This window comes from Trachypithecus francoisi, unplaced genomic scaffold (assembly GCF_009764315.1).
Source record: "Trachypithecus francoisi isolate TF-2019V2 unplaced genomic scaffold, Tfra_2.0 Lachesis_group0, whole genome shotgun sequence".
Lineage (NCBI taxonomy): Eukaryota > Metazoa > Chordata > Mammalia > Primates > Cercopithecidae > Trachypithecus > Trachypithecus francoisi.
In genome coordinates, this window is record NW_022681453.1 from 40,394,062 (window position 1) to 40,516,671 (window position 122,610).

General features: G+C 44.9%; 2 long non-coding RNA genes across 6 annotated transcripts; one reads left to right on the forward strand and one right to left on the reverse strand.

Annotated features, from left to right (window-relative positions):
* Nucleotides 1-11,580: 11,580 nt before the first annotated feature.
* On the reverse strand, nt 11,581-95,567 carry LOC117083135. 5 transcript variants are annotated; one of them, XR_004436959.1, is made up of 6 exons: nt 95,374-95,567; nt 86,114-86,227; nt 46,201-47,581; nt 41,885-42,054; nt 35,421-35,669; nt 11,581-14,574 (listed from the first exon to the last, which is right to left on the reverse strand). It is a non-coding gene; the product is annotated as an uncharacterized LOC117083135 (long non-coding RNA). The 5 variants fall into 5 exon arrangements; XR_004436960.1 differs by lacking the exon at nt 35,421-35,669; XR_004436961.1 differs by lacking the exon at nt 11,581-14,574 and having other exon boundaries at nt 34,895-35,669; nt 46,201-46,327.
* Nucleotides 62,224-71,107, forward strand: LOC117083136. The gene is made up of 3 exons (XR_004436963.1): nt 62,224-62,317; nt 69,782-69,950; nt 71,023-71,107. It is a non-coding gene; the product is annotated as an uncharacterized LOC117083136 (long non-coding RNA).
* Nucleotides 95,568-122,610: the final 27,043 nt, after the last annotated feature.

The following is a 122,610-nucleotide window of genomic DNA, read 5'->3' on the forward strand; positions in this document are numbered from 1 at the left end:
TGCCGTGTAAAGACAAAGGCAGAGATTGGAGTGATGCATCTGGAATCAAGGCATAGCAAGGACTGCTGGTTCCTACCAGAAACTAGGGAAATGCACAGAGCACATTCTCCCCCACAGGGAACCAACCTGCTAACGCCTTAATTTTGGACTTGTAGCTATTCGTGTGAGAGAACAAATTTCTACTGTTTTAAGCCACCCAATGTGTGGTACTGTGTTATGGCTGCCCGAGTAAATGAATGTACCCTATAAGGCTAAAAACTACAGGGATGGAGATGAGGCTGCTCTTGTCATGGGAAGCCGTGTATCCATCTGCTCTGAATTCTAAGCATCCAATCTTGGCCATGATTAGCAGCATCACTGATGGTTTTGCCTGGGTACCATGTAGGCCCTTGACCTATTATTGCCATCTCTAGGGTGACCTCATGAGAGACACTTTTCCCCTGGGGCCCCTGTGTGTCTTTGTCCTCCCAGCTGTTCCTCCCACCCTCTCTAGGACAAGACCTAAGCCTCTGACTGCATCTCCCCACTCCTCTCAGTAAGATCCATACTGTCAGAACAGTGACTGCTACACCACCAGGACAATTCCTTTTTCTTCTAGAATCATCCTTCAGTCTTCCAAAAACCTAAACATTGGCTGACTGTTCCTGCCAAAGCCCCATAAAACCATCAGCATGTGCTCCTGGCACCTGTATGGAGCCTTCTCAAGAGTGTACAGTATTGTGGTTTGAATTGTGTCCCCCAAAAAGCTATGTTCAAGTCCCAACCCTAGTACCTGTGAACATGATCTTATTTGGAATTAGGGTCTTTGCAGATGCAATCAACTTATGATGAATTCATAATGAATTAGGGTGAGTCCTTCATCCAATATAATTGGAGTCTTCATGAGAGGAGCAGAGGAACCAAAACAGACACACAGAGGAGGAGGTGGCCATGTGAAAACATAGATGCCCAGGAAGAAAAACACGTGACCACAGAGGCAGCTATGGGAGTCATGCAGCTACAAACCAAGAAACACCACCAACTATAGCAACTAGAAGCTAGGAAGAGAGGATGTGGCCCTGCTGACCCCTTGATTTTAGACTCCTAGCCTCCAGTCCTGAGAGAGAATACATTTCTGTTCCTTTAGGCCAATCTGTGAGGCTTTGTTATAGCAGCCCTACAGAGAGACTGAATATACAAATAGACCATGGCCAGACAATATGTAAAGCAGACCTCTGATCCACAACCTGAAGCAACCAGCCCAGGAAGCCAACCTACTGCCTACAGCAACTAGTCCAGAAAGTTAGACTCCTGTCTGTAGTACCAGCCCAGGATGCCACACAACAACATCTGTAGCGATCAGCCCCAAGTGGCCAGGATATCATAACTGACAGTTCCCCAACTTGTGTTCCCACGTTCAACTTAGGCCCAATCAGGGGAAGCCAAAGACGCACTCTAGCCCATCACATAGGATTAGCCCACTTCTCGTTAGCCCGCCTCCCATCCTAACAACCTGAATCAGGGCTAAAATCTTCCCCTTCTTCCCTTTACAAAGCTTTCTGGCTCCCTGCCTGCTTTTGTGTCTCTGTCAAATACACATGATGGTGGCTGACTCCCTTCCTGTAGCAAGCTCAGGTTGGTCTCATTCGGGTGGAGGGTAACTAATGAGGACTGGGAAATGAATACACCCGCATTTTTAAAATGAAGTCTTAGGCTAACAGTGTCCAGGTTCCTTCTAGTACACATCTTTCTCTGACATCATTTTAGGCAGTTTTAGAGAGGTGAGCTTATTTTGAACGTATTTTCTGACTCATTAAAATATCTCATTCACCGTAATCTCCCCAGCCCCCAGCTGAATGCCAAGCAGATAGTAAGTGCTCAATTAATAACTTGTTTAATGGAATTGATGGTTCTCTTTTACCTGCCTGGGTAGAGATCACCTGGCCAGAGCATTATACTTCACAGGAGAAAGATGTTGTACAGAACAGGCACGGCCTCATGCTTATTTAATACCCTAATAAAGGAGTTTTCCCACTAGATAATGTGATCCGGAGTGGACGGTTAATCACAGCTGGTCAATATTTATGAGGCCAGAAACCCAGCTGTGCCGTATGAGTTATTTACAAGCCAATTCTGGAGCCCATAAGCTTGCCTGTGAGGCCCACCTGTTCCTAGGAACTGGCGCTAGTGAGTCCGCCAAGGCGCGAAGTAGAGACAGCGTCCTCATCCCAGCAATTCAAATGACAACTCAGACACCCCCCTGCTGTCTTCCTGGAGCAGTAGGCATTTCTTTTGAATAAAAAGGTAAACTTGGCTTTTCTTCACTGCAAGCTTCAACACTCCCTTCACCTAACCCCCTCCAGGTAATCACAGCAAAAACAGAAAAATCAGACAGGCACCAGGTACCCTAAGGCACTAGTTTTTCAACCTGGCTGTGTGTTAGAAGCACCTGAGGGTGCTTGTTGAAACTGCAAGTACTAGAGTCTCACCTAGCCATGCAAGTGGGGCTGGGTACTGGGGCTTTTAAACATGCTCCCTGGGTGCCTGAGATTTGGGGTACCTGAAACCAATTTACAGATTCACTCTGATGAGAACCACTGCGTCTAAGGCCCTTGGATTTAAAAGCAAAATGCCATACATGTGGGCATTCAGACTAATTGTGGAGATTCTTCAGATCTTGAAATGAGACATATCTGGTCTACATGAGCAGCAGCATGGAATCATAAAAAAGCTCAGGCTTTGATTTGCATTTTTTCGTGTTAGAATGGCAATCATTAAAAAAAAATCAGGAAACAACAGGTGCTGGAGAGGATGTGGAGAAATAGGAACACTATTACACTGTTGGTGGGACTGTAAACTAGTTCAACCTTTGTGAAAAACAGTGTGGCGATTCCTCAAGGATCTAGAACTAGAAATACCATTTGACCCAGCCATCCCACTACTGGGGATATACCCAAAGGATTATAAGTCATGCTGTTATAAAGACACATGCACACGTATGTTTATTGCAGCACTATTCACAATAGCAAAGACTTGGAATCAACCCAAATGTCCATCAGTGACAGACTGGATTAAGAAAATGTGGCACATATACACCATGGAATACTATGCAGCCATAAAAAAGGATGAGTTCGTGTCCTTTGTAGGGACATGGATGCAGCTGGAAACCATCATTCTCAGCAAATTATTGCAAGAACAGAGAACCAAATACCGCATGTTCTCACTTATAGGTGGGAATTGAACAATGAGATCACTTGGACACAGGAAGGGGATCATCACACACCGAGTCCTATTGTGGGGTGGGGGGAGGGACAGCATTAGGAGATATACCTAATGTAAACGACGAGTTAATGGGTGCAGCACACCGACATGGCACAAGTATACATATGTAACAAACCTGCACGTTGTGCACATGTACCCTAGAACTTAAAGTATAATTAAAAAAAAAAAAAAAAATCAGGCTTTGGGGTCTGAGAGCCGCCCCACCTGGCTCTGCATCTTCCCAGCTGTGTGGCTTTAGTTGTGCCGAATCCCTGTTAACCTCAGTGGATTCAAGAGGCTGAAGACAGAGCCAGCAAAAGAGACATGAAATTTTATTTGGGGTTTCCATACAGGGAGAGTCCAGCAGCAGCAGGGTGGGCAGGATAACCGCAACCCCCTGAACACAGCATGTAATTTATGCAGTATTTTCACTTAACACCCTTCCCCTAACAACCTCCACCTGGCAACCTTCATTTGACTCCCCCCAAACTCAGGGCCTCGATCCCCTGTGCCACAGGACAGGCCAGGGGCTCAGATGTTTGTAGATCAGGAATGATCTCTGGGTTGGTCACCCCCAGATTCCCCAGCTCGGAACATACATTCAGGTGCATCTGCCATACAGGGTCATTTTCAGGGTGTGCTCAAGTTATTGCTATTAGGTGTGTTTACCCCACAGCACATCGCTTGCACTCTCTGAACCTGTGTCGTTGTCATAAAAGTGGATAATAAAGGTTATTTTGAGGATTCATGCGTTTAGCACAATGATGACAGAAAATATAGCAAGCACCTACCTGTTCCCAGCAATATGCCAGACAATGGAGATAAAGTGGTAAATAAGAAACAGCGCTTGCCCTCTTAGAGCTTGTAGCCTAGTCTAAGGGACAGACATGAAATAATTACACAAACAAACAGGTCATTGCATGTGTGATAAACTCAGAGAAAGAAAAGCATAGAATATTACCGGAGTGTGAAACTGATGACCGTGAGCTCCTCCAAGAGTCGGTGATAGGACATCCAATTAGAGAGCTGATGATGAGGGGGAGTACCCGGCCATGGAAGGGGTCGGAGGCTCGAAGGGGCTTTCCAGGCAGAGTTTTCAAAAGTCTTGTGGCAGGATTGAACAGTCAGGAATCTAAAAGATATTCTAGAAAAACCTTTGCAAATAAAGTTTAAAGCTTCCCCAATTTAAACAGAAATGAGCCCTGCCTAAATGAAAAAGGCTACTAAGTAGAACTTGCTTATTGTGGTAGACAAGCCTTGGGGTTCTGGCCAGTTGTCTGCATTCATCTCTGAGAATTCTCTTCCTTCAGCCATGGGGGAAGGAAGGCCCCTCAGCCTAATGGGACCTGTGTCAGTCCGGCCCTCTGCTGCAGCTGTTCATCCAGGAGTGAGCATTGGCTGGCTTCTTGCCACTTAAATACTTCTCTCTCTCTCTCTCTGAATCAAGAAACAGAGATGGCCATTTAGTTACTTTAATGGCACAACTTTAGAATGTCCAGACTTCTGCTTCAGAGAGATGCCTGGCTCCCACCTTCTGATAAGGCTGGTGGTTTAGCATTTCCTTAAATTCCACCCAAGTAGCCAGTGTGAGTAGGTTATCATTCTTTATAAATAAACAATTTCTAGATCTTTCCACCTCCACCTCCACCTGGGGTTCTACAAGGCCTGGCATTCATCAGGTTAAATCCCCTCCCTTTCGTATCTCTTCTGGTCCTGGTCATTTCCGTTGCTGACTCCCTCGAAGACTGAGTTCCTGTGAATGGCTTCACGGTCACGGGTCTCAGGTAATTCCCATTAGATGGTGGCTGGCAGGTGCAACAAGGCACTGTGGGGTCGCACACTGGGATTACTGAAGCTCTGCTCAGTGTTCTGACCTAGCAGAACATTCCCTAGCAAAGAACAGGGCCTGACATAACTCCCTTCCACACCTCAGCTGACATTCCTCTAACAAGGCAAGCAAGGTTGTACATCCACAGGTCCCTGCCATCCACGAACCCCCTACCCAAGACAGTGAGACTCTTCTGAGGCCTGGGAAGTTGTTGGGAACCCCTGGAGGTGGGTAGGATGGGATTTAATATTTAGTGAACAGTTACTCTACAACAGGCATAGTACTGGGTATTTTTTTCAGTTGACTGTCACTGTCACCTGTGAAGTAAATATCTTTTCCCATTTTAGTGAGAAAACTGAAGCTCTGAAGGTTTAAAAACATGTTCATTTGCAATGATGTAGCTCAAATTACAATCCACCTATGTTCTGTGCCTTTCAATAGCCAGGTGACTCACCCTTTTAATCAAAGCTTCAGAGAGGTAAGGTAAAGGCCCTGGAACTGTTGCAAAGATGGACAAAGGGGTTGCATGATAACAGACTTCCAGAGCCATGATGACAACGAGAAGGGGGACGTTTCCACCCTACATCCCTAGAGGAACTTAAGGGCAGGCTTCGTGTGTGTGTGTGTGTGTGTGTGTGTGTGTATAGAGGATAATTTTAAAAATCAATCTGTTCTCTTGCTGCTATGGAGACACACCACAGACTGCGTAATTTATTTTTTTAAAAAAGGTTTAATTGACTCACAGTTCCACATGGCTGGGGAGACCTCAGGAAACTTACAATCATGGTGGAAGGCACCTCTTGACAGGGCAACAGGAGAGAGAATGAGTGCCTAGCAAAGGGAGAAGCCCCTTACAAAACCATGAGATCTCATGAGTGCTAACTCACTATCATGAGAACAGAGGAAACTGTCCCCAGGATTCAATTATCTCCACCTGATCCCTCCTGTGACGTGGGGATTACAGAAACTACAATTCAAGATGAGATTTGGGTGGGGACACAGTCAAACCATATAATATATATAGCTGCATATCTATCAATCACCTATAATCTATCTGGCCTCAGAAATCTCAATTCCTGACTGTTCAGGAGAAGGCGGAGAAGATTCACGTAATGTGGGCCTTTGAGTGATTCTGAATGGGCAGTATGCCTTTTACAGTGGTTGAGGGTGCACTGGTTTCTTTTTATTAATCCGGAAAGGTAGTAGGCTGCGGTGCCATATCAAGAGCCCCAGACTCAGTCAGAAACCCTCAGTTCCATTTCTGATCTTGCTCTTTCCTAGCTGTGTGACCTTGAGCAAGTCCTTATCTTCTCTGATCTTCAATTTCTACCTTTGTAAAATTATGGTAATAATGACACCTAACTTAGAAGCTTTTTAGGAGGATTATTCCCCTCACTTTTGCAAGTGAGGAAACTGAGGCTCAAACATTCATTCATTCTTCCCACAGACATTTTTTATTCTTGAGATGGCATATTGCTCTGTTGCCCACGATAGAGTACAGTGGTACAATCAACAGCTCACTGCAGCCTCAAACTCTAGAGCTCAAGCAATCCTCCCACCTCAACCTCCTGAGTAGCTGGGACCACAGACACATGCTGCTACACCTGGCTAATTATTATTTTTAATTTTTTTTGTAGAGCTGGGGTCTTGTCATATTCCCCAGGTTGGTCTTGAACTCCTGGACTCAAGCAATTCTCCCACCTCGGTCTCCCAAAGTGCTGGGATTCCAGGCGTGAGCCACCGCACCTGGCCACAGACATTTACTGAAGAATGATGTAGTAGGAGGGACACAGAGAAGAGCCAGAAAAAGCAGGTCTTTGAGTGATTGTGAATGGGCAGTGTGCCTTTTAAAATGGTTGAGAAACACTGTTCTAAAGATCAAAGAGAAAACAGAGAGAAAACAAAGTCTGGAATGCTGAGCTTCAGGGACCTCAGTGTAGACCTCCAAAGACAAAGACATACAGATTCTCTCTGGTTCCTGGCCTTTCAGGAATCTTGGGAGACCCTGGGTGAAGCTATTTCATTTCTGAACAAAAGGATGGGGTTGTGTGTGAGTGAGGGTCCCGGCAGAAAAAGCACAAAGGGGTGATTAAGGAGATGTTCATAAAGATTCATCTTACAAATGGAGGTATAAGAGAAACTGAGGAGGAACAAGGAAGCACAGCCCAGCTAATATAGAGAAGAGCTGCTTCCCTTTCCACAGACGCAATCCTGAAGGGCTAAAAGGAACAGTTTCTGGAACTAACAAGAGCCATGGCTCCAACAGTGGAGCTGAGAGGAATTGGGGCCTTGGATAAAGAGCATGGCCTCTGCCCTTGGCTAGGGACCGAGAGAGTCAGGAGGAAGAAACACCCCAATCTCTTTCTGTTCCCCACAACATTCTCCTACTGGTGCCGCCAATTGGCTGAACCTGAATAGAAGCTGGAAAGTAAGGGAGCTCACTGATGCGGCCATGGAGATCAGCCCCACCTGAGGCACAGAACGGGGTGGAAAAAGTGGGAGAATGCCCAGCACAACTCCCTACGAAGAAGAATGGGACAGAAGTCCATTTTAGAAGGCAAGATCTATGTATGTTGGGGAAGAAAACTACTGAGAGGCCCTTTAGGTAATTGAGAGGAGAAAATGACTCCATTGGCAGGGACAATCTGGCATTCTGTCATGGCCACACATCAAAGGAAGGCTTGATTTGGCATCTTGGCACATGTGCCTGTTTGGTATTGAAAGGTCAGCTCCAGAAAGCAAGACAAGAATCAACTCCCCAAATAAAGAGTTAGATTGGATTGCCACCTGACATTCTAAAAGAGGTGAAGAAATGGAATGTTTATATTTATCTCCTTGAAACTTATGGAATGTTATTTTGTGCACACTGTGGTGCATCACCTAGTACCCCTTCAGGAATAAGGGACTTACTTCCTGACTGCTGGTAGCCCGATGCAGGGATTGGCTCTGATGAGTCCAGTAGGTGGGTGTCTATCCAATGACTGATCAAGGTGCAGAGGTAAAGGCTCATTCCCTTCACCCCAACTAGGGATGACATTGAATGGCCAGTCCAGCTCCAGAGTGCCTCTTGGGGGCACTTAACCATCAACGGGGTGCATTGCAACCCAGCTTCTCCCTCCGCCCAGTCCAGCTTCCTTCTCCTCCTTTCCTTGGGTATAAACCTCAAGAGCACATTGGGCATACCCTGTATCCCAGAGTCTACTTCCTGACACTCCCACAACCACAGTTATTAGAAGCTCCCTTATTAGCAATACTTAGAAACAAAACCACAGTTGAGAATTGGCAAGCAGTAACAATAACAGACATATGTGATGCTTCATACTTCACTCAGCACTCATTACTCACTTAGTCTTCCTAGCAATCTGGAAAGGTTGGCAGGCACTTGGAGGACTGTGGCCTTGCCTATTTTATGGTCTCACAAACGATGGCCAGCATGGATGGGTATCAGCAAAATCCTGTTGTAGGCAATAATTAGAAAATTTAGGATGATGGTTGCCAAGCTGTTTCATGAAACGTGAGTAGGCTACCAGATGTTAACAGGTGTTCTGTTTAAAAAGTGGGAGTGATGTGTAGTCATATATTTTTGGAAAAGACTAAAATCGGTTTCTTGGTTGGGTGTGATGGCTCATGCCTGTAATCCCAGCACTTTGGGAGGTCAAGGTAGGAGTATCGCTTGAGCCCTGGAGTTTGAGACTAGACTGGGCAAGTTTCTCGCTGTCTCTATTTCTACACTCAAAAAATATGAAACAATTAGCTGGTTATGGTGGTGTACACCTGTAGTTCCAGTTACTTAGGAGGCTGAGGCAGGAGAATTGCTTAAGCTTGGGAGGTCAAGGCTACAGTGAGCTATGATCGTGCCACTGCACTCCAGCCTGGGGAACAGAGTGAGACCCTGTCCCAAAAAACAACAAAAATGGGCTCTGGGGAGATGGGGATGAAAAACTTGGGGCTTCTCCAGAGCCAGCTGGATTTTCCCAGAGCTTCTGGTTTCCTAGTCAACTCCGCTGAGGCTGTTGAAGGCATTGATGCTTTCAAGAGAGCAAATGAGAAGGAGAAAAATGAGCCTGGGTAGTCGTGTTCCAGCTGACTGATGTGGTAACGGCTACTGCTGCTCTCCAGGGCTTTGTTCTGCTCCTGCTCACGACCCTCCATGACAGGAGTCCCTGACTGAAGCCCAGAGGAGCCAACTCTTTTCTCAAAGCTAGTTCTATCTCTTTGGTCCAGAAAATATCAAGCCAGAGTATCAAGCCTGGCTATGCAATACCAGGGAGGAACATGCAAATCAACATTGAATAATATTCCCCTGCCTCATATTTACTTAGTGAATTCTCAATGATTTCCATGAATAGAGAGATCAGAAATGTGGCCAATCCTAAACAGAAGATCTTTCGTAAGTCTGATTAGTGTGTGGTATATTTACATTTGAAAGTGAGAATCATGGATGCTCAGGGGCTTGACTTGTGTGAGACTCAGTGGCATCACTTGGCTTGGCAGTCAGTGCCTGTTTCAAATCCCAGCTCTGTTCTTTCCTTTTCCTTCCTTTTCTTTCCATTTCCTTACTTTTCCTTCCCTTTCCTTTTCCTTACTTTTCCTTCCTTCCTTCCTTCCTTCCTTCCTTCCTTCCTTCCTTCCTTCCTTCCTTCCTCCTTCCTTCCTTCCTTCCTTCCTTCCTTCTTCCTTCCTTCCCCATCCCTCCCTCCCTCCCTCCCTCTCTCTCCTTTCTTTCCCAGGATGGAGTGTAGTGGTGCAATCTCAGCTCACCACAACCTCTGCCTCTTGCCTTCAAGTGATTCTCCCACCTCAGCCTCCCGAGTAGCTGGGATTAGAGGCGTGTGCTACCATACCCAGCTAAGTTTTGTATTTTTAGTAGAGATGGCATTTCACCATGTCGGCCAGGCTGATCTCAAACTCCTAACCTCAAGTGATCCACCCACCTCAGCCTCCCAAATTCCCAAAGTGCTGGGATTACAAGCATGGGCCACTGTGCCTGGCCTCCAGTTTTGTCATTTCTTACATGTCTCAGGTCAGGTGCCTCTGGAAGCTGGCCCTGAGACAAGGATTTGAATATAAGTAGTTCACTGGGAGGTGATCCCAAGAGTCATTGTTTGGGCATAGAGAGTCTAACAGTGAGGGAAGGCAGCCGAAAAACGGTGTTTTTATTGATCAGCTTCCCACTATGGACAATTGAGGCTGCGTCCTACTGGACAGAACTTAAGAGACCGTGTAAAGCAGGACTCGGAGGGATCCCACCCAAAAGGCAAGGAAGCGTGTCCTTCAGTAGCTGAGGATTGTTCCTGGAAGCATTCACTCCCCAGTAGCTCTGGCCTGCCCCATGTGGGCATAGAGAGAAAACTCTCAGATGGAGAATTGCAGGTACCTGCAGCAGGACGGTAGGATGTGGCAAGGACTGGGAGGGTGAAGACTGAGGGGATATGGATGAACCACCAATGGATCTGGTATTTAGCTATGTAGTGTAGGCAAGCAAGAACATTTTCTGTGCCTCTGTTTTCTCACATGTGAATTGTGGATGGCTAATAGCATCTATTTTGTAGGCTGTTGTGAGGATTACAGGAAATAATGCTGTAAAACAAGTGTCTCCAACCCCAACCGCCCTGTCCCCCGCCCCTCCACTGCCCTGGTAGCAGTCTGTGGCCTTTTAGGAACCAGGTCACACAGCAGGAAGTGAGGAATGGAAGAGCCAGTCAAGCTTCATCTGTATTTACGGCTGCTCCCAATTGCTCACATTACTGCCTGAGCTCCGCCTCCTGTCAGATCAACTGCGGCATTAGATTCTCATAGGAGCACAAACCCTATTGTGAACTGCACATGCAAGGGATCTAGGTTGTTCACTCCTTATGAGAATCTAATGCCTGATGATCTGTCACTTTCTCCCATAACCCCAAGATGGAACCATCTGGTTGCAAGGAAAACAAGCTCAGAGATCTCACTGATTCTACATTATGGTGAGTTGTATAATTATTTCATTATATATTACAAAGTAACAATAATAGAAATAAAGTATGCAATAAATGTAATGTGCTTGAATCATCCCCAAACCATCCCCACACCCCCACTGGTGGAAAAATTTTCTTCCATGAAACAGTCCCTGGTGCCAAAGAGGTTGGGGACCGCTCCTGTGAAGCACACATAGAGCGTGTTGGTGATCTATTACAGCTGACCCTCGAACAACATGGAGGCTCGGGGTACACAGTTGAAAATTTGTGCATAACTTTTGATTCCCCAAAATCTTAACTGCTAATAACCTACTGTTGACCAAAAGCCTTACTGATAACATAAACAGTCAATTAAGACGTATTTTGTATGCTCATATATCAGAGTATATAGGTGGCTCTATTCTTACAATAGAGTCAGCTGGAGAAAAGAAAATGTTATTAAAATCTTAAAGAAGAGAGAATATATTTACTATTCATTGATCATAAAGGTCTTCATCCTCATTGTTTTCAAGTTGAGTAGGTTGAGGAGGAGGGGGAAGAGGAGGAGTTGGTCTTGCTGTATCCGGGTGGCAGAGGCAGAAGACGTGGAGGAGCTGGAAGGGGAGGCAGGAGAGGCAGGCATGCTCAATGTAACTGTTATTGAAAAAAACCTGCATGTAAGTAAACCTGCACAGTTTAAACCCATGTCGTACAAAGATCAACTGTACTGTGTAACAAACCACCCCAAAACTTAATGACTTGAAACCAGAGCAATCATTTATTGTACCTCACAGTTTGCATGGATAATTCAGATGGAGTACAGTTGGGGCGGCTTAGCTCTGCTCCACTATCTGGGGCTGCAGCCGAAAGACTTGGAAGCTAGGGGCTGGGATCATTTGAAGGCCTAATGAGGACTTGAGCATCCATTTCCAAGGTGACTCACACACATGGCTGGCAAGTTGGTGCTGGATGTTGGCCAAAGGCATCAGTTTCTTCCCACACAGGCCTTTCCTGAAGACTGCTTGAGTGCCCTCACAACATGGCGGCTGCCTTCCCCCAGAGCAAGCTATCCAAGAGGCTAATGCAGGTGCCTCAATGTCTTTTGTGGCATAGCCTCAGAAGTCACATACCATTCCTTCTGTAGTGTTCTTCTGGTCACACAGGTCAGCTCCTGTTCATTGTGGGAAGGGACTACCCAAAGGCATGAGTAGTAGAAGGTAAGGACGACAGAGGGCCATCTTGGAGGCTGGCCACCAAGTAGAGCGATAGATGCATAATAAGAACTTGATAATATGAGCTATTATTTTCATTCTAAGAACAAAAGAGGGCCCCTTGGTAAAGACTTCACTCTGGAGAGGCAAGAAACTGAGAGCCAAGTTTCCCACCTGGTGCTCACCCAGCTCCTCCCAGTCACTGCTCCCTGGGGGTAAACAGCTTATTCTCTGCTTGATGAAAGGTCTGTCTCTCTAACCTTCCCTGGAGCCAGGCAGGTGGTGCTTGGCTTTCAGCATGCATCTCAGCAGGCAAAGTAAACAGAGGGTGCAGAGATATCCATAATGCTGTAATTAAGCAGAGAAAGGTGCTAACTGCAAATCCGGAGCTCCAAATGTCCTCCAAGGGGTAGTTAGGGCTGTGTAGAATCTGTTAACTGGCAATAACTTTGAAAGGAGGGTTTGCCAGAGAGAAGCCAACGTCGACATGGATCACCTGCAGACAACCGTAGGCCGACTGTACATCCAAGCTCATTTGTTTTAAACCGAAAGCTCTGAGCCAAAGAGTCCAGCCTGGGATTGAATTAATGATGAGCATGAATGAAGCTTGGCATTGCTTCCCTCACAGACAGACAGGCAATCAATGAATTTTTCATGTCTTGCTCACGGTGCCATTTTCTCTGCCAGGTTCTCAGACCACCCTTGGTATGTGGGCTGTGAGGGGCAGGGTTGGCTGGAGAGGGGAATGACTTTACTCTCTGCTTGCTCCAGAGTCACCTACAGCAGACACTTTGAGAGTGTCTGCCCTGTTCACAACAATCTCCTCTTAACAACAACACCCCCTTAGTTCAGCAGGCATTTGGTGACATGTGATAACTTGCGACCTCTCCTGTGGCTATAGGTGACTGCTTTGCCATGGGCTCTTGACTCACATTGGGCCAAGCAGAGTCCCTTCCCTGGGGATGTGGAAATGGAACCCAGTGAGAGAGTTGTTCCTGTGGCATGCCTGGATCTTCACCATGTGTTCCTGATAGCTATGAGGGGGAATATTTTTCACCAAGAAGCCGAAGAGAATATTCTAGAGGGAGAGGGAAAGAATGAAGCAGAAACATCAAAGCAGACATAAGTGATGGAAAGATAATCTGGACTTTCTAAGTGCCAGTTTTGGTCCCTTCCTGAGAACCATGTGTGTTTCCACCCCTGAGTTCTCAGAGACATCTCTATATCCTTATAAATTTCCATCTTCTACTTAAACTATTAGGTTGGTGCAAATATAATTGTGGTTTCAGGTCATGAATTTTAAATCATTATAACCAGGCTCAAACACATGTTTATTAATCAACATAGGAACCATTACAATCAGCACATTTTTGCCAAGGAGTAATAAATTTGTTTATTCCTGTAGCATAAAAATCTGTGTTTTGGGATTCAATGAACTCTTGGAAAGCATTTTCTGTTTCCTGCTGATTGTGGAAGCTGTTTCCCTGCAAAGAGTTGTCAAGATGCTTGAAGAAGTGGTAGTCAGTTGGCGAGAGGTCAGGTGAATATAACGGATGAGGCAAAACTTCATAACCCAATTAGTTCAACATTTTAAGGGTGGTTTGTGCAATGTCCGGTTGGGGATTGTCATGGAGAAGAATTGGGCCCTTTCTGTTGATCAATGCCAGCTGCAGGCACTGCAGTTTTCAGTGCATCCCATCAATTTGCAGAGCATACTTCTCAGATGTTATGGTCTCACGGGATTCAGAAAGCTGCAGTGGACCACACAGGCAGGAGACCACTAAACAGTGACCGTGACCTTATTTTGGTGCAGTTTGGCTTTGGGAAGTGCTTTGGAACTTCTTCTTGGTCTAACCATTGAGCTGGTCATCACCAGTTGTAGAAAATCCACTTTTCGTGGCACATCACAATCTGATCAAGAAATGATTCATTGTTGTTGCGTAGAATAAGAGATGACATTTCAAAATGACGATTTTTTAAATTTTCACTCAGCCCATGATGCACCCACTTATTAAGCTTTTTCAACTTTCCACTTTGCTTCAAATGCTGAACAACCATAGAATGGTTGATGTTGAGTTTTTCGGCAACTTTCCGGGTAGTTGTAAAAGGATCAGCTTTGATGATTGCTCTCAGTTGGCCATTGTCAAGATCCAATGGTTGGGCACTACACTCATCATCTTCAAGCTTCTTGTTTCCTTCACAAAACTTATTGAACTACCACTGTACTGCATGTTCACTAGCAGATCCTGGAGCAAAGGGATTGTTGATGTTGCAAGTTGTCTCTGCTTCTTTGTGACCCATTTTGAACTCGAATAAGAAAATCACTCAAATTCGCTTGTGGTCTAAACATCATTTCCACAGTCTAAAATAAACATAAAATAAATGGCAAGTGATAAGTCATTAGCAAAAAAACATAAAGCAAGAAATGCCCATTAAAATGATACATAACATAACCACATTTATTTAAGAATGTATTCCAATATCAAATGGCAAGTGCCAACAGTGCAAAAACTGCAATTACTTTTGTACTCATTTAATAGGACAGATGTGGTTTTCTGTTACTTGTATAATGGGCTCACAAGTTTGAGAAGTATTTTGTCCCATTCTCCCTCCTTCTGGGACCAGCTAGCTTTAGGGTATGAGAACACAGCACCGGAAAGGAATGGCACTGGCCTCTGTTCTCAAGGGCTGAACTGGGACTGACAAGCCTGGTGCCTGGGCAGGCAGGTCAGGCCTCATGAATGAACCAAGCCTGGAGAGAGTGTCCCTCCTGCAGAGACACTCACTGCTACTCAGCTCTGTCCCATTCTTGGCATCAGGATATGTGAGATCACTGTGGCTGGATTTTTCTGATATTTCAATAGTACAAGGAAGTTTGGACTACTGTGTAAAACTTACTGATTTTAGAATGTTGCATATAATTTTTTTGAATGTTAAATACACTCTGAGAGCCAAACTGAATATATCTGTGGGCACTGTCCAGCCTGCAGTCCTCCAGTGGAGGGCTCTGCCAGGCCCATGGGGAGATGGAGCCAGATGTGTGTCTGGTGGAGGGATTCCAATGGCTTAGCTTTGGGATATTGATGGAGTGAGGGGTGGTGGCTTCCACCACAGCTGTGGTGGCCCCATGCGGCACCTGAGAAGGAGCTATTCCTGTGAGGATATACTGGGAAGGCTGGACATTAAACACTGTGGTCTTGAGAGCATCAACAAGGGTCCCCTGTGGCCAAAGCTGGGATGGGAAGAGAAGACCACTGGGAAGGACATTTATGTGGCCCGCCCAGAAAAGAAGTCTCTGATAAGTGATGGAGAACCTGAAATTGATAGCACGGTAATGAAACAGAAGGAATGATGCTCCACAGGATTTCCTGTTGTTATTAAAGACCAGCTCCCTCCCTGCTCCCTAAAGACTGGATGTGCCTGAAATTCTTATACAGAGAACAAAGGATGAGTCCTGGTAATGCCTGACAACAGACATCCAGCCAGCCAGGCAGGTGCGGGCTGGAGCCGGTTTTAAGTTGATTAGAAGAAAATATAAAAATAGGACATTTCTTAGCCTGAGAATTGTGGAACAAATTCACATTGGTTATATTCGACACCAGCAAACCCTAAAGGAGAGATTGCACTAGAGCTTTCCCAGGAAGGCTGTAACAGTCAGGGTTCCACTAGGAAAACAAATCTCACTCTAGGTGTTTAAAACAGAGGGAATTTAATCAAGGTCTTGGTCCCCAGATAGAAGAGACCGAGAAGGCCATCAGGGCTAGTGGGCAAGTACAGGGAGCCTCCACCGTTCCTAGGATGGGAGCACAACACTGGCATCATCTAGCAGAAGCTGGAACCTTGGTGGGCCTGTTGGTGGGAGCTTGAGCCACGTGGGGAGGGAGGATGCAGCTGGCCTCAAAGATGTCCCCTGAGCTGAGAGAAGAGTGGAGTGCCCTGATTTATCCTTTCCACTCTCTAGTATCCCACCAGTGCCTCCAAATGACTGAGCTTCAGTGGAAACCAGCTAGATGGGAGCCTGGAAAATAGTCTCCAGGCGTTGGCCTCCCTGAGCTGCAGAGCAGAGCAGGGGAAGGATGAGGAGTGGACCTGAACACGGGAGGATGGGCAGACACACCATAAAACATAAAGAATGGAGAACATTCTGGAAGTAGGAGCTCATGATGCTGGACTCCTATTTCTAGAGGTCTCTCCTAACCCGTAGCTATTCCCCACTCCTAGCCGGCATCTACAGGTTCTTAGCCAGAGATGGCCAGATTACCACGCTAGTGAAGAGAAGGAGGGGAAAGAACAGCTACTTATGGCCACTCCAGAACTGTCACTTGTATGACAGGAACTATCTCAAGAGCTTTACACTGCTAATTTCATTTATTACTTTTTAAGTTTTTCAGAGACAGGGTCTCACTCTGTCACCCAGGCTGGAGTGCAGTGGTACAATTATGGCTTACTGCAGCCTCAACCTCCTGGGCTCAACTGATCATCTCGTCTCAGTCTCCCAAGTAGCTGGGATTACAGGTGTGTGCCACCATGCCCGGCTGATTCTTTTTTTTTTCTAGAGATAGGGTCTTGCTATGTTGCTCAGGCTGGTCTTGAACTCCTGGGCTCAAGCGATTCTCCTGCCATGGCCTCCCAAAATGCTGGGGTTACAGGTGTGAGCCACTGCACCCAGCCATGCTTATCTTATTTGGAGTAAGGGTTAGTTTCTCCTTACTTCACAAACAGGCTAACTGAGGACTAAAATGGACAAGATGTAGGCATATACTTTTGGGTATCAAACCACAGAAGTTACTTACCAGGACATTGGGTTCCTTGGTTTTATATACAATTTGCTTTCTTTAGGACTTAATCTGGTCCCCAAATGCTTTTTATTTTGGCAGTCAGGATCCTGACCAATTCATCTAATATTACCACTCATATTTGTGTCATGAAAACTTTGTATGACAGAGGACAAGCTTGTGAAGGTATCAGAGGTATACGTATGGCTAAAGGGCTGATTGGAGTTTGTAAAACATGCCATCCTCTGGCTTTCCCTTACCACCTCCTCCCCAGCCCCCATGCTCTCCCACAGAGCCTGAAATATTAGATGGATAGTGGTTGGCAGTTTTAATTACAGGATGTCTTTTATGGTTATCAGTCCTTCCAAGTTCTTACAGTTGAAGAACACTGATGGTTGTTCATGTCATCGGTTGTGGTTGGAGTCCCTGGGGAACTGTGATGGATTGGTTTTGTGGCCTTTGCTTCAAATTCATCTCTGTAAACAGAGGTCTGGGTTAATTGCATATGGTGGAGCTGGATGTGGGATTGGGATTAATTCCAGCCAATCTCATTTCCAACCACTCCCACGACACACATCCTCTCTCCTACTTGAGCCGACCTCCTGACTGTCGCTTCTAAACCCACCATGCCCATCCTTCTTTCCTGCATTTCTGTTGGCCATTTCTTCAGCTTAGGACACCCTTCCCATTTTTCTCTGGAAAGCTTTTCTCTGGATTCTTCAAGTCAGAATCCTTCATGGAGCTTTCTCAAAGGAACTCCATGACACAATAGCACAAATTCTGCCAGTACTTGTGGCATACAATCAGACTTATCCTTAAGAAGATATCTTTACTGATATATCAAATGCACAGCATTAGGCATTGAGGTGTCAAAGCGTTGGAAACCATGGTCACTAATTGTTATGTGTTCACAATCTATTCAAGGAAACAGCACATTCATTTATTCATTCTGTAAGCACTTACTAAGCAGCTACAAAGTGTAGGTGCAGCACCAGACATTAAGAAATAGCCATAAATATACATTAAGCAACAACATGAAAACATACAAATGCTAAGTAACAAATAAGTTAGAGTATTATCCAGCAGTACAGTACCATTGTTTGAAATGAGACAGAGAGAAAAAAGAACTAGGACTGGAGCCTACCTCTTCCATTTGGAGCTGTGTGAACCTGGGTGAGACATTTAACTAAGACTACCATGCAGGCACACGGCCAGTTGTGTCCTGTCCTTTGTGCTTGTACTAGAGGATGTGTGGGCTAGAAATCCATCTCCAGCTCTGCTCATCAAGCTGTGCTCTCTGGCTCTGGGGCCACATCAGCCCAGAGGAAGGGGTGCCTTTCGTAATTCTCCTGCTCATAGTGGGTGCCGATTTGAAATTCACTCTCCAGGAACAGATATTTTCTTCTTATTCACAGAAGATACCACAGAACTAGCAGAACCCTCCACTTCACCTCTCTGAGCCTCAGTTTTATTTACAAAATGGGGTTAATAATATCAACTCTAAAAGCTTGTTGGGAAGATTAAATGAGATAATACATGTGACTGACTATGAATCTTTAGTTGCAAAAGAATGAAGAAAGAAACCCAACTTAAACCAAAAAACAAAAAAAAAAGGTGTTTTGATGTACACTATTGGGAAGATCACAGAGGAAGACCCGAGATCTCAGGGACTAGAAGTAGGGCATGTGAGTCAGAATTTAGGAAACCAAAACCATTTCAGTCATTTCAAGTAGAAAATAATTGAAGAGAGGAATTGGGAGCTTCTACGATGAGTAGATGAACTAGAGGAGCAGAGGTCAGGGGCCACAGTTGGGCTATAGATTTCAAGGGCATTACCAAGGCCGCATCTGGTTCAGCAATCAGAGAGCCTCAGTAACTGCTGCCCTTGGTGCTACCAACAAGGGCCATGCATGCCTGTGAAACTGGGGACTAGGTTCAGAACATTGGATATATAATTAAATAATAGACACAAAAGTCCTTCTGGGAGGGCTCTAAAGACGGAAGAGCTTGTTATGGGCAGATCCACATGCGAGTTCTAGCCTCTGGGAGGCCATAGAAGTTCTCCAGCCTACACGTGTGGAATGTCAGAGATAGTCTTTCATGCGAATCTCAAGGGTAAGGCAGTGAAATGGAGATTGCACCTGCACTTTCCCTCACATCTTGGAAGTCACCCAAAGCTTTCAGGGGTGCTACAGGCAGAGCCAGTGAATGATGATGGGGATAGCAGGATAAAGTATCAGCGCTGGCTGGCAGAAGGGCAGGAATTAGCAGTACAGGGTGATGTTAAAAGCTGAGGCTGGACAGTCAGATGAATCTCGGTCAAGTTCCTGTTTCACTGTGTCCCAGCTCTTTAACCTTAAGGAGCTGTTTGAAGACCTCTCTGGGCCTTAGTGAACTCAGTGTAAAATGGCAGCTACTAGGCTGTTGTGGGGCCGAAATGAGATTGTGTCGGGGCAAATCTAGCAGGAAGTTTGTGTACCAGGGTGCCTGGCACACAATAAATACTCTCTGTATGTTAGTGATGATTATGAGGTTTCTTATAGAATGCATAGCCCTGCTTCAGGGTAATAGCAGTGGCAAAGTATTCACTAAGCCCTCACAGGAACCCCCAATAAGCGCAGCTCACCCACAGTGATGATATGGTCACAGCCTAGACTGGAGCATCTATTTGGGTGAACAGCAAAAGCTAATGGAGAGAGAGAGAGAGAAACCAACCAACTCAGGCCATCTCTTTCTGATAGGCCTTACAACCTAAACTCCTAGGAGCATCTCTCAGACGGTCTGGCTGCTAAATCACTACCACCGCAGTAATTGAAACAGAAAATCATGCTTGACAGAACAACCTAGCAACACCACCATTAGCAGCTGTGGTTTTTCATTGTGAACTGGGGAGCTAATATGCCTCTTTATGTGTGCGCTGGCACAGTCAGATATATATCTTTACCAATATTTCAGTAGGGATGGGGTCCTTTCTGCTCTTTCCTTCCACTCAGTGATATGTGGGGCTGTTCATTCAGGGAGCCCAAAAGGAATAGTAAACCTCTCTATGTTATCTGAGGCTGCTCAGCTCTGTGGCTAATGCAAGAGCTCATATCTTCCCTCCCTCCCTTCCTTCCTTCCTCCCTTCCTTCCTTCCTCCCTCTGCCATCACTGAGCTTATGTTTGTATGGGGAAACAGAGATTAAACAAATAATCACACAAGTCTGTAACTAAAAACTGCAATTTGTGCTCAAACTGGGAAAACTTTGCTTTCCAGGGGAATCTGGTAGCTTTGGAAAGAAGAAGGAAGATTTATCTGAAGAAATTCTGAGAGTGAAAAGGTGTAGGTATAAGAGAGAAAGAGGAGAATGTTCTAGAGTTCTACAGTAGGTGCAAAGGCCCTGAGCCACGAGGGAGTTTAGTACATACAAGGAGCCTAAAGGGCACTGGTGCCAGTGGAGACCGGGGAGATGGCAGAGCATGAGGCATGGATCTTAAAAGTAATTGGAAGATTTTCCCGAATGCTGCTGCTAGAGTAATCATAATGCCTGGGTCTGATTTTGTTGCTTTCTTGACCCAAATTCTTAGTTGTTCTTATGATACATTACAGTGGTTCTCAAGGAGAGAGAATTATGAAGGTGTAGGGGGTGTTTTTGGATTTCACAATGATAAAAGGGTGCTACTGGCATTTGGTGGAGTAGGGATGGGGTTACAGAGCATCAGACAGTCTGTGATACATGGGATTGTCCCATATTTGGATTTTTATCCTACATCCCATGTAATTTTTGTTTGTTTGTTTGTTTTGTTTTATTTCTTTGAGACAGAGTCTCGCTCTGTCACCCAGGCTGGAGGGCAGTGATGTGACCTCAACTCACTGCAACCTCTGCCTCCTGGGTTCAAGTGATTCTCATGCCTCAGCCTCCAGAGTAGCTAGGATTACGGGTGCACACCACTACGCCCGACTAATTTTGTATTTTCAGTAGAGACTGGGTTTTGCCATTTTGGCCAGGCTGGTCTCAAACTCCTGTCCTCAGGTGATCCGCCTGCCTCAGCCTCCCAAAGTGCTGGGATTACAGGTGTGAGCCACTGTGCTCGGCCCATCCCATGTAATTTTGAGTAGACTGAATGTAGTTGAAAACCCCATTGCAAGTTATCTGAGTTATGGTGGTGGTTTTAGTATATGTCTGCAAGTTTGTTGACACCTCTTCCTTCAAAGCATGGAGCCTAATTCCCCTCTCCTTCAATGCAGACCAGACTTAAGGACTCTCTTCTAAGGAAAAGAATGCGGTAGAAGGGATACTATGTGACTTTTGAGGCTAGATTGTAAAAGGAAGAGCTTCGGTTTGTCCCTCTCTCTGGGATTGCTCACTCTGGAGGAAACCAGTTGCCATGGTGTGAGGACACTCAAGCAGCCCTGTGGGGAAATTTCACAGGGAGCGAGGCATCCTACCAGTAGCCAGCACCAACTTGCCAGTTGTGTGGGTGAGCCACCTAGAAAGTAGGTCTTGCAGCCCCAGTGAAGCCATCAGATGATTCTAGACTTCAGCCTTCATGTATTCCAGCTATGGCCCTGGACATCACAGAGGCAAGCTCTGTGTCCTGTTCCCTGTCTGAATTCTCCAGCTATACACTAGCACAAAATTTTTTTTTCATGGGATCTGAATATGTATTATAGATTCTAGAAACACAGTTACTGTGTAAATCAATGGATAGTTGTACTTAGTTATGTTTGAACCTTTGCCAAAAGTTGTTTTCCGCTTCAAAAATAACATTGCCAATAGCAAATCTCCTTAAGGTATTAGAGTCACCCAAGCAATACACCTGTTAGTAGTCTACAATTGCAGCTCTCGCCACCACAGTGATTCCTTATGTGTGAATATTCAGGTGAATATTGCCTTGTATTTTTATATTCAAATTTTTCCATTATGACTTGCAAACATCTGACTACTCCATTATTTCTCCTAATCAATCCAGGTCTATACATTTGATATCGTAAATGACATTTCTTTCTTTTTTAGACTAGAGTTGGGCCATTATGCTTATTTTAAAAAATTATGTGAGTAGGTGGCTTATATTGAAAAGATGAATTTCACTTCAGGGTGGTAAAGGGGCGTTATAAGATATTCATCAAGAAAAAGAAGGTGAGACATGAACAACTGCTAGTGAATATTTTATCGACTTAGGAAATGAAGATCAGTTGTTCTCTTGCCCCTCAATACCCTCAGCAACCTTCCAGCATGATTTCTCACTGTTTCATTACATGAGCCATCTTCTCTAGTTCAAAATGGGCCTTCTCACTATTCCCCAAACAAACTCAGCACATTTCTGTCTTAGGGTATACCATTTCCTTACGTGAATTCCATCTCTTTTCTTTTTTGTCTTTCAAAATCCACTGATCTCTGACCTAAGTGTTCCTTCAACAAATAAAGACAGTGTGCCTCTGGAGGCCAGACTCTGTGCTGTGTTCTGCAGCTCCTACGATGAGACAGGGGCCTCGGTGTTTCCCCAGAGCCTCCGGTCTGTCCAGGAATCTGACCCTATGCAATTACAGTGAAGCGTGATAGTGGGAAATACTGAATGCCCACATAGAGTTAGCGCTCAGGGAGCTTCATGCAAGTGAAAAACCTGTTTTGAGTTATCTGTGCTGTAGTGGTTTTGAAATATGTTTGCAGAGAGCAGAGTGGTCCCCACCTAGTCCTGAAGAAGGTGAGTGTCAGGTGGGCTGGAAGACCACCCTGTGCCTAAAGCCTCTCCTCTTTCCAGCCTGAATAGCTCTTTAGCTTATAATGTTCATTTTGCATGCACTTTGCCTACTTCCTACAAATTAGGCACTTCCATCATCTCCCCATCCCTTGAAGTGTCCCTCCAGGAGAGGTACTCTCGGGAACTGAAGTAGGCCTGGAAAACTTGAGAATTAGACCTGGTTTCTCTCTGGTGGCTGCCACGTGCTAAAACTGGTGAATCAAGAGAGAGCACAGAGTCCTTCTGACCTGGTTGCAGGTAACTGAGGCCACTTGGATAAAGACTGCGGTCTCTTTCTCAGAGGTCTCCCTGCAGCCCACCTGGTTGTGACAGCTGACAGGGCCTGACTGCCCTGTGCCAGCACGCAAGGCTCATTAATGTGTGCCCAGCCCAGTGCTGTGGCCTGCAGCCCCTTTTCTCAGCACTGACTCCATTTGCCTTCCTCATTACTGATGAGACTTTGAAAACCACACACATTCATAAGACATGCACACACAGCCTGTAGGATCAGCCTCTCACGGATGTGCTCAAAAACATGCTCCAAGAAACAGCCTGAAGGAGACACTGCTGAATTTTTGTCACTTTGTGAGAAAACAGATTTTCTAGAAGCACCAAGCAAGAGGAAGGTCCCTGCCCCCCTCCACAGTTCTTTCCGGAGCGGCCTGGAATTTGGAGGGCAGCCAAAGAGGATGGCAGTTTCTGGCCACTTGAGGGCACTCTGGAATTCTGAGACCAGCAGGGAGCTGATATGTTGGGCTTTTTCTTTTTTTCTTTTTTTTCTTTTTTAACCAGAAATGCAATCCCAGTTAGCCATCAGCAGACAATCTGGAAATTAATCCTCAGAAAGGGAGCGGTGACAAATGGGTTTTATAATGAGGACTTGAAGCCAGGCAGGGCAGAGGGCAGGCGCGTCAGAGGTAAAGCAAAGGGCTGCAAGTTTTACTGCAGGTGGGAAATTCAGCCTGGGTTTTGTTTGCCGTCGTTCAGAAGAAAGAGTTCCGTTAACTCCGTGGTTCTCAACTGGGGGCGATTTGTGGCCCCCCAGGGGACATTAGGCAACGTCTGGAAACATATTTGGTTATCACAATGGTGTGTGTGTGTGTGTTAGTTGCAACTAGTGAGCAAAAGCCGGAGATGCTACTAAACATCCCACGGTGCACAGAGCGGCACCCCTAACCCTGGGAGCAAAGAATTATCTGGTCCCGATGCCCAGGTTGAGAAACCCTGAGTTAACACAACAGCAGTTTTAAGCCCTGCCTGCTCAGTGAGCAGGAGGTCCGCATTCCAGTTCTTTCCACAGTTTCTAGCCTGTACTGAGCTGAATGGTTCCCCAGGAAGTGGTCTAGTTTTGCAGATGCTGTCACGATTCACAGAGGAAGAAAAATTAAAAATCAACCAGGGATTTTCACTGTAACCCACCCCACCCCCACCCCAAATCCTAGGTGAGTGTTTCCCTTCTAGCAGACCCTGTGAGGATTGTAGTCCAAGTAGTTTATTTGGAAAGGAACCCCAGGAAATACTCATCAAGGATTGAGGCAAGTGAGGCAAGGAAGGGAAGGATGCCAACCTGAGATGTGCCCTCCAGTAAGAAACCACTGTGGGCACCAGGGGCATGATCCTGCCGAAGTGTCCTGGGAGCCAGTGTGCAACACGCACCTGTGCTGCAGCTGTCACCAGTCATTGGCTGAGGGCTGTGGGGTAGGATAGGAGGGGGAAAAGACCCTGGGGCACGCATTCTCTGGTATTGCAGCCCGCCTTGTTAGCAGAGGGAGGGGTTCTAGCTGCTCCAGAATGTCCTCAGCAGTGGATGAGTGCTGGCCAAGGAGAGAATACTAAGGCCTGAGGAACTATGAGGGGACAGATGGCCTCTACTCTATCCTCCGCCACCTCAAGGAGTGTCCCAAGGCCTATAAAGACCCACTAGTCCTCTGTTTCAGTACAACAGCTCCCTCTTTTGACTGTGCTAGGAGGCACCACAGTCACTTAATAAAGGACAAGTGGACAGTAGCAATGCCACAGTGAAGACTCTAGTGTCTTGGTACCTCAGGCAGACACCCTGTAGCATTAGCCAGCGGCAGACCTGACTATGGTGTGCACGGATCACAGGAGGAAGCATTAGCATTAGGGCTCCTGGCAGGAGCCAAGTGAGGCATTGGGAGTTGACAGGACTCTACAAAGTCTATGTCAACCCACCTTTAATATGTATAGGAATGAATCCCCCAGGGCCTTATGAAAAGGCAGACTTGCAGCCCAGCCAACATGGTGAGACTCTGTCTCTACTAAAAAATACAAAAATTAGCTGGGTGTTGTGGCATGGGCCTATAATCCCAGCCACTCAGGAGACTGAGACTGAGGCAGGAGAATCACTTGAACCTGGGAGGTGGAGGTTGCAGTGAGCCAAGATCATACTACTGCACTCCAGCCCGGGTGACAGAGCAAGACCCGGTCTCAAAAAAAAAAAAAAAAAAGGAAAAAAGAAAAGGCAGACGTGGATTCAGTGGGTCTAGGGTCGCTGTACTGGGTTGTTCTTGGATTGCTATAAGGAAATACCTGAGACTGGGTAATTTGTAAAGAAAAGAGATTTAATTGACTCGTGGCTCTGCAGGGTGTGTAGGAAGCATGATGCAGGCATCCACTTCTGGTGATGCCTCAGGGAGCTTTTACTCATGGTGGAAGGCAAAGCTGGAGCAGGCATGTCACATGGTGACAAAAGGAGCAAGAGAGTGAGGGCAGGGTGGTGCTACATGCTTTTAAACAAGCAGATCTGTGTGAACACAGAGCAAAAGTTCACTCATCGTCATCACCAAGGAGATGATGCTAATCCATATATGAGGGAACTGCCTCCATGTTCCAAACACCTTTGTTTTAGTCTATCCTCACACTGCTGATAAAGACATACCTGAGACTGGGTACTTCATAAAGAAAAAGAGGTTTAATGGACTCACAGTTCCACGTAGCTGGGGAGGCCTCACAATCATGGCAGAACGTGAAAGGTGCATCTTACATGGCGGCAGGCAAGAGAGAATGAACGCCAAGTGAAAGGGGTTTCCCCTTATAAAACCATCAGATCTGGTGAGCCTTATTCCCACTGCCACGAGAACAGTATAGGGGAAACTGCCCCCGTGGTTCAATTATCTCCCACCAGGTCCCTCCCACAACAGTGGGAATTATGGGAGCTACATTTCAAGGTGAGATATGGGTGGGGACACAGGCAAACCATATCAACCTCCTGCCAGGCCCCAACCTCCAACACTGGGGATTACATGTCAGCTTGAGATTTGGAGGGGACATAGGTCCAAACCATATCAGTAGGGCTTGAGATCCTGTATTTCTAACAGACTTCCAGGTGATGTCCTTGCTTCTGTCCGCTGAACCAGGAGAGAAGGCCACCGTGCAGTCAACAGCCCATCTCTCTAAGCATCCCTGAGAAACTGCCCAAGGAGATCTCAGAAGAAAGGGAGTGGCAACTCTAAGGCTCTAATAAGAGACATGATGTGATTTCTCTTCTCATTCTATGCCGGCTGTCATACCTAATTTCCTTTTGTTTTTCCTCAAAGGACCCTCCACTCCTCACCAATTTATAGGCTATGGGTCTCAAGAAACCTTGATCCTTACCTGTCTGAAAGCATTTGAGAGGGCTGGGATTTATCTCTGAGAGTCTGGGCCCCAAACATTTTGATTTGTGTATCAGGAATTCTGCAACTTTCAGCTTCCATTTCCTGCTCCCTGATTTCAGGCAGCTTTCACAGTTAGATGCTAAGTGAAACAGTAGAGGAAAGAAGAAAACTGAAGAAGGGCAGCTCGTAGGTTAGGTCACAGCCAGTGTGAAGCCTGGTGTGCAAGCCAGCGAGTCAAGCGTGGAAGGATGTCAGTGTCCAGACGATTTCCGTTAATTTGCTGAGCAAATCTTTATTGAACATTTATATGTCAGGCATTGTTCTAGGTGGTAGGGTTAAGATATTGAACAAAAAAAACAAAATCCCTGCCTTCAAAGAGTTGACATCTGAGAAATAAAACTAAATTCTAAGTCCCCTCAACTGACTGAATGGACCCCCCTCTTGGCCAAAGGGACCTCCGAGAAATCTTGAAAACTGAGTTCCTAGCATGACAGAAGGTTGAACATGCCTTATTTTACCCCCTCCCTTGCTAACCATCATTAGGCTTGCTTTCTTAAGAGTTAACCAGAGAAGGGTGGAGTGGAAGGGGAGGGAGAGCATTAGGACATATACCTAATAATGCATGTGGGGCTTAAAGCCTATATGATGGCACATGTATATCTACGTAACAAACCTGCACGTTCTGCAAACGTATCCCAGAACTTAAAGTAGAACAAAAAAGAGTGATTTATAGACTACCATGACAGTATTACAGTATTCTGAATTTGGCTATGTGTTTACTTTTACTAATAAGATTTATACTTTTATATGTTTTCATGTTGTTACTTCAGCATCCTTTTATTTCTACTCAAAAAAAACTCCTTTTAACATTTCTTATAAGGCAGGTTTAGTGCTGATAAGGTCCCTCAGCCATTTTTAAAATAAATTTTTTTTTAAATTTTTTTTTTTTTTTGAGACGGAGTCTCGGTCTGTCACCCAGGCTGGAGTGCAGTGGCCAGATCTCCGCTCACTGCAAGCTCCGCCTCCCGGGTTTACACCATTCTCCTGCCTCAGCCTCCCAAGTAGCTGGGACTACAGGCGCCCGCCATCTTGCCCGGCTAGTTTTTTGTATTTTTTAGTAGAGACGGGGTTTCACCGTGTTAGCCAGGATGGTCTCGATCTCCTGACCTCGTGATCCGCCCGTCTCAGCCTCCCAAAGTGCTGGGATTACAGGCTTGAGCCACCGCGCCCGGCCTTAAAATAAATTTTATCATTTATACTTGAGGTTTATAACATACGTGTAGATAGTAAAATAGTTACTATAGTGAAGCAAATTAACTTGTTTATCATTTCACATAGTTACACTTTTTGTGACAAGAACAGCTAAAATCTATTTAACAAAAATCACTAATTCAATACAATTTTATTAACTACAGTCCTCAAATTGTTCTTTAGACCTCTAGACTTGTTTATTCTGCATATCTGCTACTTTGTATTTTTGACTTACGTCTCCCTGTTTCCACTGTTTTATTCTCTATATCTGTATATTTGACCTTTTTTATTTTTAGATTCCACATTAAAGTGAGATGCAATTAAAAAAAGAGAGTTAACCAGAAACCAGTGCTTTCAAAAGACTTGCTCTACCTCCAATTTAAACCACGGACTAGCTTCTCTTCCTGGTAAGAGATCACCGACCTCGAACTGGTTCTGGCTGAGTTACAGGGACTGTATACAGGATGTCTCTGTGTCCTGTTTACACCTTTTGACATATAGAGCTGAATTTTCATGCATTTAAATGTCAAGTCTCTATCTCAAAGTGAACATGGGATGTGTACAACATGCATGTTTGCTTACTACACATGCTTGTGCCCCATCATGCGCATTCATGGCCTCTCCTACAGTCTGTTAAACATGTCTACTTAGCCAACCCGTTTGGCATACAGTCCAAATTCAGTACCCTGCTTTTGGTTTCTGTTCAAGGCTACACTTCCCAGCCTGCAGGCTGCAACCCTTTATAAGGAATAAAGCTGAGTAGGGGGTACAAGATGGGTGGGAGTGTGGAGTTGCAATTAAAATAAGATGGTTAGGGAAGACCTCATTAGGAGGGTGACATTTGAACCAAGCCTTGAATAGGGTGTTAATAAGGAATTTTAATTTATTTTGTTTAATTACATTTTAATTTAATACAGAAAAATAATTTTGTTGTTTTTCTGTTTTTTTTTTTTTTTCCTTTGTTGTGCTCTCCTGAAGGATGGAGGGCAAAGAATTTCTCTCTCCTCAGTTTGCTGATTTAAGCTCATGCTGCCCTGGAGGAAAGAGAAAGCAGTTTTTCAGTTGCTAATGAATTAGCCATCAAGGTTTACTGTCAAAAGATAAGAGAAGTATCTCAGAGGGAAAGAAAAATAGGGGGAGATTTTTTCTAGAAATAAAGGAGGTCTAAAATTAGGGGAGAAGGGAAGAGGAACAGGGAAAGTCTGGGGTGAGGTCTAAGGAACAGTGAAAATAGTTCCTGCTGCTGGCTTCTTCCTTCAACTGTCAGGCACTGTAAACTTGGACAACCACGTGGGTGACAACCATGTAAATTACAGCCTATAAACTTACGGACAATTGCAATCATGATTGTCAAGAATAACTGGAAAAGCCTTTGATAAAGGCACAAGAGATCATTGGATAGCCTTTCAGTGAAATACTAGGTGCACCCTCTGCGTGGGTTATCTGATTCTATCAGGGTCTGTCCTTTTCTTTTTCTTTAATGAGCTCTTTTAAAACTCTTTTGTAGGAAACTGATAATAATGCAAATAAGATTGGTCCAGTGGAGATGCCACTGAGTCTCCCTTGGAAGAAGACAATATTGCATCTGTAGGAAAGGAAAAAATAATTTTCTCCCTACCCTTTATAGTTCTTAGCAGGGACAAACTTCTATAACAAAAGACAGATTAACAACAGCAAAAGAAGTTTATTAACATGAATGCTTCATATGTACATGGGAGATACCCATAGAAATTAATACATCTCAGAGATTGCTCTGTCTGCACAGATTTATCAGTTCTGTTTCTATTGACATATCCCAGATCACAGCTTACTATGCCCAGCATTGCACAGCTAGGAAATGGTACAACAGGATGCCAAAGCCTGTGCCCTTGGCCCTGGGCTATTCTGCTGCTAGTACACAGAAAAGTGGGGATTCCTGGGCCTTGGGACTTAGTAAGGTCCCAGCACCCTTGGAAATCAAACACCAGTCAGTAACAGGAAGAGAAAATGGGAGAAGTCATCTCTCTCACAATTTTCAGGACTCCCAAAGGGAGAGATTGGTCAGTCAATGAAGGACTGGGATGAAGGGGTGAAGGTGCATGCAGGTGGACCATGGTAAAAGGAGAGATTTTCTAAAAGGTAAAGGCATGACTCACACATAACATGAACACAGGTCAAAGATTTCATTTAACTCCATTAATGAAAAAAAAATCAGTTAGTTTTAATCAACCAGTTCAAACAAGAATGAGGGGGAAAAAAGGCAGACACCTATATAGGTAGTCAGAAATGCCCAGATGGATTTGCTAATAGATGTGTAGGAGACTGGGATACGCCACCCCAAAAGATGCCATTTTGGCATAAGGATCATTTTGAGCTGAAGGTAATTGAGAAGAAGCAGGTACAAGAAATAAGAAACCTCTTCCTACTTGCCTAAAAGCAGGATATAAATTTACAAAGGTAACTTTTTCCTCTTCCCCTCTCTACCAGGAAGGACAAAAACAAGACACTGAAGACAACCTTAGACCCTTATCAGCCAGGAGAAGGCAGCAGAATCATCTACTTTACAAGTTGTATTATCTAGCCTTTGTCTGCTATTTGCCTTCCCACAATTTGCCATCCCTAGAGACTTAGAGTCCTTTTCCTTCATCTTATCACTCTCTAAAATTTTACTGGTTTTTTGTGTGTGTATGTGTGCGTGTGTATATATGTGTGAAAGATGCTACATAAGCCTAATTTCAAAGCTTCCTCTGAGATTTACTCATTCTGTGGGTATCTCCCATATATACATGAAACATACATGTTAATAAACTTTTTCTCTTGTTAGTCTGTCTTTTGTTATAGGAGTCTGTCCTAATTAAGAACTATGAAAGGTAGAGAGACTATTTTTTTATGCCCCTACAGATGCAATACTGTCCACTTCCAAAGGGGACTCAATGGCATCTCCACTGGACCAAACATATTGGCATTATTATCAGTTTCCTACAACAGAGTTTTGAAAGAGCCCATTAAAGACAATGAAAAGGACAGACCCCAGTTGTACCACTTCCTAGCTGTGCGGTGCTGGACAATTTAGTAAATTGTGATATGGGCAATATGAGTAGAAACTGTGCTGATAAATTTGCGATGATTCGATCAGTGAATGCCTGTAAAATGCTCAGCACCAGGTCTGGAATGTTGTAGCGAGTGCCTGGTTGGTAGTGATTGCTGATGTTCCACTTTACTGTCACTGTGCTGGGTATTTTCCATTGTCTCAATCTATTATCGGCCATTCTCCACCCTGCTCTGTGGTCCAGAAGGCACTTTTTCTGTGGCTTCTGGTTGGGTTCTACCAACTCATTCACCCCCTCTGGAATTGCCCTGGACTGGCAGCATCCCTCAAAGGTCACAGCTTCTCCTGGGAAGCCCATGCCACCTCCAGGTCCTCATAACTGTCGCTTGCTGTCCCTTCAAAGCATCAGGGTGATAATAGCTCTCTGTTACCAGCCCTGGGTTTTTGTAAGTCTGCTATGGTGTCCAATACTCTGCCCACCCCTTTGTAGATAGTGCCTTTACTAAACATGCCTCAAATTACTCACACTGAGAGCACCATCTGTGTCCTGGCAGGACCTCGACTGATGCAGTCAGCAACAATTTTTTTTTTTTTTTTTTTTTTTGGAGATGGAGTCTTGCTCTGTCACTCAGACTGGAGTGCAGTGGTGTGATCTTGGCTCACTGCAACCTTTGTCTCCTGGGTTCGAGTGATTCTCCTGCCTCAGCCTCCTGAGCAGCTAGTCACCAGCGTTTTTAATACCCCGCTGTGTCCATCTCCATTCCTTAAGTGAGTGATGCTGATGCTCCTATTGAGTCTCATGAAAACTGAAAGCTGGATCCTTTACTCCTGTTTTATCTTAGATGTAACTTCTCAGCAATGCTTGCAGCACAGGGAGGGAATGTCACCAAAGTCCCACACCAGAAGGCAGCCTTCGTTTTTGTGACTGATCCCAAACACATGTACAAGGAAGAGAAGAGTGAAGAGATGAAGGGTCCATACAAAGGGAGTGTTTTAGACCTTACTAAAAGAATCCTTATCTTCCATTAGTTCCCCCATATATGTCCTAGTTACTGCCCCACAATTTATGATCCCTGGAAACCAAATCCTCTTTTCTTTGTTAAAAGGGTATATAAGCTCTCAAGTCTAACTGCTTGAGTTTCACTTCTTTTCTGTGAACTCTCATGCACATAAATATGAATAAAAATTGTGTGATTTTTCTCCTGTCAGTTTTTTTGTGTGTTTAATTCACAGGCCCCCAGTTATCTCACCTAAGAGGGTAGAGGAAAAGTTTTTCCTCTCCAATACCAGTGTACCTGTTTCATCTCAGAGAAAAGATGATGGGTCCCTATGATGGATCATTTAGAACAGGTTTAAGCCCTGTACCTTTTTCAGGAAGGAGCATCTTCAAATCTTACAAACTTATTTCTTGCTAACTGCATAACACCCATGTGTTATTATGAAAATGGTACCAGGTTATTGAAAAATCTAAACTCAGTAAAGATACAAACAACTGTCTTATTTTCTCTAATCATTGACTTTAACTGTGCTATGTCTACTCTCCCTTAATCAGATTTCAGCACTAGTTTTCCAGTCATGTTTAGGTTTTAAAAGTCCAGTCCAGGCTAGTTTCAAGTTTGAAGATTCAATCTCATACCCCAATTTAACTTTTATCTCCCAACCCCCAGAGGATACCTGGTTTTGACCCAAGGCATCTTGAGGAGGAAGGGATGTGGTCTGCTTTTTAGCTTTTCCTCCTCTAGTGCTTCAGGGGTTGAGGAGCAGGCTGGGGGAAAAGGGACAAATGCCTCTTAAGAGGTGTTTCTTTTTGAGACTTTCCTGGCTTCTCTGGCAATGGCTTCTGCTGGGCTGGCAGCCAACACCTGCCTTCTCATGGGGCAGATAACTAAGTTATATAAAAGGCTCTGGTGGGGGACTTTCTCTGACCTGACACAAACATTCTGGCTAGACATATGCCAAATGCCTCCAGAATATATAGAGATAGCGGTGGAATCTTTGCTAGTCCTACCGTAGAGAGGAGGAGTCTCTTTCCCCTCCCATTGAAAGTAGGCTCACTTTAGTGACTTGCTTGGCTGACAGAATGCTTGACTGAAGGGACAGTCTCAAACTTCTGACGCTAGATCATAAGAAACCTTGCAGCTGCAATCAGGGCTTCTTGGACCTCTGAGGCACCACGTAAGAAGTCTGACTGTCACACTGGGAAGGCAATTGTAGGTGTGCCAATCAATAGTCCCAGTTGAACCCAGCCTTGCAGCCAAGGCACTAGACCAGCCCTTCCACCAGCTGCGCACCACCGGAGGCCCTCACCTGATTCCATGTGGAGCAGCAGAATTCTCAATAGAGCCCTGCCTGAATTCTTGACCCACAAAATTATGACATACAATAAAATGGCTGGTGTTTTAAGCTGCTAAGCTTTGGGGTGGCTTGTCACACAGCAATAAACTAGAACACCCCCTCAACTTATATCTTTAGTTCTGGAGCTCTCCCTTGAATGGGTCAGTGGCAAGATGGCCCTAATGGGGCCACGTTCTTGGTATCTATGTGACCTACTCTTGCACTTTGGTCTCCCCTCTCTCTTCCCATCTCTTTCCCATTCTTGTCCCCCTGCCCAACGCCATAGTGATCCTTTTGAAATTTCCTTTGCTTGGCTTCAGGAATAAAGCACCACCCCTTCCATCCTCCATGGGGAGGGAAGAGAGGTGCAACAACTCTATTCCCTAGGCACCCACCACTTAAGGGACAACTTCAAATACCTCCCATCTCCAGCCTTCTGCTTGTTTAGACCAGTGAGAGTGGGGAGGGGGCTGGAGGATGGGTGCTGCTGCACAGAGGCATGTCAGTTCATCTGCTTCTTCATACACCATAGGATGTGTCTGTTTGGGGCTTGACACAAACTTTGACACTCACAAAGTCCTCAACTTTCACTCTCAGTTGCCAATTTTGAAGTTAAAGTAACATAACTTTGGCCAGGCGTGGTGGCTTACACCTGTAGTCCCAGCACTTTGGGAGGTGGGCGAATCGCTTGAGGTCAGGAGTTCGAGACAAATCTGGCCAACAGGGTGAAACCCCATCTCTACTAAAAATACAAAACTTAGCTGGGCATGGCAGGACATTCCCGTAGTCCCAGCTACTCTGGAGGCTGAGGCATGCGAATCGCTTGAACCTGGGAGGTAGAGGCTGCAGTGAGCCGAGATTGTGCAACTGTACTCCAGCCTGGGCAACAGAGTGAGAGCCTGTCTCAAAAAAAAAAAAGGAAGAAAGAAAGAAAAGAAAAGAAATATAGCTTTTTCTTTCCCACTTTAGGTCAGGTACTGAGCAATGACCAATGAAAGGAGAAGCTGGCAGGGATCAGGAGACCAATTATTTCTGATAAAACTGGATGAAAAGATGTATTTAGATCTGGCCAAAGGATTTGTAAAGTGTCCTGCATTTGGGACATCCCAAAATGTGGTGTATTTACCTAGTCAGTCTCAAGCAATATTGGAAAGTCATGGGCCTTTCTTCTCAGGGGCAGGGGTTTCTTGCCATGATATCTGCAGTGCTGAGAGTGGACTGGAACACATACTTTAAGTAGTCAGGCTGCTCCCCAAGGGGGACAGATGGGAAGGGGCTGGGCTACCTTGTCTCCTCTGTCTCAAAGTCATCATTCAATTAATTTTTTCTCTTCAAGCAAATAAGTGGAGGGGGAGAAAGAAGCCAAGATTCTCCTGATCTAAAAACAAGTGAAGAACAAATAGGGGAATAAGTATTTTCCCCCCAACAGCCAAATCTCAGGAAACAAGCTTCTCCCATTCAATATTTGGTTGCACACGGCTCTAGGTCATCGTTCTGTTGTGCTGGATATTTTCTATTTCTCATTCTAGACTCAGCTTCTTCCTGGCCCACCTGTAGCATGCCTAGAAACACTGCAGCTGTGAATGCCACACCCAATTAATGTGGCTTCATTGCCCTTTGGATTTGGGTTGGTTGTAGCTGAAAGCGGGGACTGGCAGGAGAGAAGGCAAGAGGAGAATGAGGCTGGACCCCCTCTTTGCCAGTTCACTTGCTGTGTTCCTCTAGGGAAGCCACAGCCCCTGTCATGCAGCCATCCTCAAGCAGCTACCTTCTCTAGGTCCCTGAAATCACTGACTCCCCAACCCCCATTTCTCTTCATATCTTAGGACGTAGCAGCTCTGGCTTTTGCCTCACTTGGAATTTCTCCCCATCCCTCCCTGGGTTTCTTAAATCCTGCCCTCAGCTCTGTAGAGTACTTTTATTAAACAGTCCACAAGTGCCCTGATTGAGTGAGCCATCTGTTTCCTGTCAGAACCCTGACTCTCGTGTCCCTATTCCTAAGGGCAGGCGGTCCCTGATGGGAGAAAGCCCCGTTCTACACCAGCCTCATCTCAAAGCCCTCAGTCCAGCCCACATGCTTTGACTTGAGCATTATTTCATGCTCCTAAAATGGCACTGGGACAAACCCTTTGGTCAAAATGAGAATTGAGGATTCTTTCATAGGAAGATATACTTCTTTAACAGGTACAGAAATGGGTTGCCCCCAAATTTTGATAAGTGAATGAGAGAAGGAGAGCAATTTTGGTCAGGATTCTCCAGAGATATAGAACCAACAGGATAAACAGAGAAGGATGCATGCAAATGATTTATTAGGGGAACTGGCTCACTTGATTACGGAGCTGAGAGGCCCATGCTTGCAAGCTTGGAGACCCAGGGAAGCTGGTAACTTGGCTCAACCCAAGTCTGAAGACCTCAGAACCAGGGAGGCAATGGTGTTGCTCTCAGTCTGAGGCCATCGATGTGAGTCCCAAGGCCAGAGTACCTGGAATGCTGATGTTCAAGAGCAGGAGAAGGGCTTCCAGCCTTGGCAGAAAGAGGGTGACGATTCTCTTTTTCATCCTCCTTTTTGTTCCATCTGGATCCACAGCTGATTGGATGGTGTTCAGCCACTTTGAGGGTGGATATTCCCTACTGAGTCCACCAACTCACAAGCCAATCTCTGGAAACACCCCCACAGACACATCTCGGGCTGCCCAGTCATTCCAGTCAAAGGCAAAGCCACCCGGGTTTCCTTTTCAGCAGAAAAGAGACAGGCTTAGTAACTACTGAAGCATGGAGAATAAATAATGCCAGCTATCTGGGTATCCCTTAATCCAATCAAGTTGACATTCCAAATCAACCATCACAATAGGGTAGTGGTGAAAACCTTGAGCTCTGCAATCAGACAGCTTGAGCTTGAGCTCCATTTTCTGGGTGATCTTATACAAGCCACTTCCCTCTCTCAACCTCAGCTTCTTTATCTGTGCAATAACCATTTTAACAACAGTTGTGAGGTGGAGTGATTTAATGCTTGGGTGCATAATAAATGTGCATTAAACATTAGCAACAGGCCAGGCATGACAGCTCATGCCCATAATCCAAGGCATTAGGAAGACAAAAGCTGGCAGATCGCTTGAGCCCAGGGGTTCAAGACCAGCCTTGGCAACATGGTGAAACTCTGTCTCTAAAAAAAAAAAACAAAAAAAAAAATTAGCTGGACATTGTGGCATGCACCTGTAGTGCCAGCTACTCAGGAGGCTGAGGTGGGAGGATCCCTTGAGCCCAGGAGGTTGAGGCTGCAGTGAGTCAAAATTGCACCACTGCACTACAGCCTGGGCAATAGAGTGAGACCTTGTCTCAAAAAAAAAAAAAAAAAGAAGAAGAAAAAGAAACATTAGCAAAGACCAGCACATCTAATTGTGTGGACACCAGATGCCCAGCCAAAAGGGTGAAGGGAGGTTAAAGTACAGCCCCAGCCTTAATCACCAAGCCAAGGGTTACCATGCACCCTGTATTTGGCATCTGTAAACTATAAATAAATAGTGGATGCATTGGATCAAAATGACCTTCTGAAATCTGGCCTCTGTAAGTTGATACCAGAAGAGTCAGTTAAGGATTATTCATTCTATCACCCATGGTTCTCACAGTTCTTTCCTGAGCCCAGCCCTAGTGCAAGAGAAGACAGAAGAATGGCAGTGACAGACGGAGGTGCAACTGCTCTTCAGTGTCTTTTGCATGTGTGTGTTTGAATGGGAAAAGCCATTTGATCATTAGAGTTCCAATTTAGTGGTTTGCGAGAATTGGGTACCCCCAGAAGCCCTGCTGCAAGCATGGGATAGATTCTGAGACCAAGACTGATGGGTGAGCAACTTTAATTACCCAAGAACTGTGTTAATGGCCCTTGGGGTATCTTATTGCTATTCTGACACTTGGGAACACGGCATTTTCCCATTAAAATGCCAATTATCCTTGAGCACTTCTGCAAATCCATCAGCTGGAGGCTGCCGGATTGTCGAATGATGCAGTCTGATGATTTGAAGCAAACCATCAGATCAAGGGCATTTTATCTGGCAGTTCATGACTGCTCAGGGTGCTGCACCACCCCTGCCTGTTGCCTCCAGCCTCCAAGGCACACGCATGCACACACACACACACACACACACACACACACACTCCACTAAGCAGAAAGATCAGAATCTCTGGTCCTAGGTAGCTGCTAGGGAAGAGGATGTGTTAAGAGTTGGGAATAAGGAAGAAAATTGGGATTTGGAAAAGAGCCTCCGAAATGGAATTTTTCTTCATCTGGATAATTGAAAGCACAAGTCCAACAGAAAACATATCTCACTGGGGAAATTAGTTGATTTGCCTCATCTAACTACCAGGAGAGAGGGTCTGCTTGCAGAATTCACACTGCCCTGCAGAGCTTCTGTTGCAGATTAATTACACCTAAAGGGTTTGCTAATGCTGGAGTTTGGAGCCTCAATTTGATGTGCTCTTCCAGGACAATGCTACTTTGCCCAGGCAGCCTTCGGTTTGGCTTATCCCAGGCTCTTGCTTCTGGAAGAAGTGGTTATACCTCAGTGTAAGAGTTCTCTTGGGAAAGCGGTTGTAGACCTGTTGGTCCGTAATTTCTTGAGGCTATGTTTAAATTCAATTATAAATCTAAATTATTATATAATAGAAGAGTAAGTTTGGTTTGCTTTTTTCTTACTGGATTCTATTTCAGAATAGCAGTACAGTAGTGAGACTAAGAGCATAGATTTATGGATCCAGATGCTGAGTTTCAAACTTCAGCTCTGCCACTGAGCAGCCATCTGAACTTGGAGAAGTTACGTAACCCTCTCTGAGCCTCAGTCTTCTCATCTGTAAAATAAGGATGATAATGGACCCAACCTCCTACAATTGTCAGGATTAAATCTGTTAATAGTTGGAACAGTATTGACCCATTGTAAACATTCTCATTGGGCAAGTATTATTATTTAGCTGTCTAAACAGTATCAAAAAATGTGATTATTTAAAAAAAATTTTGTTTTTCTACTTAAGAGGTGGTGCCATTTTTATAATTGAAGAATAGTTGTCTGTAGCATGCCATGGAAGGGGATGAGCTGATCCACTGGTCTGCAAAAGATTGGTTGTCATGTTCCTATAGCAGGTGTCATTGGTGCTGCTCCCAAATGCCTGGTACCAAGCCAGTGTGCCCAGCTGCAGCAGTGCTGGTTTAACAGCTCACACCTGCACCGTCTCTGAAGGCTGGGCATGGCTGGTAGGAGACATGGCTCCTGAGATGCCTGGGAGGTTACACACTCCCTGCAAATTCTGACATTCTCATCAACAGGCAGAGTCCTTCTCCGTGAAGGTGGGTAGAATCCTTAAAGACTTCAGGATTCTAAGGAAGAGAATGAGGTGGAAGTGGCTGCATGCCTTCTGTTGTAGGCTGAATGTGTCTTCTAAAAAGATATGTTCAAGTCTCAACCCCTGACATCTATGAATGTGATCTTACTTGGAAACAATGTCTTTGCAGATGTAATCAAGTTTTAACGAGGTCATACTGGATTAAGGTGGTCTTTAATCCAGTGATTCACGTCTTTATACAGAGAAGGAGGGGGAAATTTGTCTTTATACGAAGAAAGACAGGGAGACAGGGTTTCACCACGTCGCCCAGGCTGGTCTTGAACTCCTGGGCTCCAGTGATCCACCTGCCTTTGTCTCCCAAAGTGACAGGTCTGAGCTGTCATGCCCGGCCTGTTGCTAATGTTTAATGGACATTTATTACACACTTAAGCATTAACTCACTCCATCTTCGCAACTATTGTTAAAACAGTTACTGTTTTACACATAGAGGCACACACACACATGGGAATGTCACGTAAAGGTGGAGGCAGAGACTGCAGGGAGGCTTCTACAACCAGAGTGCCAAGGATTGCTGGCAACACCAGAAGCTGGAAGAAGCAAGGAAGGATTCCCCGCTGGAGCTTTGAGAGGGAGTGCAGCTCTGCCAACACCTGGATTTCAGACTTCTGGCCTCCAGACCTGTGAGAGACCAAATTTCTGTTGTTTTAAACCACCCAGCTTGTGGTCCTTTGTTACAGCAGTCCTAGGAGACTAATGTACCTTCCAAACTAGATGGTAAGCAATGATACGACTTCGGCCTGCCTCTCTGTCTCTATCTGTCCCTCAGAACATGTGCCTTGGAGTCTGAGCCGTGATGTTAAGAAGCTCAGTGACCACACTGAGATAGAGACCCCCAAGGGGCCCCAGCTGTTTGAGTCTTCTCAGCCCAGCTACCAGACCAGACACATGTGTGAAGAAGCTTTCAAGACAGCCTAAGCCCTAACTGCCATCTGCCTGCACCCTCGTGAGAGACCCGGGCTGAGCCACTCCCGAATTTGTGACCCACAGAGACAGTGACAGATAATAAATGATTACTGTTGCTTTAATTTTTATTTTTTATTTTAACTGTGGTAAAATACACATAATAAGGCTGGGCACAGTGGGTCACATCTGTAATCCTAGCACTTTGGGAGGCCAAGGTAGGCAGATCTCTTGAGCCCAGGAGTTCAAGACCTGCCTGAGCAACATAGCGAGATCCCTGTCTCTACAAGAAAAAAAAAAAGAAAAGAAACATTAGCTAGGCTTGGTGGTGTGTGCCTATAGTCCCAGCTACTTGGGAGGGTGAGACAGGAGAATTGCTTGAGCTCAGGAGTTCAAGGCTATAGTGAGCCACGATCCTGCCACTATACTCCAGCCCAGGTGACAGAACACGACCGTGTCTCCAAAACAAAACCAAAACCAAAAATCCCACATGATGGGGAATTCATCATTGAAACCATTTTTAAGTGCACAGTTAAGTAGATAGGTAGTGTTAAGTATATTCACATTGTTGCATAACCAATAAACTTTTTCATCTTGTAAAACTGAGATTTCATAGCCATTAAACAACTCCCCATTCCCTCCTCCCCCCAGTCAACCATCATTCTACTTTTTATCTCCATGAATTTGACCACTCTATGCAGCTCATATAAGTAGACTCATACCATATTTGCCTTCTTGTGACTGGCTTACTTGACTTAGCATAATACCTTCCAAGTTCATCCATGTTGTAGCATGTCAAAATTTTCTTCCTTTTTAAGGCTAAATAATATTCCATAGTATGTATATACCACATTTTCATTATCCTTTCACCTGGCATTGGACACGTGCATTGCTTTCAGCTTCTGGCTACTGTGAATAATACTGCTATGAACATCTGTGTACAAGTAGATGACTGTTGTTTTAAGTCATTAGTTCTTGCAGTGACATGTTAAACTACAAGAGATCATTCCAGTCATGGGAAGAGGATGTTGTATACCAGCCAATCCTTCTTGCCTCTGGGCAGGATAACCTCTGCAATTCATACTTCACACTCCAGAGCTCCCCAGAGGATCATGCTCAGGCCAGTTCCCTCCTGAAACCACCATCTGCCTATTCACTCTCCTGCCTGATCCTGCTTCCCTCACTCTGCCGCAGGTTATCCTGAAGCGCTGCCTCCATAGACCACCTCCGCAAAAATCCCGATCTTAGGCTCTGCCTCCACGACACTAACTTAAGCCAGGCGACGCCACATGGCCAGGTGGTATGAGTTGTCATGAATGATTGCAGGGATGTTATAGTGATCTCACGGATCAGGGATGTTACAGTGGTCTCACAGCATTGCCCCCAGTGATGTGATGGTTCTTGGTCATTTAAATACTTAGGTGGATATCAACTCTGTTGAAGTGTTGAGTAGCAATTGTACCAATGGATATATTGAAGCTAAAATGGGCTTCTCCTGATGATTGTGCTCTTTTGGAGTTAAAATATCTAACTCTGGAAGTGGTATTAACTCAGAGCAATTCAGGCAAAAGTTATCTGGCTGCACTGCAGAACATTTTGCATTTTGTAGTGTGTCTCTACATACATTCTCTTTGTGAGTCTGCAGTGCTCCAGGGAGGCATGCAAGGAGTAGTCACCTCATTTTACAGTTGACAAAAGAGGTTCAGAAAGCTTACAAGAATTGATCAAATAAACAACAGAGCTTGAACAAGAACAGGCATGGTGTTTTGATGCCCCTCCTGGGCTCCCTGCATCTACTCTATCCTCCTCCAATCCACTCCCCAAAAAGCAGCCACAGCGATACCTCAAAAATGCAAACCAGACTGTGTCCCTCTTCTTGTGACCTCAGATAGTGTCTTGTTGCACTTGGATTAAAACACAAATTGCTCATCACAATTGAGGAGGCCCAGCCTCATGTTAGGCAGCTTTCCCCAGGGGCTGGCTCATGAGGCTGTAGCCACGCTGACCTTAAGAGGACAGCAAACAAACACACAGCAAAAAACACACAGCAAATCCTTCAGGGTCTCTTGCTGTCACCTCTGCCCCAAAACACTCTTCTCTGGCTCTTCAAATTGTTGCCTTCCCCCTAGCTTAAATACTGTACCCTGGTTTTAAAATATACCCATAAATCTTTCACCCTCCTCGCTTCAAAAGGTGGAGCCTAATTGTCCTCCCCTTGCATGTGTTCTGAACTCAATGACCCACTTGTAATGAATAGAATACTGGAGAAGTGACAAAAGGCGACTTCCAAGACTAGACTATCAAAGGCATTGCAGGCTTCTCTTCATTCTCTTTCTGGGCCATTCACTTTGGGGGCAGCTACCTGTCATGTCATGAGGACACTCAAGCAGCCCTAATGAGAGGCCAACGTGGTGAGGGACGGGGCCTCCTGCCAACAGCCAAGGAGGAACTGAAGCCTTTAAGAACCACTGGAGTGAATGTCATGATGTGATGGGTTTGCAGTGTGTCAGTTTAACTAGGTTGAACCACAGAATCCCCTTATTTGTATGTTTCCAGTTAGGGTTGGCCATGAGGGAGATTCTCAGTGACTTGGAGTAGGGGGTTGTGGTAGTAGGGGCAATAGCAATTTTGTATCACAAATGTGTTGTTACTTACCTGCTGACTCACCTTGCTGATGTGATGCAGGAGCTGGGCTAGGTGTGTGTGTTCAGATCTGGAACAAAGGCCCAACCTCATCACCAAGAACATGGGTTGCAGTCTATCCTTGTGCCTTATGCTGGTAGGGTTTCCATTTGCTTGTGACCTTTCCTTCCTGATTGCTTGCTCTGTGGATTTCAAGGTCTGGGATTAGACGTAGGGACAGCTTTATACCTGGAAAGAGACTTATAACCAGCCCCCCAACTCTGTGATCTATATCTTTGCTGCTGGTTCTGCTTGTCTGAGAGAATCCTGTTTAATATAATGAATCACCTTGGAAACAGATACACTAGCCCCAGTCGAGCCTTTGGATGACTGCAGCTCCAGCCAGGCAACATCTTGACTACAGTCTGGTGGGAAACTCCAAGCTGGGACTACCCAGATAAGCCTCTCTCAAATCCCTGACCCACAGAACCTAGGAGATAGTAAATGTCTGTTATGTTAAGCACTACATTTTGGGGGTAGTTTGTTATTCAACAATAGATAAGCTAATGCACCCAGTCCTAGACACCCTGTGGGATCACACTTCTATGTCCCTGGCATTATTTTCTATTATAGCACACTGCTTATTCTTTTCAGAACACTTACCAAGCATACAATTTTTTAATAGATTTAGATGCTTATTCATTTCATATCTGGCCTTCCCAACAAAATGTCGGCCTCCTGAGGGTAAATGCCTTATCTGTCTTATCCTCCTATAGGTCTGGCACCTGACTAGTCTAACTCCACTTCTCAGTCGCCATGAGGCCTTAGGAAAGTTGCTTTCTGTGCCTCAGTTTCTTCAGCCTTTGGGATGATGACAACAGTCCCTACCTAATTGGATTGTTGTGAGTGTAACATAAATTAACATTTATAAAGTGCTTCAAATATTACCTTGCCTGTGGTAAATATCCAGGACATATAAGCTGCTAGTATTTTTAATATTATGGTAGAAATGCAATAAACAACTACTGAGAGACTAAATGAAGGAATTCATTGATCTCTTTGTCCTATAATCTTAAGTATCCAAGACACAACTGAGAAAATCCCAAAGGCCTCTAGACAGCTAAAACAGATGTCCCACAGGCTAGTAGCAAAGCCCATCTAATTAACTTATAGGCAAGCTCTTGGGCCATTACTCAGAACCTAATTACTTAATAGTCTTAGCAGATATTTATTAGTCACCTAACATATGCAAAGCATTGTGCTGGGTGCTGGGGGAAGGGGACAGAGAGACATAAAGGTGAATTGAGCTCATTACCTTTCCTCAGAAGAACATGCTGTCTAGAGGGGAAGATACAAGAGCCACCAATCACACAATTACAAGAGTGTGAGCAAGGTGGCTGGAGGTGGGATAGAGCGATGTTGACTATCAAGGTGGCCAGGCTCAATTAGTCACAATTATAACGTGCATAACAAGCTTAATTATCTGGTTTCCTAGTCTGCAATGGATTAGAAACAGCATATTAGAAGAGAAAAAAGAAGGAGTTATTGCTAGTGGCAGGTATGATGGCAATGGTAAAAAGTGACAACAAGAATAAAGAATCAAAATTGTTAACAACATTGAAAGCAGAAATTAGATAACTGAAGCACAGTAGTTTAAAGTCATTTAGCGTGGAAGCACCTGCTACATAAAACTCAAGAGGTAGTACAGCATTGTAGTTAAGATATGCCTCTGAAGCCAGACTGCCTGGGTTTAAATCCCAGCACCATCAGTTACTGTCACTTCAATGTGCAACTTAACCTCTCTGTTCCTCAGTTTTCTCATCTATACAGTGAGGAAGGATGATAGTAGCATCTAATTCATAAAGTTGTAAAAATTAAATGAGTTAATACTGTTAAGTACTTAAGAGTTCCTGGCACATAGCAATTTTGAGAGCCTGTATTTGTCAGGACTGACTGGGTTTGCTGCAGTAACAAACAGCCCCCCACATCTCAGTGACTTAACGTAATGAAGGTTTATTTTTCACCTATACTCATGTTCATCATTAAGAGGCAGGACGTTCTACTCTGAATTATCACTGTCTTCCCTCTAGGACCCAGACCCATGGAGCAGCCATTGTTTCAACATCTCCTGCTGTGGCCAGGAAAAAAGAGCACCTCTGTGGCTCGTTCATTGACAATTCATTGTTCATTGCAGAAGGGGCGTGCTCTCTGGCTCACAGTTCATTGTCCAGTGCTGGTCACATTGCTCCTACCCTTCCATGTGTCCAGAATGGGGATGATCAGAATGTTTGCCTAGCAGCACAAATCACAACCAGAGGGCCTCTCTGTACCGAGATATCACACAGTCGTGGTTAGGCCACAGAGGTTAAAAACTGTAGTGGCCCCAAGAGCTAAGGCTACTCCTTTGGGAAAGTGAAATGAAGCTCCCTGCGATTCTGTGGTTCTTAGTATGAACGCTATTGGCATTTGGTGGGTTGAGCGAGGGAGGGATGTGAGGTGAGAACAATTCATTTGTGGAGCTGTTGCACACAGTGGAGGACATGAAGTGGCCCTGTCTCCTATGTACTAAATGTCAGTAGTGGCCCTCCTCCAAGTCACTGTGACAATCAACAATGCCCTGATCTATTTCCTAATACTCCCTTGAGATAGAACTTCCCTCATCCTTGCTTAAGAACCACTGGCAAATGTTTAATTTTGCAGTGTTGGTTCGAGCCAGAGCTGGTGCCCAAACACTGCTTCCTGCCTTGCAGATGACTGATTAGGACCCTGAATTGTGACTATTACGGTTTGTTAATCAAGAATCAGAGGCTGGGCTATGTGTGGTGGCTCACGTCTGTAATCCCAGCACTTTGGGAGGCCCAGGAGGGTGGATCACTTGAGGTCAGGAGTTCAAGACCAGCCTGGTCAGCATATTTAAACCCTGTCTCTACTAAAAATACAAAAATGAGCTGGGCATGGTGGTGGGCACCTGTAATCCCTGCTACTCGGGAAGCTGAGGCAGGAGAATCACTTGAACCCAGGAGGTGGAGGTTGCAGTGAGCCAAGATTGTGTCACTGTATTCCAGCCTGAGTGACAGAGAGAGACCATCTTAAAAAAAAAAAAAAAGAATCAGAGACCAGGTGCAGTGGCTTATGCCTGTAATCCCAGCACTTTGGGAGGCTTAGGTTTGACTCCCAGCTCTAGCCCCTGCTACCAGCTGTATGATCTAGGGACATAACAACCTTTCTGAGCTCCTGTTTCTATACCTGGAATATTGAAGTTGATGAAATCTCACTCATAGAGTTCTTAAAAAGGGGAAAATGAGGACCAGGTGTAGTGGCTCATGCCTGTAATCTCAGCACTTTGGGAGGCCACGGAAGAAGGAGTGCTTGAGCCCGGGTGTTTGAGACCAGCCTGGGCAACATGGCAAAACTCTGTGTCTGCAAAATATACAAAAATTAGCTGGCATGGTGGCACACACACACAGGTACTTGGGAGGCTGAGTTGAGAGGATCACTTGGGCCTGAGAGGTTGAGGCTGCAATGAGCTGTGATTGTGCTGCTGCACTCCAGCCAGGATGCCAGTGCAGTCCCCAAGAGTACTGCTGGACCAGCGAGTGTGTGATGATTTTCCTGCTTCTTAGAAAGCTTGGTCACTTTTTGTCCTTGGATTCCATGAGACACCCTTCTATCTGCTCCATAAACTCCATTTTGCCTAAGCTAGTCTGAGTAGGTTTTTTGTCACTCATAACCAAATTATTTCTGACTTGGGCACATACCTCCAAGCAACATGTCTTTCAAATAGAATTAAAAATTTTAAATGTGTTGCTTACAAGGATAAGCTCCATTTAGCTGAACAATTTACTTTTGTGGAACCTTTCCTTTTATACTCAATGAACTATTGATGTGTGACTATACAAAAATCAGCTACCATGGACAGAGGAGAGTGATGTGTAATCTGATAGGGAACATTCTAGAGATAGCCTCAGGACGGTTTCAAGAGCGGGGGTGGGGGGTTGGGGGGGTTTGAGGATCAGCTGTGGGATTAATCTCTCCTTGTCCCATACCCAAATAAGCACATGAAACAAACCCCGGGTAAGTGTCTCCCTATGATGTGACAGGATGACCGACCTGCTTAACGACTTTTCGTTCTGTTAATGGATAGCAGTTCTTTCAAGCTCCAGAGAAAAACTGACATGATTCATAAAACAGAAAAATAAGATGATATTAAACCTAATACAAGCATTCAAACCAAATTTACAAGACATTTTTAAAGTCAGAAGATTTTGTTTAAGCATTATGATAATCTAGTATAAGGATGAGGGCTCCTTCAAAGGTTTATTTTGTTCTTGTGAATGATCAGCAATTACCCAAACATCTCTCTTCTGTCCCTGGGGCGTCTCAGCTCACTCAATTTGGATTTCACAGGAAGGAGACAGAGTCGTTGCATGCTCCGTGGCTAATCCATAACAGCACTTTGTATATGTGTGTGCTGCTCTGGAGGCAAAGGTGACGAAAATTAAAACTTGAAAGAGTTCATTGTGATGCTTTGCACCAATAAGTTACATTCAATTCAATGAGCACCATTTCAGGTAAAAGAAAACACTTAAAAGTGATTGGTAATAATGATGATAAGAACAACACATAAAATAGAGTGTGGGTTTATTCAGAGTCAGGCACCGAAGCGAGTATGTTCTGTGACTTGTTTCAAAATGTTTGTGCTTGTAAAATTCCGACATCTGCTCATTTGCATTGTACAGATGAATGAACCCAGGCCACAGAGATTGCTGTCCTTGCCCTGGATCCTGTGGGTGGTAGGGGACTGGACCAGGGTGTCCTGTACGCTGTTATGTTGTTCTGTGTCTTTTAAGTGTAATGGGTTAAACAACAGGCTGTGAAGCTGTTCACCAGGGTAGAGATTCAGGCTCCAGCAGTTACTCGCTAAGTGATCTTGCGTTAGATAACTTAAACTCTTGGTGCCTGGGTTTCCTTTTCTGAAAATGGTACTAAATAAGCTAATAGGATAAAGAGCCTAGAAAAGTGTCTGGTTGCAAAGTAAATGCTTGGAAAAAAAAAAGCCTTTAATTATTACTCAGAGTCCACTATTTCCTATGGAAATAGGTCTCAGGCTAGTATATCCGGCACCTCTCCTGCATATTGGACTCACCACTGTGTGGTCTGATCATTGTTAAGGAAAAACTATTCTGACACTTGTGAAAGGCGAGAAGGCACACTTTATTCAGGTGACTGTTATGACAGTGTTTTGCAGTAGGAGAGAGAGATTGGGTTCAACCCTGTCTACCTAAAGAAAGAAACGGAGGCAAAATTAATACAGTTGAATTTATTTGGGACAAGGTTGAGGACTGCAGTCTGGGAAATGCTCAGAAATGCTCTTGAGAATAAAGAAGAGGCTCGTGTTTTTAAAGAAAAAAGGACAAATTTAAAGAGGGAGAGATTACAAAGGTTGTTCCTCGAATTCTCACTGGTTTGCAGAAATAACATTGATGAGTAATCGGCATTATATTGTTGAACTGTAGGGTATGGGTCATGGTGTCCAGTGTGAGGCATTGTTAGGTTAATTTATAGCTTCTTGGTGAGGACACTCAGTCTAGAGTCCGTGTAGCAGGCAGATTACTTAGCTTAAGGAGGGCGGGTGATATGAGCCTTCTGTCACATTTCAATGCCTCTCTGGACCGGGTTTTTTAATGGACTGGCATTCCTCAGATGAAAAGTTCCTTTTCTTTCTCAGCTCTGAAAATACAACAAGGAAGGGTGGGGATTTACAGCCAGCGAGAAGTTGGTGGGTAGAAAATCACTGAGGGTAAGGTAATTCTTCACTAAACTGACATAATGGGATTCTTGCTGAAGGCAGGCCAGAGTGATCAGACATCATCTGGTATGGTACCAGATGAGGAGGGTGATTGGATATGGAGAGTGAGGGATTCTGGCCAAACTGACTTTGTAGGTGTATTAGTCAGAGTTCTCTAGAGGGACAGAACTAATGGAATATGTATGTGTGTATATATATATATATATATATATATGGAAGTTTATTAAGTATTAACTCATACAATCACAAGATCCCAAAAAAGGCCGTCTGCAGGCTGAGGAGCAAGGAGAGCCAGTCCCAGTTCCAAAACTGAAGAACTTGGAGTCTGATGTTCAAGGGCAGGAAGCATTCAGCACAGGAGAAAGTTGTAGGCTGGAAGGCTAGACCAGTCTCTCTTTTCATATTTTCCTGTCTGCTTTTTATTCTGGTTGAGCTGGCAGCTGATTAGATGGTGCCCACCCAGATTTAGGGTAGGTCTGCCTTTCCCAGCCCATTGACTCAAATGTTAATCTCCTTTGGCAATACCCTTACAGACACACTCAGGATTAATACTTTGTATCCTTCAATCCAATCAAGTCGACACTCAGTATTAACCATCCCAAGTCCACCACCTGTCAACTTGAACCCATACACGTCTCCTGAGATCATACATAATTTTCAAATAAAGACAATAATAAGGTCATAATTACGCCTAATGTAATGCAACTATCCTTCGTACAACCGAAAATGCGCCAATCTCCAACCAAAATACCTAAATGCTGATGTGAAGTCAATAAATCTTGTCACATAATAAAGGAAAAAAGAAATAAAATGAAGATATTTTCTTAGTACAAGTGTACCTATGAACGAACATGTTTTTAACAAAAGAAGGAGGAAATACTCATGACAATAACAGTCCTCGTTTCTGCAGCTGGTCACATGGTCATAACTGGTATTGATGACTACCTTCTACTACCCATTCTGTATTCACTTTGCCTTCTGCAAGCACCTCAGCAGATTGTGGTTTTTTTCCTGGTGGAGTGACCCAAGCCTTCATTCCTAAAGGGTCTGGCTTATTTGTAGTCCTGCCTGGATTGGGCTGTTGTAGTTTCCCACTGACCTTAGTTACAGGGTATGATAATACTAAGAGACACCCTAATGGATCTCTTGTATTCTGTGCATACTCTTCCTTACCTCCATTGTGGAGTAGTAGACTGATTTCATCTTGATAGTCTGGGTCGATCACTCCAGCCAACACTGTAACTCCCTTCTTAGCCTGTTGACTTAAAGGTGGGAGGAGCCCAAAGTGTCCAGGTGGCAATCTTAACTTCCAGTTTAATGGAATGTTACTGTGTCTCCTGGTGGCAGCGTTCCTCCCTCTGGAACCAAGACCTCTAGGCTGGCAGAACGTAATGTCGCGGGAACAGGAAGGAAAAATTTTGCTAGTGGATCACTAGGGGTGATGGTGAGTGGTGCCACTTCCACTTCCAGCCCTTGATTCCTGGACCTGTGAATCCTGGCTATGGGAGAAGCAGTGCCATACATTGGGCACTGATTCAGAGAATACACAGCCTTCTGGAGAACTTTGCCCCAGCCCTGCAAAGTACTGTCACCTAGCTGGTGTTGTAATTGTAACTTCAAAAGGCCATTCAACCATCCTATCAATCCAGCTACTTCAGGATGATGGGGAACATGGTAAGATCAGTGAATCTCCTGAGCACGAGCCTACTGCTGCACTTCTTAGCTGTAAAGTGAGTGCCTTGGTCAGAGGCAATGCTGTGTGGAATGCATGATGTTGGATAAGGCGTTCCGTGAGTCCACGGATGGTAGTCTTGGCAGAAGCATTGCATGCAGGATAGGCAAACCCATATCCAGAGTAAGTGTCTATTCCAGTGAGGACAAACCTCTGCCCTTTCCATGATGGAAGAGGTCCAATATAATCAACCTGCCACCAGGTAGCTGGCTGATCACCCCAAGGAACGGTGCCATAGTGAGGGCTCAGTGTTGGTCTCTGCTACTGGCAAATTGGGCACTCAGCAGTGGCCGTAGTGAGGCCGGCCTTGGTGTGTGGAAATCCATGTCACTGAGCCCATGCATAACCCCTATCCCTGCCACCATGGCCACTTTTTTCATAGGTCCATCAGGTGATAACAGGGGTGGCTGGGGAAAGAGGCTGAGTGGTATCCAGAGAACGGGTCATACTATCCACTTGATTATTAAAATCCTCCTCTGCTGAGGTCATCTGTTGGTGAGCACTCACATAGGATACAAATATCTTCACAATTTTTGACCACTCAGAGAGGTCTGTACCTCTTGCCCAGATTTCTTTGTCACAAATTTTCCAATCATGCTTCTTCCAAGTCCCTGACCATTGGCTATAGCCCATGAATCAGTATATAATTGCACATCTGGCCATTTCTCCTTCCATGCAAAGTACACAATCAGGTGCACTGCTCAAAGTTCTTCCCCTGGGAAGACTGCCCTTCACTGCTGTCCTTCAGGGATGTTCTAGAAAGGGGCTGTAGTGCTACAGCTGTCCACTCTCAGGTGGTGCCTGCATATCACGCAGAACAATCTGTGAACCAGGCCCTTGTCTTCTCTTCCTCTGTCAGCTGGTCATAAGGAACTCCCCATGAGGCCATCAGGGCAGGCTGGGGGTGAGAAGGCAGGGTGGCCCGAGTGGAGACCATGGGCATTTGAGACACTTCCTGATGTAACTTAATTGTGACTTCAGGACCTGCTTGAGCCTGATCACATATATGCCACTTCCATTTGATGATGGAATGCTGCTGTGCATGACTCACTTTATGGCTAGATGGGTCAGAAAGCACCCAGTTCGTGATAGGCAGTTCAGGTTGCATGGTGACTTGATGACTCATAGTCAAACGTTCAGTTTCTACCAAAGCCCAGTAACAGGCCAAGAGCTGTCTCTCAAAAGGAGAGTAGTTATCTGCAGAAGATGGCAGGGCCTTGCTCCAGAATCCTAGAAGCCTCCATTGTGATTCATCTATGGGGGCCTGCCAAAGGCTCCAAACAGCATCCCTACCTGCCACTGACACCTCAAGCACCATTGGATCTGCTGGGTGATATGACCCAAATGGCAGAGCAGCTTGCACATCTGCCTGGAACTATTGCAGGACCTTCTGTTCTGAACCCCACTCAAAACTGGCAGCCTTTCAGGTCACTCAGTAAATGGGCCGGAGTAACACAGTAGGATTCTCGATAAAATTGGGCTCTTGGCCAGCCGTGGCACTTTGTAATTCTTGTAATCCCAGCACTTTGGGAGGCCGAGGTGGGTAGATCACTTCAGTCCAGAGTTTGAAACTAGCCTGGCTAACATGGCGAAACCCGGTCTCTACTAAAAAAATACAAATATTAGCTGGGCATGGTGGTGCATGCCTGTAATCCCAGCTACTCAGGAGGTTGAGGCAGGAGAATCGCTTAAACCCAGGAGGCAGAGGTTGCAGTGAGCCAAGTTCACACCACTGCACTCCAGCCAGGGTGACAGAGCAAGATCCTGTCTCCAAAAAAAGAAACGGCTCTTAAAGACATGCCCAAGGATGGGACCTTGTTGACGAAGAGCTCAAAAGAGCCTGGCTAGAGTTTGATCAAGCAGAGAGTTTTTGACACCACCTGCTTGAACACGACCCGACAACTCTTGCCCCATGGCTCACTTTGCCTCCTATACTCAGGACTCTCTTCTTCTCTCCTGCCCTAAGGCATCTCTGTTGCTGCTGAGACACCAGATGGCCTAGACACCCACATGTGTGACCTGGAAGTGAGCAGAGTGGTTAATACTTTGATCAGTGAGGTACAGGAGCTGGTCAAATTATAAATTGGGAGAACTTATTGGAAAGGATAAACTCTTATCTGGTCCTTCTGATGAGCGCACACTGTCCTGAGATGTGTGTACAGCCTGTCGGAGGACAGTGACAAATTGGAGCAATCGGTTGCTTTCCATGCCAACTTGGCATGCACCTTCTCATATTTGCTGTCATTCATTCCTGACCTCATTCCTGTTTCCCCTCACTCCAACATCTCTGGGACTGCACTTCCCAATAAAATATTAGTGTATAATCATTTGCCTCCAGCTCTGTTTTCTAGAGAATCTAGGCTGAGACAACTAGCATTGTGATGCCCAGAGGAGACTGGGATTCAAAGAATAATACATTTGAAGACCTTTATGCTCAGCAGAATCCTTATGTGATGCAAGATTAAGTTGGGATTAATATCCGGATCATGCTTGAGGCTAGCTCTGTTTTAAGAAGTCTTTCACAGGGAGCAGCCTCTCTCTTGCTCTTGACATTTAGAAGGGTGGGAAGGTACAGTCCTTTTCTTGAACTGTCTGACTTTTAGCTGCCAGACACACCTGCAGCAGCCACCAGATGATGCAGGCTCTTCCTCCTTAGTAACCACCTGTCTACAAAGATGGGCAGCCTCAAGGGAGGGTCTCCTCTACGATGTCCCTCTTGTTTCTTCTCCTTGGTCTCTCAACCCCTCTGAATAGCTGAATACTTCCCCTCTTTATATCTTAGCTTTCTGTGGACCAAAACCCAGAAAGGCAAGAGGCTGTGCACCCAGGCACATAGTTTACAATCTGACACCCAATAGATACTTACGTTCCAGGATGTATCAAAAGCAGGTGGCAGTGGGCGTGGTGGCTCATGCCTGTAATCCCAGCACTTTGGGAGACTGAGGTAGGTGGATCACTTGAGGTCAGGCGTTCGAGACCAGCCTGGCTTACATGGTGAAACACCATCTCTACTAAAAATACAAAAATTAGCTGGGCCTGGTGGTGGGTGCCTGTAATCCCAGCTACTCGGGAGGCTGAGACAAGGAGAACTGCTTGAACATGGGATGCAGAGGTTGCAGTGAGCCGAGATGGTGCCATTGCACTCTAGCCTAAGCAACAGAGCGAGACTCTGTCTCAAAAAAAAAAAAAAAAAAAAAAAAATACAGGTGGCAAATAAGCACATGAGAACAGTTTTGGCATCATTAGTTATTAGGGAGACTCAAGTTAAAACCACAAAGAGCTACCAAAAGAAAAAAAAAAAAAAGCATGTGGTCTATCAAATCCATCAAAATCATGATGTGAAAATGTGTACACAACATAACGTGTTGTGCCAGCGTTCACTGAGATTTCAAAGTCAATTCAAGCAATAGCTATCAGGGCTGGTCCTGTGCTAATCTTAAAATGGCACAAGGCAGTTACTGGTCACAGGTGCTTCCCACACACCAGGCATGTACTGAACATTTCATGTAAGTGTTTCATTTTGAATCAAAACCTTGTGAGGTAGACTATTATTATCCCTAATTTACAAAGGAGGCAAATGAGCTTCAGAGAGCAAAAGAACTTGCTAGAATCTCATGACTGACTGGACCAAAATTTGGATCCAGGACTTTCTAACTGCAAAGCCCACAATCATAAGCTTCATGCTTCTCCCATATCCTGTTGGCCCTGACTTCCTTACACGCCTACGAAATCCTCTGTGATCCTCTGCCTGAGGGTTTTCTCCTCCGCACACATGTTGGGCTGCAAGTGCTCAGGAGTTGCTAGTCCCCAGAGCAGCCCCAGCCGATGATGAATGAGCATTAGAGGGTAAGCATCAGCTTCCTTGCCCCTTGAGGGGCTTAACCCTGGTAGGTTCTGCAGAGTCTTCTGAAGGTTCCCAGTTGAAACCTTCAGTGGGTTGCTGAAAACCCACTCAGCAACACACATAATTGGCTTCCTTCTCTTCCCTGTCTCATTTCCCAACTCCCCTAGTGGGATCACTTTCCAAATCAACAGTGTGTACTGAAACTTCTGTCTCAGAGTCTGCCGCTGGGGGTTGGGTGGGGTGGAAGATAGACTCAGTGGGAGGCATGATTCCTTATTCTGGAAGAACTTACAATGTTCTTACAGAGAAAACGTACACACACACGTGCGCACGTGTGTGCACAGAGAAGTAGAAAAACAACCAAGACCGTCTCCTGAAGGTAGGACTGCGTGGTACCATGTATCAAAGATAGAATGGGCCTGATGGTACAAAGTGAAAGCAGCTGCACTTGATGACCCCTCACCTTTTGTTTTAAAGACAGGGTTTCAGTCTTTCACCCAGGCTGGAGTGCAGCAGTGCGATAGCTCACTGCAACCTCTGCCTCCCTGGTTCAAGTGATTCTCCCGCCTCAGCCTCCCAAGTAGCTGAGGTTACAGGTGTGCACCACCATACCTGGCTAATTTTTGTATTTTTAGTAGAGACAGGGTTTTACCATGTTGTCCAGGCTGGTCTCAAACTCCCAACCTAAGGTGATCTTCCCACCTCAGCCTCCCAAAGTGCTTGAATGACAGGTGGGAGCCACCATGCCTAGTCAACCCCTGATGTTTTGACTGAAAGACCTCAGATTCTCTTCCTGGTGCCACCACCCAGGAGGGTACCAACACAGCAAAATCTGGGCCTTAGGCCTTTCCTATGATTTCTTAGGGGAATCATATCTATCCAGCACACTGGGCTGGCTTTGCACAACAGTAAAGTTTATTGCCACATGACAGGTGCTAATGTTTTACCACTGAGAATATCTCAGAAGTTATAACCTTAGGCCTTTCAGTTGTCTTAGCTATGGATGAAAAACCTTCCAGCACCTGCTGCTTGGGTCTTAAGGTAGGAAGTGACAGTTAGCGTCTTAAGGTAGGAAGCAGTATGTTTTGAGAGCAATCTGTCATTTCTCCACATTTGGTCCACTAGAGTCTTTCTTACTTGAGCACTAAAACATCCTTCTGACCTCTGATCAAAACCGTGTTGATGACACAGATTCATGTGCCTGACTCAGGCTATGCAAATCACCCCACCCCCAACTCCTAATTCCCTCAAGGATTATCAGTAGAATATAAATAAAGGGTCTACTGGCTCCATTATCCAACATTCAACTCCTTTATCGATTTGGGGACAAAAGGAGAGAGTTGTGTACTCGGTTGAATGATAGCCCCCTAAAAATATGTTCACCTAGTACCTGTGAATGTGACCTTATTTGGAGAAAGGATCTTGGCAGATGCAATTAAGTGAGGCTCTCAAGATGAGATCATCTTGGATCACCTGGATAAGCCTTCAGTGGAATGCACGTGTTCTTATAAGAGACGGAAGATAAGAAGACAGAGGAGGAGAGGGCCACAAGAAGGCCGAGGCCAAGATTGGAGTGATGTGACCACAAACTAAGCAATGCCAGGGTCCACCAGAAGCTGGAAGCAGCAGGGAACAGAATCCCTGCTAGAGCCTCCAGAGGGAGTGCAGTCCTGCTGACACCTTGACTTTAAATGTCTAGCTTCCACACAGTGACAGAGTACATTTCTGTTTTCCTAAGCCAGCCAGTTTTTGTGGTATCTGTTACAGCAGCCACAGGAAACTAATACAAGTTGCTAACAATTTTTGGCCCTAACAATGTTTTGAGGGCTTTAACCCTTAATCTTCATAATGATGCTTTAAATGTTTTAATTAAATTAATTTTTTTCTTCTTATAATGAAACTTTTGGGTTCTTTTAGAAACCGGGTCCCGCTCCATTGCCCAGGCTAGGGTGCAGTGGCGTGATTGTAGCTCACTGTAACCTCAAACTTCTGGCCTCAAGCAATCCTCCCACTTCTGCCTCTCAAAATGCCAGGATTATAGGAGTGAGCCACTGCACCCATTCCATAATGATATTTTAAGATAAGGATTGGTTTTGCTTCATTTCATAGGCAAGGAAACTGAAAAGCAGAGAGTTAAAGTGACTTATCCAGGCACGCTAAGAAGAAAATGGCCAAGCTTGACTTCAAATCCAGGCTATCTGATCCCAGAGCTAGTACCTTTAATGACTGTGGCCTCCTGCTTCTCCAAGTGTAATTACAAGCAGAATCCTCCCCCCTCCTGCCCCCTGTGTGTAGTAATTGTTGGAAAGCGGTTCCTTGCCTCTTACAACAGTTCCCTGTGCTCCCCTGGCAGGCAGGATGTATACACATCTGACTGGGCTGAGCTAATTGGACTCTAAATGTGCAGGGAGTGAGGCAAAGCCGCAGGGTGGTTCATTTCTTCCTGGCGGTGGTAGTGGTGGCATCCTAGACAGATGCTTCCTGTTAAAAATCACTGTGGGCCTTCCTGTTGATTGACCTACTGCAACTGCCTTGATTCCTGCCCTGTCCAGTCCCCAATATTCTTTCTCAATTCCTTCTCCACTGAAGAAAATCAGAGTTAATTTCTGTTGTTTGAAATCAATAATCTGTCTAATGCAGAGGAAAAGCTGGCACCTGGTGAACCAAAGCAACATCTCAATGTAATCCTCAGCTTACCCTGTGCCTTCTTTGAGGCTGAGCTCAGCACTTGGGCCAGTGCTCCTGCCCCAAATAGATCAATTTTGCAAACTATTAGGAGGTAATATAGATGGGGCTGATGATCCCCAGGAAAATGAGAAAGGGTATTTATAGCACCACCCAGACTGAACTTCATAAAACTCTAAAAACCTCTCTGTCTTCCCCCTCACTTTCTCTTAAGGAGTTGGCTACCTCATCTTCTCTGACCCCTGACTTCTGTGCATTTCCACTCTGACCGTCAGCTCACATTCCCTACTCAACAGACAAGAGCCCTGGATTTCTCCCTTTAAAAATCAGTTCAGGCCACAGTTGGTGGCCCACTCCTATAATCTCAGCACTTTAAGAGGCCAAGACAGGAGGATCACTTGAGCCTAGGAATTTGAGACCAGCCTGGATGATATAGTAAGATCCTGTCTCTACAAAAAAAAGAAAAAAAATTGCTGGGCATGGTGTTATGAACCTATAGTCCCAGCTACTTAGGAGGCTGAGCAGGGAGGATCATTGAGCCTGGGAGGTTGAGGCTGCAGTAAGCCATGATCATGCCACTGCATTCCAGCTTGGGTGACAGAGCAAGATCCTGTTTGCTTAAAACAAAAACAAAAGCAAAAAACTAGTTCAGTGAACATACACTGTTTCTCAAACGTCCTGGATATTCAAACTGCACAGGATCCAACTTATGGGCCTCCATATCTTTGCTCAGCTTCACTATTCTAAGCTTTAATCTTCAGGCAACATGAGCTAAAACATCTCCTAATAAAAATAGATGTTTCTTGGGTGGCTGGGCATACACTGTCCTGGAGAAAATAAAATTTTCCTCTCAATATTCTATCAGGGAGGGGCTCACATCTGTATCCTAGGTCCCCATATTCTAATCCCCGCAGCAGCCTCAGTCTCCCCTGGAGTAAAGGCGAAACCTTCCCATGGCCCCCGTCATGCCCACTCTGAGGCCCAGGACTGACCTTACTTATCAGGACCCTGGCTCCTCCCTCTACTTCCAGGCCCAGGAGAAGCATCACACTTTGGGCTGTGGAATTTGTCTTCCTCAGTGGCTGCTTAGATGGGGATAACACGACCCAGAAATGGCATGCGTCAATGCCCCATGGAGCTAATGTTGACCAAGGAGAGACCTGGCAGTGAAGGAGCGCCAATTAAATTCCTTGCACTTTGCTCCCCTGATGGACTCTTCTGAGGCTTAGGAGTACCTCTTTTACTTCTCTGCAGATATCCTGCATGAACAAGCAACCTGCTATGTTTCATCATGAAGCTATGGCCAGCCCAATTGGTAATGCACCACCTATGTTTGCATTCCTTCCTTCTCCACCTCTTTGTTCCTTCATTCTTGTGGCCTGGGATTGCACCCCCAATAAGCACTGATGGGTAAGCATCATCTCAGGCTCTATTTTCTATGGAATGTGAGCTAAAATATCTCCCAAGAAAAACAGCTCCTTCTTGTGTGGGAGGGCAGATTTTGCTCTGAAGAAAATAATAATTTTATTACATTATTATACCACAGAAGAATCCTAAAGTCACATGCCAGAAACCTTAAAGAACTTCTGCAAAATGTGATGGTTCAAGACAAGATTGAAAGATTGGCTTGACCTGACTTCACAGAAACAGTGAAATCATGAAGTAAGTAGAAGAGTCTGCATGAATGGAGTAAAATTATTACTCTTATCATTGTCATCATCATCTTCACAGCTAACACTTTCTCAGAGCTTACCATACGCTGGACAGTCTTCTAAGCACCCTATATCTAGGCTCATTTAATCCTCATGACATAGCTAGGAGGTCAACATTATTAATATGTCCATTTTATGGAGGAAGAAACTGAGGTTCAGCATAGTCAAGTAACTTACCCCAAATCACATAACTAGAAAGTGGTGGAATTGGGACTTGAACCCAGGCAGTCTAGTTTCAGGGCCCTGCCCATTAACATTACTATCTTGCATGGTCTTTCCCCTTCATCTGAGTATCAATGATTCAGATGTGGATGAACACATCTCTGAAAGAAACTTAGCCCATCTCAGTAATTTGCAAATATAGGCTATTCTCTGTATAAATAAGAAAACAAAAAAAATTTACTGTTTGTGGCAATGGAAAGGGGCCAATCTGAAAACAGCAAATTTATCTTGAAAGAAAAGCATGTGAAACTAGGTAAGTCATCATTAATATTTTCAAGATAACTTAAAGACCCATCATATCTATAAAATGAGAGCAGATTGTCATGAAGAAGAAACATAATCCAAGATCCATAATCCAGTCCATAAAGACTGCAGATGAAAATTACAGGTGTCATATTAAAAACACAATAGAAGCAGTGTCTTTCCTGAGTTACTGAAGAAAACCAAGATCACAGAAGAGAGAGATAGGCTTAAGAGCTTCTTCAGGAGCTCTGTGGAAAAGATTAAAGAGGTGAGAATCAAAGAAGAAAAAAAAAAGAGATAGAAATGATGTCCATAAGACCCAACATGAATATAATAGAATGCCTCAAAGGAAAAAGCAGATCCGACTGTCTGTTAGTCATCTTTGGGTTTGACTTAAGCCCTCACCTCCACACCATGACACTATCCCACACTGCGGGGTAGGAGTCCCAGTCAGCCGGGTGCCTTGGGAAGAATTAGTTGCAACGTTGAACTTCTTAAGCTAACCTCTAACCCACAACACAAAAAAGGGTATAATTAGGATCTAACCAGTGGAGGGAGTCTGTGTACTTCCTGTTTGTATTCCTTTAGAGAATCAATTTACTAATCCTTTGAGAGGTCATCAGGGGAAGAGAATACCCTGTTCCTGATCTCAAGGAGGTTCCAATCTACTGAGGGACTCGATCTACTCCTAAGATACTAGATCATGTGTAAGGAAGATGGCCATCACAGACACAGGAACTCCTTTCTGGAGCTCCACATTGCCTGTCTTTCTGTAAAAGGATTGCTAAAGTTACTCATTTTCCTATGTACAGGGCTCCTCCAATGATGTCAGTACAAAATTGCTTAGATATTATTTCAAAGTAGTCATCTTACTTTAAATATGGTATATTAGTCCGTTTAGCATTGCTATAAAAGAGTACCTGAGACTGGGTAATTTATAAAGAAAAGAGATTTATTTTGGCTCATGGTTCTGCAGGCTGTACAAGAAGCACAGCACCAGCATCTGCTTCTGGTGAGGCCTCAGGAAGCTTCTACTCATGGTGGAAGGAGAAGGGGGAGCACGTGTGTCACATGGTAGGAGAGGGAGGAAGAGAGAGGAGAGGGAGGTCCCAGACTCTTTTTACCAACCAGATCTTACATGAACTCATTACCACGGGGTTGGCACCAAGCCATTCTTGAGGTATCCACCCCTAAGAGCCAAACACCTCCCACTAGGCTTCACCTCCAATTTTGGGGGTCACATTTCAACATGAGATTTGGAGGGGACAAGCATCCAAACTATATCATATGGGAATTGAAATCTTTTATAGATTATTTACAATTATACCCAGACCTGTGAAGAGAATGGCCTTGGCATCATTCAGGCCTAGATTTGAGTCCTGGCTCTTTGCAGCTTCTATCAAGTGACTCAGCCTCTCTAAGGACTGAGTGTCCTTATCTGCATGATGGAAATGATAGTACAGCAGCATAGTGTTCCTCAAACATTACTGTGTACATCTTGTTAATATGCAGATTATATTCAGTGCCGGGGTGGTGCCTGGGAATCTGCATTTTTGCAAACTCCTGGGTGCTGCTGTTGCTGGCTTATAGGACAGGCCTTGGCAATCTGTGGCCCTCAGACTCATTTTGTTCAGCCCCACCAGCTAAGAAGGTTTTTTTGTGTTTTTTATATGGTTAAAATCTTGTAAACCACAAGCAAATAAAAAGCTTGAAAAATATGTGATAGTGACCATATGTGGCATGCAAAGCTTGAAATATTTACTGTCTGGTCCTTTATGGAAAAAGTGTGTTGCCTCCTGTTGCAGATTCCAGTACTACCGCTGCTTCATCCCCTATACCCTCGGGCCACTTGAATTCACCTACAGTTGCAGGCAAAGGCATTTTCCAGCATGCTAATAATTCCCATCTCAAATACCTGTGCCTCTCTCTCTTCTCTGCTGGAAGGCTTTGTTTTTGGCCATGGTGAGCTTTCTCAAAGACCTGGAGACCTAATTGGAGCTGGAGGGAAGGTTAACTTCAATCAATAGGGAATAGACAGATGAGTAAGTGTGCCAGTGTCCCTGTGAGTGGATTCTGAGGTGTGTTCCACGCTGTTTCACAGAGTGCACCCATGAGAGTGAGTTCCATGTGTCCACGTTAGTGACCTGCTTATTAAGACGTGCTTCATTGGCTTTATCTTGGCTAGCTCTTCCTTTTGATGTGCTGGTACCAGCTTATCTGGGTTTTTGAGAATCAGTGTGTGCATCTCTTCCCTCTGCGTTTAGTGATGTCATCATGGTGACCTAAACTTGACCATGGTGTCATATTTTTACCAGGGAAATCCCCAGCTGCTATAAATCAGGTTGTTGCTGTTATTGATTTTTTTTTTTTTTGAGACAGAGTCTCCCTCTGTTGCCCAGGCTGCAGAGCAGTGGCGCGATCTTGGCTCACTGCAACCTCTGCCTTGATTCAAGTGATTCTCCTGCCTCAACCTCCCCAGTAGTTGGAATGATAGGCGCCTGCCACCAGGCCCAGCTAATTTTTGTATTTTTAGTAGAGACCACCATGTTCGCCAGGCTTGTCTCGAATTCCTGCCTCTGCCTCCCAAAGTGCTGGGATTACAGGCGTGAGCCATCTTGCCTGGCCTGTTGTTATTGTTGTTGGACAGCCAGATGCTAGACATTTACCGACATACCATTTCCTCACTTGTCATTTCTGGCCCAAATAAACTATGTGCACCCAAGTCCTTGTCTCAGGGTCTGCTTTGGGTAGAATCCATACTAGGAGAAGTACCTACCTGCCTCATAGTTTTGATGTTCTCACACCAAAATCACACAAGATCACATCTGAGAATCATTAGCACAAGACTTAGTATGTGACAGTCACTTAAATGTCAGTTCCTTCTTCTTTCCTCTTTTTCCCTTAGTAAAAGGGAGACTCCACAGCATTTTCCAAGATGCCTGCCCTGCAGGCTTTTGGTACCAAAGTCAGCTCAGGCTCCCTGGGCCACCTGGTCACCTTACTGGAGGCTACAGAATGACTTATTTGGCCTGTGTCCACACACAGACCACCACGCACAATGGGCAACAGGACATGGGCTGAAACTCAAATTGGCGTCAGGAAAGAAGCATATCCATTGCAACTACATGAAACTGAAAACGTGTGGGCAAGGCAACCATGATAGCACCAGCATGTTCTGCCAACTCCCACCAATGGGATGCAAACAGTGCCCCTTTGTGCAGAGGTGACAGACGTGAGGCTGGTGGCTCCTTCAGGGTGCTGTAAAGTAAGGTGGGAACTCAGAGCAAGAGAGGAAGAGGTGAGGCCCAGAAAAGTGGGAAGGAAGAGAGAGAAAAAATGTAGAGACAGAAAAGGCATGGCTTGAAAAAGACTGCCAGGTCGGAAGCAGTGACTCACCCCTGTAATCCCAGCACTTTGGGAGGCTGAGGCAGGAAGATCACTTGAGTCCAGGAGTTCGAGATCAGCCTAGGGAACATGGTGAAACCCCATCTTTACCCAAAATACAAAAAATTAGCCAGGTGTGGTGGTACATGCCTGTGGTCCCAGCTACTTGGGAGGCTGAGGTGGGAGGATCCCTTGAGCCTGAGAGGCTGAGGCTGATTTCACCTCAGCCGAATGCAGTGGTGAGCTGAGATTTCACCACTGCATTCAAGCCTCAATGACAGAATGAGACCGTGTCTCTAAATAAGTAAATAAATGAGAAAAGAGAAAGAGACTGTTAGGTGTCATCCCATATCCATTTTCCCCTTCCTACTTAGTAATGACCCCAATTTTTAATTCAGTGCTCAGCCAAAAGACCACATGAGCCTACTTCCCTTGTAGCTGGGTGTGACTCTCATTCTAGTCAGTGAGATAAAAAGTGGAAGTTGTGTGTGGGGCTTCCAGGAAGGCCCCGTAGAGGATACTGACTCATCTGACCAACAGGCCATTTTGCCCTCCCCAGCTTTTTCCTTATTGCAGCCTGGAGCTTGGTGTGACAGTTGGAGCTCCAGTAACTGTCTTGGGTGATGAGTTACCCTGGGATGGAAGTCGGTGCTGAGGATGACGTGTGAAGATTGCAGTGTCGTCCTCTCTCCCACTCCACCCTGGATCTGTTGACATGCCTCATTTTCTCCTCGTCCTGCCAGCTGCTGTATGTCCTTCCTCACATCTAGCCACAGTGCCTTTCAGGATGCCAGCTTTCTGTGCTACAGCTGTGCCTCTTCCCTGAATTACTCAGGTCTATGCTAAGTTTCAGGCTCTTGCAACTTCCCTGGATTCTCCCCAAAATGAGAGCACAAGCCCCTGTTTTCGGATTCCCCAATCAATATGGGGGTCTTGCCACTCCGCAACAGGGCTCAGTTCTGTAGCAGTGTCTGGAATGACCAGCATCTAAGCCTTCTTTCCTTCCTTTCTGGTCCTTATACTTCCCCCCCACGTTGTAGAAACCTTATAGGTGGCAAAAGGTACAAGGAACAAGATAACGTCTCTCTTTTGTTATATATAACTCTAAATTTCAAAAAATCTATGACTTTTGAAACACAAAACTGTCAGAATTACTTCCCTTATTCTCCCCATTCTGTAACAACATCCTTTCCCTGAGATAATAACAGCAGTTGGCCCAGGTTCCCAGAGTGGAGAAAGAGTTGGCAGCCATAGGAAGTACTCCTGGGCCAAAGCATCAGTGTGCATCTTGCAATATCTTACCACATTGAGAAAAGGGGGAGGAGACACTAGGAGAAGAGCTGAACAGCATCAGAGCCAGAGATGGATCAGGTCAGTATTGGGAATGTAGTTAAGAGCAGTGTGATGCTGTTGCTGAAGAACCCCAAATATCAGAGTCCTGTAGGTCTTCCCTGTCTTTCCTCAAAGTCCCACGGTGGAGACCTCATCACTCTTCACGAGAGGAAGCTGCTCTCAAGCCCACCTCACAGCATGGAGGAAAGGAGTCCACATCTGAAGATGCCCAGGATGGCCTGGGCCCCTTGAACAACGAACGGGGTCACAGCCAAGGATTCTCACCCCTCCAACGTGGCAGAGAGGCCCCACTCTGGGGAAGGTGGCCTGCTCAGGATCACAGTGGGTGGAGCAGCTTTCAATGCACCCAGCATTTAATAATTGATCCTGTCAAAAATCATCAATGGGTGCTCAAACAAGTGGGCCTAAGTTTGCCGAGGAAGAGACATTTATAGCGTTTCCACGTATGATATTCAAAGTCTCAAAGTCTCTTTCAAAGCCACCAAATGTAACATCACCAGTTATGGGACAAATTGACATTGTATGCCTTCTGATAGGATGCCCTGAGAAAAACACATCGCTTTTGTGACATTTCTGGCCGAAATGTCTAACCTGAATCTAATCACAAGGAAACATCAGACAAACCCAAACTGAGGAACAGTCTACAACAGTAACTGGCCTGTATTCCCGAAAAATGTCAAGGTCATGAAAATGAAAGGGAAGGCTAAGGAGCCATTTCCAATGGAAAAAGACTGAAGAGAAGGGACACCCAAAAGCAACGTGGATTTGACCCTAGACCAGAGAGGAAAGGGTGTTTATGAGGGCCATCGTGGAGGCAACTGGCTGCATCTGAAAGGGTCCCTGGATTGGATGGTGGCGTTTCTCCCCATGTTAATTTCCTGATTTGGGTGATTGTGTTATCTTTGTGTAAGGATGCTTGTTCTTAGGAAATAAATGCAGAAATATTTAGGGATGAAGGAGCATTCTTTCTTCATCCCATTTCTTCCCCCACCCCTTCTCTTCCTCCTTCCTTCTCCCACCCCCAAGCAAGTGTGGTGAAATATTCATCAGTGAGGGATCTGGGTAAAAGGTACTGGGGAGTTGTTTGTGGCACTATTCCTATACGTTTTCTATACATCTGAAATTATTTCAATATAAAAAGTTACCACCCCAGCCCCCACCCTCTAAAAGATGTGAGGAACATGAAATCAGGGAGGGGAGGAGCCCAGAGTGCCCCCTAAAGGCCCATGTTCAGATCAGAAAGGGGCTTTGAAAAGCCTGAAATCTAACCCTCTCATTTTATCTCTGAAGGCTGAGACTCAAGAGAGGTGCAGGCACATAGGTCCCATGAGTCCAGCGCACATGCTTGTAAGCTGACCACTCTTTTGTCCTGTCACATTTTCCCAAGAATCTCCATTCTTCATCAAATCTAGCGTAAAAACATTCACTTGAATCCAGGAGGCAGAGGTTGCAGTGAACCAAGATAGTGCCACTGCGCTCCAGCCTGTGTGACAGAGCAAGACTCCATCTAAAAAAATAGGATTGTACTTTCCACATACGCTGACTCCACCTGGACAAATCTCAATCACATGGCCTTATCTGACTGTAACAAAGGCTGAGAAATGACTATTCTGCACAGCCATGGGCACAAATAAAAACTGGAATTTCTACTACTATTTAAAGGTGAGAAGGTGAAGTGTATTGGGTGATAACCAGCAGTCTATGCCACACATGATTCCATCGGCACTAGGCATGACCTGGCCTAGCTGAAGCTATGGTTGCCTCATAACTGAACAAAATCAGGTTCAGCTAACCTGGTGGCAAGGTTGGGAAGGGTTGTTGGATAGGCAATCAAAGGTTTCAGAGACTAGCAAACTCCCATCACTCCTTACCAGGTTACCCATTGGTAGAAATAAGCATGTTTTCCTCTTGGTCTTTTCAATGTACCACACCTTCCTCCTACATTCTCTTTCCTCTTGCTCCTCTAGAATAAAATCTATAAAGCACACAGTTGCATTATTCATGTACTAGTCACACAACTCTTGTGCTCAGTAAGTGCCTGAATCACCTGTGAGACCCAGAGCACAGAACATTCCATCTCCATCAGATCCACTTGGGGGAGGAGGTGCTATTACCCTGAAAGTCATTTCCATGGTGTAAATTTACCCTCCTTTGCAAAATGATTCATTGTTAGTGCCCACAAATCATTCTTCCAAGAATATCACTACATGTGTGGAGGAAGAGTCTTTCCCTCCCAAAAGCTCAACAGTTGTGGATCTGATGACGTTATTTCCAGAATTCAGAATGAAAAGAGTTCCTGGGAAAATAAAGGACGTGACTTACAAGATGACACATGGAGGAGAGGCACATGATCAGCTCAGCTATCTAGATCTATTTAAGTATGGTTTAGCATGGGGTTTCATGTTTAAACACCTGGCTGTTCCATCTTTAAGGGAGACATTTGTTGCTTCTCTCTGTCCAACATCCAATCCCTTGACTTTTATTGACAGAATCCATATTTCCCTTGGGAAACCAGCCCTGCAGAGGTCTCAGCTCAAGCTGAGACTAACACCACCTTTGTCTTTTGGAGTTGACATGTTACTCATGCTGTTATAGAAGTATTGAGTTCCCTTGTCCATAGCAATTTGTTCATAATTGGAAAAATGATCCCAATCACTCAATATATCCCATTACCTGGCTTTTTATCAAAACTGTAGCACAGACAGAGACTCCATGTTCAGCTCGACTTGAAGTGAGGCCACCTAAAAATGGAAGGTTTCACTTGTCTCAGTAACCTATTAACTCCCAGTACAGAAGACATTCTCTATTTTGTCATGTTAGCAAAACCCTGATTTTTGTACATAAGGAAGCAGAACCAAGAGGTTTAGAGAGAGCTTGAATTTTCACGTCATATGTTAAGCGCCTAGGTCCACCACACCTGAAGGAATCTCACTTAAATTTTCCATTGTGAGCCAACATTTTTACTTAAGCCAATTTTCCTTGGATTTATATTACTTGCAACCAAAAATCCTGGTTAATACAGCCATGTCAGTCATTGAGCTTCTCCTTTATTTGACATTGGTATGCAGTCGTGCTTCTTCTTCTTCTTTTTTTCTTTCTTTTTTTTTTTTTTTGAGACAGTGTCTTGCTCTGTTGTCCAGGCTGGAGTATAGAGGTGCAGTCTCAGCTCAGTGAATCTTTGACCTCCCAGGCTTGAGCGATCCTCCCACCTCAGCTTCCCAAGTAGCTGGGACTACAGGTGCACACCACCACATCCGGTTAATTTTTGCATTTTTTTGTAGAGACAGCATTTCACCATCTTGCCCAGACTGGCCTCCTGGGCTCAAGTGATCCTCTTGCCTCAAGCTCCCAAAGTGCTGGGATTACAGGGATGAGCCACAGCACCTGGCCTAGTCTGTGCTTCTTAAAATGGTTTCTTCTCCTGGAATATCCTATGATGAACTTAACCATGAACATTCTCCAAGGCTTAGGCTGTGGTCTTCTCTTTCAGGGACACATAGTTCAACCCATACGCCTGGGAAACAATGTGAGATGGAGTTTGGCATGCAGGATGGTTATCAGGGAGTGTTCATGTCAACACAAGTGAAAGGAAGATGAGGAAGTAGGACCAGGCATGGGGGGAATTCAGCTGTTGAGGCAGGACCACTGACTATCTTGGCCAACCCCACTGGAGGACCTGGAGCTAGAATGGCCCTTCAGAGTCACTTGGTGTTGGGACAAGAGGGCCAGGCCCTTATACTCTCACATCTGTCAGTCACTGGATATTAGGCTGCACCAGGAAGGGGCACGACCTTGGCAAGACAGTGGCATACAGCTGAGGCAATCTCCGAGGGACTGAAGCTGGAAGCTCTCTGCAGACACCACTGTCATCAGCTGGGCAGTGAATCCTTCACTGAAGGGTATCTGGGGACAGGCATCCTAGCATCCTCCAGGTAAGCTGGTCCCTCTGCCTGCAGGAACCTGCTTCCTTTTGTCACTCCTTCAAGCCTAATGGTGTTGACAGCCCCTCGGTTACCAGCCCTCTGGCACTGCACCATGCCTTGTGGGATTCCTCTTTCCTACTCACACCTTTGCAAATGGTTCCTTTATTAAACTCTCCTCCAACTGTTGTCAAGTCCAAAACTTGTACTGCTCACTGCATGACAGCTCATAAGTCGAAAGACAAGATGTTGGGGCAAGGAAAAAGATTTTATTTTGGAGGGCCAGCAAACTGAGAAGATAGCAGACTAGTGTCCTAAAGAAACATCTTAAGCTAATACGAATTTGGGGCTCCTTTTATTTTAGGGAAATGGGGAAGATGCAGGAGGTTGAGGCCAAAAGGTGACAGATGACCACAGACATCTGAGTGGCAGTGAGGGTCACCTTCTTTTTCCTTGGTCAGGTCACAATGCTATGTAACATAGCAATGCTATGTAACATAGCAATGCTATGTAACATAACAATGTTATGTTAAAATAAAATTTAACATCCTCGTTTTCTCCTTGGGGGGTTAGTTTTGGGGGAAGGGCTATTCTCACTCATCCTTGCTTTAAAGTTAAACTATAAGCTAAATTCCTCCCATAGTTACATTGGCCTATGTGCAGAGATAAGCAAAAATGGCTAACCTAAAAGATATTGATACAGGAGACAGAAAGAAATTATTTAGGCAAACAGCGAGGGCAAAGGAGTCCTTGGTGGAATTTCCCTTTTAACAAAAAGCAGCCCCATAATTATTTCTTTTCCAACAAAAAGCAGCCTGAAAAATTGAGCTGCAGACATAGATAAGCAAGCTGGAAGTTTGTATCGGTGAATGCTGGCAGCTGTGCCAATAGAAAAGGGCTACCTGAGGGCCAGGTATATTCAACATGGAGGCTTCATCTTCCCTTTTCTTTGTCACCATATATACAGTAAAGGAATAGGCAACACGGCACTGGCAGGTAGAGAACACATTGGCATAATAAAAAGATTAGGGTGGGGGTAGCCAAATGGCACACCTAGTCCTAATCAGTTTTCAAGCCTTATGCAAATGGCACACCTGGTCCCATCAATCTTTCGTGCCCCATGTTAATCGAAACCCCATGTTTCGTGCCCCACCTCCTCAAGTTCATCTATAAAACTCCCTGCCTTTTGTTGTGGGCCAGAAACCCACTCAGGACCCCTCTCTCTGTAGGAGAGAGCTCTTCTCTTTCGCCTATTTAACCTCCACTCTTAACCTCATTCCTTGTGTGTCCATGTCCTTGATTTCCTTGGCATGAGACAATGAACCTTGGCTATCACCCCAGATGAATGACATCGCTTCAATATCATCATGGGAGGCTGGACAGAAGGGGTGTATGTGGAGGGAGTTAGTTGTGCTAGGTTTCCTTTTTATGTTACCCGGCCATCATATTGAGTGTGCTCTCTGCTTCCTGATGGGACCCTGACTGATGTAACCAAACAGGTCCAGAGTACTCCACTCCAAAAGATGCCACTGTGGCATATTGAGTATTTTGAGGTAAAGGCAATCAAAAATCTGCAGCAGATGCAGGAAGAGCTCTCTGCCCTCCCTTGACCTGCCTAAGAGCTGGGCATAAGTTTCCCTCCCTTTGTGAAGGTGACTCCCGCTAACACCAGGAAGGGAAGAGTGATAACTCTCATCAACAGAGATAGGGAGTTGACACAGAGATGAATTTGCATAAACAAACCTTGTAAAAATAATGTTTACTTTAGAAGTGAGGGGAATTTTTCCCTTTACTTTCTGAGGATTCAATTCTTTAAGTCTGCTGAAATAAACTGGCAACAGACAGAGTAATAGGAGAAAAAGATCCAAATTCATTTAAGTGCATGGTGTCATCATAGGCATGTGAATACTCAATAACCCACTGAGGTCTAGAAGCTCAAATGTCACTTTATGTTATGGAAGAAAATGGGGAACGGCAGATTCCTGGAGGGTAGTGGTGACAACCTATGGGAGGTGGAGGGAAGGAACTGCACTATGAACAAAGGCTGTTTTATTATGCAGATAAGGTCTCCCAGGTAACAGCCATCAGAAAAATAGGTGATTGCCTGTGGTAAGCTCTGTCTTGAGGAGGTGTCAGACCTTTATTCATCTTTAGGCAGATAAAATGGCCCCAGAGAAAAACCTCTGCTTCCATCTGCAGTTTACCATACTAAGGTAGCTCCACTTAAGTTTCCTTTGAGAAAGGACAGCTTTTCAGATCTATTCCTGCCTGCAGTTTTCTGAATAGACAGTTTGAAATAAATCAAGGAAGTGTGTTCTGGGGTGGCATATTCTTGCCTTCCACATTCCCTTCCACTCATTCGCCCACAAATTTCCTGGTCACTGCCTTACCATGCACTGTCCCTCAAAGTCCAAAGCCCCTTTCATTCTTTAAAATGGTATATACGCCCCCAAGTCTAACCACTCTTTAGTTCTACTTCTTTTCTATGAACCCGCATGTATGTAAATATTAATAAAAATTGTGTACCTTTTCCCCTGTTAATCTATCATTTGTAAGGTTAATCCACAAGCCCCCATTCACTGAACCTAAAAGGGTAGAGGAAAAGTTTTTCCTCCTAGACATAACCTTAGGTTCACCTCAGCAGAGTGTGGAGAATATCACACAGCCAATTAGGAGAAGGACAAATCTTGATTTTATTCCCTCTCCCTAGGTTCTGACCAATGGTACTGAACAAAACCATCAGGAAGGCCACCGTGGGTGTTGGAAATATAATAAAAAACAAAATCTCCTGGCCAACATGGTGAAACCCTATTTCTACTAAAAATACAAAAATTAGCCTGGCATGGTGATGTGTGCCTGTAATCCCAGCTACTCAGGAGGCTGAGGCAGGCGTATTGTTTGAACCCAGGAGGCAGAGGTTGCAGTGGTTGCCACTGCATTCCAAGCTGGGCGACAGAGCGAGACCCTGTCTCAAAAAAACCAAAATCCAAAGACCAAAAACAAAATCTCTTTTTTTCCCAACCCAGAAAATCTCTCCACAAAGCTAAAAGAGAAAGAAAACAATTTGATGATTGAATAAGCATTAAACCAGATGTGATGCACATCACAGGCAATGCTGCTGAAAGGACTGTAAAGACAGAAAGAAATCTCACCTTTCTATGTAACGAAGTGGATGCAACCTATTCAATACATCAGGTAGGTTTTGCAATTTGGAGTCAGGTGACAAGTTAAGCCTGTGTCCTCCCAGGAAACCGGCAGCTGGGATTTATCTTCCTTGATGATTACATTTCAAAGAGAAAGAGGTGGCTCCCAGGTCCTTGAGGAAATATTCTTGAGTTGTGAGACTGATCAGAGGCTATTTAGCCATTCATAAGATTTACATACATTTGAGAAGGACAGAAAAAGTAATTCTGAAAGAAAAGGAAGACAAGGGAGAGAAGGCTCTTTCCTTATTTTCAACAGGGAGAAAAAATGCTATTTGCCTTACAGAAGCCAAGGCCACACTCCAGCTGTGATACCAGGGAAAATGGGCGCAAGGAAGAGGCCAAGGAGCTGAGGGTCCCTGCTCAGGTCCCTTGGGCACTGGCTACTCCAGCCACCTACAGCAGATACAGTTGTTGGCCTCTTGTTCAGCAATTTCAGAAGCGAAGAGAGGGCTCCCCTGCTCCCAAGCCTCTCCCTCTTACCTGTTCAGCCATTTCTCAAAATATCTGTTTTGGGCTCAGGACACGGGACTCCAAAATATGACTGTAGAAGACCAGAATAAGCTACCTAGGCATATTGACTATTTTGAACTAAAAGAAATCAAGAACCAGCCAACACAGTAAAAGCTCTTCATCTTCCCCTCCAAGTTCTGTGTAAAACAGAACTTGAAATCCCCTTTGCAAAATTATGACTGAGACGGTGAAAGAGATCTAACTTAACCGACCCCATTTTGCTTCTAACCTCCAAGCTGTCCTTGTTCATTCAAGGGCGTAGCTGAACTAACTTTGGGAGAAACTTAGTTTATTGTTTTGTAACAGCCCTTTCCCAAAGCAGACGTCCTTCTTGCCTGGGGACTAGATTGCCTTTGTAGGACTAACACTGGCCACAAGATTAGAAATTGTGGTTTAGGAGTCATGCAGCTGGAGGCTGCAAGATTCTGACCCTCCCTAAACTGCTCCTAAGATCAGTACTTGAGATATTTTGTGGACCTTGCATTTGATGGATCAGCTGGCACCACCCATATGAATAAACTGGCTCATCTGATCTTGTGGCCCCCACCCAGGAACTGACTCAGCACCAGAAGACAGCTTCGACTCCCTATGACTTCATCCCTGAGCAATCAGCACTCCTGGCTCACTGGCTTCCCGCCACCCACCAAGCTATCCTTAAAAACTAATGCTTGGGGAGACCATATGAGTAATAATAAAACTCTGGTCTCCTGCACAGTGGCTCTGCGTGAATTACTCTTTCTCTATTGCAATTTCTCTGTCTTGATGAATCGGCTCTGTCTAGGCAGCGGGCAAGGTGAACCCCTTGGGCAGTTAAAACTCCCCTTTTGTAGAGAGAAATGTATAAAGGAAATTTTCATTAGTAAAGGTATCTATACCAGGAAGAAAGCTGCTTTAAGCCAACTTTTATTAACTGAGAGACTCTTATCTGCATAACAAGATAAACTTTATTTTCACCATACATTTCCTCCCCTCAACCTCCTACAATCTATCTCTACTGTTTCCTAAAAGCCCCAAACCCTTATGCCTTTCTGTAGCTCAGATTAAGTGTCAATCATCTGGCTTTTTTTTTTTAAGAGAGCGATGGGGTCTTGCTATGTTGCCCAGGTTGGTCTCAAACTCCTGGGCTTAAGCAATCCTCCTGCCTCAGTCCCCAAGTAGCTGGAATTACAGGCATGAGCCACGGTGCCCATATTGGCCCTTCTTTGAGTCTTATATTTTCGTGGGGCTCCTGTGCGTGCATATGTACATAATTAGAATGGTTTCCTCCTGTTAACCTGCCTTACGCCAATTTAATTTGTAGACTAGTTCACTGAGAAGGGTAGACGGAAGCTATTTTTATTTCCCCTACACTTTCAACAGGAGCAGGGGTTGTGATGGCTAAAGAGTGGGCTCTGCGGTCAGATGGTATTATGGGCTAAACTGTGTCCCTCTAAAAAGATATGTTGAAGTCCTAATTCCCGCTACCTCAGAATGTGACCTTGTGGCAGGCCAGGTCTCACTAATGCAGGCCTCCAGTACAATTGTCTCAGCACTGACTGAGTAGCTAGGTTAAACAGAAAAAGCTGATTGAGCCAGTGCTCTTACACAAAGGCTGAACTGTAACAAAGAGCCCAGCAAGAGTTTTGCCTAGGCTTTTCCTGGGCCTTGAAGCATGACAAGATAACAAAGGAATTCTTAACAGGACCTTTTTAGGATTAAACACGTTTTATTGGGGGTCTGAATAACTCCCCAGGCCTCCACAAACAAGTTTATAGGGGTCTAAAGGAACTCCCCAAACCTTTATAATTTAGCAGGAGACAAGATAATGGTAATCACCCCAGCACCTGGACCCATTTAGGTTAAGTAAACTTACTGAGGCTCCAGAGGAAGGTCTTCAGGACTCAGACCTTAGTTATAGATTATAAGAAGTTAATCACTTACGTCTTTGAATAAATACACACTTACACATAGACATACAGCTTAGAAGGTATATAAGCTCTGGAAAACTTGGTAATTTTGAGTTGGTCTGGTGATAATTTCCAGACCTTCTCCCTGTAACTAGTTATGGAAATAAAAACTCTCTTCCTCCCCAGTTAATCTGCATCTTGTTATTGGGCCACGAGAAATAGCAGCCTGACCCTCAGTTTGGTCCAGAACCACGAGCAATTTCACATCATCAGCTGGAAGCTGGACAAGCTGCACTGCCAGTTCCCGGTTTTGCTGCCAGGCAGCCCGCACTTGCCGCCGCCGCTCACGCTCCACTGCAACATCACGGAATCCTATCCATCTCCTTCACCGATACGGTTTGTAGACTCTGATGACCCAAATCTGACATCAGTTCTGGAATGTCTAGAAGATACTAAGAACAACAAGTTGACACCAAGAACCTGGACCCTATTTGGAAATAGGGTCTTTGTAGAGTTAACTTCCTTCCACAGGTGTTGAGCGTGATAACACCCTCAGTTAGGATGAGGTCATTAGGGTGGGCCCTAATTCAATACGACTAGTGTCCTTTGACAAATAATCTTTGCTTGGCCTTGAAGTTTGCTTCACACACGTCAGTAATGCTTATAAAACTTTTCCTGGCCCCATCAGTGTACTTCCTTGTAAAATCCAATTTTAGCAAAAACAAACAAACGAACAAATGTGAAAGGAAAATATCTTGGACCCCCCAAATCAATAAGCTTCAGGGAAAAGTCAAGCTGGGAACTGCTTAGGGCAAACCTGACTCCCATTCTATTCAAAGTCATCCCTCTGCTCAGTGACGTAAATGCATATCTGATTGCCTCCTTTGGAGAGGCTAATCAGAAACTCAAAAGAATGCATCCATTTATCTCTTATCTACCTATGACCTGGAAGCCCACCCCCAGCCTTCCAGACTGAACCAATGTTCAGTGTTCATCTTACATATGTTGATTGATGTCTCATGTCTCCCTAAAATGTATAAAATCAAACTGTGCTCTGACCACCTTGGGCACATGTCATGAAGACCTCCTGAGGCTGTCATGGGCACGTGTCCTCAACCTTGGCAAAATAAACTTTCTAAATTAACTGAGACCTGTCTCAAATTTTCTGGGTTCACAGAAACAAACAAAGAACCCTGCTGAAGCAGCTTAGGAAGAAGCTCCTCATCCTCGAGATCTGATCATCCTTGATATCTGATCAGGTTCCTCATCCTCCACCATCCCCCAGATGATGTCTGATCACTCCAGCCTATCTTCAGCAAGAATCCTGGTGGGTTGGTTTAACCAGGATCCCCCTTACCATTGATATTTTCCTCTTGGTAATTTTCCACCCACTGACTTCCACCCTGCTCAGTAGCTGTAAATTCCCACTGGCCCATGATGTATTCGGAGTTGAGCCCAATTCTCTCCCCCGCTGCAAGACCCTTTTGCAGTGTTCCCTGTACCTATTGCAATGGTTCTGGATAAAGTCTTCCTTACTGTGTTTTAACAAGTGTTGTTGAATAATTTTTTCTTTAACACCAAACAAAAAAGGGAAATTTGAACACGGACACAGAGGACTATGTGAGGACACACCGGGAGAACACTTTGTGAAGAGGCATGCAGAGATGAGACTCATGCACCTGCAAGCCAGGAAATGCCAAGAACTGCTGGCCACCACCAGAAGGTGGAGGATGCAAGGAAGGATTCTACCCAAAGGTAGCATCGCCCTGCTGAGACCTTGGTTTGGGATGTTTAGTCTTCAGAATTGTGAGACAACAAATTTCTGTTGTTTTGAGCCACCCAGTGTGTGGTCCTTTGTTATGGTAGCTCTAGCAAACTCATACAGATGGAATCCAGGCTGAGTCTGACAGACACAAGTTCAAATCCTGGCTTTGCCACCTATTGGTTGTGAAATTTGAAGGAAATTTACTTAATTGCCCTGAGTTTCCATTTCCCCTTCTATAAAATGGAGAAATAATATGAATAGCACCATTGTTTTCAAGTTCTCAAGATACAATGTCTGTAAGGACTTGTGCTAGTCAGCCTCCAAGATGACTCCCAATGGTTCCTGCCTCCTGCTTGTCACTCCTTTGTGTAGTCTGTTCCCACACTGAATGGGGATGATCTGTGTGACCAAAAGCATATTGGAGAAATACAAGAATGTCACTTCCAAGGCTGAGTCATAAATAACATTGCAATTTCTGCCTAGCTCTCTTGAATCACCGCACTGGATAACACTGGCTGCCATGTCTTGAGGACTCAAGCAGCCCTGTGGAGAACGGAAGCCCCCTGCTCATAGCTAAGCAGCCATGTGAGTGAACTCTCTGGAAGTGGCTCCTCCAGCCCCCATCTAGCCTTCAGATAACTGTTGCCCTCACTGACATCTTAACTGAAACCTCATGAAGGACCTTAAACTAGAATTACTCAACTAAACTGCTCCTGATTTCCTGACCTGCTGAAACTATGCGAAATAATAAATATCTCTTGTTGTTTTAAGCTGCTAGGTTTAAGGATTATTTTTTAACACAGTCATAGGTAAGGAATACAAGGCTAACAGTTGCTAAGTAATCACTCCACAACTGTTAGTGGTTGTTTGTTTTCCACGTGACTAGTTAGGAATATGCCTTTACAGGCCCTTTGCTCCTAAATCCAAATTTCCAACTGATCTTGAGTCAATGTCCAGTTCCAACTGTTAATTAGACTTTTATACTGGGGGACTCCACTTGCAAGTAAGACTGGCAATGTGCATGGTTCCCACTTTCCCTGTGCCATTTCCCAATCCTGGAATCACGTCAACCTCTGCCTCACCCAACTAATATCTGCCCCTCCTTTAAGGTCCATCAAGAGCCTGCCTTTGGGAACAGGTCTCACCATGGCTCTCACCTTCTATAACTCTGAACTTACCTCCCGATGGACTCCCATAGGATTTATTGCCTAAACTTCCAGTTGGTATTTGTCTTTCTCTGCTTTATATTGTAGCTTACTTAAGTGACTCTTTTATTTTCTTATTTTTTTAAATGGGTTACACATACCACACCTTCAGTTAGAATGATACTTGAGGTCACCTCTCTGAATTTACCTTCCAACATTCCTAGCAGAGAACCTTGCACATGTGTAGGTTTTGAGGAACAAATTACTGAACGAATTAGTATAAAATTTGAAAGTAAAAACATCTGGCTAACTGGCTGACTTTCCTACCCGTCACCCTCCTTTTCTGGCTCTTTTTAACTACTTACACTTGGAAGCTAGAAACAAATTAGCATTCATCATTAATATATGTAACGAAGCCGTTTTCCACGTGCCTGGCTCTATCCGTGAATTTGTCCCCTGTGTAGGAAGTGATACATGGTATTTCTCTCTCTCATTCTAACTCAGAAGGCCTGTAACATGAGCTGAAAATATGAGGCAATTAACCATGTAATTCAGACAAAATCGCCTGGAAATGTACTTCGTGAGTAGGTACACAGCCCAGTAATGGAAGACTTGAAATTCATTCATGATAGATATGGAATCATTTATTAGCAGAAGCGTGGGCTGTGCCGGGAACATTTCTAATCTGTTAAAGTCAGCATCTTAGAGCAAAGCAGGCTTGATGACACAATTTCCCTTAATGCTGCCACTAGAGACAGAATCTGCAACTGTGAAGAGAGGAAGCAGCACTAGTTGGTGTGGAGATGGTTTCACTCTGTCATTTCTGTGCTGGCTAGGGTTCTAGGGTGGCAAGCAACAGAGACTGAGTCACAATATTAGGCCAAATTAACAAACAATAAAGAATTTATTGGAAGCTATGGTATAGCTCTCAGAATGGAAGGAAAAGCTGGAAAATGAGCCTTTGGAAAAAACTAGAAGCAGAGAAGCTCTAGGTTTCTTGGTAGCAGGAACTAGCACTGGGACTTTTTCACTTGGGAGCCCCAGTGGGACCTGTCAGTACCCCTCCTCACAGGGTGCCACTGCCAGGATAAATCCACTCCAACTGCTTTCTCTCTGTGCCACCTGCCCTCTGCCACATGCCTTAAGTGGGCATCTATTGTTACAGATTTGCATTAAATTTTAGTGGGTCTTTTCAGTACCCATTCGTTCATCTACCCAATATATCTTGAAAATTGTACAAACCTTGTGACAGGTGTTATGGAGGACTGAAAAGTAAATTCATTACAGGTTCTGCCCTCTGTGGAGATAAGTGCTCAAATATTCTTAAGATGGGGTAAAAAGCTGTATACATCACAATCTTTTCATTATACAGGACAGAAAGCAGTCTCCAGACATCTTTAGGAAGGAAGAGAGATATTGGTCCCAAAGGAAAGTCCAGTGACAGAGCTAGCTGAGACATGGCTGGATACAGGGGCCAGAAACTGGGACTGGGACTCTGTCCTTGCCCATCACTTGCTCTTCTCTGTCTCTGCTGCTCTGGTCTCAGGGACGGTCTCAGCAGCAGGTCATGATGGTGCCCCTTGCATAGCCCTTCTGCACTTGGCATTCCTGGACACACACCCAGGGTTCCTCAGTGCAGCTCGGGTGATTCCCAGCCTGGGGACTTTCTCTTGTCACAGGGGCTGGTTCAGTCTGTTGTGGGCGGGCAAAAGAACTACGGAGTTAACGGCCCTAGTAGCAGCCTTCAGTCAAAGATAGACCAATTTAGTAGATTCAACAATGAATTACACTGTCTTTGGTTGGGAAGACTCCGGACATGTTCTATATTTTCTCCAGATGTTTCCAATAGTGCTAAGCCTCATTGCCCACTGTGGCAGCCTGCTCTCCAATGCACTCTGATTTAGCCCCCTTCTCTGTCCTGTCTCACTTTCCTATTCTCCTTCCCATGCTTCCTGGGAGTCTCCAGAATAAACCTCTTGCACAGAAATCCTTGCCTCAGAGTCTTCTTCTTAGGGAGCCCAGCCACAGACACCCTGGTGATGTGGTGGTAAGGCAGCTGCCAACAGTTGTAGGCTTGTACCCTGCCAGTGTCTGGTCTGGTGGAGACAGAGTTTTCTTACAGACACTTCCATTAGAATCCTGAGGCTGACTCTCATTGTTCAGAGTTGGCCATATTCCCATCCCTGGGTTGAAATATACCCATTGACTAGTTCCAGCCACCTACTCACCAGGGAGCTGAGAAGGATGGAGTGAATTCCACTCAATCCTCATGGTCTGGGAGGGGAGAGGAACGGTTTTCTCATGAATAATGAGGATACTATTGCCAGTTCAGTGCTGAAGGGATGGTGAACAGGTTGAATCATTAGGTGTCCACTGCATGTGGGGTCCCCCGAAGGGGACAAACACAGTTCAGAGGAATATGACACAAGTTCTAACTTGGTGGGGAAGATTGTAAGAGGTTAAGGATCAAGGAACCTGAGATATCACCTTCTGAATTACCTACTAACCCCACTCTTTAAAGCCACTGAGACTGGGCATGGTGGCTCATTCCTGTAATCCCAGCACTTTGGGAGACTGAGGCAAAAGGATGGCTCCAGGTCAGAGTTCAAGACTAGCCTGGGCAACATAGCGAGACACCCATCTCTATTAAGATAAATAAAAAAGTCAGTCACCAAGAAGATGGCCAATATTTTTCCTCTTAATAATGGCATGTTTTGAAATACCATGTCATCCAAACAAAACAACATGTAGTCAGCAGTAATTAATTCATTCTCATATTTTTAAAACTAATAAATGGCATTACTGAGTCCATATTCCTAATAATAGAGAAACATACCATTTCCAAGTGGTTATTGGAAATATTAAAAAGGCCTTCCGGTCTCTTCTGTTCTTCTTAGCCCCTAGTAGCTGGGGGACCCCCTCTTTTGATAGTTGAGGTCCTCTGGTTATACACAAAACTCTTATCAGGAGATTGGCTAGCAAATTGGGCAATTTTCAATCCTTTTACTAGTCTTTATGGCCTGGTGAATTACCCTTCAGGTCACATCTCCCAAGGAAATCCCCTGGCTTCATCATCATAGCATTTATGTGCTAGAAAGGATCTTCGAGAGATTACACATTTCATGCCTAACTAAGGAAATTGACATGACGGGATGAACCCAGGTTCTCTCATTAATTCACAAGCCCTGCATCTCGGGCCCCTTCTATATGCCAGACTGTGCTCCAGCGTCTTGGGGAAACAGAGTGAAGAAAATGGAGACAGTCTCTGCCTAGCAGAGGAGGCAGACAAAACATAACAATAAAAACCATAGTTGGTTTCGGTCTACAATGTAAAGAGCTTGGAATCATCCTCACAACAAGAAAAATGCTGAACACACTTGAAATCAGCAGCTCTTAGATCCATCAGAGAATTTTGCTTACAGGGCAAGCTGCTGCCCCCAAAAAACTGGAGAGACAGGTGGGTGGCTACAGAGAATCCCAGCTTCCTGAGAGCAGATGTCTTGGCTGAGCCAGGATTGGGATGAATGTGTTCAACTGTAATTGACAAATTACTGGAAGCTCATTGTGGACCGGATCGAGGTGTAAAAATTCTGAGGGGGCCTAGTCTTAGGGGCTGCTCACACTTTTATGGGTTTACCTTCAGGAGCCCTACCAGGTTCTCACAGTGAAGATCAGAGAAAAAAATTCCTCATGCCTCTGGCAGGAAAAAGGAAAAAGGAGCCATTTTTAAGAACTTTCAGTGCTAAGTACTATGGAGGGAATAAAAAGCGAACACTGAACAGCAATGAACGAGGAACCCATTGGAGGAGGCAGTACAGAGGCCTGAGTGAGCAAGAACTCAGTCCGTCCCAGGAACTAAGAGGAGTCCCTGGTGGCTGGAACATGGTGAGGGAGGAAAGGTTGGAGAGGAAGCAGGGGCCAGATCACCCAGGTTCATGCGAGTTTGGTCTTTACTTTTCCTCTAACAAGCTTCATTCTTTGTTTTTATTTTTATTGCTCATTGTTATCAAGGCCCTTAGAAACAAGCTTCATTCTTTCTCTCTCTTTTTTTGGGGCGGGGGGTGACAGAGTCTCGCTCTGCTGCCAGGCTGGAGTGCAGTAGCGCAGTCTTGGCTCACTGCAACCTCAGTCTCCCAGGTTCGAGCAATTCTTCTGTCTCAGCCTCCCAAGTAGCTGGAATTGCAGGCACCTGCCACCAGGTCCAGCTAATTTTTGTATTTTTAGTAGAGATGGGGTCTTACCATGTTGGTCAAGCTGGTCTTGAACTCCTGACCTCAGGTGATCCACCTGTCTCAGCCTCCCAAAGTGCTGGGATTATAGGCGTGAGCCACCATGGCCAGCCAAGCTTCATTCTTTATATACAAGCTTGTTAGGAGATGAGCTGGGACATGAGTCCAGGTCTCCCTGCTTTCAGTCTAATGCCTACTTCCTACTGCCCAAACACAAATTACTAATTTTACAGTGTACGGTCTAGAAAAACATATATTCAGAAGCAGGTAAGATTTTCACAGCCCCAAGCCATGTAGGGTCTCCTACAGGGTCAGAGAAGTAGTAAAACAATCATATGCCGTTGGGTAGCCCGTATAGAATGCAGACTAATTATATTCAAATCCTGCCTCTGCCACTGGCCAGCACTCGGATCTGGGACAAGTTACTCTACTTTGCCTAGACCCTGTTTCCTCCTTTGAGGAAAGGAGAAAATAAAAATACCTCTGGATAGGGTTATTGACACAATTAAATTAAAGTAGATAAAGATTGATTTTTCCCCAGACATGTTCATTCCCTAGTCATCCATCTCACTAAATGGTACCACCTCCCATCTAGTGCAGAGGCTCAAGACAAAGCTATTAGAGTCATTCTTGATGTTTTTCCTTTCCTTGAATTCCAAATCTATCAATCTACTCCAATGATTCTGTTTCTGAAACATATCCTAAGTTTGTGAGCTGTGGTTTACCTCCCTTGTCCACATCCTCATCCTTGACACTATTGTATCTTACCTGGTCTACTGTAATGGTGTCCTAACTGGTCTCCCTGCCTTCTTTTTGTGGGCTACAACCTATTTTTTCACAAAGCAGCTGTTTATAATTGTTAAATGTAATTTGATTATGTGTAACTCCTTAGATTAAGCCCACCCAGTGGCTTTTCAGTGTATTTACAATAAAATCCTTAGCCCACGCCTCTCTGACCTTGCACCTGCCTGTGTCTCCATTCCTATCTCCCTCTCTGCCACACCCTGTGAGAAAAGGTGGATCATTCCATGTGATTCTTAACCTTCTAGAATAACCCTGCCATGGCTTTACATGGTGGAGGAGAAGACTTCCTCATCCCTGGACTTGGGGCTTGGCCATGAGACTTCTTTTGACCAGTGGCATATTTGTGGTCATGACATGGAAAGAACCCTGAAATGTGTGGATGGTGCACTTTATCTCTCCCCTGTTCTTCTGGGATCCACCAGGAGAAGGGTGTGCCCTAGTCAGCTGCTTGTCCAAGGAGAGCGAGAGAAGATTTGCAGCAGATTTTAACCTAACCCATAGTCTGGAACCAAGCCTGGCCAAGCTACAGCCGGAACAGGAGCCATCCCAGAAGACCCCCAGTTTAATGGTAACGTTTAATATACTCGGACCCCCAGTTTTGTTTCCTTTCCTGAAACTTTCATGCTGTTCCCTCTGTTTGAAGCTATTCTCTTTGGAACAGAGTTTCTCAACCTCGGCACTATTGACATTTGGGGCTTGATAATTCTGTGTTGTGTATGTATACAGGGGAGTTGAGGGGAGGGTCCTGTACATTGTAGGATGTTTAGCACATTCCTGGCCTCTGTTCACTAGATGCTGTAGCACACCTTCTGGTGGGTTGTCAACCCACCATGCCACTAGACATTGCCAAATGTCCCCTGGAAGGCAGAATTGTCTCCAGTTGAGAATCACTGGTCTAGAACATCCCAGATCTTCACAAAGCTGGCTCCTTCTTGTCATTTAGGTCTCACCTCTGGTGCACTTCTTCAGCAAGTCCATACCTGATTGTCTTGTTGGGGCTCAGAACACAATACTACAAAGTATGGCGCTTTGGCATGCTGAGTACATTGAACTAAAGGAGACTGGATGGACCTCTGAAGCAAGCAAGGTCTCTCTGACCTTCTCCTGCGCAACCCCCTCCCCCGCCATCTCCGCCCCTCTTTCTTCCCTGAAATGAATCATAGAAGCCAGAGTTCTTCTTCCTCAAGGTGGGTCACAGAAACTAGAACATCTCTCCCGCAAAGCAAGCCATAAAACCTAGAAAGGCCTCTCTCCCGTCCCATTTAAAGACCTTCATCTCAGAAGCGTCCTGCCTTGTACCAGGGTGGGGTGGAAGTGGTGAGGAATGCTACACAGAGAGTCAAGAATCAGAGCCGACAGGCCTTGATGGGTGTGATATTACCAGGTATTTTTTGGTTCATCCCGATTCCTGACTCTCAGTGCCTGTAAGGCTTGTTATTTCCTCAGTGACCGGAGCAATAAGAATATCGTCTGTTAACGTATTTGCCCTTTTGTCTTTGGTTTCTGAAGTAGCACCTAAACAATAAAGGTGAAAGACAGTCTTTTTTAAATTACACCAAGCCCTTTCAAACACACCTGGGCTTATGTTACTTAGATAGTTTTTGGAAAGCCCCTAGATACTACAGAATAAAGGTCTGGTTGCCAGGAGAATCAGCCTTGTGATCAGACGGCTGGAACTTACAGACCCACTCCGTAACCTCCAGGGAGGAGACAGGGGATGAAGGTTAACTTGATAGCTAGAGGCTAATGGCTTAATCAAGCATGCCTTCGTAATAAAGCTTCTATAAAAACCCAAAATGGACAGAGTTCAGAGAGCTTGGGGAGAGCTGAGCACATGGGGACTTACACATTCCCAACTTCTGCATTTGAGACCCTTCTAGACCCTGCTCTATGTTCCTCTTCCTCTGGCTGTATATCTGTAGCCTTTGTAATAAACTAATAGACATAAGTAAGTGTTTTCTTGAGTTCTGTGAGTTACTCCAGTAAATTAATCAAACCCAAAGAAGGAACTGTGGGAACCGCAATTTATAGCTGGTTGGTCAGAAGCAGAGGTAAGACAACCTGGGGCTTGCAACTGGCATTGGAAGTCGGGGTGGTCTTGTGGAACTGAGCCTTCAATGTGTGGGTTGTGATGCTATCTCCAGATAGATAGTGTCAGAAAAGAGTTGAGTTAAAGACAGGTGGTTTCTGCAGGAGAATCTGCTGCATAATTGACTGACTGGTTAGTTGATGGTGAGAAGGAATCCTCACATGCTTCTTGATGACCAGGGAACACTGAAGGCCTCTGCATTGATTGTTGAGTGACAGTGTGGTAGGAGAAACTGAGCTTGTTTTTTCTACTCACTGGATTCTCCCCCTCAGTCTATTCCCATTAGATTATACCCTTCTGTCCAATCACACTTCTACATGACTATCCATTCTTCATAAAACCTAAGCATAAAAATGGATGGTTTTCCTTGGGTCTCTGGGTCTAAATTTCTGAAGGCTCCTATATCACATAAAACTTTGATTAAATAAATGCATTATATTTTTCTCTTGTTAACCTGTCTTTTGCTATAGGAGTGTGGGCCATGACCCTTATGAAGTGGGGAAGGGTGTCATGCCTTTTGCCGCTACAGTTCATTATCTTGCTCATTTATTTCTTGACTTGTTTTTCTTCCTCTCCTTCTTGCCATCACAGTGTAAGAGCCACAAAAGCAAGACCCTTGTCTGTTTTGTTTACCATGAAAGTCTCCCCTCTTAGAATGGTTCCTGGCACATGACAGGCATTCCATAAACTTATTCCAATAAATGAAAGGTCAGAAAACACCCCGTCAACTGTGTTGACTTCAAAGCATTATATGAATTAGTTATAAAAATAATAAAAGAAAGAAAAGTTATCAGAAGCAGGTCCACAGGGAGTTGAGCAGCTGGGAAATTTCTGATGCTATAATTTCCTTCTGCAGCTGTTGTCCTTCAAGTTTTGGACAGAACTACCATCAGAATGAATGTTCTGGAGCCCTAGCTGGGTTGTTTGAGAGCCCTCATTGCTCCTAGGATATCTTTAGAATGGATTTAAACAGCAAAATAGTTCAGTAGATGTGATTTAATTTATTCCCCCAAAGCAGCTGTGTCCCCCCCATCCACCCCCCCGCCCCCCTCCACTGATAGCTCTGCCTCTATTTGCATATGTAGCCTTCAAATAGCCACAAGTTAATAGATGGGGGTGAAGGAGGCATGTTAAAGCAAACGAGTAGGGGTACCAATCTGTTCTTAATAACTCATAATGCACGGAGTTTATCATCACCCTCCATATATCCTCTAACTTAATAACAATTGACAACGCCAGTTTCCCATTGGTATCAGCCCATCAGAGTGAGATTATTTTTGCCCAAATGAAGACACCACCTTAAATACAAATCAGCAACATCAAAGAATTTGCTGGGACTTTCAGTGGCTCAACGGGAAGGCAAGGGGAGGGGAGGTGTGACTGGGCCTCAGTGCTCAAATCACACGTTGATCTGCAAGCTGGTGAGATAAGAAATGGCCCACGCTCTTCTCGGGGGAGGCAGTGAATGTGTTGCACGTGAACTGGGATTTAGGGGCTGGAAAAAGGGAGTGAAGACAAAGACAAATGATGCTTGACAAGGTCTTCCCAGAGATCAGGCAAGACAGATATGTTCTGACTCAATCTGATAGGACCTGAGACCCCATGGTAAATTCTCAGAGCTTTGCAGCTCCCTTTGGAAATTTCTCCAAATGTCTGATTTAAATTCCTTGTGTTTCAGTTTAAGCCTATTTCATTTTGTTCTTTCTTTTCCATAAGCTGCAAGTTGCTTCCCACTGGTGATACAATTCCCATTGACACTGAAAAGTGATAAACAGCTTTACCTTGATGACCCCTCACTCCCTCCAGAGGATCCTTCAGTTTCAGACCCTCTTCTTTAGGAACCACTCTATCACTCTGCCCACTCAGTAGCCACATTTTCACCGAGTCGTCCCTCCCAGTGACACCCTGGTTCTAGCTGGGCCAATCAGGACCTCTCGCCTCAGAACTGAGCCATAGAGAAGGAAGCTGAGTCACATCACAGCAAAGCTCTGAAGGGGTTCGGTTCGTGCTACCCCCAAAATTTGCCAGTTTGATACATTGATTATTTTGAGTTGAAGGTACTTAAAAAACAGCAGTGCAGAGAGAGGCCCTCTCTGAACTTCCCTTACCTGCCTAAAGACAGATCCTGCAAAAGAAACTGCATTGTCATCAGTCCCATCCCTGGGAGTTTCATCAACCAGGCAAGATCAACTCATCACAGAGAGCCCAGAAGTTGACACCACGCTCAAACAAACTTTGTCACAACCTAGCATGTCTCGCATCTTATTTTCTATGGGCTCATTCATCTTTCCTAAAAATCTTCTACTCTCCTAAGTGACCTGAATCCCACCCCCATTTTCCTATTAAGATGGAATGGAAGCTCTCAAATCTCACTGCTTTTTTGAGGTATTCACTTTTTTTTTTTTTTTCTGTGATGCATTCATGCATGTTACATTACGAATTCATAAATTTAGATACCTTTTTTCCTGTTAATCTCCCTGTTGTCAGTTAATTTCATAGACCCAGCTATCAAACCTAGGAGGGTAAAGGGAAAAATCTTTCCTCCCCTACAGCTCTCAAGAAGAAACCACAAACTGGACAGAGATCTAGCTGGCAGATGTACTTTATTTGGCCTGCACGGTTTTTAAAGTACTGTAAACTTTACTAAAAACCCAGATTTTGGATTCTGTTAGAAAACTGGACCATCTAACTATACCAGGCCTGGGATTTTGAAAGGCAGCAATTGTCTGGAGCTAAGTAGCACCCTCTTTAGTTGTGTCCCACACTCTCCACAGTCCCTGCCAATCCATTTTGTTTACCCTGCCCTGGTTAATCCTACCTCATAGTGCTTGGAAGCATTATGGTTTAGGATTCTTGCTCTAGAAGGAAAAATCTCAGCCGGCCACGGTGACCCACGCCTGTAATCCCAGCACTTTGGGAGGCTGAGGCAAGTGGATCACTTGAGGTTAGGAGTTCGAGATCAACCTGGCCAACAAGGTGAAACCCTGTCTCTACTAAAATACAAAAATTAGCCAGGTGTGGTGGTGGGTGTCTGTATTCTCAGCTACTCAGGAAGCTGAGGCAGGAGAATCACTTGAACCCAGGAGGCGGAGGTTGCAGTGAGCCAAGACTGTGCCACTGCACTCCAGCCTGGGTGACAGAGTGAGACTCCCTCTCAAAAAAATAAAATAAAAAGAAGAAAAAATCTCAAATACCTGTTGGAGCAGCCCTGGTATTTGCTTTCTCTCTCTCTTTCTGTTTTGTTTAGATCGAGTCTCACTTTATTGCCAGGCTGGAGTGCAGTGGCACCATCTCAGCTCACTGCAACCTCTGCCTCCCAGGTTCAAGTGATTCTCCTGCCTCAGCCACCCAAGTAGCTGGGACCACAGGCATGTGCCATCATGCCCAGCTAATTTTTGTATTTTTAGTAGAGATGGTGTTTCACCATATTGGCCAGGTTGGGCTTGAACTCCTGGCCTCAAGTGATCCAAAGTACTGGGATTACAGGGTGAGGCTCCACATCTAGCCTGGTATCTGCTCTTTTAAGGCCTGTTTGTTCAACCTTTTAATGGAGTCCATGAGATACCTCTGTAACTCTTACTACAAAGAAAATAAGGAAAATAAATCTTGGGACTCCAAATTCACTACGCCAAAGGGAAAAGTCAAGCCAGAAACTGGATCACACATATCTGCCTCCCATTTTGGTTCCTAAATAAGACAGCTACAAAGATGAAAAGCTACGTACCTTCCTCACATTTTGCCCACAAGAAAATTCCTTGTGGTCGCCAAGATCTTCACCCTAAGGCAGTTCTGTTGAAGTTCACCATGATAATGTAAGCTGACGGCTTATCTTCTGCAGCTGCATAGGGACACAGGACAGAACTCAAAGTCACCCCTCTGCATATCTGATTGTTTCCTCTGCCTTACTGTCTGTAGTCCCTTTTTTTCCCCCTCTTGTTGCCCAGGATGGAGTAAAGCGTTGCAATCTCAGCTCACGGCAACCTCAGCCTCCCAGGTTCAAGCAATTCTCCTGCCTCAGCCTCTCTAGTAACTGGGATTACAGGTACCTGCCACCACTTCTGGCTAATTTTTTTGATTTTTTTTTTTTTTTTTTTTTTAAGAAGGAGTCTCACTCTATCACCCAGGCTGGAGTGCAGTGGCGCAGTCTCAGCTCACTGCAACCTCCGCCTCCCAGGTTCAAGCGATTCTCCTGCCTCAGCCCCCTGAGTAGCTGGGACTACAGGTGTGTGCCACCATGCCTGGCTGATTTTTTGTATTTTTAGTAGAGATGGGGTTTCATCGTGTTAGCCAGAATGGTCTCAGTTTCCTGACCTCGTGATCCACCTGCCTCGGCCTCCCAAAGTGCTGGGATTACAGGCGTGAGCCACCGAACCCAGCTGCATTATCTTACATAAAAAATGCAGACTCACTGAGCCTGACAAAGACATGAATGACTATTTTCCCCTCTCCCCTTCCTCTGAAAATTGTGTACTTCTCAATATCCTGCCCTTCAAACATGGAAGACCTCAAAACCATCTTAGGAGAAAGGCACAGACCTGTCTCCTGGGCGTGTGTCCTTAACTTTGGCAAATAAATTTCCTAAAATGATTGAACTTGTCAAGGTCATTTTCTCTGATTTCCACTATGGAGGACTAAGCTCTGCTTGTTTTCTCTTGCCCAAATTCCTATCTACGGGGTCTGGGGAATCATGCCCTACAAACCAAAAATTCCCATTAGTTGGGTTTTATTTAACCCTCTATATCATGACTTACTTTCCAATCTGACTCTGGCATAACATTATGTAACAAAGAAGAAACTAAAAATATTTTGCTCCAAAAGATTTTTCTTTGCCGTGTTTTGAAATGGCCCTGCAAAGCCATCCTTTGTGGGGGGGGAAAAATTTGCATCTGTAAAGAATCTCTATTAACATAACTAGATCTTTTTCTTCCAGGACCTCCCAATCCTGAAGAGATAATTGAGAGTCTAGCACTCTTTAAAGGCCCAAATAGGAAACATGTGTCATGCATTGTCTCTTAAGGGCAGCCACTTTGAGAGTTCAAATGAACTTGTCTCCACAATCTTTTCTCTTACCCTGAACATTTTCTGTCTATTAATCCCAGGTCTTCAGACAAACTTGACCAATTGTCAACCAGAAAATGTTTAAATTTACGTATAACCTGGAAGCAACCCCCTGCCCTTCGAATTGTCCCGCCCTTCTGGACCAAACCAATGTATTTCTCAAATATATTTGATTTATGTCTCATGCCTCCCTAAAATGTATGAAACCAAGCTGCATCCCAACCACCTTGGGCACATATTTTCAGGACCTCTGGAGGCAGTGTCATGGGCCATGGTCACTCATGTTTGGCTCAGAACAAATCTCTTCAAGTATTTTACAGAGTTTGACTCTACTCATCAACAACTCTAATCCAATGTGACTGGTGTCCTTATGAGAAGAGAAAGAGATAGCAGGGAGATGCAGGCCCAGAGGAAAGGCCACATGAGGACGCAGAGAGAATGTGGCTATCTACAAACTAGGGAGAGAGGTCTTAGACAAAAACCAGCCCTGCCGACATCTTGATCTCAGACTTCCAGCCTCCAAAACTGTGAGTCAACAGATTTCTGGTGTTTAAGCCACCCAGTTTGTGGTGCTTGTTAAGGCAGCCCTAGAAAGTGAATACGGTATCCCATCAGTAACATTCCTTCTCCCTGCCCCCCTCATCATTGAAATTAGCTCAAGTTTCTTTCCCGTACTTGCAACCAGAGCCCCAACTAAGAATAGTGCTTTCTCCTGCAGTCATATTATGTTTCTTTCATTTTGCCCAGTTTCCTTGCTCTAGCTTTTAATTATATTTTCTTATAAGCCCCACATGTGAAGGTTTGTAAAGTCAAGTGTATGAGTCAAGGTCTTTGGTGTAAGTGGAGAAGCTGTGTCAGAAATGGAGGCAAATACTACCCCTTCCTCTGTGCCTCTGCTCAAGTAGCTGTGTTACCAGAAAGGGGTCCTGATCCAGATCTCAAAGAGGGTTCTTGGATCTCAGGTAAGAAAGAATTCTGGGCAAGTCCACACACTAAAGTGAAAGCAAGCTTACTAAGAAAGCAGAGGAATAAAACAATGGCTACTCCATAGAGCAGCCCCAAAGACTGCTGGTTTCCCATTTTTATGTTTTTTTCTTGATTATATACTAAACAAAGTGTGGATTATTCATGCCTTTCCTTTTTAGACCATATAAGGTAACTTCCTGGCATTGCCATGGCATTTGCAAATTGTCCTGGCACTGGTGGGAATGTAGCAGTGAGGACGACCAGAGGTCACTCTCATCACCATCTTGGTGTTGGTGGGATTTAGCCGGCTTCTTTACTGCAACCTGTTTTATCAGCAGAGTCTTTTATGACCTGTATCTTGTGCCGACCTCCTATCTCGTTCTGTGACTTGGAATGGCCTTAATCGTCTGGGAATGCAGACCAGTAGGTCTCAGCCTCACTTTACTTCACCCTGTTCAAGATGGAGTTGCTCTGGTTCGAATGCCTCTGACAGCTGTGCAGCCTTGCAGGGCTTGTTGATACATCTGCATATTGTGATTGGATAAGTATCAATCTTTACCTCATTGGAAAATAGGAATACCTGTCTGAAAGAGCTCAAGGTTACATCTAGACCATACCTTCTTAATGAGGACCATAAGGCAGTCAAGAAGAAAAAAATGAGTTTCGAGGGAGGTAAAAAACCCTTGTTTTTAAATGTGTAAAGCACAGATAGACGTAAAGCATACAAACTGATACATGGAATAGCTGTGGTTTTAGTTTCATGGGTGGCAGATCAAGAAAAAAATGCCTAAAAAGGCTCTGTAGGGGGCTGAAACATTTTTAAAATGGTTGAGAAACACTGAACTATATGTTCAGTGTAGCGCTACTACTCCTTTTTGAAAGACATTCCTTTTGGAGCCTTTACATAGTGATGCTAATGCAGACAATTTTACAAATTCTCAAGTAGAAAACTATCCTTTGGCCAGGTACAGTGGCTCACTCCTGTAATCCCAGCACTTTGGGAGGCCAAGGCAGGTGGATCACTTGAGGTCAGGAGTTCAAGACCAGCCTGGTCAACATGGTGAAACCCCATTTCTACTAAAAATATAAAAATTAGCTGGGTGTGGTGCCATGCGCCTATAATCCCAGCTACTTGAGAGGCTAAGGCCAGAGAATTGCTTGAACCCGGGGGGTAGTGGCTGTAGTGAGCTGAGATTGCGCCAGTGCACTTCAGCTTGGGCAACAGAGCGAGACCCTGTGTCAAAAAAAAAAAAAGAAAAAAGAAAAAAGCTATCCTTCTACGCAAAGTGTAATCAAGCAGACAAAGCCGTCTAGTCTTGAGGACTGAAGGGTAAAGTTAAAAAAGAAGGAACTTACGAGGGTATGGCAGATGGATGCCCACCCCATAGCATTCCCTCTGCCTTTCTTTTTCTTTTTTTGGTGGGGATGGGACAGGGTCTCACTCTGTCACCCAGGCTGGAGTACAGTGGCACAATCACGGTTCATTGCAGCCTCAATCTCCTGGGCTCAAAGGATCCTCCCACCTCAGCCCCTGGCCTTCCCTCCCCCAATAGCAGGGACCACAGATGCACGCCACCATGCCTGGCTAATTTTTGTATTGTTTGTAGAGACATGGTTTCGCCATGTTGCCCAGGCTGGTCTCAAACTCCTGGGCAGTTACTTCGCAAGATGGAGGCTGAATACACTAGATGCAGACATGATTTCCAGCCTTCTGTGCAACTAGGGCATAAGCCTGTGGCCCAGGAATGGGAGCTTCTGGGAAAGGGACTCCTAGCCAATAAAAAGAGTCTCAAGAGATGAGGACTCTCCTTCAGCTGGCTGCTGTCATGTCCCATGTGTTGCCTGTTACTGCAGTAGCTATCTTGTGGCCATGAGGCCACAAAACTGAGTAGTTAAGGATGGTGACGTAGAAGGAGTAAGAGATAGGGTCATTGATAACAGTGAGAAGGATGGTGAACAAGATGAAAGAACAATGAATAAAATCAACCACATTTTATATTAAAAACAAAGCTAAATTTGAGGAACAAGTGGCCACGTATACAGAAAAAGGACTAAGTAGAAGTAGGAAGTGCTGATTGATTCTTAGTCCTGATTCTAGTACTCACCAAATGGATAATTTTGAGCAAGTTATTTAGCTTCTCTAAACGTTGGGAGCTATTTATTCTATTTCTCTCAGAGATTTGTTGGTCTGCATTGTCAACTTGGCCACGCTTGAACTATACTTCCCCAAATCCTCTTCCTTATGTATTATTAATACATCTAGGTTGAGTTGACCAAAAGAAAAAAAGTTGGGGCATGAAGTTTGGAAGGTAAAAGTGAATCAACAGCCATTACTCTCTGAAGATCATTATGCTTGGATACAGTAGGGGACAGATGCAGAGGTACCAGCAGATTCTAGCTTATCTTCACTTTTCCCCATGCCACCTCTTGCCAACTGCCAGGCTTGTTACCAACAGTGCCCCAGGGCCCCCACATCTCTGAGACACCAGTCTTCCGCAGACTGCCTAACTGGGTTCCCCTTTGCTATCTCACCACAGCAGCAGGACGTGCCTGCCCTCTCCTATACTCCCTGGCAAACTCCTACTTCCTCACTCACACAAGTGACTCAGGAGGACTGGTTGGTGGTTTTACTTGGATCCTCCTACTTTCCCTTTTGTCCCTTGGTTCTCAGCTTTTCCCATAATTGTATAAGGTCTTCTTAAACCGCAGCCCTATTGCATAATATTCTGGATTCAACCCTGAGCGACACCACAAGAATCAAATGAAATCATGGATCTAAGGCAATTAGGACAGCATCAGGCACATAAATTATTAGTTATTTTGTTATCATTATCATTGCTTTCATTGCTATCAATGCAACATAACTTAGAGACCCTGCTTGTCTGATTGCCTCATTCTGCAGAGGAGTAAACTGAGATTCTGCCAGGTGGAATGACTTGCCCAGGATCACGCAGCTCAATTGTGACCCAGCCAGCATCAGGACTCAGGCATTCTGATTGCCAGTCTCACCCTTTTTCACAGACCATGCCCTGCTTCACAAATGAGCCTAGCATTCTGGTTATCACTTAATAATTATGATGCTGTGGGCTGCAAATACAAAACCCAAGTCAAACTAAACAATATGGAAAGCTTATTGGCTCATGTAACCAAAATGTTGAGAAAGAGGACAGATTTCAGACTTATCATAATGTCTGCAGGGCTAAGCTTCATTCCTCTAGAGTTCTCTCAACACTTCTTTCTGCTGTGTCCTAGCCATGCCTCAACTCGTAGAAGCAAAACTGGCTTCAGTAGTTCCAGGCCTTACACTTCCAAGCCATAGCTATCCTGAGGAAGAAAGAGTCTTTGTAAGCCAAAGTACTGTGATTCAATATGATGGGGCCTGTTTAGTTCACACATCCACCTTCACCCAATCTCTCTGGTGGGAGGTGGTGTGGTGGGATAAAAGGCAGTGATTGGCCTAGTGTGAGTCAGGTGCTACAAACCTAGAGCTGGCAGGATGGAAGGAAGGGGCGGGGAGAGTTCGCTTCCCTAGAATTACACAGAGCCCTAAATAGAAACTGGGGGTGGGGGTGGAGGTGGAAAACTGGAAGTGAATGCTGGGGAAGCAACATTTGCAGAGTGAGTGTCGCATTTCTTGCCCTAGTATCTTTTCCCAATGCTCTTAGTTGGTATTTGGATGAAGCCAGGAGGGCACCGTTTTCAAAAGGAATACACAGAGGCAGGTGATGTATTTAAAAGTACGGATCATGTGATTAAATATTTATGGCCACTTAGTTTAATGTAAAACACCCATCAACCATTTCTGCTGAGTTTGTCCCATGTCCATGAATCATGGGGGTGGTGGGGGCATTAGGGCTGCTGTCACTCCTGGTCTATGTCATATGAATTAGCCTAAAAAACTGAGTGCCATCTACCTGCTTGTGGGTAATATCCCATATTGAAATGTGGAGTAAGAAATCTGCCAGGATGTAATAACGTTATCTTTCTTGATAGTGCAGGCCAAGTAGAGAAGTAGGAAATTGGTCCTTTACCTTGAAATTGGGTTTTATGTTGCTTTTGTATCATTACAACTAATTTGACATTGTAGGGAAGGAAAAAATAATTTTCCCTCTAATCTTCTAAGCTCTTAGCTGAGACCCCCTTTAACAAAAGACAGATTAACAAGGCTAAAACAACACAGTGTTTTAACATTTATACCTCACGAACACATGGGAAATACCCTGAGAAAAATAAATAACTCTCAAAGAAGTGCCCTAGAACTCTGCCTTACATAGCATCTTTAACTAGAACAAAGAAAAAACGGAGTTGGGGAGGCAAGTTATGGCCAAGGTGACCAGGAAATGGATGGTAAAAAGAAGTTTTGTTTTGCAGAATTTAATTTGGTTCCTTCTCCCTGATAAGAGTTACTTGGCCAGGTGCAGTGGCTGGCGCCTGTAATCCCAGCACTTCCGAAGGCTGAGGCAGACGGATCGCTTGAGCCCAGGAGTTTGCGACCAACCAGCCTGGGCAACATACTGAGACGCCATCTCTACAAAAGTAAACAAAATTAGCCAAACATTGTGGTGTGCACCTGTAGTTCTAGCTACTCAGGAGGTTGAGGTGGGAGGGTTGCTTGAGCTCAGGAGGTTGAGGCTACAGTGAGCCATGACTGTGCCACTGCACTCCAGCCTGCACGACAGAGTGAAATGCTGTCTCAAAAAAAAAATTTTTTTTTCCTTGAGATTTAGTCATCCTTTTTCTGGTACAGAGTGGGAGACACCGTTACAAATAGAGACTTCCTTTATAGATGCAAATTTCCCTTACAAAAGGATAACTTCTACTTCATTTCCAGAGCTTCTCTTTTGTTGCTGTTTCTCAAAATAATCAGTTCAAAATAATTCTTATGCCAAAGAGGCATATTTTTGGGTGGCATATTCCAGTCCCCCACAACCAATGAAGAACACACACTAACATGCACAAAGTTCAGGTTTTCAGTTGAACGAGTATTGACACTTCTATAAACCTGGGTAGCCACTAGCCAAATAAGATACGGAACATTTGCTTCACAGCTGAAAGTTCCCTGATGTCCTTTCTGAGTCAATCCCCAACCCCCATACTAAGAACCACTATGATTTCTCTCACTGTAGACTAGATTTGTATGTCTTCTTGGATTCTACTTAAATGAAATGAGGTAGTATGCACTCTTTTACGTCTGACTTCTTGTAATCTTTTTGAGATTCACTCACATTGCTGTGTGTAGAAGTAGTATGCTCCTTTTAATTGCTGAGTAATATTCCATTGTTTGACTCCACCGTAATTTTGTTTATCCACTCCTCAGAGGATATGGACATTTAAATTGTTCCCAATTTTGGCTGTTATGGAAACAATGCTGTACACATTCTTGTATAATTCTTTTTGTGCAATGTTTTTATTGCTCTTGAGAAAATACCTAAGAGTGGGCTCGCTGGGCCTTAGGATGGATGTATGTTTAACTGATCAGAAATTGCTAAATAGTTCTCTAAAGTGGTTGTGCCATTTTACGCTCCCACCAGCAGGGTATGAATGTCTTGGAACTTGATCCTAACTTCTGATAGAGACTAAGTGATGGCATCTTTGGATCTCAAAGGGCCATTTCTTCTCAGGTGAGAAGTGAGGTGTTGCGTGTGGGAACCCAGAGATGGCAGCTTCTGGGGAACAGCAGTGTACAGTCCTGGTAACTTTTATCTGTTCCCACCTCTAATCCATGCCCACCCGCCCCTGCTCTGCTCTGTATCACAGGAGGTTGACCCCTGCATGCTGTGCTTCTGAGGATCCCTGATTTGTGGCTCCTGGTTGGGGTGACCAATGGGAGGTGGTGGGTTGGGAGTGGCCAATGGGAGATGCTGAGTTGGGTGTGTCCATTGGGAGGTGCTGAGTTGGGTGTGACCAATGGGAGGTGCTGGGTTGGGTGTGGCCAATGGGATGTGCTGAGTTGGATGTGGCCAAGGGGAAGCTCTGCCGTGAGTTTGAGAGGTGGGAAGAAGGGAAAAGGAAGAATCTTTCTCCCCCATACGTTCTGTCTCTGGCAGCTTTTCTTGGAGCCATGGTATGTCTTCCTTGGCAGCAGCTTCTGCCACACAGACCTGCCATGGCTTCAGCCTCCACTGGATGACTCCAGCTCCTGAATACAAGTAACATCACCTCTTTTTTTATTTTTTTATTTTTTGCCTCTCTATCTTGGTAGTAGTCATGTCTTCCTATTGTGGTAAATCCCTGGGTTACCTCACAGTTCCCTCCCAGCCCCTTCCTTCGTCTGTGCAATCAGTTCCTTACATTAAATTCCCTTTGTTCAGATACTTAGAGCAGGTTCTGTTTTTCCTGGTTGGACCTTGACAGACACACACAGCATCAAGGATTAACAGAGACGATTTCGAGGCCAAATCACATCTGAGGCCTGCCAGGCAGATTTATTATCAAATCCTTAAACTGCAAAAATAGGACAACCTTCTTCAGAAACACCATCTGGTACCACACTATTCCTCTAATGTCTAGCCCAAATCCCTGCTGTGATGAAGTTTGCATCTGATAACCAGATAGAACCAAGCCACTCGGCCTCAAGAGCTAATGTGAGCAGGGGTGTTAGTGGGTCCATGGACCATGGCTTAGCACTGGCAGAAGCCATAATTAGTTTATGGGAGAAGTAAAGGAAAAGGTTGGGAGGAAAAGGGTTATTTCTAAGAAGCCACCATAATTGGATGGATTGACCCAGATTCTAGGTTGTCAGGCCACATGCTTCATTCTCAAGGGAGGAAGTCACTCCTCTGCCTCTTTCTTTGGGACTTAAAACATTGCCTGCCATATAGGAGATGATAAATACTTACAGAATTGAATTTGTTCATTCACTCAATCATTATCTACTAAGCACCTGGTCAACTGTTGATTGCAAGTGATAGAAACCCAACTCAAATTAGCTTTAACAAAAAAGGAATTATAGTAACTTACATGATTGAAAAGTTCAAGGATATAATAGCTTCAGGCGTGGCTAAATCCAGCTGCTCAAATGATGCATCGAGAGTTGTTTGTTCATTTCCCAGCTCTGCTTTCCACTTTGTTGGCTCCACTGTAGACAAACTCTTCCAAGGGAGGGTAGTGAGGAGGTCCTCAGTAGCTCCCAGCTGATATCCTATCAGAACAATAACCGTAGGGGAAAGAGAAAATGTGTCTTTTAATATATTTTTAGCAAAAATCTAGTGCTTGGCTTTTACCAGTTCTGATTGCCTTGGGTCTCCTGCTTCTCCTTAGCCAGGGCAGAAACCAGGGCACCTTGAAGGGAACTCCCCTTCCCCCTCAGACTGTTTGCAATGTGGAAGGGGTGGCTCCCCAAAGGAAAAGCAAGAATGCTATTATCAGCAGAACAACAAATGGATGTTGAACAGGCAGGAACTGCAAATGGCCACTATGGGATCACCGATGTGATAGGCACTGTGGGCCAGGGGCAACAGCAGGGAACCCATCAGTATTTCTGTCCTCATGGTGCTTATGTTCCAGCAAGGAAGCCTGGTGAGGACCAAGTCATTAGACTCAAGGACGTGAACCTTACCATGGTGGAAGTCCAGGATGCAAGAGGAACAGTCTCCTTGAAATGTGAGTTCACAGGCTGCTATTTGAATACTCTAATATCCTCAGATTTGGACAGGCTGGAAGCTAGAAAACTGGCTTCATGCCCACATTGGACACTCAGAATTTCAGTGATGTCTTCCAGAAATCTTTGCCGAAGCTACAGTCTGTAACAGACTGTGCAGTTTACAAGAGATGGCAGGAGCCTCTGGGAGAATGGACTGTAAACAATTTGGTCACATTGTGGTGGGGGAAGGGGTGAGACAAGGAATGGAATCTTTTGTCCTGAAGTGCACTTTGGTTCAGCTTCTAACTTTCAACTGCATTGGAAGTTGTGGAATTTGTTTTTTTTTTTTTTTTTTCTAAAAACTTAAAAATTTTGAGATACTTAGTTTCACCTCAAATTGTAAGAAGCAATACAGAAAGATCCACGTTTCCTCAGTTTCCCCCAGTAGTAACACAAGACAGTAACATTTGTGTTAATTAAAACACAATTGGTTGAATGGTAACATTTCAACCAGAGCAAGTTGACATTGATCACTTCATTGTATCTTTACAGAATTCTGGTTGAGGGGATTTATTCTCTTCCCTCCCTCCCTCCTTCCCTCTCTCCTTCCCTCTCTCCTTCCCTCCCTCCCTTCCTTCCTTCCTTCCTCCCTCCCTCCCTCCCTCTCCTCCTTCCTTCCTTCCCTCCCTTCTCTTCCTTCCTTCCTTTTTCCTCCATCCCTCTCCTCTCCTCCTCCCTCCTTCCCTCCCTCCCTTCTGTCCTTCCTTCCTTCCCTCCCCCTCTTTTTTCCTTCCTTCCTTCCTTCCGAATCCTTCCTTCCTTCTCTGTTTCTTTGTTCTTGCTTCTTTCATTTGGCTTGAGTTTGATTTCTCCTTCTGGATAGGTCTTATCTCCCTGATTGGATGTTGGTCTTTGCAAGTGGCCCTGTGTCTTCTGTGCTTTGCATGGTGCCATACATTAAGTTCAGGGATAGCAAGGCCCTGATGCCTTTATTCATGCATTCAGTACATGCTTAATGAACACCTACTTTGTGCATAGAGTGAGGGAGACAGTGGTGAATCAAAGAGACACAGCCCTGTCTTCATGGAGCTTATAGTCAGCAAGGTAAAAAAGACCAGAGAAAGAAACAAGTGAGCAACTAAATAAACAGGAGGGCTACAGATTGTAATGAAGGCTGTGATGGAAATGAGATGGATATGCGTTAGGGAGGGAGGTGCACTGTGCTACTTCAGGTGGTCTGGAAGGCTGGCTTCTCATATAAGATATGTATAGCTGGAGACTTGATGTTTCACCACCTCCCTTTCAATGCTTGTGACAGCTATCTTTAGTCAATCAATGCGGTAGTACCCCATATGCACTAGAAATATGTTCCCAGACCCCCAGTGGATGCCTGGAACTGTGGAATGTATGGAACCCTGTATATACTTTGCATGAATTTCCTTTCCCTTCTTCACAATTTCATGGATAGAAAATCCATTTTTACCATAGATCTTAGCAACCTCAGCATAGGATTTTTTTTTTCTTTCCACAAATTGAGAACTTAGACCATTTCGCTTAAAGGAAGCACATTATGGCTTCTCTTTGGCAATCTGAATCACCGGCATCACCACTCCTGCACTTTGGGGCCATTATTGAGTAAAGTAAGGGCTCCTTGAACACAAGTACTGTGATGCCATGACAGTTGACCTGATAACTGAGATGCTCCCAAATGACTAGTGGGTGAGTAGTGTATACAGTGTGGATACTCTGGACAAAGGGAGGATTCAGGTCCCAGGTGGGACGGGGTGGAGCAGCGTGAGATTTCATCACATTACTCAGAACGGCATGCAATTGAAAACTCATGAATTGTTTATTTCTGGAATTTTCCATTGAATATTTTCAGACTAGTTGACTGCAGGTAAGTGAAACAGAGGATGAGCAGGGGGACTTCCGTATACAGTTTTAGCAGCCACTCCTAAGGAAGTGGATGTGACACATAAGATGAAACTTCTTTGCATTCTTGACAGAGTCGTTCCTCAAGAAACATTGGGCAAGAATGAACAAATCATGGGGCCGGACATGGTGGCTCATGCCTGTAATCCCAGCACTTTGGGAGGCTGAGGTGGGTGGATCACTTGAGGTCAGGAGGTCGAGGCCAGCCTGGCCAACATGCGAAATCCTGTCTCTACTAAAAATACAAAATAATTAGCCTGGCATTGTGGCACATGCCTGTAATCCCACGTACTCAGGAGGCTGAGGCAGGAGAATCACTCAAACCCAGGAGGTGGAGGTTGCAGTGAGCCGAGATTGTACCACTGCACTCCAGCCTGGACAACAGAGTGAGACTCCTTCTCAAAACAAACACCACAAATCATCCTCTCATAAGACGTGGCACAGGTTGGGCGATGTGGCAAAAGCCCATCTCTACAAGCAAAAACAAAAATTAGCTGGGCATGGTGGCACATGCCTGTAGTCCCAGCTACTCCAGAGGCTGAAGTGGGAGGATCACTTGAGCCCGGGAGGATGAGGCTCCAGTGAGCCGAGATCCATTTCAGCCTGGGCAACAGTGCGAGACCCTGGCTCAAAAAAAAAAAAAAAAGGGCGGGTTGGGGGCAGATGTTATGGAACTCATCAGATTAGTAAAGAAATAAATCCAAGGAAAGTCTTGAACTTGCCTAAAGTTTCATAGCTAGGAAGGGCAGAATAAGGATCAGAATGTAGCTGAACAGACACTAGCATAACCCAGCCATTCTGAAACTTGGGTTGCAACAACATTACATGGCACATATGGTAAAATGCAGATTCCCGCCCTTTCCCCAGAGAGTCAACTGTGGTAGGTCTTGTGGGGGACTCAGGAGGCTGCATTTGCAACATGCATCCCTGGGGCTTCTGATGTGGGTGATCCACAGACCAGACTCTCATAATCATTAGTCTATGGGCCACCAATTTTGCCTTATTTCCATAACTAACCAAAGGCTCCTTCTCACGGCTGCGTCTAATTTACCCACTAATTTCTGTCCAGAGGTCCAGGGTCCCCGGTGTCCAGTGCCACCGGAAACTCTAAGTAGGGAGGTGAAATGCTGACCTAGCCCTGTGCGATTTAACTCGTGCTGCCTTCTCCAGCCTCATTGTGCATCGTGCTCCCCATTCTACTTGCTGCAACCTCCCTGGCTGTGTTTCAGTCTCTGGGATACAATGACCTCAATAAGCACCTGCTGTTCCCTGCATCTAAGACATCCTTTTTTCTGTCTCTTTACCCTCTGAGCTCCTACCCACTCTTCAGATCCTAGAGCTTGTCCCTTACTCAGGGAAGACTTCCCTTTTCTCCCTGGCAGGAGCTCCACTAGGCCATAGAATTAATTTTGAGCCGTTTAAGGAATGGTACCCCTTTCTTAAGACATTTTGGATGCCACATTCCAGAAAACTGTCATAATAAATATTCAAATTTATAATGTCTATGCTGTGACTGGCTCCCCTAGAGTTGTGCAGTGTACAGCCTGCCCAGCTGTATGGGAGAGTCCTGTCTTGGTCAATTTCCATCTCATTGCATCTCTTTGCATTACGAACAGCCCCCTTGGGGGCAACTACTCTCAGTTGCAACCTTAAATTGCAGTATTGATTATTGTCTCTTTACCCTCCCAGGGTGTAAATAGAGACTGTCTGGCTTTATCTATGTTTGGATCCCCAGGACCTAGCATAGTGCTTGGTTCATACAAGTCATTTAGTCAATGCTTCAAAAGCTTTTGCTTCTACACTGTTCTCAAAGTCTCCTTCAAAGAACTCTTCCCCTCTGTGTCTTTCCTGACATCCCTGTGCCCCCTGGCACCCAGGATGTTCCAACTGTAACACATATCACAAAGTATGGCCATTGCCTGTTTTCTTTCCCCCATTTTATTTTAACCCACCCATCCCCTAACACACCAGTAAACTCTAAGCTCCTTCAGAGGAGGGGGCATGCCAATTTGTTCATCTTTTGTCTTCCTCTGACTAGCCTGGTACCTGGCAGTTGCTGAACTGGGTGCTGAATGCCTGGGAGGCAAGAATGCTGCCAGTCTACCCTGAGACTGAGAGGTGCGGAGGGTGATGGCTCTGTTCAGAGGCACCTCCTAGGGTGCCCCTAACTATAAGGACAGCTCCCGGCTCACCCCACAGAGCAGAGGCCCCTGTTGTGCCAGCGATTACTATAATACAAGCCACTTCTCATTCCACCCTCATTGCCTGATATGAGAATGAATTTAGGGCATTGTCTTTCAAAGGATGTCTTTATTCAGACCCTGCCAGTTTCCTATTCAGTTCCTGCCAATTTCCTACAATACATGGCACCTAACAAGCTTCAAGACCCAGAAGCCAGAGGCAAACAGGTGCCCCAGAATGGGTGGAACTTGCAATCCTGGGTAGCCCGTGAACCCACTTTCCCAGCCTTCACAGTCAGATCCCTGCAGAATAATAAGACCCACAAATCTTTTGTCTGGAAAATTATCTTCCTGTAACACTGGAAGCTGTTACCATGGAAATAAAATAGCCTATTAGCCCAAATCTACCAAAACACAGGAGAGGCCCGGCTGCATTTCCGAGGCCCTTCATTAATAAGGAGAAAAGCAGATTAACCTTTAAGAGAATTGACAAGAATGGCCATGACTTGCCGGATTATGATTTTCATGTTGAGTTTATCTGGGCTAATATCTCAGCTTGGAGCAGCCATGCTGAGTGGAAAAGAAAGAAAGACAAGACTCAGTTTGGAAATTCAAATGCCTGCCAGGTTTGTCTGGTCTTAGGTGCGTTTTTATCTTTTGGTCTTGGCCATCCTGGACTCCTTCCCTCCTGTGGATTCCTGGGGATGCCTCCTAACTAGTCCAGTCCACCGAAGGGAGAGCAATTTTCCTGTCTCCGGTTGAGCAGCTGCTGAGAGAGGCCGGGAACTGCAGAGGGCTCCTACAGCACAGCCATGATGCCAAACAGAAGCCAGAGACAGATGGAGCTGAACTCAGTCTGTCCTGGTCTGCCTCCTCCTCCTGAAGGGTCCTCAGTGCCAAATCCCAGACATGCAGGCTGCTGGGAGAGGCAGCAAGGACTTGCCTCTTCCTGTGGCTGGGCACAGAGGTTGCTGGCCCTAAGCAGGGATGCTCCATGGTCTCAGCAGTGCCCAGCAGCCCCAGGTGCGCAGCAAGTCAGTACCAGGTGGCTAGCAGAGACCTGGTCCTGCAGAGTTCACTGCTCCCACACCTGGCCAGCAAGAGCTGTCAGCATCTTAACTACTGGCAGGTGGGATGTGCCAGTGTCTTGACAAGTATCAAGAGACACTCCATCCCGGGAAACTGACAATGGCCATCCAAAGCTTGGGCTGTGCTTGACCACAGGGCACAGATTACTGGGATTTTTTTTCCTTCTCTTTTGATACCTTCTCTTTTTGAAAAAAGGTGGGAGAGTAGCTCTGTGAGCATCAGTCATCATTATTAAAGGCTCTGCTGCCTCGGGGACAGTGTTATGTCCTCCTCAGGTGTCTTTCTTTGCCTCTGGTTACTGACACTGGGAAACTGAAGGTACCTGTTCATGTGAGCAGTGGCCTTGTGGTCTGAGACATGAGGTGAGGAAAAAAAAAAGGTCACCTATTCATCCTCCCACTCATGTTTAACAGGGTTGTTGTAGGGAATGAGTGGGACTCTGTTTTCCTTGAATAAGCCCCAGTGGCCAGCCTGGGCTAACTGCCATCACGAATGAGTTTTGGATCTCAGCAGCTTCATGCAAGAGCAGACTTACTTCTTGCTCCTGTCTCGGTCCAATCAGGGGGTGGGGCAGCTTTCAGAGGTCTAGATTCTCTCCATCTGTGGCTCACTGTTCCCAGGGCTTTGGAATGCCTCACTGGATCCTAGCATCTTGCTGAGAGTTGGGAGAGGAGAATGTGGACAACCTAGAGGGGAGGTTCCAGGGGTCAGGCCACCTGCTCTTCTCCCATTGGCTAGGCACATGTCTCTCTCCCAGGGATAGGGGGATGAGAAATGTGGTTGAGCCAAGGCAGAAGAGGAGACTTCAGCAAGAGTCTCTTAACACAAATGGCAGGTGCAGAGCTGAGAATAGCAGATGCCCACTACCCTGAAGTCACAGTAGAGATTCTGAGTATCAGAGGGAAGGTGGTCCTACCTGTTGTGCCACACAGCGTTGCCCAAGGTATGTGAGCAATTCAAATCCTTCAATGTGCTTCACAGAAATGAATTTCCTTGAGCAGATGTGTTTGGAAAACAACAAAAAAGACATATTTCCTCCTGGGCATTCACATGGTGTAGTAGCATATGAAGGCTCTGACAAGTCCTGTGTTAAAGAAAATCTATCATTATTTAAAACATTTCCCACAAGTACTTGACCAGGAACGTGTCATCATTTTTTCTGCTTGCAAATCTAGTAACATTTCTTAGAATCAATGTTCTAAGGGACATAATTTAAAAAACAGACCTAGCACAATCCTACCTTTCAGAAAATACGTATATTTTTGGCACACAAGTGCACTGAGGTTCAGAATGAGGATTTGACTTACCCAAGATAAAACAGCTCGTCTCAGGAGGAAGCTGCAGGCCTGCATTTGGTCCCAAGTAGATTGCTCCTTTCCCCAAACCTCTCAAATGAGGTCACAACCCCCAGGAACATGCAACTGACCAGTATATAAGCTACAGACAAGGTACAGCATGAATACAGCACATCTCCTGGGGGGGGGGAGGTGCTATTTATTCATTCATTTGGCAAATAAATGAATAAACGGTGCCTCAGTTTTCTTACCTGTAAAATGGGGATCATGGAAAGATCACGCATTTAAAAGCACTTAGCCCAGAGCTGGGGACTGTGTCTACAAATAGACAAGCCTGGCCTCTCTCCTCATAGAAACTACAGACCATAAAGGAGACAGATAGTTAACTAAAATAATCATGAATTGTGCAAGCACTAAGCTGAAATTGCTCAAGAGACTGATGGTGACAAGTTGGTAGCGGCTGCTGTGGATGGCATGGTCCCAGGCAAGGTTCTCTGAGGATGTGGTGTTTCTGCCAACAGCTGAATAATATGGGGGACTTATTATAGCAAAGCAAAAGAAGAGCCCAGTATAGGCATCGTACATAGTAGATGCTCAGTAACTATTAGTTAAGTGAATGAATGAGTAAGTGACTTCATTCACTTATTCAGAATCTCTACTGTGACTTCAGGGTAGTGGGCATCTGCTAATCTCACCTTTGAGATTGGGTGGATTGGGGTATAATGTGATATTTTGAAGTTTTCAGATAAAACACCTTGAAGTAATATCATCTTTCTAACCTGAAAACACTGAAGGTGTATGTTTTCTCTTTCCACTGCTCTCTGCTGATGGGGTTAATTCAGTATGAAAGTTCAAGATGTCTTAGAGTAGGTGATCTCAACCTTGGTGTGACTGGCATTTGGCTGCGCCATATGTCTCAGGGATTGTAGGATGTGTAGCAGCATCCTGGCCTCTACCCATTAGGTGCCAGTAGCCTTCTCCTTGCCCCCTAGTTATGACAACTAAAAACATCATGGGTGGGGGACAAAATTACCTGTAGGTGAGAACCACTGTCCCAATGTGATTGGACCTATTCATTTTAAACATGGGAAATGTGGACCATGAAATCATCAAACCTCCTCTCTTCCTTCCTCCTCACGTCTGTGGCCTCCCAGAATTTGTGGCCCAATACCACAGGAATGGCCCAAGTCCACATTCAGCGCAGCAGCAGCTTTCCTAGCAGAGCCATATGCGTGCTTCTCTCTCCTCTTTTCCATGCCCCAGAAAAGTCCAAGTTAATTTCCAGTCATCCCATTACAACCTCTCCAGAAAGAAAGGAAATTTCCTGGTTTTGCATTCCAGCAGCATTGCAACCTGAGCTCTTTGTATTTTTTGACATCCTGTTTCTGATTTCCGTGCTGGGCTTAAAGTAGGGAATAAACACTTTTTTGAAAGCTCTGTGCATTCCAGAGAAAAATCAGTCAGCAGGCTCTGAAGAAGAGAGAGGATGCAGGCACATGCTGGTGGAACGTTCGGTGCTTGCCACTGGATGTAGAAAGAGAAAGAGCCCCAGGGTGAGCTACATGCAGGGAGTTGGGGGAAGAGAATGTGGACAACCTAGAGGAGAGGGTCCAGGGGGCAGGCCACCTGCTCTCCTCCCACTGGCTAAGCACATGCAGAGACATGTGCCTAGCCAATGAAAAGAGAACATTATTATATATATAATATATAATTATGTATAATAATATAATTTATATTATATAATATATATAATATAACTTATTTTATATTTAAATATAAATATATTTTAAATATATATATAATATATATAATATATATTTTAAAATATATATAAACACGTCCCTAGTCAAGTACAGGGGGATGAGAAATGTAGTCTAGCCAAGGTAGGAGAGAAGCCTTCAGCAAGTGTCTTTTAACACAAATGCCGGCTACAAAGATGAGATTAGCAGATGCCCACTACCCTGAAGTCACAGTAGAGATTCTGAATATCAGAGGGAAGGTGGTCCTAGCTGTTGTGCCACCCAGCATTATCCAAGAGAATGTGAACAACTAGAGAGGATGTGGTTGCCAAAGCAGGAGAGAACGTGTTCACGAGATACGGCTCTTCACTTGCTGGGGGTCCCTGGCAAGTCACTTAGACAGATACTCAGTTTCCTCATTTGTAAAAGGAGAAAGATGCTACTGTTACTTGTGGCTACTCTTTACGTACTGTCCTAAGCACTATGTTTTAATAATTCTTGCCCTATAGGGCTCAAAGAGTAATGGTGAGGTTATATTATGTAATGATGTAGATGTAAGGGCTTTGTAAACCATAAAGTGGTATAAAAATCCAAGGTCTATTTAGGATCATTACCAACCTCAGATAGTAATATCTACAACAACAACAAAACACACACACACACACACACACGCACACACAACCACAAAACATACCCAGGAAGCAAATTAACAGAGTGGTTAAGAACCCAAGGTTCAGAGGCAACTAATCTGGAAGTCCAATTCCAGATGGGCTACACTGACTGTGTGACTTTGGGCTTATTATTAACCTTCCTGTGCTTCAGTTTTCTCACTGCGAAGTAGAGCAAAGTAGGATTTTAAAGAGAATTTAGGTCAGGCGTGGTGTCTTATGCCTGTAATTCCAGGGCATTGGGAGGCCAAGGTGGGAGGATCGCTTGAGGCCAGGAATTTGAAACCAGCCTGGGCACTTTAGTGAGACCATGTCTTTACAAAATAAAGATAATAATAAATACGTAATTAGCTGGGGGTGGTGGGACATGCGTATAGTCCTAACTACTCCAGAGCCTGAGGTGGGAGGATCTCTTGAGCCCAGGAGGTTGAGGCTACAGTGAGATATGATTGTGCCACTGCACTCCAGCCTGGGCAACAGAGAGAAACCATATCTCTTAAATGAATGAATGAATGAATAAATAAACAAGCAAATACATAGAATTTAATGTGATCATGCATTTAAAGCACTCAGCACAGGGTCTGCCATTTAGTGAGCCTCCACCGATATTTGTGCTTGAAGGTTTGGGTGCCAAGGACCTTCCCCAGCTGGATCTTTAACTAGAAAAGCAGAAAAAGAAGGTTGACAGTGAATTGAGTTGGAGAAATTGGGGTGCTGAACCTGTGGAATGAAGGAAAAAAAGCCCCTACTCATGGCGTTGATTCTGGCTCAGAAGGAAAGGAATAGTAAGACGGGGTCCTTGTGTCTGCTGTGCCAAGTGTGATCGAGTGGGAGAATCCTGCCAGCAACTCTTCTCAAAGCCCACGTCTGTCTCTGCTGCCAGGATGGGCTAATTGCCTGCCTTTCTCCATTTCTCCATGTGTGCCTGGTCTGGGAGAGGCTTAGCTTTGTTTTTGGAGTTCTTCTTGTGTTCTAGGTCAGTCTCCACTGCTGCACATACACACACACCAACAGTGACCCACGGAAGGCAGGACACCTCAACCCCAGCCAGCCCCTGCTTCCTGGAAGTGTAGACCACGCGTGTCTCTGGAAGGTGCCCTCAACCTTATGATGACGCACGAGCAGAGATGTGTTAGTTGTAGCAAACACCTGGCCCTCTGAATCAGGGCCTCTCCCGGTTGGTGTTTTTGGGTGAGTCTTTCTGAATCTTCTTTTTCCAGCATTATTGACACAACCCTTTGCCAGATTTCTGATCCTTTCTGGGTGTTTGTTATTGTTGTTGTTGTTGTTTTGGTTTTTTGGGGATGGAGTTTCGCTCTGTTGCCTAGGCTAGAGTGTAGTGGCACGATCTTGGCTCACTGCAACCTCTGCCTCCCGGGTTCGAGGGATTCTCCTGCCTCAGCCTCCTGAGTAGCTAGGAGGCTACAGGCATGTGCCACCACACCTGGCTAATTTTTGTATTTTTATTAGAGATGGCCTTTCACCATGTTGGCCAGGCTGGTCTTGAACTCCTGACCTCGAGTTATCCACCCTCCTCGGATTCCCAAAGTGCTGGCTGGGATTATAGGCGGGAGTCACCTTGCCCAGCCTGATCCTTGCTGTTAATCTAAATTTCCCTGGCAGGCAGCCCTCTCTGGCTTGGAACCCCTCTGCCTGCTCCTAGGTTGCAGTCTCCCCACAATCAGACCCTGAGGTGAAGATCTGAGTGCAAATGGTTTATTTGGGAAGAAGGACAAATGAGGGAATGGGGACGTTGAGATGGGGAAGGGAAACAGGCCAGGAGGGGCATTGTCAGGCAAGTTCTTGTGGGTGGTTGAGCTCATTCTTTCTGGAGAGCTCTGGGACATAGTGTGGAAGGTGCCTTCAAATTATCCTACCTGAGGGCATGGACTGGGTGTTGGGCCACCCATCTGTATTGTTTGGGGGGCTCAGAGGCCAAGGAAAATGCCTAGAAGCAGAGAGACCCAGCAGTGTGCAGTAGCTGCTTTTGCGGATGGAGCTGAGAGCTGAGGGTTTATGGCAGGGCCCCAGTACTGCCTGCCCCACTTCCCAACAAAATTTCTCAAATCTCAGTGCCTTAGACATAAGCCCAGCCTCTGCTGTGTGGGGAAAGGGGGGTGTCAGGGGACCGTGACTCCACCACAGCTTCCCGGGGGGGAACCAGGTTGCAACTGTTGAAATATTGATGGAACTCTAAAAAATATGTGGAATCCACTAAGGAAATTGCAAAACATCGGTTACAGTTCTGTTTATTTGGTGCCTCTCTAACCATGGCAAATTTTTCATCAGGAGAGAAAATTAAAACTAAGTAAAACCATGAGCACTCTCTCTCGGGAGAGGCCCAGAACTCATTTCTCTGCCTGTTCCCAGCTAACCCCTCAATGCTAATACTGAAATCTAAAAAAAATTAAAAATGCTTGTTTTTTTCAGTCTCAAAGATCTTCCTCCCTCTCTTGTTACACTGGCAGACCGCGCTGGGAAAGGTGCTGAACATCGCTTCATCCTGTTCTCCCTGGATGATCTCTGCCAGCTGGTATGAACGGATGCCCTCTGACTGCCTGGGGTGTGTCTGGTTCTCTCCCACCTTGCTGCTTGCATTACCCTGGACAGATGTACAAGTCCTAGGTTCCCTGGTTTCTTCATCTTTAAGGTCCTGGTAATAATAGAATCCACCTCTTAGGGTTATGATGAGGATTAAATAAGATGATGTAAGCCCACACTAAGCACGTGCATGCACAGAGTAAGTTCCCAATAAATATTAGCTCTTATTATTATTATTAATATCCGCAGCCCCATCTCAAAGGTGGAGGGGTGGGCTGTTAACCCCCAACTCCTTTTTAAAAAAATAGTTTTAGTTCTGTGGGTCCCACTCAACATTTGTCCTTGACTCTCCCAATAGGTCCATTAAACATTTATGCAGATAATACCCTGGTGGCCTGCCTGTGATCTCTGGACCTGCTGGACTTGCAGGAGAGGACCCTACAGAAGCCTGGCAACATTTTCCCAGGCATCAAGAGAAGGGAGGTAATTCTCAATCAAGTGCAACTAACACCTCAGGGTCAGGTTTTATCCCCATGCTAATCCCAGCATTTGGGAGTCAGTGTTAAGAGGAGCATGGAGAAGGGAGAGATTAATTCCAACCAAGGGGGTCACTACTTAAACCACATCTGCATTCTTCTATTTCTCCCGGGATGTCACACTTTGCTGGGTATTGGCAAACAGATATATTTTTAAAATATACAGATCCATTTCTAGGTCATATAGGATGCTACGTGTAGGTGAACTGTGTGCTGAGAAGAGGGCTGGTAAAAGGTGAGGAAACCACTTAAATTCCTAAAGCATCTAATGCAAGGGGTTCAGGAAATACTAATGAAATTGAATTAATGAGAATATTAGACCATAAGGCTGTGCATATTGGATCAGGCCATTTGGCTGTGCATAATCATACTTTAGCAGCAGGTAACATCTCAAGTTCTCAGGAATTTTAAGCCCCAAACGGAGGTGGAAATGATCTCCTTTTAGGAGGCTACCATGCGTGAGAGGAGGATGCCTGACATCTCAAACCACAGGACTCACAAAAATTGGCATTCAGGAAATCACCAAATCTCTTCCTGCTCTCCCAGTGCCAGTCCACATCTGGCGTTCTGGATCGGGGACTTCAGGTTGCCCTGTCAATAGCAGCTATCTCCTGGGACTGGGAATTTAGCAGCCTCCTGTTCATTTGTAATTCTATTTGCTTTGGCCAAGACATCAGAACAGAGGCGTTAGATGTGGTCCCTGTTTAAATGTACCTCACATGGGAGACTGATTAGGAAAATGGAGCAATTCGTGGTTATGAATATTCAGGGTGGAGGAAAAAACGAACAGGGTTTTTGGGCCATGTAACTGAAGACAAATAAATACTCAACCAGAGTATCAGGAATGGAACCCAGGGATCATGATTGCCTTAGCCATAAGCTATCTGGAAGATCGGGGTGGAGGGCTTGTCTGCCATGTAAAATGCTGTATTCCCAGCACCTAGCGCAATGCCATCACCCAGTGGGTGCTACGTAAAGATTTATCAAATAAACAAAATAATTGGCCCACAGGTTAGAAACGCCTGCCTTGCAGATGTGTTTATCATAAATGAGGTTTTTAAAAAGTTTTTAAGGGCTGTGCTATGCAGAATTTCAAACACGGACCTCCCTCCACAAATTCCCATCCCCTGGCTATTTAGTGAGACATGAGTCTACACACTGCTGGGAAGGGACTTTGCCGATGGGATTAAAGTAGCAAGTCAATCAACCTTAAATTACAAACATTATTTGGGTGGGCCTGACCCAATCCGGTGAAACCTTTAAAAGCGGAGTTTTTCCTGTCTGGTAGCGGAAGGAAAGCCAGAGAGATTGAAAGCACAAGAAAACTTGCATGTGCCTTTGCTGCCTTTGAAGATTGGATCATGTGGGAGGATCTTTTCTGGCCAGCAGTAGATAGAGCATGGTGGTTATGAACATGGAATTGGAGCCACACTGCCTAGATTCAAATCTCAGCTCTGTCATTATGCCAGCCAAAAGACCTCGGGCAAGTTATTTCATCTCCCTGTGCCTTGGCTTCCTCATCTGTGAAATGGGGAAAATTATAGTACCTCGTCACCAGGTCATGGTGAGAAGCAAGTAAGGTAAAACAAGTAAAGTGCTTAGAACAGTGTCTAGCACGTAGTACATGCTTTCTAAAACCTGTTATTATTTTAAGACATCGATTTCTTAGAATGTCCCCCAAAACCTAGGATCTGGGAAGGCTGTGTCCATGAACCCACAGGGCAACAATCAGCTGAAGCTGCCCGTTTGCCAACCATTCCCAGTTTCCTCATATTCACCCCTCCTGGCTCATTGCGTTTCCTGCCTAGCCCTTGTAGGCATTTGGGCTTGCAATCCTTGACACTAGATTGTTGCCTAGGCAGGCAAGCCAAGACATCTTTCGTTGGCTAAGTGGGTATAGTCTTCTCCTAAGCCCTCCTCCGTTTTTCTTTGGAAGGATTTAGAGGGCTGGCTAGAGTTTGGCTTGAAAGGAATTGAGCAAAGACACTTGTGGGTCTTTGAACTGAAGATCCCGACGGATGAAGGAAAAGAGGCCCAGGAGGGCTCTTGAGTATCTAATCCATTTGGGGTTGTCATTGCCTCTTTGCTTTGTAAAATAAAGGATAACAAGAACCCTGTGAAAGATGCCATCATCCCTGTGGTGGCTCCAAAGCCCAAGCCCACTAGACATTCTGAATCGTGAATGCTGGCTGCTCAAGGGCCCTCTCGCCTCTCTCTTCTGTGGTCCTCAATCATCCCCTGGTTCTGGATCCTTGCCAAGAAGGAAGAGAAAAATGCCTCACCAAGCCTGAAGCCATCTCCCTATCTCAGGTCCAATTAGCCCAGAGCACTGAGGATACTGTGTGTGTGAGCAGCCAGGGCAGAGAGTGCCTTCCAGTCTGCAGGCAGGTGGACCAGGAGGAGGCCAGCATTTGTTTTCAGTCTAAAGGAAAGCCCAGGGTGGGGACCACAGGCAGCTCCCATCCTGCCTCTCAAGGGTAATCTGGGGGGATGAGAAAATGCTCCGTGGCTACAATATCTCAGTTTCCCTCCCTTCTTAGACTATGACCTCCCCAGGCTGTGAAGATGAACTGCTGAAAACAAACCAACCACCATCTGGTTTTGAGCCTCATTTGGAGCAAAAGCAGAGGAGTAGACCAGTTGGCTGCACATCTCCCCAACACCCTCCCACCCTTTTCCCTTTTTCTCTCGGACTTGTTCCTAGAACTCAAGCTTGTGTGTAGTACAAGAATGTTTTGATATATTCGATGATGTGCTTATTTTTCCTTGCTCTCCCCTTTTAGGACTATCTCTCTCTCTCTTCCACAAAGTCTTGCTATTCAAAGTGAGATGGTGAAGCCAGGCATGGTGGCTGACACCTGTAATCCAAGCACTTTGGGAGGCTGTGGCAGAGGGATCACTTGAGTCTGGAATTGAGGCCAGCCTGGCCAAAATGGTGAAACCCCATCTCTACTAAAAATACAAAAAATTAGCCAGGCATGGTGGCACACGTCTGTAATCCCAGCTACTTGGGAGGCTGAGGCAGGAGAATTCTTGAACCAGGGAAGTGGAGATTGCAGTGAGGTGAAATCATGTCACTGCACTCCAGCCTGGGTGACAGAGTAAGACTCTGTCTCAAAACAAAAACAAAAACAAAAAAACCCCAAAGTGGGCATGAGAGCTTCCTAGACCGTCAGCATTGGCATCGCCTGGGAGTTTGTTAGAAATCTGGAATCTCAGACCTTGCTCCACACCTCTTGAGTCAGAAACTGCAGTTGAGTGTAGTCATGTGTTAAATAATGATGTTTTGGTCACAGGCAAGATATATGATGGTGAGCTCATAAGATCATAATGGGGCTGAAAATTTTCATTATCTAGTGATGCAAGCATCTTAACATTGTAGCATTACTCATATATTTTTGGTGATGCTGGTGTAAACAAACTGATACGGTTTGGCTATGTCCCCACCCAAATCTCATCTTGAATTCCCATGTGTTGTGGGAGGGACTCGGTGGGGGATAATTAAATTGTGGGGGCAGGTCTTCCCCATGCTGTTCTTGTGATAGTGAATAAGTCTTATGAGATCTGATGGTTTTGAAAAACAGGAGTCTCCCTGCACAAGCTCTCCTTTTACCTGCTGCTATCCATGTAAGGCATGACTTGCTGCCTTCCACCATGATTGTGAGGCCTCCCCAGACATGTGCAACTGTAAGTCCAGTAAACCTCTTTCTTTTGTAAATTGCCCAATCTTAGGTATATCTTTATCAGCAGCATGAAAATGGACTAATACACAAGCCTACACTGCCAATCGTATAAAAGGATAGTGTATATGACTATGCTTGGTATAGAATACTTGATAACAGTTGACTATATTACTGATTCTTGAATTTACTATACTATACTTTTTAAATCATTATTTAGATTATACTCCTTCTACTTATTAAAAAAAATTAACTGTAAAACAGCCTCAGGCAGACCCTTCAGGAGGTATTCCAGAAGTCATCATTGGAGATGACAGCTCCATGTGTATTATTGCCCCTGAAGACCTTCCAGTGGGACAAGATGTGGAAATAGAAGACAGTGATATTGATGATCCTGACCCTATGTAGGCCTAGGCTAATGTGTGTTTGTGCCTTAGTTTTTTGTTGTTGTTGTTTTTGTTTTCTTGTGAGAAGGAGTCTCGCTCTGTTGCCAGGCTGTAGTGTAGTGGTGTGATCTCGGCTCACTGCAGCCTCCATCTCCTGGGTTCAGGCAATTCTTCTGTCTTAGCCTCCCTAGTAGCAGGACTACAGGTGCATGCCACCATGCCCAGCTAATTTTTGTATTTTTAGTAGAGATGGGGTTTCACTATGTTGGCCAGGATGATCTTGATCTCTTGACCTCATGATCTGCCTGCCTCAGCTTCCCAAAGTGCTGGGATTACAGGTGTGAGCCACTGCGCCTGGCCCCGTGTTTTTTTTTTTTTGAGATGGAGTCTTGCTTTGTTGCCCGGGCTGGAGTGCAGTGCACAATCTCAGCTCACAGTAGCCCCTGCTTCCCAGGTTCAAGTGATTCTTGTGTCTCAGTCTCCCAAGTAGCTGGGTTTACAGGTGCACACTACCACACCTGGCTAATTTCTGTATTTTTAGTAGAGACAGGGTATCACCGTTTTGGCCAGGCTGGTCTTGAACTCCTAACCTCAGGTGATCCACCTGCCTCAGCCTCCCAAAGTGCTGAGATTATAGGCATGAGCCTCTGTGCCTTAGCTTTTAAAAAATCATTTAAAAAATTTTAACAAAATAGAAAAAAAAGCTTTATAGAATAAGAATATGTAAAGAAAGATTTAAAAAATTTTTTTTATTTTTAGTAGACATGGGATTTTACCATGTTGGTCAGGCTGGTCTTGAACTCCTGACCTCAAATGATCTGCCTGCCTCTGCCTCCCAAAGTGCTGGGATTATAGGTGTGAGCCACCATGCCTTGCCAAGAAAGAAAATATTTTTGTATAGCTGTACAATGCGTTTTTGTTGTAAGCTAAGTGTTATTACATGAGTCAAAAAGTTTATAAAATAGTAATAAAAAAGATACAGTAAGCTAAAGGAAAGAAAAATATTCTTTTGTAGATTTAGTGTCGCCTAAGGTCCAATGTGTATAAGGTCTACAGTAGTGTACAATAATGTCCTAGGTCACATTCACTCATTGACTCACTCAGAGCAACTTCTGGTCCTGCAAACTCCATTCATGGTAAGGGCCCTATACAGGTGTACCATTTTAAAATCTTTTAAATTGTGTTCTTACTGTTCCTTTTCTATGTTTAGATATGTTTAGATGCACAAATACTTACCATTGTGTTACCATATCCTGCAAGATTCAGTACAGTCACGTGGCATAGAGGTTTATAGCCCAGGAGCAATAGGCCATATCATACAGCCTAGGTATGCCATCTAGGTTTATGTAAGAGTCTGGACTCTGCTCTGTGATATTTGCACAACAACAAAATCACCCGATGACACATTTCTCAGAGCTCGATCCCTCACTGAGCCATGTTTAATTGTATTATCCCTAGGGGATTGATGTGAGCATTAAAATTTGAGAAGCAATCCCTAGACTGGGGCTCTTCCTCCCTAGCCCAGATAGACAGAGTCACCCACTGCTTTGGGGGAAAGACGAAAACAAAGCAGGAAGAGGGATGCAAATTCCTGACTACTGAGTTTTTAAAAATCCACTTGCTTAAATGTGAGGCAGAAATCATTGTGCATTTACCTGCAGAACACATTTTTTTCTCTGCTCTCATATAAATTAAGACTCCACCACAGAGGGAGAGAGGAAGAAGAGGGACCATGGAGACAGGAGCTAAGTGAGATCAAGAGGCTCCAGGTCTTGGGAGTGATGCCATCCATCCCAGTGCCAGGGAGCCACATGGCTGCCCAGTTGTCCTCCTCATGGCCATCTGCTAGGGAACACTCTTGGTCATGTTGCCAGCCAATAAGACAGAAGGACTGAGGCTCTTCTGCAGCCAGAGAATTTGCTTTAGCCACTGTCTGACTACACAGACCCATGTGGGCCACAGCCCCCCGGAATAGAGTATGGGGCCCTAGATACCTTCAGAGGTAACGTGACCAAGAGGAAAAGCTCCGTTAGGAACAAGACCTCACCATGTCAAAGACATCCACCAACCCACTCTACACTTTTGATTTGGTTTCCCTCTTGCATGTCCCATTATGTGAAGAGAAGACTCTGGAACTTCCAACTTCATCCTTCATGGGAAAAAATGGAAATAATGAAAGTGACTTACTAGCATAATGGCTTGTCAGAGCTGGGAATGACCTTAGAGTCATTCAAACCATAAAAAAGGATCTCTCCCTTCCATCTGTCCATTCTTTCTTCTATCTCTTCCTTCCATCTTTCCATCCATCCATCCATCCATCCATCCATCCAGACTTCCATTAATTGGACAAGCATTCCTGTACTAGTCAGGAATCAGGCTAGGCACTGGGATCTATTGCTTGGCAAAAGCAGATACAGACCCTTCCCTGGAACCCCTGGCCCATTATTGTTTTGTCTCATTCAGCCACTCACCATCTACTGGAAGAAGGGAAACAGTGGATCTCTGAGCTCAGAAAAGTGTGATGGATTAGTTTTCCAAGAGATAAATTGGGAGAAGCATGCCTGCCTTTAAAAAGTCACTTTGCTAGCAATAGCTAACAGTTTTTAAGGTCTTGCTTTATGCTAAATGAAGAGAATGCATTGAAGCATCACACTAAGCCCTATTACATAACATTTTAATCCTCACAACAACTTTTAAGAGTTGGTTGTATCATTAGTCCCATTTTACGGATGCATACACTGGGTCTTGGAAGGTTAAAAGACTTGCCCAACATGATTGAAACTAGTAAGTGGTAGAGCTGGGGTCTGAATCTGAGGCTCTACTTGGGATGGGAAACATGGTGTTGAAATACTGCAAGACAGCCACGTCCCTCCAGAGAGCCTGCTTCATAGACACACAAGCAGTGGAGCGGCACAGAACCTGGCTCAGAGGCCCACATTTGGGGTTTCATGCTCCAGGGTTGCCACCTTGAAACTCCTAATAATTATACCTTTGATTTTGGATTTTATAAGCCGATTTTGATGGGACTGTGGAGCTGTCCTGCTGCTGCCTTTCTGCCTTTCCACCTGGTCATCTCCCCAGGATGAGTTCTCTGTCACTCATTCCTGTGCCCCATAACATCCTGATACTGCTTGGCCTCACTCTCTTTCTGTCTCTTTCTCTGCCACTCCCCAGTGACTTCAGCCACCCCCACCACCAGGTGTCCCCAGGCATTGTCCAATGATTGATGCTGCCCTCCATCCCCAACAGAGGCCTAGGCACTGGCGTGGGAAGAGTGAACTTGGGTGCACACACTTAGTGGCATCTAGGAGCAAGATATGGTTGCACCTCGGCATGCCTGGTGAACAGCTTGGCAGGAGCGAGCCTCTGCCCACCTGATCCATACCAGTGTGCCCAGCATGGAGGCTGCAATCCTTGAGCATTGCCTATCCACTGCGGGTTGGGGTAGCCAGCCAGTGGGAAGGGGAGATTGGCTTCTCTGCCCTTGCCTGGGGTGCAGGCATCAGTCTGGTGGCTGCTGGGAGGAGGAGCCTGGCAGGTGGGACTGAGGGCTGGCAAGTGCTGAGTCACAGGATTCCCAGTACCTGTGACAGTCATACTGTCTGTGTGAGTATTCTTTTGCCTGAGGAGATGGCACATTAAATAACAAATAAAAACTCAGAAGTGGGAGAGAGAAAAGGAACAAGAGACAGACAGACAGTAGAAGAGTAGAAGAGAAAGAGACAGACAGTAGAAGAGCAGAAGAATGGAGAAAGTTTTCTATTTCAGTTCCTTTGATGGCACCTTTATCCTGATTTATGAACGAGAGGTCCTGTGTTTTTATTTTGCACTGGACCTTACAAATGATGTCACTGGGCCCCAAAATGCACCGCAGACTGCTGTGCCAGCAGTGAGGGTCCTTCACCCACTAAACCTCCAAGATAACCTTTTCTCACTCCCCTCCCAAAAAGGAGAAGCTGTTCCTTTAAAAGGAGCCCACCCTACCCCTGTCCCTTCTAAATCTCAGTGCTCCAATTTGGAAACTTCTGTCAGGCTAGGTCTACGTGCATTCCATCTGTCTAGCTTCTTCAGGTTCATTCCCTTGTATGTTACTTTACTTAGCTTTTAATGCTTACATTTGTTGGGTGCTTGCCATGTTAAACCCTTTATACAGAATGTCTCATTTAATTCTCACAGCAGCCCTGTGATGTACATGCTACTATTATGTCCATGTTGCATACGGGAAAACTGAAGCTTGAGAGGCTAAAGGGTTAGCCCAGTGAAAGTGAGGACATTTTGGCAGTCTCTTTGCATGTCCTTCGTCTGTTCAGCCCAGCATGCCTTGCACTTGCTGTCTTTGCCGAAAGTTTCCATTTGATAAGGTAGCCTTTCTTCTCATTCCCTTCTAGGGCCAGACTAGCTTCATGGAACCTAAAATTCATGGATTTTTAGCATCATTCTTAACACATTTCAGAGGTGCCTGGGATCTGCCCTGGAGAAGCTTCCTGGAGTTAGAAGGACTGGCTGCTGGTCCTGGGAAACACTTTCTGGAAAGAGGAGATACTGGGAACACATGAAAAAAAAAAAAAAATTGGGAATATATGGCTTGGGCGAGACATTTCAAATATCACCCCTCCATGCCGTCAACAGGCAATGACTTAGTTCCAGCTGTCTAGTTATTTACCAAAGGAAGTCTGCTGCAGGTAGGCACACTGGAGACTTTCTTCTGTGGGCCTTTCATTGCCAGGAGGCACCCAGAGAATATACAGGTTACAAGCCCCATCACCTCAAGCCAACTTGCAGAGGGAGAGCTGAATAGAGCTCTCTTTGGAGGCCAAGCCAGGATTACAGTAATTGCAGGCCGGCTGCTGGCTCTCTGGCGGCAGTGCCCGGTGGAGGCTGCCAGCTGGCCTTGCTAATTACCTGTCGCCCAGGATAGGGAGGAGAACACGAGAAAGGACTGACGAGGCCCAGACAGAAGGCACTGGAGCATGGCAGGCTGGCATCTCCAGGATCCAGGCCTCCCAGCCGGCCCCATGGCTATGGCTCTGCTGTTGCAGAGAATGACTTGGCATGTTTCTACCTTGTTCCTCCCAAACAGCTCCCTCGCGCAGGCCTGCCCGTCTCCCCTTCAGAGCAATAAATCTCTCTAGTCTAGAGTTTTCCCTGGGACACTACAGGAATTGCTGACAGTGGGGTTTTGGGCAGAAGCTCAGAGAAGGCGAGAGAAAGAAACCCTTTCTAGACTAGGGCTGTTCAATTTAACATAAGCCACAAATGTAAATTTAATTTTTTTGTAGCTATATTAAAAAGAAAAGGTAAAAAGAAACAGGTGATGTTAATTTCAATAATACAGGCATCTTTTATTTAGCTCAATATATCTAAAATATTATTTCAACATGTAATAATGGTTTTAAAGTATTGAGATATTTTACATTATTTTCTTGGTACCAAGTATTGAAAATTCAATGTGTATTTTACATGTTAGAGCACATGTCCATTAGGGCTAGCCCATAGCCACACAGGGCCAGTGACTACCATGTTGGCCAGCACAGCTTCAGATGCAATGGAAAATACAACTCAAAGCATACTTACTGGCTTTCTTTAGCCATATTTGGGTTTTGTCCCCAAACTTCCAGTCTTTCTTCTGAACTTGACGTTTGCTCTCCAAGCCTCAGATCCTTGCTCCTCCCTGCGTGGACCAAGGACAACAGCACTGACATTCACTTTGGAGCTTGGTCAAAATGCAGAATATCAAGTTCCCGCCAGGACCTACTGCATCAGAGTCTGCAGTTCACTAAGATCTCCAGGTGACTTGAATAGTCAGTTTGAGAAGTCCTGCTCTAGACTTCTCCCTCTTCCCCTTGTTCCTCCTGTTTGCATTTGAACTGGTGCACCTGGTAATGCACTTCAATCATGGGCTCCTTTTCACCTGGATTCCTTTGTCCATCTTCCAAACCTTTGGCTTTTGCCAGATGTAGATGACACATGCATTATCTGCTTCTATCTCTAGGCTGCAGAAAGGCAAAAGTGGAAATTATCAACCACAAGTGAAAATGACAACTTCTTCACCACTTATTTGATACTTGCTATGAGCCAGGCCCCATGCTCGGCACTTTGCATGCATAATCTCACAGAATTCTCAGTGGGTTTTAGAACCTGGTGGATTATTACATACATTTTAGAAACAAAGCCCAGAGACTAACATCCACACACAGCTAATTTCTGGTGGAGTGAGGATGAAACCGTGGATCTGCCTGGTTGGAAAGCCCACATACTTTGACTAGGTTCAAATTAAAGTTGTTTTAATGTGGGTGGTGGCAAACACGGGTGTATGAGTCTGTTTTCACGCTGCTGATAAAGATATACCCGATACTGGGTAATTTATAAAGAAAAAGAGGTTTCATGGACTCAAGTTCCACGTGTCTGGGGAGGAGGCCTCACAGTCATGGTGGAAGGCAAAACACACGTCTCACATGGCAGCAGGCAGGAGGGAGATGTGCAGGGAAACTCCCCTTTATAAAACCATCAGATCTCGTGAAATTTATTTACTATCACGAGAACAGCATGGGAAAGACCCACCCCCCCATGATTCAATTACCTCCCACCAGGTCCCTCCCACACCACGTAGGAATTGTGGGAGCTACAATTCAAAATGAGATTTGGGTGGGGACACCACCAAGCCATATCAGTGGGGGTACTTACTCTTGTTCAGAAAGCCTCTCATTCTGATTTGTCCATTTTCCATGGTCTTCCTCACAATGGTAGCTACATACTTTGTTGTTTTTGAACATCCACCTCACCAACCTGACCTTCTGAAGATAACTTCTCCTTCTAAGGGAAACTTGAAACCATCTCACATGAATGTCCTCAGTTTCCCTCTTCTCAGTCTCAAAATCTCCATGTGTCTGCTTTGCCTTGATTTGGCTTTGTTTCATGGCTTCCCAGGCAACCTTCTGACTTTGGAATTGCAAGCTGGCTTCAACCAGGCATTTTCCTGTGGGGGAGGAGAAATGCTGCTAAGGCTATATTAGTATTCCTGAGCCTGCCTGGCAGCTGGTGTAAATTCACTTACTGTAAGTTCACAATTCACATTCTGATTTATATCCCAGAACTTGGGGGCATGGTTAATGTGATTCTTTAATGAGGCTTTTTAAAACCATATCTCCATGCTGGGTCAGCTTAGAGAGTTGCATATCTCCCAGAGAGATTTTGGATGCACATAGATAAAGACCCAGGTGAAGATCCTGCCACAGGGCTCCAGCTGAGCAGTGGGCTGAACAACTTTGCTGTCATTGCTCTTTCTCTCTGTATATGGCACAGGGGCTCTCTGACAGGGCTTCTAACACGTAGAGTCTTCTATTGTCATTGGCTGGATAAACTGGTATTGCCAGCTAGGTTTTAAAGTCTCTAAGGTATGGGCCACAGCCTTTGCTATATAGAAGGAATTGAACGAATGCTTCTGAATGAATACCTAGCTGTCTTAGTTTGGGTCCCCCCAGAAGTGGTCTCTAAGACAAGGATTAGAGTGGAGACGGTTTGAGCTTTGGGAAGGAAGGGGACATTAGGAGGCAGGTCAAGGTGAAGAGAAGGAGGGGATAAAAGTTAATAAAGGGTATGTTTTCAAGCTAGCTACTCCTGTGGGTGACTGGAGCTTAGTCCCACTGAAGAAACTGTAGGAGTCAGTGTAGAAATGTGCCTCTGAACTATCCTGCTCCAAGGGTGAGGGGGCTAGGGTATTTATACACCAACTCCTATAGTAATTGGTTGAGGGCTGCTCTCAGGGGCTTCTGTCAGGAAGAGAAAGCTCCCAGGCAAAGAAATAGAGGTGCCAGCAGTTGGAAGTCAGGCCAGTATGCACAAAAGTGGTAAGAATGAGGGGTACAGGAGGGTCCTGACAATGTCTGCCATGGCAGACTAGATTAATAAACCTCTTGCCATTACCAAGTCAAGAGGGAATAAGCTAGCTCTTGCCCTTTGATACCTAGCTCTTGAATTCCTTTCAGTCATTTCTGGTGTTCATTTTTAACCAGGTATCACTCGTATTAAAATGTTGGAATGAGCTGAGTCACAGGCAGTTGGCCTAGATGGCAACTTGTTCCAGACCCTGACCTACAAATGCCTTTGGATAGATCCCTGGAAAGGCATGGCTCCAAATCTCTCTCTCTTGGTTTCTGTTGGCTGGCTGGTAGGCACAGCAGTTAAGTCAGGCTCTATGTGAATGTTGGGATCCTGTCCCTCTCCTGTCCCATGTGTTCCAACTTGACCAGTCAAGACTGGCTGGGCAGACACACAATCCAACTCAAAAATACCAGCATTAATCGGTTTCTTGGTGTCTCTGTTTTGGGGGCAGAAATGACTTTTGGGGAAAGGAATCTATCCTGGGGGAAGGAGTGTAGAAGAAATTTCTATTATCTGCCTACACCTATCTGTATACACTCTCTATCTATCTATCTATCTATCTTTCTTTCTTTCTTTCTTTCTATCTATCTATCTATCTTATCATGCTGCTGATAAAGACATACCCAAGGCTGAGAAATCTATAAAAGAAAGAGTTTTAATTGGAATTAAAGTTCCACATGGCTGCGGAAGCCTCATAATCATGATGGAAGGCAAGGAGGAGCAAGTCACATCTTACATGGATGGTGGCTGGTAAAAAATGAGAGAGCTTGTGCAGGGGAATGCTTTTTTTCAAAACCATCAGATCTTGTGAGACTTATTCACTATCAAAATAACAGCACATGAAAGACTTGCCTCCATGATTCAGTTCCCTCCAACCAGGTCCCTCCCACAACACGTGAGAATTCAAGATGAGATTTCGGTGGGGACACAGCCAAACCATCTATCTATATCTATTATCTATCTATCTATCTATCTCTCTATCTATCTATCTATCTATCTATCTATCTTTCTTTCTTTCTTTCTTTCTATCTATCTATCTATCTTATCATGCTGCTGATAAAGACATACCCAAGGCTGAGAAATCTATAAAAGAAAGAGTTTTAATTGGAATTAAAGTTCCACATGGCTGCGGAAGCCTCATAATCATGATGGAAGGCAAGGAGGAGCAAGTCACATCTTACATGGATGGTGGCTGGTAAAAAATGAGAGAGCTTGTGCAGGGGAATGCTTTTTTTCAAAACCATCAGATCTTGTGAGACTTATTCACTATCAAAATAACAGCACATGAAAGACTTGCCTCCATGATTCAGTTCCCTCCAACCAGGTCCCTCCCACAACACGTGAGAATTCAAGATGAGATTTCGGTGGGGACACAGCCAAACCATCTATCTATATCTATTATCTATCTATCTATCTATCTATCTATCTATCTATCTATCTATCTATCTATTTATCTATCTATCTAATTTTAGAAGGGACATTGCAGAGCAAGGATGAGAGAAATATGTGTCTTGTCAGTGGTTGAGAAATCCCACAGGATGGGAGGATTTGACAGTTTCAAAGGTTGACACCTCATTTTGCCAAAATCAGTCTAGATGGGTCTGAATTTGGGTCAGTTTTCTTTCTAGAATGTTGATATTAATATCACCCTGTGAATACATTCCATACACTCCAAGGCCTTTTAATCTTTTTAGTATTCTATGCATGCAAAGGAAGAGAGAGAGAGAAAAGAGGGAAAGAAAAGGTAAGAGAAAGGGTAAAATTGAAGTTCTGATGAAAATGCAAACATGGCACATCCCTTTAAAAGAGAATGATGCAGCAGGTTCATTGATTTTCCACAGTGCCACAGAGCTCCAGGCCTTTGTTCATTCATAACTCTTCAGAAACAAGATTCTTTTATTGGAGTGAACTGTTCCTCACTGGATGGATCTCAAATTCCAAGCCAAGTGAATGTGACTATAGGGGAAAGAGTGTTCACTGCAGAAGAATGAAGAGCCCAGTGCAAACCAAGGAGGCTCAGGACATCATTGATTCAGTATTTTTTCAACTGTACTGACTTAACTAGGCAGAAGAGGCCTCTTCCCTTATCATTCTGAATCAAGGGCTTGAAGTCAGTTCATTAATTCACTTTTTCAGTCCTTCATTTATTCATTCATTCAGTATTTATTGAGCATCTACTCTATTATGGATTTAGTGATGAATAACAAAGCCAGGTTGCCTGCCTTCGTAGAGTTTATATTCTAGTGGTGGTGGGAAATAGGAAATAAGGAAGTTAAATAAGTGCAGTAATTTCAGATTGTGGCAGGTGCTATGAAGGGAATAAAACAATGGTGCAGTAGATGTTAATCAGTCAGGGTGGTATGTTATATAAAGTGGTGTTCTCATGATCTATTACTATGTAACAGATCACTTCAAAACTTAATAGTCAAACATCGCTGCTCCGTGGAGTGTCAGCTAGGGAGGCTCAGCTAGGGCTGGCTCATTCACGTGGCTAGCAAGTTGGTCCTGGTTGTGAACTGAGAACTCAACCTGAACTGCCTGACACCCATGGGTTTTAGTACTTTCCATGTGGTTGCTTGAGCTTCTTTACAGCGTGATTGTTGGGTTCTAAGAGTTAGTATTCCAAGAGACAAAGTGGAAGCTGCAAAGCTTGATATAATCTAGACTTGGAAGTCTCCATACTTTACT